This window comes from Marmota flaviventris, chromosome 6 (genome assembly GCF_047511675.1).
Source record: "Marmota flaviventris isolate mMarFla1 chromosome 6, mMarFla1.hap1, whole genome shotgun sequence".
Lineage (NCBI taxonomy): Eukaryota > Metazoa > Chordata > Mammalia > Rodentia > Sciuridae > Marmota > Marmota flaviventris.
This window is the reverse complement of record NC_092503.1, coordinates 73936001-74080179: the sequence shown is the minus strand read 5'-3', so window position 1 is coordinate 74080179 and position 144179 is coordinate 73936001. Positions and strand designations below refer to the sequence as shown.

General features: G+C 35.5%; 3 protein-coding genes across 4 annotated transcripts; 1 reads left to right on the top strand and 2 right to left on the bottom strand.

Annotated features, from left to right (window-relative positions):
* The first annotated feature begins 28085 nt into the window (after positions 1-28085).
* Znf292 (zinc finger protein 292) lies at positions 28086-107672 on the top strand. 2 transcript variants are annotated; one of them, XM_027928293.2, is made up of 9 exons: positions 28086-28133; positions 28333-28529; positions 70480-70634; positions 70847-70925; positions 73153-73288; positions 85519-85721; positions 92085-92221; positions 94367-94508; positions 98622-107672. In XM_027928293.2, exons 2-9 carry the CDS (start codon positions 28362-28364, stop codon positions 105768-105770), a joined length of 8169 nt encoding a protein of 2722 aa, XP_027784094.1. In that variant the 5' UTR covers positions 28086-28133; positions 28333-28361; the 3' UTR covers positions 105771-107672. The 2 variants fall into 2 exon arrangements, with proteins under 2 accessions (XP_027784094.1, XP_071469324.1); XM_071613223.1 differs by lacking the exon at positions 28086-28133 and having other exon boundaries at positions 28451-28529; positions 70480-70539.
* An 11802-nt stretch (positions 107673-119474) lies between these two features.
* Gjb7 (gap junction protein beta 7) lies at positions 119475-120098 on the bottom strand. The gene has a single exon (XM_027928010.2). The coding sequence runs from the start codon at positions 120096-120098 to the stop codon at positions 119475-119477; it is 624 nt and encodes a 207-aa protein (XP_027783811.2).
* Positions 120099-132177: 12079 nt separating this feature from the next.
* On the bottom strand, positions 132178-132963 carry LOC114086838 (AP-4 complex subunit sigma-1). The gene has a single exon (XM_027928296.2). The coding sequence runs from the start codon at positions 132769-132771 to the stop codon at positions 132337-132339; it is 435 nt and encodes a 144-aa protein (XP_027784097.2). The 5' UTR covers positions 132772-132963; the 3' UTR covers positions 132178-132336.
* Positions 132964-144179: the final 11216 nt, after the last annotated feature.

The window sequence follows — 144179 nt, the reverse complement described above, 5'->3', positions numbered from 1 at the left end:
CATGCAAATTTGATTTCTGTGACCTTGGTTTGAAAACACTGGAGTGATTTGCCCCAAGTGTAGCAAGAGCTTAACTGAATTCGGAGAGTATTTTATTAGTTAGGTCTTCTTTAGTTGTCAGTATTAAAAACTCATCTCAAGTGGCTCAGCGGTGGAATGCTCACCTAGCACATGTGAGGCCCTGGTTTCAATCCTCAGCACCACATAAAAATAAATAAAATAAAGGTATTGTGTCCAACTACAACTAAAAAATAAATATTGAAAAAAAAACTTATTAAAAAAATTAATCTCAAATTAGTTTAGGCAAAAAGAAACTTTTGGAAAGATTGTGATGTCTTATAAAATCAAACCATAAGATGCAAATATACACCTGGACTTCAATCTCTATTTTTTTAATCTTAGTTTGTTTCTCCCAGGCAACTCCATTCAGTTCCTTTATAAATAGCCTCTTCCATTTCTCAAGAAATATGACTGCTGATGAATCCTAAACTCCATTAAGATAACTATGGAAGAATTCTTAAGTACTCTGGGAACAGAGGTTAAAAAAAAAAAATCCAGGAGAACTCTGACCGGATTTAGGCCAGATTCTACCCTTAGACCACCATAGTAAACTGATGCCCTCTCAAAGATGCTCATATCCTAATCCCCAGAATCTATGACTAGTTACCTTACATAGTAAAAGGGCCTTTGCAGATGTAATTAAGTAAAGAATTTTGAAATGGAGAGATTATCTTGGACTATCTGGGTGGGACCAATGTAGTCATAAGTTTATTATTATAATAAGAAAGCAGGGGAATGAGAGGAAGAGATAAAGATAGAAGCAGAAGTAAGAAAGGGGAGAAGATAATATACTGGTGACCTCAAAGATGGAAGTAGGTGTTGGAAGTGCAGATCAGTAGTACAGTCAGTAATACAGTGCTCATTTAGCATGAGCACAACCCAGAGAGAGAGAGAGAAAGAGACTGAGACTTTTTTAAAAAGAGAGAAAATGTTCATGAGCAAAAAAAAAAAAAAAAAAAAAAAAAAAAAAAAAAATATATATATATATATATATATATATATATATATATATATATATATATATATGTAGGCAGCCTCTAGAAGCTAGAAAAGTTAAGAAAATAAATGCATTCTCCCCTAGAGCCCTCAGAAGGTAGGACTGCTGACATTCGTTTTAACCCAGAGAAACTGATTTCAGACTTCTGACCTACAAAACTGTAAGGTAATAAATTTGTGTTGTTTATAGTCAATACATTTGTGGCAATGTTAGCAGTAGCAATGGAGAAGTAATATGCCAATCAAATATGACCGGAGAATATGGCTAAGGTTTGTCCAGCTTGAGTTCAAGTTCAATTCTGCCCTACATTAATTTTGTACTGCCAACATTGCCCATAAAATGTCTATGTTCTAATCTACATTAGAAGGTCAACAATTGTTGAATTTTTATTTTTATATAAGCTACTAAACTCCTTGAGTATAATCCTCAATATCTAAAATTATAATAAGATGAGTTGGTAAATTGAAGGAAAGGATTTTCATATGTAAATTTCTAAGTCATTTTAATATATATAAATCACATGTAGTATAACAATTCTGCCAACAAAGTATTGCATACATGATGGTAGTCCCATTAAACTAAAATGGAACTGAAAAACTCCTATTCCCTAGGACATCATAGCTATAATAATACTGTATCACAACTCATTATTCATGTGTTTGTGGTCATGCTGGTATAAACAAACCTACTGCATACCAACCCAGTTTGGGCTTGAACTTTCATCCTCTTGCCACAGCCTCTGGAGTAGCTAGAATTATATGCATGTGCCATTTTTGTTGGGTAACCAGCCCAATTTTAAGTGCCTTCTGAGGGCCATAAACAATACTATGGTAGCATAAGAAATATATTTGGTCTTTGTCTCCAGTTCTGTCTCACCTGAAACCTTTGGAATTTCCTGAGTGATAAAAGAGAAACAAAAGAAAGACATGTCTCTTCTGGACCTGGTGGCACACATCTATAATTCCAGCTATTCAGGAGGCTGAGGCAGGAGGATCATAGGTTCCTAGCCAGATTCAGCTATGTAGCAAGACCCCATCTTAAAATAAAAATATAAAAAGGCTCGAAATATAGTTCAGTGGCAAAGTGCTTACCTAGGATATGCAAGTCTCTGGGTTCAATCCTCAATACTGGGGGGAAAAAAAAGGACACATCTCTCATACATCCCAAAACTCACTATACTGTATTGCCTTAAGAGAAAAAATTGCACAGTGAAAGGAGAGAAAAAAAGAGAATTCAAAATATCTCTGTTGATGAGACTATCTTTAATCAACATACCAAAAACCCAAAGTAGATCTTATCTCCTTTCCATGTTTGTTTGTTTTTTAGTTTTGTTTGTTTGTTTGTTCCTCCTCCTCCTCCTCCTTCTTCTCTTCCTCCTCCTTCTCCTCCTCCCCCTTCTTCTTCGAAATTCTGGAGATAGAACTCAGAACCTTGCACATGTTAGGCAAGTGCTCTACTTGTTGAGTTTTTATTCAATAAAGGCCCCAGCCCTTTAACCCTGTTTCTGTTAAGTATAGGACAAGGTGTTAGAAATCTTTCATTCTTTACGTATTATCATGAAATGCATCATCCCTGACTACAGACTCTTCTAAGAACAAAACAGACTAGCCTTAGTCAAACAAATGGCAATCCCTTGTTTCATTCAGTAATAAACTTCTAGCAAACCTTCATCACTAATCTAAATATCTGTCTTGGCATTGGCATTAGGAAGGAAGATCTTAATTACTGCAATGTCTATTAGCTCTTCTATTTGATTCAAATACGAAATCATATTTTTTTTCTGTTGGAAATTAAATGTGATTTGATTTATTGGTTTCACAAAAGGACTAGTCTATCTAATATAATATCAGACATGTGCCATAGATTGAATTAACTGAACCTGAAGCCTCAAGGATTCTGAGTATATCGAGAGGTCGCTAAATGAAAGAGCAAGGGTACCTAATATTTACTGTACAAGTTTTAGTCTCCTTTTTAGGAAACTTCCAGAAATGAAGTTACTCTAAGAACTAAGTAACACAAATATGTTATAAGTTAGATGTTTTCTAATTCCGTGATTTCAACAAAACTACAGGAGCACCTAAATGGGTTGTCATTGAGATTATTAAAAAAAATAAAATGCAATATTTATAGCACATAACTTGAAAGAAGTTTTAAAAATGGAGTGATGTTGCCACAGTAAAATATTCTATTTCCATTACTTACTTGTGGGAATAAAGATTTCTCAAAGCTTAATCATTAAAATTAAAACATAGAATTGATGCTGAAAATGTCATCTTCTTTTAGTGATAAGAAGTGATAAGTCATAATTAACCACACAGATGGGTTTAAAATGGGTGGGAAAAATCCACATCATAGGGTTTCTGGGAAGAATAAATAAACTAACACAGAAAAGACTTAGACAATACCTGGTACATAAAAAATGATAATACACATCAACTATTGCTGCTATTATTATCACTATTAACTCCTGCATTTGGCATAGAGGTGACAATCATATGAATTACATCTATCTCCACATGCATTTCCAAAATGTTTTATGTTAATAATTTATTAAATCGTAATATATGCATGTTGTTTTGGTAAATAGGTACTTTAAATAATTGTAATGCTTCCTCACTCCAGAAAAACATGTTTAACATTCAGCCCTACAAACATAGAAAATAAAAGTGTTTTAAGTTCAATTTTTATACACATTTTTTGTGGCTGAGAACTATGGCAAGTATTTATCAAAGATTTTCAAGCATCAAAATATATTACTTCAGACTGAAGTTACACTGTAGAGAAATGCAATAGAATAACTGTACTGATGGGGTAGATATATTATGAAAATATTAAGAGTCCTTCCCTGGAGCTCTGTCTCTGATTTTCCACTCAACTAGACAACCATTTTGTTACAAAGCTTTCTCATCCAATTAACCTCTTTATCATCAACGTTACCTACAAGAGGAGAAGCCCCTGAACAATGTCTCTACACATGACGTTGCATTTTTAGTTTATATTTCCAAGTATCTCTGGAACATTTCTACTTACTATTCTCCTAACCACCTCAGACATAAACTTATTCAAACCAAGCTTATTTCTCTTCCAATCTCCTACTCTGTGTTTGTTAGTACTTTTTTCCCTCTAATGCTGGGGATCCAGGTTTGGTTGCAACTTTTGAAGCAATAAAGTGCCTTTACACATATGCTAGGCAAGCTCTCTGCCACTGATCTACCCCATGCCCAGATTTTGTTTTTTGAAGTAACAAAGAGCCTAATATGAATAAGGTTTTTTCAAAGGGAACTTATTGGCCCATATAAATGGAACTTGATGTAAGAGAGAAAGTTGGGTCATAACTGGATTTGGGGCTGTCTTTCTTTGGAGCTCAGCCTCTTCTACCACAGTATTACCACCCACAGACTGACTCCACGTGACAGCAGATGGCTGCAGCAGCACAATATTTAACAACCTCAGAGCTCTAAACTCAACAGGCAAGAACATCTGCCTCCCTCCCAGAAACTTCAGGAAAAGACTTCTAGAGTCTACCTACCAGGGGCTGATAGAGTCAGATGCACTAGTGCTATACAACTGAGATTCCAAGAGGAAGAGGCCCCCCAAAAGACTCATGGGCTGTATCTACTACCAGGCAATTCCAATGCCAGGTCACAACTCAGTTGTCCACTTCCATTTCAAGCTGGTTTTACACTTTGCTAATAGTATCCCTGCTGTTCTTCTGATAACTTTTGAATCTTCCTCTTGTTTGAGGGTCATACTCATTTGGTCATTGGAATATGATGGTGAGAAAGAGTAGAGACAGCCTCGGCTTAAATTCTACCCTCTACTCCTTACAAGGTCTATAAATTTGGGCAGGTTTACTAACTGCTCTTTGCCTCAGTCTCTTGATCTATTAAATGTGGGAAGTGATAATATCCACCTCCTAGGACGGTGCCTGGCACATTCAAACTGTTCCATACATGCTATTACTATTATTATTATTTCCTCTACACATGACACAAAGCTCATAAAGACAATATATGGGAGGATTTTAGCCTGTGCATGGTTCCACACTACTTTTCTAGCTTTACTTTCTGTAATCAGCCAACATCTATTTACTCTGGGGGTGGGGGGGCTGCCATCTACTTTTCCCCATATTCTGTGTTTGCCATTTTCTGCTTCTCTGTTTTGTTTAGTTGGTTCATTGTTCCTGAAAGCTCCCTGCTTGGTGTATCTGAGTTTATGGGGGTTTTGGTGTTGATATTTATGGTTCTTTTGCTTTGGTGTTAGGGCGTGCTAAAACAATTGCAGACTTGTTTGCAACTTTTGAAGCAATAAATTGCCATATAACGGCATGCTTATTCCTAACCTGACCTTTAGTAATAACCAGTGCAGCCTCTTTTCTAGCAACAAATTTGAAGTATTGCTGAGAAAACAGAGAAAGCAAGAGAGAATGCTACTGATAGACAAAAAAAAAAAAAAAAGAATGTATACACTTCAACATAAAATTTGAGCAAACATGTTTTTTACTGTTTGGAGGGCCAACTAGAGTTTGATAAAGTGGGTTAGCACTCTGGAAAATAAGCTATAGAGTCTTTTGACCATCTAGGGGGCATCAGAATGTGTTCTAATAGGATTACTTATCTCTGTGCCTTCACCAAAGATAAGAATATTTGGGTGAAAAAAATGGGGAAAATTTGAACATGTCCTTCTAACCAGCATCACAAGTCAAGATTGCCCCAGTGGTTCTGGGCCTGTGGTCCCTGGGGTATGCCTTCACAATTAACCCCATAAGGGATGCCATTTCAACTCCTGTGCTTTCTATATGTTGTACAACTAAGTTTTTGTAACCTTAGAGATAGTGGAAATTGTGTAACTTGATGCACTCTATAGTTCTTAGCCAGAACTGAGTTTTGGCTTTTAAAAAAAATAAAAGTTCACAATCCCACAATCCTACATCTGAAATCTGAAAATCTCTTAGCACTAAAACTTTATTCATAATTCACTTGGCAGTAAATCCTGACCCAATCTGGATCCATTTAGCGATAAATCATCTTCCAATACGAGGAGATGTTTTATGATCTTTATTCCATCTTGTGCGAATCTTCACATTTTGTTGAGAAATATTGGCATGACTGATGATGGGTTCCTTTTCTGAATTCAATTGGGGAATATAAAACCTAAGGGTTTTAGATATGAGATTATGAGCCTAAGCAGATAGAAAAACATCTACAAACATTTTTTTTTTTTGCTATCATTTGATCTATTATTTGGAGGAAGTGGTTGAGGTCAGATCTAAAAAACACTTCAAATAAGTAATAATGGACAACATGCAATTAATTTATCTCCATTTTCTGCTTACTAGAAACTTTTTAGGATCTTCTACCCATGCATTTCAAGGAAATGTTGACAAACTTGTTTGATTTTCTGTAGATACTGCATGTCCTAAAGGTTATCACAATTGTGTATGTATCTGCTTCTTCATCCAAAATTTAAAGCTTTTCTGCTTTTGTTACTTTACTATCGCCCCCAGAAAGTCAACATATGCCTGAACAAGGTGGTCATTCACCTGCTCCTCTAGAGGCATCCAGTTCTTTTGTTCTAAATATAACAGGGTGGTTCAAAGGTTTGGAGTTTTTTGGTTTTGGTTTTTGGTTTTGTTGTGTTGTGTTTTTCCATCTTGCTTTCTCTAGGTAAAGGTTTCTAAAATTTGTTCTCCTAATCTGCCATCAATACCTTTATTATTTTCTTCTTTTTAACTCTTTTTAAATCTTCCCATAATCATTGACTTATTTTAGGAATAAATCTTTCATGTTTATTGAGATGCATGCAGATATGAAGTCAAGTATATTAGAATTTCATATAAAGGGAACAAGCAACTGGGTTAAGATGACTGTCCTTACAAGTCTTCAACATGATTTCCAGCTACTGTAATAATGCAGGCATCACCTCATTCTGAATATAAAAACATGGTCACCTTGGGCTGGGTTATAGCTCTGTGGTAAAGCACCTGCCTCGTATGTGTGAGGCGTTGGGCTCGATCCTCAGCACCACATAAAAACAAATAAAGATACTGAGTGTTTATCTACAATTTTAAAAAATTTTTTAAAACCACAGTCATCTTTATTTATGGGTTAATGTGACTTTTTTGCCCCAAACGTAGGGCTTACAATATATGGATCTGGTTTAGGAATGGCTTAAATCACTCAAGCAGTTTCTCTGTCCTGTACATGCCCTCCTACACAGTTCAAGTCATTGACCAACCTGGAATTAATTGAGTCATTCAATCTGAAGACACTGAAGATTCTTAACAACACACTTCCCAAGAAGGCATTGCTATAGTCTGCCAATGCATCATGTAGGTCCCACTCTTATAACATCATTTAAATCTAATTACTTCCCAAAGGCCCCATTTCCAAATAGCATCACATAGGGTTTAAGGCTTCAGCATATGAATTTTGGTGGAGGTGGGGCAGGCACATTTCAGTACATAGCAACTTTGTAATACCATTTCTGGTTAAGAAATGAAATAGTTATGCAGAGTCTTATTTTATGGGAAAGGCACCTAGAAGGCATGATAAAGCAACAGAGGCTCAGCCAAGAGGTACAGGTGAAGAGGCTTTATGGGCACCTACACACACACACACACACAAGTTCATGGTATGACATCTGAGAAATTCCCCCCAAATGATCTTTAACAAAAGATGCAATACAGACATGCAAGTGCCTGGGTTTGATCCCCAGCACCACAAAAAATATAAACAACAACAACAAAAACCTTATCTGTCTATTCTTTTAGATAAATTTACATTTCAGAGTAATCCTGGTGTATTTTAAACAATGCCACATAAAGATTAACCAGAGAAACAATAAAGAACAGCAGTAATTCTCCCCTGGCTCTTTGAGCTGCTGAAGCAAAAGTATACATACAACTACAATGGACACTTCACAAGGAACACTCACTCCTCTGCCATTACTGGGTTCAATCAGCTAAGGGGAAAAGGAGTTGTTATTTATCATAGTTTTCAATTCTTTCACATTCTACACTTCCATGCCTCAGAATTGGGTTTGGACTTGAGGGGATTCCAAAAGTAATAGACTGGTTTTGAAGACCTATTCCTTCCTTGACTGATTTTTGTGGATTGTTTGTTTTATTTTTACTAATAACCAAATAGGTCTCCTCCTGCCCAAGACCTATGTCCTCCATGAATCTTAGCTTCATTCTGCTCTGATATTTTTCTTTCTGTGAAATATATATATATATATATATATATATATATATATATATATATATATATTTAATTGAAGTACTAGGCATTCTAGGCAATTGCTTTCCCACTGAGCTACCTCTCTAGCCCTTCTTATCTTATTCTGAGACAGGGTCCTGCTAAATTGCCCAGATATGTATCAAACTTGTAATCCTCCTGCTTCAGCCTCCTGAATAGCTGAAATAACAGGCATGTGCTCCTGTGCCTGGCCCTTTTAGGACTCTAAAAACATTGATTATGTATGTATTATGCAATAATTCCCTCTATCGTTCTCTTAGATGGCCATGTACAGCATTAAAAATTATTTAATTCATGGATATCTTTATAAATAGCTCTAATTCATTACTTATGTATCTCTTTACGGTTTTTTAAGAGATGGATTGAAAGCGAGTACAAATTGTGTACAGTTGGACTTCTTAAAAGTCTCTTTATTGTTTACACTAATCCAAGAACCTTATATTATGTTGGGGTATAGCTCAGTGGTGGAGCGTGTGCTTAGCGTGTGCTTAGAGTGTGCTCAGCCTACACAATGCCCTGGGTTAAATCACTAGCAACACCACACACACACAAAAAAAAAAAAAAAAAAAAAAGGAAAGAAAGAAAGAAAATGAAAAAAGAAGCAGGACACTTGAAACATCCACTCTTGGATGCCCAAATTTATCTGGAGAGTCAGCCTATCAAGATTATCCCTCTTCCAAGACAAGGCTTTGGTTTAGAGAAGTTCATACCTGTCTAGGGACCACTTACTAGCATTTCACTTTTTGGGTTTTTTTTTCTTCAATGTTCTTTTTAAATTTTAGAACAGAAAGAGGTTTTTGTCTTTTAATTTGCTCTCAGGAATTGACAAAAGATATTTTGTTTGACCAAACCCTATTCCAGCTCCTGAACTTCTTAAAGACCTATCTGTGCACTTCCTACTAAAATTCAGTTTTAGCAAAGAATCTGCTAAGTCAGGGATGCCCTCCTTGATATTTGATCACCTTATATATATGATCAGATTCTTCATCTTTCCCAACAGGTAAGTTTGGCTCACTCTAGCCTGTCTTTAGCAAGACTCCTGTTAGGCCTATTTAACCAGAATCTTCCCTTACCCTGATGTTTTTTCTCAGTAATCTTCCATCCACTGACACCCTTCCCTGCTCTTTGGCTACAAATTCCCACTTCCTCATCTGTATTTTGAGCTGAGTTCAGTCATTTTTCTCTGCTGCAAAATCCTATTGAAGTAGTCCTAATGCCTTTTATGATGATCCTGAATAAGTCTTCCTTACCATGCATTAACAGATGTTATTAAATATTTTTTTTTCCTATGATGCTGGTAATGAAATTCAGAGCCTTATTCATACTAGGCAAGGGTTCTACTAGTGAGTTACACTCCCCTGAATACTTTTTCTTTAACAAAATAAAAGAGTGGTGGCAGAATGGAACTCAATAATCAAGTAGCTTTCAAATCTTTCTGCCTTATCATTGGGCCTGAAATTTTGAACTTACAAAGCAAGCAAGCAAATAAAATCAGGAAATTATTGCCTTGGTGCCTGGTCCTATTGTTATGACTTTGTCCTTGGGGCAATGGTGGCCTACTATCCAGTTAGGGGGTGGGTTAGGGAACAAAATAAAATTGGTTCAATGTCAAAGGTAGCCTAATAATTATTGAAGTTCTTATTAAAATAAAGCTTGTGAGAAACAGAATTTACAAATACATTTAAATTGTTATTGTTAAATGAATCATAAAATTAAGTTGGTCACATTCCTTTAGGTTTCCTCAGTTCTTAACTCACCTTTTTTTCCTGTGGAAATCCATTAACAATCTTTTATCTGTATATGAAATTTTATCATTTGATTGCTGTGAAAAGCAGTGGTTTGCTTTCAGCAAAGATGACATTTTGCCCCTAATCAAGTAAGAGAATAGTGCTCTAAGGAGCTACTACTTCATGTTAAAAAAAAATGGAGACTCTGCGTCTCTGAAAAAGAATGCGTTTGCAGCCATTGATCTTAGGGAAGATTTAGAATAGGAAGTTAAATTTGCTTGCTAAATTCATCACCACATAATTCTAGAAATTAATTGTAGATAATGCAAATGTTTGTATGAATGAAAATTATCTATATATACAAAAAACTGGAGGAAAGTGAATTTAGTTGCTGAAGATACATGTTATAAGGCTATTCATTAAAAAATGATTGATATTATGTTCTTCTTCCAATATTTTCTACATTCTTATTATTGCTAGTCAACTATATTACAAGAGAAATTTATTACATTCATTGTATTCCCGTTAATATTTTTAAAGTTAGTATTATATTGCTTTTCCACTTTATCATTGCACAGCTATTGTTTTTCCACTAAGCAATGATTCTCACCATAAGGCTGAAATCAATACACATTTAACAAGTAATATACATGGGTTTATCATCAATCAAAAACCTCAAGGACCTAACACTGAACATAGTAAAATTGAGTATTTATTTATCCTTGTTTTTGTATTTTGTAAAACTTTTTTAAAAGAGTTTGGTTTATTTTATTAGAAAATAATGCAATTCTCAATATTAGTTGACTAAAATGTTTAAAGAAATATAAGTCAGAAGAAAATATTTACTGCACATAACTAGAACAAGAACATTTATAAGCCTTTTCTCCCACATTCCTTCCCTCTGGCATTATAGTACAGCAGGATATTTTGAGACTACTATTTTGCTTTTGTGTGATTTTTACATAGAAAACCTTCACTTAAAAATGGTTTAGAGGCAGGAACTTTGCTTTCCAGGAAAGCAATATCAAACTGATATTTTCAGGAAAAGCTGCATGAAACATAAAGTTGCCTTTCTTTTTTAAACTTGCTTTTGATAACCTGATTATAATAGTTATACTTAAGTCAAAAGACTAAAGTGAGATAAGCTATAAACTTGGAAGTCAAGATATTAAAGCAATTATAACACCTGAATTAGAATATGTTACTAGTCAATATTAGATATAGAAAGAGAAAGCTAAAATTCAGGAAAGTAGAAAACATGCCCATAGATGGGCCTTCATATCAAAAGAATATTACTACCAATTAGAGGTTCATATAACAAAAACCAGACAATTCCAGGCATGAGATATATAGAGAGGATAGAATTGAGTTCCTGCCATGAGAGCATACCAAAATTTTCATACATCTCTTGGCTTGTTTGCAAAGTGCCTGAGAATTCTTGCTCCCTGTAGTATCATCCTCTGTAATATAGGTACTTATTCCTTTATACATTAGCCCATTAGTCCAACCTGCCCTACTGTTACTGCTGTTGACCGGTGACGAGTCCTTGCTTCCCCAATGTTGAAGAATAACACCAGAGAATCATTAACATTTCAAGAGTTGCTCAACTTTTCCGGGAATTCATCCTCATGGCCTTCATTTTAGATTTCACTCGATATTAGACCCGATTTACCTAACTACATTGACTACCTAACTTTAAATCTGGCTTCACTACTTCTTTTTTTTTTTAATTTTTTAATATTTATTTTTTAATTTTCGGCGGACACAACATCTTTGTATGTGGTGCTGAGGATCGAACCCGGGCCGCACGCATGCCAGGCGAGCGTGCTACCGCTTGAGCCACATCCCCAGCCCTTCACTACTTCTTGGAGTTCTGGAAAATACCTGCAGGTTTCTCTAACTTGCTAGGAGGAATTTCATGGTTGAGTTTTTCCAAAGAAATAATGCTCACATGTATTAGGATGACACTGCATTAACAGGAATAGAATGACCCTCCCTTGATTAATACAAGGAAAAAGAAAAAAAGAGAAAAGGAAAATTTGAAGCAATTCTTTTTATACCTTACTTATAGTGAATTCACTCAGTGTTGTTGGAATGTCAATGTTGGATGTACCTAACACTGAACGTAGTAGGTAAATATGTTATCGAAAAGAAAATTTCCCAAGGAATGTTTTGATAAAAGGGTAAAGGAAAGGGCTGGGGTTGTGGCTCAGTGGTAGAGCACTCGCCTATCATGTGTGAGGGCCTGGGTTTGATCCTCAGCACCACATAAAAATAAATGAATAAAATAAAGGTATTGTTCCCAATACTGAAAAAAAAAAAGGGGGTAAAGGAAAAGAAAGAAAGGGATTAAACACTTAAGAATAAAATTTAACAATTCAGAAATAAATATCTGCATAAATTGGGAATTATGTAGGATTAACTATAAACTCCCTGAGTTCACAAAATTCCACAGTCATTTTTGACTTCTCCATAGAACTTCCTCAAAGAGCTATCCTCCCTGCTTCTGCCCTTTGGTGTATAAGAGTACAAAGACCAACAAATGGAAAAGGCATAAGGACCATTTAAAATTCACAGTTTATGTAAAGTCAGGGCCTCTGGTCAAAGCCGCAGACTTCTTGGCTGCCCTATGGCTGATACTTTTCGTAAAATATGACACAAATTAAATGTATGGTAACCCATCAAAAGTTATAGAAGCTGCGTTAGGGTAATGCTATGGTTTAGATACTAGATGTCCCCCCAAAACTCATGTGTAAGACAATGCAAGAAAGCTTAGAGGCAAAATGATGGGTTATGAGAGCTTTAACCTAATCAGTCCATTAGGACTGACATGGATTAACTGGGTGGGAACTGTAGGCAGTCGCAGAGTGACTGGAGGAGGTGGGTCACTGGGGGCATGCCTTTGGGGTTTGTATTTTGTCCTTGGTGAGTGGAGCTTTCTTACTGCTTCCTGATTTCCTTGTCCTAACACATTCCTACTCCGCGACCTCCATCATTATGGTCTGCCTACCCCTTGGGCCCAGAGCGATGGAGTCAGCCATCTATGGACTGAGATCTCTGAAAATGACTTCCAAAATAAACTTTTCCTCCTCTAATTGCTTTTGTCAGGTCTTTTGGTCACAGCAACATTAAAGCTGACTAAAACAGGTAACGATTATCACTCCAAGCCTTAGTTAGTATTCCTTTAGAATAGGGTGATTTTTTCAGAATCTTACATGCTTGCAACTGAAAACAGCTTTTATGAATAAGAATAAGGTAGATTCTTACCAGATCAATACCTTGTTTTCAAGGAGTCAGTTTCTCATTCTATGTAACTATGGAAATCAAATTACACAAGAAGGCAATCTTCCCCAGGGGAAGCTGCTTACACAGGTGAACTTTCTGTTACTGCTAGTGAAATTGAAATTGTAAATCTAACTCTGTTGATTGAATTCAGCATACTCTAATGGGCATACACATAATTTTAGTAAGTTTTAGTTTAATAAAGGGAAACAAAGTACAAATAACATGATTGAAAGGCTTAGTTGGCCTTCAAGTTTAAGTCACTAAATCAATGGGGAAATATTCTCTGTATCAAGAATCTCTTGTCAATTTAATGTAGCATTCTTCACCTCCAGCAGCAGCACATTAGCAGTTGATTTTGATACAATATTTTATTACATGTCAAATTACTCTTATTTTTTCTCTTATCTGCCTGAAGTATGTCTATTTTAAATTCTCATTATTGCTCCTAATTACACTTAAATTAGCCAGTTTAAAGAATATTTTTCTTCCTTTCTTCCTTTTTCTGATATTAGCATTAGTTTCCTACAACTACTTTTAAAAATTTCTCCAAATTTAGTGGCTTAAAACAACACAAATTTATTTTCTTTCAGTTTTGGGGGTCAGATATCCCAGATGGGTCTCACAGTGCTAAAATAAAGGTATCCATAGGGCTACATTCCTTCAAGAAGCCCTAGAAGAGGAGCCATGTTTGTGGCTTTTCCAGTCTTTAAGACTGCTGTAAGTCTTAGTTTGTTACCTGCTTTGATCATCAAAGCCAGCAATGCTGGCCAAGTCTTTTTCACATAGAATCACTGACATCCTCTACTGCCTCTCTTCCACATTTAAAGGACATTTGTGATTACACTGTGTCTACCTTGATATTCCAGACTAATCCCCTTAGATTAGAAACCTTAATTTCATCTGTAACCTTAATGTTTCTTGTCATGTAACCTAACACATTAACAGGTTCTAGGACTAAGATTCCCTAGACATTTATGGGGAGAGGGTGTCATTATTTTATTGTGACTAATATAGCACTATAGTGTTGGGAAAAGTATAAACGGCAGCCATACCCCAGAGAAAAAACCCCAACATGGCGCCTAAGCACCTCTTCTTCCTACCTTCTTCTTTTCTGCAGTGGCGCAAAAAGTTCCCACCCGTGTGAACTCTCCCGCCGGCGCCAATTTCAAATCTCGCTGGCGGGGAACCTTAGCCCCAATGAGAACTAATTCCTGGGCTCCGGAGCGGATATCTGAAAGAACTTGCCAACAAACGGGTTGCCTGCCATTTATCTAAGCCCTACCATCTCCCCCTTAGTTCTATATAAGCACACAGCTTTTTGCAATAAAATTGGAATTCTCCCGGCAAAGTGTCTTTGCGTGGGGAATTCTTTCATATAGTACTTATGGTCGTGTAGCATATCCTCCCAGACTCCTTTTGGGATGAAAATATATTTCAAATTTAATAAAGGTGTCCTTTTAGGTCATAATTTGTTCTGGATTGCATTGTATCCTCCACAAAGATACGTTGTAATTCTAATCACCAATACCTATGAATGTTACATTACTTGTAAATAAGGTCTTTGTAGATATAATCAAGTAAAGATGATGTCATTTGGATGGGTCTTTAATCTAATAGGCTTATAAAAAAAGAAAAGAAAAGAAAAATGCAAGTGACACATAGACACATAGACAAAATATGCCTAATCACACAGGGAGAATGCCATGTAGTAACAGAGGCAGAAACTAAAACAATGTAGGTAGAAACCAAGGAATGCCTAGGATCATTAGCCACTTCCAGAAACTAGGAAGAGATAAGGAAGGATTCTCCCTACTGGTTTCAGAGGGAGCATGGCCCTGCTTTTGAACTTCTAGACTCCAGAACTATGAGACAATACACTTCTGTTGTTTTCATACATACTGATAGTTTTATGCTACTTTGTTACAGCAGCCCTGGGAAACTCATATGCACATTCTCTAATCTTTTTATCACCTTTATTTACCTTGTATGGATACTTTGTAGTCCATTAGTCTCTTTTTCATAATAATCTCCCAAGTTCACAAAGCTTTACACAAACTGAGTTTTATCAAAGATAAGTTAAAAATGAATTCCTGCATTTCCTCATGTTCCCTTGTTTAGATGTGTTCAAGTAATTCCTTCAGTTTTGGACAAATTTTTCCATTGCATTGTAAGGTTTTATAACTTCTAATCAAGTCTATACCATTCTCAGCAAGCTAAATAAATTATACATTTAATTTCATTTTTGATACTCTTATTGCTTTTAGCAACGTGACAAGAGAAACATTCATTTCTTTCTGTAAATGTCTATGTAAGACACAGTTGCAAGAACAATGCAAAAATAGAAAGATGATAAAACACTACTCATGCTTTAATGACCTTATTTTCTGATACATTAAACATCTTTGGAGCATCTCACCCTGAACTGACTTCCTCTGAGGACTGACTAGCACACAAATACAGGCCTTTGGCAGCTGTGCTTGCGTGATATGACCTGTCTCACTACTATAACTGAGTGGATTAGACTTGATACTCATCTCATTCTCTTTCTCAGGAATTTGGAGTTGGGGTGCAAGGTTATTGGATCTGTGTGTGGAGCTAATTCAAAGAAAATAAAGAAGTACAAATTTGAGAGGTACATCACTTCTGGGAATAGGAGAAGCAGACAATACACAAGGGCAGAAAATAAAGCTAATATACAGAAAGAAGAGTCCAGAATGAGAGTAACTGGGGCAGTGTCTTCTGTGTTTCCTGACAGGCTTCCAGTCTTTGGAGAGCCCTCACATGTGAGTTAATGATTTTCCTCCTTTTTATTTAACTTACCATGGAAAGAGTAATAAATCAGTTGCAACCAACAGAATGCTAAGACACAGGAAATTAAATAGCTATAAGAGAAACTAAAAAAAGAAAGAAAGAAACATCTTAGGTAAGTGAAATGTAGATAGAGAACACTTAAGCATGCACAACTGGAAAAAGTTTATGAATGTAAGTGGGATTCAGAGCTAGAAATATATGTTAAAGCTACATCATTTGGTGGCTATGTTAGCACCAGTGACAATTTTTTGTTGTTGTTTTTTCTTTTTTTGTGGTACTAGGAATTGAATCCAGGGGCACACTACCATTGACCTACACCCCAGCTCTTTTTTCAATTTTTTAATTTCAAGACAGGATCTCACTGAATTGCCCAAGCTGACTTCAAACTTGCAATCCTCCTGCCTCAGCTGCAGAAGTCACTGGGATTACAAGTGTACACTGCTGCACCTGATACAGGTGACAGTTTTGAGTAACAATGACATAATAATCATTCATATTTATTGAGTACTAATTGCCAGGGATGAGCATTTTATGTGCAGATTTTTATTCATTCACAACTATAGGTTGTAGGAATTATTATCTACAATACAAATAAGCAATTAGGGAATGAGAGATAAATAGCTTACCTAATCCCCTACACTTAGCTGTAGACAGGGAGGTTCAACTCTTCTAGACTGTGCTGCCTCAAAAATAAGTAATCCTTGGGCTGGGGTTGTAGCTCAGCGGTAGAGCACTCACCTAGCATGTGTGAGGCCCTGGGTTCAATCCTCAGCACCACATAAAAATAAATTAATAAAAAAAAAAGGTATTGCGTCCAATTACAACTAAAAAAATTTATTTAAAAAATAATCCTTTAGAATAAAAGCACTTACTGGAAATGCTTAGTACAAAATAGGAAGAGCCAGAAGGTAAAGAGGCAATTAAGAAAACTTTCCTAGGAGAAACTTAAGATAGCCACTGGGAGATGACAATGGGAGTGAAGGAAAATGATATGAAGGTTTCATTGGCCAGTGTGAACACACATGGCACATAAAGAGTCAATGCTGATATGAAGGTTTAGGACCTAAGCTTTGGAAAGACAGTAATGCCTGAATAGAAATAGGACAATGGAGTGAAAACTAGGCCTGGTTGAGAGCTAGTTAGGGTTGATGACAAAAGATCTAAGTGGAGCGGTCCAACAAACAAGAAGAGACTGGAGATACTGATTTGGGAGTGAGATACATAAAAAGAAAAACCAAACCATGAACATAAATGAGATTACCAACACACACACACACACACACACACACAAAAAAAAAAACAACTTAAGAAAAACATTTAGCAATCAGAAGGAGTCTGTGGTGAGATCAAAGATTCAAAATAACCGAAACACATTATATCACTATAGACAAAAGCAAGGGGAAAATGTCAATCATTTAGTATCTTGAGCAACTAAAATACAAATTCAGATCCTAAGGATCTTAGAATATATGAACCCCCAAATAGAAACTTAGAAGTTCAATAAACAGTAGTAAGTGTGTTCCAGGGAAGTGTGTGCAATGCTAGAAAATGGCTTTATGAGGACAAAGGTAGAAGTAACAAGCATGGGCTTTAGTTCAGGAAGGCCTTGCTGTAGATTTTCTGTGTATTCTACACTGCACATGGCAAAGCATATGTGTAAACCTGCAGTCATCTTTACCAGAGTAAGATGCTTTGCATTACTATATTTTGAAAGAGCATTTGGAGTAACTGTGAATGTTCTTAATACAAAAACTTATACAGGGAAGTAATGGTGGTCAGTTACCCTTTTAAAAAATAATCTTTTGCTTCCCATATAAATAGCTCAAGTATATGAAAGATGCAAAATACTTGAAAAGACAGTTTGCCATAAAACTGGTTTTGTTAGTCATAGCTTTATAACTTCAAATAAATATGTATAGAGCAACTTCTAGTAATTCTGTGAGGAGCAAGACATACTGATCCTTTGGAAGTTAAAAAGTAATGTTTTGACTCTAATCTTGAAAGTGCATTAGAAGCACATTTGGTTCATTTTGAAGTCCTGGTTTTATGTATTTGACAGGAAAAGAAAACATAAATTTCTCATGTTTTCTTCTTTCAGCTTTACGCCCCTGCTGTGTTGTGCCAGTCAGCGCTTGGCAAGTGGCAAGAAATGATTCTTACTTTCTAAATGATGCACCAGTGCCACAGATAGCTGAGTGCTTATGAGAGTTCTGTTACTTTCTGTGCTTGAAAAAGGGCACAGCAACAAGGAAGGAAATTCTATAGTGTAGTAGAAATGACAGAAGGATGTAGGTATCCTGAAGCAGTAGTAAAGGAAGTTGCTTCATTTCTCTCTATATTGGTTTTTCTTTTTTCTTTCTTTCTTTTTTTTTTTTTTTTGTATAAAATAAGTAACTCTGATTAGGAATCAAGCCATTTTTTCCTTGTGTCACTAATTCAAGAGGGAAATAATATACTAGAAAGCTGTTCTATTGGAAGAAATATTAAAGAAGAAAGAAATGCAAACCCTGTATTTATTATCTTCTATTGACTTAGAATATGTTGTCATCTCCAAGATTTGTTTTATTTTATTCTATTTTTTTTTTCTGTTTTAGCTCCTAGGGTTTTTTGCTTGCTTGTTTTAGATTTTTTTTTCTTTTTCATTATACATGACAGTAGAGTCTATTTTGACCTGTTTATACAAACATGGAGGGTATCATATTCTAATTAAGATCCTAGTCTTGTGGATGTATACAATGCTGAGATGCACTGTGGTATGTTCATATAGGTACATAGGAAATTTATGTCAGATTCATTCTACTGTCTTTCCTATTCCTATTCCCCCTCCCTTCCCTTCATTCCCCTTTGTCTTATCCAGTGAATTTCTATTCTTCTCCTCCTTAACTTGTTGTGTGTTAGCATCCACGTATTTGACCTTTGTTTTGGGGGATTGGCTTTTTTCACTTAGCATGATAGTCTCCAGATCCATCCATTTATTGGCAAATGCCATAAAGTCATCCTTTTATGGCAGAGTAATATTCCTTTGTGTAATATGTACCACATTTTCTTTATCTATTCTTCTGCTAATGGGCACCTAGATTGGTTCCATAGTTTAGCTACTGTGAATTGAGCTGCTATAAACATTGATGTGTTTGTGTCACTGTAATAAGCTGATTTTAACTCCTTTGGGTGTATACATTGAGGAGCGGCATAACTGGGTCAAATGGTGGTTCCATTCCTATTTTTTTGAGGAATCTCTGTACTTCTTTCCAGATGATTGCACCAATTTGCAGTCCCACCAGGAATGTATGAGTGTACCTTTTCCCTACATCCTCACCATCATTTTTTTATTACTTGTATTCTTGATAATTGCCATTCTGACTGGAATAAGGTAAATTCTCAATGTAGTTCTAATTTGCGTTTCTCTAATTGCTGGAGTTGTTGAACATTTTTTTCATATATTTGAGAAGTGTCTGTTTGCCCATTTACTAATTGGTGTGTGTGTGTGTGTGTGTGTGTGTGTGTGTGTGTGTGTGTGTGTTAAGCTTTTTGAGTTCTTTCTATATTCTGGAAACTAACGCTTTATCTGAGGTGCAAGTGGCAAAGATTTTCTCCTATTCTGAAGGCTTTTTCTTTACATTTTTGATTGTTACCTTTGCGGTGAAGAAGCTTTTTAGTTTGGTATCATTCCATTTACTGATTTTTTATTTACTCTTGCACTTTAGGAGTCTTGTTGAGAAAGTCGGTTCCTAAGCCAATATGTTGAAATATTGGGCCTACATTTTCTTCTAATAGGCACAGGGTTTCATACCTAAGGCCTAGGTCCTTGATCCACTTTGATTGAGTTTTGTGCAGAGTGAGAGATGGGGTTAAATTTCATTCTACCACATATGGAATTTTATTTTATTTTTGAGATGGGGTTTTCCTTATGTTGTCCAGGCTGGGCTCCAACTTAGGATCCTCCAGCCTCAGCATCTCAAGTAGCTACAATTACAGATATAGTTCACTGTGCCAGGTTCCTAAAGTACATTTTAATATCTAAATTAATAAACAATTAATTTCTGACATAGTATAATTGCAAAATTTCATATTAGTGTTATATACAGCCAATAATTGCTTAAAATAGTATCCAATTTTATTTTATTACACTATTTAAAAATGAGATTATTTTAAAACTATGGTGTGTGTGTGGGGGGGGGGGGGGGAGAATTGGGGATGGGACCCAGGGCCTTGTGCATGCTAGGTAAGTACTCTACCATAGAGCTATATTCACAGACCCAATTATGATATTAGTTTAAATTTTTGATAAATCCCAGTTTTACTAAGAATTTCTGGAGCTGGGTATGTAGCTCAGTGGTGAAGTACACATTTAGCATGTATAGTTCATAGGTTTCATCCTGGCACTGCAAAACCAAACCAAAAAGAAAAAAAAAAAAGCAACGTTGATGGGAATATAAGTTGATTCAACACTTTGGAAGGGCTATTTGGCCATCTGGCAATTTAAAATCACATATTAGTCTTGATCCAGTAATTTCTTGTTGGAAAACTTTCCTGTGGGTATCTACTTGCTCAGATAATCAGATATATGCACAATTGGAAAGTCACTGCAGAGTTTGTGTTTTGTTTGTTTGTTTATTTGTTTGTTTTGTTTTGTTTTAACTAATGACATCCTCCTGCCTCTGCCTGGGGAGCAGTTGGGATTGCAGACATGTACCACACTTTTTAACAGTAAAATAGAAAATGCAGGATTGGGAGGGTAGCTCAGTGGTAGAGCTCTTGCCTAGCATGTTGGAGACCTTGGTTTTGATCCCCGTACTGCAAAAAACAAAACAAACACACACACACACATACACACACACACAAAAAAACAAAACCACATTAAAAAAAAAAAAGGAAAAGTCAAACAACCTAACTGATCATCAAGGAAATGATTAATTAAGTTACTTTTTTTATACCATGGCATATCATATAACCAATAAAAATAATATTCATGAATTTCTATTATTATTAAGGAGAAAAAAAGAGAAAATATAGAAGAATATAGGTCTGCTATGTGACTCAGTAGTGGAGGGCTTGCAGCCAGCATAAGGGCCTGGGGGTGGGGAGGCGAGGTGGAGAACAACCCAAAAGAGTGGTATAAGCTGATTTGTTTAAGAAAGTGGGGTGATGCTATGCATATAAATGCTTATATATGCAGAAAAATTTTAAAAAGACAAGCAAAAAACCTGTTGATAGTTTTTCAGTTTAGCGATGGGGTAGGACTAAAGGTCAGAAATGTGGAAGAAAGATTTTTGTTTTTCCTATTATGTCTTTTTTTTTTTTTTACTTTTGAAAATGTTACCACAAATATGAATTATAACTGGGTACAGTGTCACATGCCTGTAATCCCAGTGACTCAGGAAGCTCAGGCAGGAGGATTGTTAGTTCAAAGCCAGCCTCAACAAAAGCAAGGCACTAAGCAATTCAGTGAGACACTGTTTCTAAATAAAATAGGGCTAGGAATGTGGCTCAATGGTTGAGTGCCCCTGAGTTCAATCCAGTAACCCCCTCCCCCAAATTTTTTTATTTATACCTTTAAAAATTAATGGCACCTAGTTCTCAATTACAAGAGCTATTGGAACTATGGACATTTGGAATTCACAAATCACTTTTTTAGCTATCTTTCTTCTCCATTGACCCATGCATGTCTAAAAAGAAAAATACATTTTATTACAGTGAATAAGTACAAAGAATGTTTTTGAACTTTCTTCCTCCTATTTCTGCACATCCCTCTGATAAGGCTAAGAGGTAATAAAAATCTTGTTCTTAAGTAACCTCCTTAGAGAACATTGGAAGAAGAGATTGAAAATGTATATTCAAAGAGAACCTACTTATTATGTGCCAGGCTAAACCTTAGGACCCAATGATTAATAAAACAAGGACTTTTAATAATTAAGATGATTAGAAAAAAGTGCTATTATTGTGGGATTATTGTTTTTGAGATAGGGAATCTCACTATGTTGCCCGTGCTGGCCCCGAAATCCTGAGTTTAAGTGATCCTTTCCCTTCAGCATCCTTCCGAGGACTGCAGGCAAGGACCACTGCACCTGGTACTAAAATTGTTTTAAAGTGGTACATGCTCATTAGTAAGTAGAGTAAGGACAGTGTTTAGACTTTTTTTTTTTCCCATAAAATTGGTGAAAGGGCATTGTGTTGGAAGGAAGGAAGAAGACAGAATTAAACAGACACAGATCTAAAATAGCATGATTTGAAAGACCTTGGACTTATGATCAGAAATGCAGGTTTCCAGAGCCTGACCTCAATGCACTAAGTCAGACTTTCTACAGGTGTGGCCTGAGAATCTATATGTATGTCAAATTGTTTAAGTACTCCTTACATAGACTGAAGTTCAAGATGCTGTGCTTTTAGATGATTCCCACTCTAAAGAATAAGTCCTACTGGTGTCAGAAATAATCTCCTTATGTCTATTTTCTTCATAGATTTTGAGGAAGGTAGTAAGGGTTCATATTAAACAGTGCACTAGATGTTAGGGATAAACTCATAGTGAAGAGATTGAGGGGCTGGAGGTGTAATATAGTGACCGAGCATTTGCATAGGCCTTAGGTTATATCCCCAGCATTGCACAGAACAAACAAACAAGACAGAAAGTAAAGAAATTAAGAATCAAGCATGTTTAGAAAATTTTTAATTAGAAATTTAGAATCTTTTAGAGGATAATTTTTAAAATTGATACTATGACAAAATATAAGAGCAAAGACAGTTTGTGAAAGAGAGAGATGAACCCATCTGTGGTTCATCCGTTACAGTACCCCAACTGAGCATATATCATGTCTTCTTTTGGTTATACCTGTGTAAAATTTCCCTCTCCCCCCATTGCTGGGTATCTAACTCAGGGCCTCCTACATACTAGGTAAGTGCTCTACCACTTACTTTGATCCTTTGTGCAATAATTTTTGATGATAATTTATTGATGAAGCATACACCTCCTAAAATATTTTAAAGATAGCTACATTGAAGGATATTTATATTAGTACCATGTAAATCAATAAAACTCTTTAAGAAGTCTAAAATAAGGAGACCTGTGCATCTCCAAATTAATTGCACCTCAACAATCTTATTCTTAAAAATCCAAATGGCATCAAAGTAGTGTTCTCTGATTTTTTTTAACTAACACTAAATTTCAGGGTTTGTTTGTTTGCTTGTTTGTTTCTGGTTCTGGGGGATCCAAGCCAGAGTCTTGTGCATCCAAGACAAATATTCTGCTACTGATACCCCCATCCTTCAACAGGAGATTTATGATGAGGTAAATAAAATACCATGATTAAAATAGAAACATAAAGTAAAGACACTTTCCATATTTTTCTCTTTGCTTCTTTGGAGAAATGCTGTGAACCAATTCAAAGGTTCTGTATAGACACCGCTCATATACCTTATTTATGCTTCCAAGGTTTTATTTTGCTTTGTTTTATGATTATTTTAATCTTGGTGAATTCAGAAATTTGGATAATTGAGTTTCTACTAAAAGCATTTTCTTAAAAATGTTATTTCTCTTTTCCATTTAGCTTTTGCTTATAAGGATGGGGAGGGAATCCAAATAGTCAACAAAAATTTATTCCGTATTTAATTATGTGTTCATATAAATTTGTTCTCTCTCTCTCTCTCTCTCTCTCTCTCCCTCCCTCCCTCCCTCCTGTGAAGACTGAAGGGCAAAAATGAATCCTTTTAAATGTGAACCTAATGTTTCCTGTGCTTTTGGATTCATTCCAATATATGCCCAGCACCTGCCTGGTGTGTTCAACACTTTGTTTTCTTTACCATTCTTCTCAAATAAAATGTCTTCCTTGGAAAAGTGGGGAGTTTTTAATGCCCCAAACGCTTCAATCCACGCTCACTCTTTACGTCCGTGGGCATAGCCTTGATTCCCAGACTCTGGAGAGACTTTCTATTGGATCCAACTTCAGATAGACTTTGGCCTTCAAGTCTGAGATCCAAAGACTGCCTATCTGGGTCCCGGCCGCCCGCCCTTTGGAAGACAGCACGTAGAATCTGCCCCAGACACCACAGCAGTGTCAGCATCGTAGCGCCGCATTGCTGTGCTCTCATCGCGGCCTCCGCAGCACAGATTTGAGCCTCCTCTCCCCGCGGGTTTCCGGAGGCCTAGCCCTCCGCCATGGCCTGGAAAGGCTCCCAATTTCCTCGGTCTGGATGCCCCAGGAAGCCTGTGCTCCCAGGTCAGGAGCCACAGCCACACTGTGGGTTTGGTCTGCGGCGCTGGGTGGAAAAGCCGCGGTTGCAACGACACGGCTTGGCCTGGGACGCGAAAGCAAGAGCTCGCCCTGCTGCGGGGCTGTGGTGCGCTCAGCCGCGGCCGGAGGAACCAAGTCTGGCGTCTGGCGGGTGGGGAAGAGCAGACAGGATTAGTGGAGCAGGATGGAGTGACTAGATGGCCCATCCGAACTCAGGCTCGTGGCCTCATGCTTCTCTGTTCCCGGGGTCCAGGGTGAAGGCCGAGGAAGGGAGAAACAGCGCCCGGAGAGTGGCGCGCGTTCTCTGCCAGTCCCCTGCTCCATTTTCTCCTAGCGTGCAGGGGCGAGCGTCGCGCCACCAGTTTCTTTGAGTTGGGGGTAGGAAAGATCTGCCGGGCCTCAGCCCCGAGGGATCCGTAGTCTCCAAATGCGGGATCGCGGCGTCCTTGAAGCAGCCCGCTGAGCTCTGCGGCGCCTGCTCGTAGTAAGGACTAGCCAGCTCCCTTCCTGTCCTTAGGCCCTGCTGTTTCTAGAAAAAGAGTGCACCCTTCTGTGCAGTCTGGGTGCGGCTTGGTGAACCAGAGAAGCCAGTGCGTGCGGCTCGGCAGCAGGCACATTTGTCCCCTTCTCCAAGTGCCTCCCCAGTTTTATTGATCGAAGAGATGAGGGTACTGGTGGGTATCTGTCTCCCAGATATACTCTCAAATCCAGTCTGTTGGGAGTAAAGGCCCACATAATTATACCACGCCCATAGGAGTTGCGCGGTGTTCAAAATGGGCGGTACTCACTGCACAGTTACTGCTTTGGAGACTAGGAATCTTTTGATCTTTTGGCCCAGGCTTATCCTCGTTTTTTTTTTTTTTTTTTTTTTTTTTGAAAGGGCCTTTGATTTCCCCCAGGAATTTAAGAGTTTGGTATTTAAAGAACAAATGGACGTAGGCAAAGTAAGTCTTGTGTACTTGTTGGTACACCTTTTCTATGGATAATGAGACTTCCAAGGTAGGGTCTGCCTGTCAAGAGATAGTATTTCCAATCCTTCTCATTTAATTAAAAATAAAAAAACCCCACTTCTCAAGAGACTCCTTGCTGGACTTCTGGTCCAACCAGATAGCACTTCAGTCAGAGTATTTTGATCTTCTGAATTAAATTTACCAGCATTTTCAGGAAAGAGCGCTTGTTATATTGTATATATTGCTATTCCATGAAACTCAAGGCAGTGATAGTTTTTATCGACCTCCAATTTTCTCAAACTGAATACTGCCTGTGCATATTTAATCAATAAGTATTAATGTTACCATTTTTAAAAAATATTTTATTTATTTTTTAGTTTTTGGTGGTCACAACATCTTTGTTTGTGGTGCTGAGGATTGAACCCGGGCCGCACGCATGCCAGGCGAGCGTGCTACCGCTTGAGCCACATCCCCAGCCCTAATGTTACCATTTACCTGCCATCCTTACATTTCTAAAATTTTTTTACATGTATGTAAATAGAGAAGAAATGGAGAAACAGGGAGGTAAAGGATATGACTGTACATGCCAATGGATAGGTATCTATAATAATGCTTAGAATCAATTTGCTTATCAAGTATCAAGTTTGCTTATCAAGTATCAAGTCTCCTTAATTTTAGGGTTATCATGGGCTGGAGGAAGGAATGGTCCACTTTTTTGATTCTTATCCCCCCTATGCTAGAGTTTGAGTCCAGTGCCTTGCACGTGTATTCTACCATGGAGCTACACCTGCAGCTCTATCTAATTCTTTTAAAAATAAAAAACAATATTTTGGTATATTTCTCTTTGGATATGTTTTTCTCCCCACTCCCTTTTTTCTTCTTCCCACAGATTAGATACAATTGTACATATCAAGTGTAATTAGCCACTACACTTGAAGTGCAAATGCATTTTGTTAACCTTTGATACCTTAGATCTCCTTGGATTAACTGGTATGTTTGGCTAATCGCACATTTCTCATTTTTCACTGGATTTCTAAGATAACAAAAACTGATTTAGACATTCAAATGAAGTTTCAATACTTGGAAAAGTGAGCTGCAAATATTAAAAATCATTAGCTGCGGGCTGGAAAATGTAGCTCAGCAGTGGGGAAAAAAAAAAGTTTACCCTGCCAGCAGTGGAAAAAAAAGTTTAGTTGCTTTTTCAGCTCTCAGTGATACTATTACATATTATACCCTTTCTCCTTTAAATGTACTTCCAGTATCTACCACAGTAAACATTTGAAGATTCTATCTTTAAAAAAATATATATATATATATATATATATCTTTATTTTGTTTATTTATTTTTATGTGGTACTGAGGATTGAACCTGGTGGCTTGCATGTGCTAGGCAAGTGCTCTATCGCTGAGCCCCAGCCCCAGCCCCTGAAGATTCTATCTTAATAAGTAATACTGATAATGTTTTTCATAAGGTTTAGTTGTGCCTGCTCACCTTATATAATGCTACTTTTAAAACATGACCATCACAGACACATTATAAAACACTCATCCTGGACAACATACTATGTAGAATACCAAAAATCTCTTGAAAAGGACACTGCACTCAATAGGTATTCTTTTTATTTCAGATGCTGGTACTAAAAAAAATCAGAACATAAGAGTGAAAAGACTAGGTACTCCATCAATATCATTTCTGAATTTCTGTATTCAGCTGTAAGAATGGCCTCTTATTTAATGCTGATATTAACAAAACAGTAGTTCTGTTATGAACTTTAGGTTAAACACTTGATTGATGGGGATGCTGGGGACTGAAAACAGGAGCTCACACACACTAGGCAAGCATTACCACTGAGCTATAACTCCAGCCCATCTTCTATTCCTTTAATGTCAAGAATTTCATATCTTCAAGTTTGAATATGGTTCAGAATGCCATCACTATTTGTAGCACAAGGGAAGAAATGCTGCTATTTATAATAATTTTTGACAACCTTGTTCTTTTATTTTAGCATCAATTTTCTCTCCTCCATTATGATTTTAATGGAGTCCTTGTTGCTTTTTTTTTTTTTTTTTTCCTTGACCTACTTTCTTTTCAAGAGCTTTCATATATAGCCTGCTTTCAGTGTTGGTGATTTCTGTAGTGAGGAGTCTTAAATCACCGAGAAAGAGATTAGTTGGTTACTTAGTTTTAAAATGTTTCTGTGGTTTAAAAATCATCTGGTTACAACGTTCATAATTTTAGTCTTGTTTGAATTCTTTCAAAACTATGCTCTTCGTGAGTTTGTCCCGTTCTCCAGTATGAGGATTAAACCTCATTCTGCTCTGATCTGTTATTTTTCTTTGTTGCCGCCACAGCCGTAGAGAATAGTTTTCCAGGGGAGAGGTGTTTTTGGGGATGAAGAGGAGAGGCAAGTTGGACCAGAACTGGTACTCAGGCATTGGGTCTCTCCTCCCCTCCTCTCTCCTCCCAGCCTGTTGAGAAGTCAATTTTTGACAGTTCCGAGTCCGGCTTTGACTCACGCTTGTGGTTCATGGGTGGGCTTTACGTTCTCCCGCTCCCCTTGCATCTGGCCGCTTACAGGCCAACAGCAAATGCAGCCATTGCCCCCAGGGTACCCAGAACTCTCTTCCCGCCGTCCTCTTGGAGGACTAGGGTATATGATCATAGCCGACTTCAGGGACTCGGAAAAGCCACGCCGGGACCCGGACACTGGAGAGGAAGCCCCTCCCCAGGCTTTTTCCCTTCGCGGGGCCCACGTGACCAACAACAGGCCTCACCGGCCCGCCCCTTTTCGGCCGCTGCAGCCCACTTCCCGCTTGGGGTAAGTAAAACGCGGTTTTCGCACAGCCTCAACCCCGCCCTTCTCCTGTCCCCTAGCCTTCACCTCCCTCCGGCTTTCTCGCGCCACTCTCCCCGCCCCCCATGCTCCCCACCGGGCCCTTTGTACGTGCTCGGCGGCGTGCGAGCGCGCCCGGCACGTGACCCCGCCGAACGTGGCATTGTGTTATCACGTGACCCAGGTGCGTACGCGACGGAGCGGGGTGTGAAGATGGCGGACGAAGAGGCCGAGCAGGAGAGGTTGAGTTGCGGTGGAGGCGGCTGCGTCGCGGAACTGCAGCGCCTGGGCGAGCGGCTCCAGGAGCTGGAGCGACAGCTGCGGGAGAGCCGGGTACCGGCCGTGGAAGCGGCCACAGAGTACTGTCAGCAGCTGTGCCAGGTGAGGACGCCCGGGGGTCCCCTCCCCCTTTACCCAGCTAGAGGGGGAAGAGGGCGAGCAAGCGCCAGGCGGCCGAGTGGTGGTGGTCGCTGCCTTGGCATCGTCTGCGGCGCTGCCGCCGGGGCGAGAGCGGGGAGTACGAGGAAAGCGCCTTTGTGTGACTGCCGTTGTGGCGGTTGTTGTTGTCTGCACCTCCCGGCTGGGGGAAGGGAGTTGTGGTCTGGGCGGAAAATTCCCCCTCCTCTTCCCCTCCCCGAACTCGGGACTGCGCGGTCCCCACAGCTGAGATGTAGAGCGCGAGGCTTGGGAGAGTGTTAGAGGGGAATGGAGGCCAGCTCCTCTTCCTCTTCTCATTGTGCACTGGGGATTACGGTACTCTGCGCCTCTGCTTCCCACTCCGACGGGCCTCCGCCCCCCCCTGATTTGAGTCCTTTGCTTTCGCTTGCTTTTATGCATCCCGCCCCCGGCCCCGGCCCGGGCCGCGTCCAGGCTGTCGCGGGCCTTTGTTGTTCGAGTTTCGCCCAGCGACTGAAGGGGTCTTTGTTGATGTTCCGTGGGGGCAGTCCCTGCCGACCCCTTGTAGTTGCGCGAAGCGTTTGGAAAGGGGGTGGTGGCGGCAGACGTTGTCCGCTCCAGTCTTTGCTTGCTTGGTGCACTGCTTCCAAGATAAAGGTTGATCTCCTGGGTGGGGAAGAGTTGTCTCTGCACACCTTTCCCGGAGTCGGTTGTCCCTTTGGGGCAGCTGTTCCAGAGCCTCTCTTTTGCTTTCTCCTTTCGAGGAGTACGATACTCTCCCCTCTGCACCCCAACCCATCTCGCATTTCTTTGAATCTTTCCTATTGGCCTCTTGGTGAAGGGGCAGAAGACTGAGGTTCATGTGGATCTTTGCTTTGGTTAGTTTCAAATCTTTCCTTTTTCTTGCCCAAGGACACTGCTTAACAGTGAATTCGTTCTAACCAGGATTTGGAATGTTAACGATACTGTTTGCTCATGACAGAATATGGAGAGTTTGAGTCTACATTTGTGCTTATCACCAGCCCTCGTGTTACATTTGAAATTCCAAGGTGCTGCTTCTGACTATGGTGAAGATTTTGGTTCAATTGTATAGTCGAGGAGGGAAAAGACAGTTTTTACAGGCTACATTTAGTTAACTTGAGAATATGTTCTTACGGAGAGTTTGTCTTGGAAATACTGAGCTTAAGTTCGAACAATGGTAGACCATTTTAGCATTTCAGAGTAGATTACATTTTTGCTTATTTTTAAACCTCCAAATTCTGAATCTTCTTTCAGAAAAAGAAGATCAGGGATATTTGATCCTTACAAAATAATCTCAATTGCAGTATGCATTTTATTGTCATGAATGATTTGATGGCCATTTGTTTTTGAAAAGGAACTTTGTGAGATCATGTGGTGGCTTGTTTAGGAGTATATGCAATCAGAAAGTTCCCCACTGAAGGTAACAGGTCTTGAGTAGATATTCTGTCATTCCTTTGAATCCTCCCTTTTTTTGGCGGGGGTGAATGGGGGGACTGGGAATTGAACCTTGGAGTGCTTTAGCACTGAACAACATCCCCAGTCCTTTTTCTATTTTTTATTTCTCCTAGCTTGCTGAGGCTGGCCTTGAAATATTCTCCTGCCTCAGCCTCCTGAGTTACCGGGATTCCTTTGAATCTTAGTTTTAAAGAATCATTTCAAATTGCCAGTTTCTCTGTCTTGGAAGTAGCCACTTAATCATCATCATCATCATCATCTTCTTCTTCTTCTTCTTCTTCTTTTTTTAAGATTTTTTAGTTGTCAATGGACCTTTATTTATTTATATGCAGTGCAGAGAATCAAACCCAGTCCCTCACACATGCTGGGCAAGCATTCTACCACTGAACCACAACTCCAGCTTCCCTCCACTTAATTTTATTTGGTCTTTAGATATGAAGATTTATTTTAAATATTAAAAAAAAAAAACTCAGTAAGATAGCTACAGTAGAAAGTGTTTTGTAAGTAGGGTCACCTTTTTTTATATTTATTTTTTTTTTTAGTTGGACACAATACCTTTATCCCATTTATTTTTATGGGATGCAGAGGATGGATCCAACCCAGGGCACCAAGCATGCTAGTAGTGAGTGCTCTACCGCTGAGCCACAACCCCAGGCGCCCCCCACCACCACCTTTTTAACTAGTGAAAAGTGTATGTGTTCCTAATACTTGAGTCAAGCTTTGCTTAAAAATGTTTCCTCTTGGTACTGTCCACTGATGATATTAAAGCTAGTTTTACTCTTGACCAAAAGTATTTATAAACAGGATTAATAATTTAGGGAAAAGGGGATCTCATGCAGACTGCACTTTTTGAAGGTTTATGACAAGATAAAATCATTGCCTTAAAATTTTTTTTAATGAATGAGGGTTTTTAAAAACCAGTGTGAACGTGACTTCTGGTATTAATTTTGTTAAGTGATTAGTCTTACCACACATAAATTGTTTTTTATTGACTGGTGCTGACAAAAACAAAATAGTAATGAAATAAACCTCGAGTGTATTTCAGAAATTATAAAATATGCCATGCATGTCAATCCCACAATTATTTGGATACACTTAAATATGATTATTATTTTAATAGGGTCTTTGGCTTTGATTCCTTCTACAGCATTTGCTAGACTTAAAAAAAATAGAACCTATTAATTTTAGTAATCCCGTTGAAGGGGAGGTAGCATGAAGCATTGTCTTTAAAATTGTATCTTGATGTCAAGTTGATCAAAGCAATGGTTAACAATTATATAATTTATTGGAGCAATCTAAATATAGTATTTGAAATACTAGGAACTAAAAATTATGTCTTGGTTTCTAACCTTGATATTATTATTAACATTTTTGTTTTTCCTATGAAACGGATATTCACATGCTTCAAGAAGGCAAAAACTTTAGTCAGAATTAATGGGCTTCCAGAGTTAATATTCTGTCATTGTTGATGCTCAGTGATTGTGTGATCCTCCCTGTTGCATTTATTTTAAAAAAAGAATGAATTAAGAGCCGGAGATGTAGTTTAGCAGCAGAGCACTTGCCTAGTATGTGTGAGACCCACCCTGGGTTTGATCCCCAGCATTGCCAATAAAAATAATATTTTTAAAAATTTACACAAAATAATTGTAGATATGTATGGGATACAGTATGCTTCTTCAGTACCTGTATATATTATTCACTGATGAAATCAAGGTAATTAGGATATCCATCACCTCAAGACATTCATTTCTTTGTGGTAAGACCATTCAAAAACCTCTCTTCTAGCTATTTTGAAATACACATTTTTGATATTTGTGTTACCCTACCATGTGCCAGAGATCTTATTCCTTCTATCTAATTATCTCCTTTCATCCCTCTCCTTCTTCCCTTCCCTACTCTCTGATAACCAGAGCCTTTTTAGATTCCACATATGAGTGAGCGGTATTTGTCTTTCTGACAGGCTTGTGTCACTCAGTGTAATATCCTCCAGGTGTTGCAAATAACAGACTCATCCTTTTTCATGACTGAAGAGTATTCCATTGTGTATATACCACAGGTCCTTTATCCATTATCAAGCAATGGATATTTAGATTCATTCTTTATCTTGGTTTATTGTGAGTAGTGCTACCCTAAACATGGAAGCATCTCTTCAATACACCACTGCTTTCATTTCTTTTGTATATATACTCAGAGTGGGATTGCTAGATCATATGGTAGTTTTTGTTGTTGTTTTGTTTGGGTTTTTATTTAGTTGTCAATGGACCTTTATTTTTTTATTTACTTATTTGTGGTGCTGAGGATCTAACCCAGTACCTTATACATTCCAGGCAAGTGTGCTTCCTGAGCCACAGTCTCAGCCCAGTAGTTCTGTTTTTAACATTAGAATAAGAATACATGATAAGAATACAATGACTTAGAATAAGAATACATGAAATAGAATGACTTAGAATAAGAATACATGATATCCAGAATCAATTTCTTGCATTTCTTGTCTTTTTAATCACAGCCATTAACTGGGGTGAGGTGATATATTATTGTGTTTGGGTTTTTTTGTTTTGGTTTTTTTTTTTTCATGTTGGATATTCAACCCAAGGCCTTACCCATGCTAAGAACATGCTCTACCACTGAGCTATGCCTGGTCTCCTTATTGTTGTTTTGATTTGCATTTCCCTGATGATTTGTGAAGTTGAGCATTTTTTCATATACCTGTTGGTCATTTGTATGTCTTCTGAGAAAGTTCTATTACAGTCTTTTTTTTTTTTTTTTGCTATTCTATTACTTTTGTATTCTGAATATCAATCCCTTCCTTATCAGTTGTATAGTTAATACATATATTCTCCCTTTCAATAGGTTGTATCTTCATTATGTTTTTTCCTTGGCTGTGAATGAATTTTTTCGTTTGGTAATCCCAGATTAAAATCCCATTTGTTTAATTTTGCTTTTGTTTCCTGTGCTTTTGGGGTCATATCCTAAAAGTCCTTTGCCTGGTTCAGTGTAATGTAATATTTCTCTTATGTTTTCTTCTACTAGGTTCATAGTTTCAGGTTTTACACTTAAGTCTTTAATCCATTTTGAGATGTTTTGTATGTAGTGAGAGACAAAGGACCAATTTACTTTTTCTCCATGTGGGCATCTAATTTTCCTAGCATTATTTATTGAAGAAACGGTTCTTTCACCAGTGTGTGTTTTTGGCAACTTTGTGTTTTTTTTACTCCACTGGGATGTAAATTAATAAGAAGATCTATTTGCTATAGATGTGAATTACAAATGAATTTTTATTTTGGCAAAAGGTGAGCTAAAAAATATAGTGCAGTAAAAATAGAATTTGCTTTTGATCCTTAGTTTGTGGATTTTCTCTCTTTTTGAAAGATGTAGGATAGTATCAGAGTTCTTAGATTCTGAAAAATAGAATAGAAATGAAAGGCATAAGCTGTTTTTAAATTGTTAACAAGAGTTTTTTTGCTCTTTATATTTAGAGTTGCTTCCTGGAAACAAGCCCCACTTTTGTTTATTTTAATGAACATTTGCTTAAAGCTAAAGTGGAAGGTAAAACATGGGCCTGTGAGAATACCTGTCACAAATTTTAAATTTCCTTTTATCTTTTAAACGTTTGCTTTTATATGGGTACCACAGGTAACTTTTATTAACTTTCTTAACACTGACTTAGAATAAGAATACATGATATCCAGAATTAATTTCTTGCATTTATTTGTTTACTATATTTACCAGTATTAAAAACTAGTTATAAAAATCTCCTGAACTATTGTATTATGCTGTGCCAGTATTTACTCATTCAGCATTTTTGTTGAGTACCTGCTATATATGGGCCAGGCATGATCATGGTCACTAGCTTCAAGGAGCTTACAGTCTCTGAAAGAAGATAGGACAGATAATTGTAGTAGAATGTGATTTGTGTCTATCTCTGAGATGAGTATAGTATGGTTGAAATTTATTGATTTGAGAGTTTGAATAGAAATATTCCAACGGAAGAGTTGTTCTGAAAGGATTTTAAAATAATCACTCACTGAAAAAATTAAGCCTTGTAGTAGTTGAACCATGATTTGTCAGGGTGTAGTGTTTGCTGACAGCATTATATTCTGGGCAGGATGACTGGTGGATTTAACAGTGCCTGGGATCAAACCTGGACCTTTGGCATGTTAGGCAAGCATTCTGTGACTGAGCTACCCCCGCCCCTACCCTGACACCTGTTTTAAAGCATTGAACTGCAGTTGTGGAAATGTGTATTGTATATAAATATAAATAGTATCTTATATATTTATAATTTTTTAGTTCATATAACTAGTGCTTCTCAATTGGACTTCCAGTTTTCTCTTCCATAGCATTTAGAAATATGCAGGTTCAGTTTTTTGGTTATTGCAGTGATTAGGGGTATGGTAACTGGCACATAGTGCTCTCAAGTGTGGATGCTAAATATTTTGAAGTGACCACAACATTCCTTTCTCTTGGAAATTTATTTATCTGCCTAAATATCCACAGTGCTCTTTTGAAAAATATTGAACAGAAAGAAAAAAATATATATTCAGGAGATTATTTTTTAGTTATGCTTTTTTTGTGTTAATATATCTATGCTCCAGAAATATCGATTTGGAAAGTACAGATAAATGATCTTCAGCCATATTTAAAAATAATTCATCCTGAGCATGAGAGGTCAGGAAACTTTATTTTTAAAGAAGAATCATGAGTAATTACTTAACTATTAAATCATTACTTTTAAGAAAGCATTTATATGCAGTGACCTAGGTTTATATGTTACAGGAGATATAAGATACAGGAGACTCCACTAGGATGTAAATTAATAAGGTAAGATTTAAATATTACTTCATGATGACGGTTGAAGAGATGTCAAACAGCAGTGTATTGTTAACTAACATTCACTTTATTTTAAATTCCCTAGTTTTTAATTTTTTTTTTGTTTGAGAAAAGATCTTATTATATTGTCCATGCTGGTCTCAGACTCCTGAACTCAAGCCATCTTTCTACTTCAGCCTCCCAAGTGGCTGGAACTACAGTTGTGTTCCACCATGACTAGCTAATTCTCTGCTTGCTGAAAATGTAACACAGTCATGCACTGCAGCAATATAGTGCATGTAAAGTGGTATATACCACATTGTGATGTATTTCTCATAAAGTACTCCTGTAAAAATTTAGTTACAAAAAAAGGGCATACAATGAAAACTTGATCTCCCACTCCAGACCTCCCCAGTCTCCTTCCACAAAGGCAGTTTTTTATACATCTTTCCGGAAATATTTTGCTCTTTTTCTTTATTTTTACTATACTGGGAATTACCACTGAGCTACATCCCCAATTTCATCTTGTTTTTTGTTTGTTTTATTTTTTATTTTTATTTTTATTTATTTTTTGCCACATCTTCAAGATCATCCAGTAGCTGCTCATGTAATTGTGTAGTTTTCTGTTCTACAGCTGCATAATAGTTGTGGTCTGTGGTTGTATCTGATTAGTTACTGGTGAATATTTAGGTGAATAAACTAATTTATATATAGTCATTTCAATAAAGATTTCAAAATAGGTAGTAAGCAATTCAGCCTAGGGTAATAGGGAAGATTTTACTGAGGAGGTAAGATATGTTTAATAACCTTTATTAAACATTGTTTTAGTGACTTATTAAATAAAAATTAAAATTATAAGGTGAGATACTATTTAAATTATTTGAAAATTTCTTTGTTTCATCAGTTTGGTGCAAGCTGATTCTTTTATTTAGCTGCATGTTTTGCTTACGTTTAATTATAGAGACAAAGTATTTGAAACTGCTTAAGCATTTTCCTTAAGAAATTATAAACTCTTCTTTTGACTATTAGAGGCTATCTTAGGTTAATTTGTAGGACACATCAAATCAGAAAAAAGAATGACTTGGTTGTTAATTAGTGATAATTACTTTAGGTATTGAGGGAGTAATAAGTCATTTAAACTTTAAAAGTTTAGCTAATACTCATGGGAAATAATTTTTTGAATGTTCATAATTAGTGTGATTGCATGTTGGAGATATTAAACTCCACTTTCCAGAATATGCTTACACCAATTTTAGCAAAAGAGAAAACTTTACCTGGCTTTACTTTCCTGCATTTTGATACTTTTTGGTTTTAAATAAAATTGAGGGAAAAGAAGATACATTCTGTAGTTGCCCTTCTTAATGTTATTTGTTCGTTCATTCATTTAGTGGTGCTGAGAATCAGATTCAAGGCTTTATACATGCTAGGCAAGCACTCTGTCACTGAGATACATCCCCAGCCTCTCATAGCATTTATTTAAAACTTCTAGAACAGGTTTTTTTAAAAAACAGTTTTGTTGTGTTTGTGCTACTGGACATTGAACCCAGAGCCTTGTTTGTGGTAGGCAAGTGTTCTACCATTGAGCTACACCCTCAATCCCAGTTATTGGTTTTCTTGAGATTCTGTCACACACTAGAGATTATTTTTCCCAACTCCCACAGGATAATCCTGCTTATACAAAATGGAAACTTTGCTTTCATTCATGTGTGTGTTACATATGCCACAGATCTTCAAACTACTTATTTTTTTTCTGTAGTGCCTTTTGATTCATTGTTTCCTTTTTGGCATTGAGAATTGTATGGTAAACCTCAGAATAAAAATGTTACTTTTCCTTCTTATCTTTACATTAAATAAAATTAGTGGTTTCAAAGTACATGTACTTACCCAAGAAGACTTGTTATTGTTCAGCCAATTACATATTTTTTTCTTAATTTATTTATAGCCACCTATTTAAATTCTTCTATGTGGAAATATTAAGGGAGCTATAGGAAATTATGGCATGGAAGTCTTCCCTCAAATACTACATTTTATCTTAAAGGAATTTGGATAACCACAGAAGGGGGAAGGATGAAAATAAAAGCTTAGAAATGGAACAACTATTCTGTAATAGTCAACTTTTTCACCTCTGTGACCAAAAGACCTGACAACAGGTTTAGAGGAGAAAGGGTTTATTAGGTGCTCACAGTTTCAGAGGTCTCGGTCCATAATCAAGCCCACTCTGTTACTCTGAGCTTGAGATGATACAGAACATCATATTGGAAAGGTATGGAGAAGGAAAGCAGCTCTAGACATGACACCAGGAACCAGAGATTCCCCTAACAAGGAGCAAAACACCCCAAATGCAGGCCTCCAGTGACTCACCACCTCCAGTCACATCCTATCTGCCTATAGTTAACACACAGTTAATCTCTATCAGTGGATTAATGCACTGATTAGGTTAAGGCTCTTAGAACCAAATCATTTCACACCTCAATTTTCTTGCATTGTCTCATGCATGAGCTTTTGTTGGGGGATGCCTCATATCTGAACCATAACATATTCAAACTAATATTTGGAGGAAAACCTGGATAGAAAGAAAAGCAACCATTTGTATTTTTGGTGTTTTTTTTAGAAAGAAAGTTTTTTTTGTTGTTGTTGTTTTTTGAGAGAGAGAGAATTTTATTTATTTTTTTAGTTTTTCGGTGGACACAACATCTTTTTTTTGCTGAGGATCCAGGATCGAATCCGGGCCGCACGCATGCTTGAGCCACATCCCCAACCCCACCATTTGTATTTTTGATTACAGGGGTTTGGGTCTCCTATGTAGTTCTGAAGTCCAGTGGCATGTTGTCTGGAGCAAAATGGTCCCAGATACCCTCACTCTGGTGTCTGGTTATAAGGAGGGTTGGTCTCGGGACCTCAGTTGAACTGCCTTATGTCTCCATGCTTATCCTTATCTTCTATTAAGGTAACCTGGTTTCTGTTAACATGGTAACAGGAAGAGAATGACCCCTATTTCACTAGTGCTTTATTTTGCAAGCTATTTATATTTGCTAATGTTCTGTTAGCTACTCTAAGTTGCACAGTTAACCTTCTTTGTGGAGAGGGGAATACACAGTGTTATACTAGAAGATGTGATTCTTTGAGGAACATTTCTATAACAATCTACCACATATTTTATTTCCCTTTGTGCCCCACTGCAATTCCAGCCACTTTTATAGGTCAGATTTAAATTTTTCCTCTTGATAATACTGCCTCTGCTTGCTTTCTTGTCATCTTTTGTAATAAAAGCACATTAGACTATCCCTTTTGTCTTAGGTTGGCCTTCTAATTTCAATCTCTTATAAGAAAGTTGTCCTGTCCTATCACTGTGGCTTTGAAAATTTTTTAGAATGACCTCTTTATTTACTGTGGTTCTTTATCTTAATATTAAACCTAGTCTGAATTTGGCAATTTGTATTTTTTCCTTCCCTGTACTTTCTAATAATAGCATCCTAGTTGTTCTGATCTTGAGTCTTCTTTTTTCCCTCAGGAACTTACTTCTTTTAGTTTGTGAAAGTCCGCAAACTCCTCCTTTTGTCTTTCTGCCTCAGTGGCAATTCATTACTTGTAACAATGTTTGTCTTAATTTTAGTTTGTAGGAACTCCCAGAGAATGGTGTAGGTCTCTGAGTTACAAATTTTAATTGTACTCAAAAAAGTAAGTTTTCTCACTTTACTTAATTGCCACATTGAAACAAAATTATTATAAAACAATACTATGTATATAATGCATTGTTTTCATTTAATTAAAAAATGTTCCATTTGGTTTTGTGATCCATTAATAGATCATAACCAGTAGCTTGAAAAATAAAGTTTTAGGGGCTCTTAGGGTTTTAGTTTGGTAGTAGCACAAAGCCAGACCATCCCTAAATTTAAGGTGGCCTTTTGACCAGAACATGCTTATACTTAATTCAGCATCAACATTAAATACAATTTCAGATTTCTTATAGATGAGTGCTGAGTGCAGGAATCCATCATGTCCATAGAACCTAATTGGAGAAATTAGGTTCTATGGACATAAGGTTCTATGAAACATAAGATAAAATCTGAATTTAAGCATCAACCAATGCTCTCACTCTGTTTACTTTTTTCAGCCTCTGTTAATTTTCATTGTTCTTTACAGGAATTTTCTATTTCATCTAAATTGGTCTGTTTATCTGTTTATTACTGTTACAAAGTGGATAGCCAAATGGATTTGAGTTCCCATATGAGCCTCCAGTAGGATCTGGGAAAGATATTTAGAGAAGTCATGCTTTCTTTGTCTGGAAAAAAAATAAGGGTAAATAGATGATACTACTTACCCCATATGGGGTAGTTATGAAGTACCTATCACATTGTCTGCCACAAGACATTATAAGCAAGTAGTTCTTGAGACATTCTTCTTAATATGTGTACCTTAAAGCTCAACATGATCACATGTACATTTTTCTAAATATAGGCAAAAATGTTTGTGTTGAGATATAACTCAGTGATGCACTGGTAGCAGTAGGCTCTGAGCTCACTCCCTAGCACCAAACAAACCTAAAGCTTATATTCTAACTACTGCTTCTTTAGTAATTAAGAACCCTAGAATATGAAGTTGAATATGTTGACTAGATTAGTCAGATTTAGTGTAATTCAGTATTATGATCTATTTGTAAAATATTTATTAGAAGGTGACCTGATATTGTAAATGCTGCTTAAGGAGAAATTATTTTGAACACCAAGACTTTTTTGAAGATTTACATATATCTCTTTCTATACATCTATCTTTGGTGGTACTGGGATCATATGCAGAGCCTATGGAGCATGGTAGTGAGTGCTCTTGCACTGAGTTTTACCCCTATTCTGAGGTTTTGCCTATATTGGATGCAGATATTTGTGGTGTGGCATTATTTTTTTCCCCCTCAAAAGTCATCTTTTATAGATTTTGTTTGATTTGACCAAAACACCCTACATTCTAAGTTCAGACTTTTAATAGACGTGTGTCTTTGGTATCGTTGGGGCATTGGTCCAGGACCCCTTATGGATAACTGAATCCTCGATGTTTGAGTCCTTTACAAAAATTGTGTAGTGTTTGCATATAATTCATGTACATCTTCCATCTGCTTTAAATCATCTCTAGATTACTTATTATAACTAATACAGTGTAAATGCTATGAAAATAGTTTTGTGTTGCTTAGTGAATAATGACTTGGGAAAAAATATACAGGTTCAGTACAGATGCAGTTTTTCTTCAATCCTTGGTTGGTTTCAAGTGCAGAAACATGAGTATGGAGGACCTTCTATATATTTTACTTGACACTACATTAGATAATGTAAATTAAAGTCTTGGGAGTCTAAGAACATTAGTTTTAATTTTCACTTCACTGTTTATTGTGACTTTTTCTTTTGAAATGGTGATGGTAACATTGTTTCTTTATCTTTGCCATGGTGGCCTTTTGTTGTTCTAAGAATTGATCAAAGTAGAGTAACTTAAAATGATTTTTGTAATACAAAGTGACACTTTCATTTACCCTTAGGCTACTGTGGAAACACCTTGGATGTTTTATGGATGATTTTAAAACATTGATAATTCCACTATTATCAAGTCATTTGTTATCACTTTGAAAAATAACGTTAAATTACTGATTTATCAACTTGTTGAAAGCGTATATTTTAGAGAAGGTGGAATAGATTTTATAATAGTTTATAAAACATAATTTTTCCAGCGTGGAGCAGGTTTCCATTGATGTATGTGGATGTGCCAGAAGATTGTTGGCTTTACAAATTGAAATCTTCCCTTTATACAAACAAAATTTGTTGTTGATCTTGTTTATGTGTTTTTGTTTGTTTGTTGTTTGGCACTGCTGGGGACTGAATTCAGGGCCCCATGCATGTTAAGCACTTGCTCTACCACTAAGCTGTCCAAAATTTTTAAACCTAGGATTTGAGAAAAAGTAGGATTACATAGTAATTAAAAGTATAGATTTTGAACACATGGTTTTGCATTCTAACTTTGTGGGGACATCATCTGGCTTACTGCTGCTGCTTTTTTTTTTTTTTTGGTGTGGATCTATCAGAGATAATAATAGCTGCCTTAAAGAAGCTGTTGTGATTAAGGCATAATATTTACATATTATACTAGAAATAGAGTAAATGTTAGCTTTTTTTTTTAGTTGTAGATGGACACAATACCTTTATTTTTATGTGATGCTGAGGATCAAATCCAGTGTCTCACACATGCACGGTGCATGCTCTACTACTGAGCCACAACTCCAGCCCCAATGTTAGCTTTTAATATAGTTAAGAGGAGTTGATTTAAAATTTTCTCATAAAACAACATTAATTTTAGCAAATTACTGTTTAGTTTTTTACTTGGATAGTAGTATTTAAATTAATAAAGGAAAACTTACTTTCCTCCAGTCTTTCTGATACCTTGGTATATAAAACAAAAATTATCTCTGCAGAACAGTTTTGACAGTTGGCAATCTAGAATGTAAACACATCATTGGCTTCAGTTGTGGAGTTCAAGCATTGTTCTCTTCTTACATATTCTTCCTAAACAGGTGTTTCGCCTTTACATTTTCTCATTCTGCTGCTTTCTTCTATGTATGCTCCCAAAGATAATGAATGTTTTTATCTTAGAAACATACAAAAACCGTCATTCAAGACTTTTGTATTTTAAAAAAAAATTGTGCTGGTTATTCTTTTTTTAAAAGGTATTTATTTATTTATATGCAGTGCTGAGAATTGAACCCAGTACCTCACACATGCTAAGCAAGCGCTCTACCACCGAGCCACAGCTCCAGCCCTGTTTATTCTTATCTTACATATTATAGCACATTGAATAAACTCATTTTTTAAGATTTTAAATCAATTATATTTCTCTGGAAGCATGGCACTAATGTGTATATTGTATAAAAACAGAAATTGTGCTTTATCAGAGAAACAATAAATATAGATGATAATAAAATTAAAACAGTTCCATGAAAATGCTCACTGCTGATGTTGAATTCTTCGTGAAAATTCATGGAGAAGACCTAGGACATCTTGTACATTTCCCATCTCTCTTACTCTCAGTTTTTCTCTACATTTTAATCTTCCTTGGCTATCCAGCAAGGAAGTAGTTGTTCCTTTTCCAAAACGCATCTTTTCATCTACACATTTGATCACCACCCACTTTGCCACTTCCGGTATCTTCACTTCTTTTCCATGCTTCTGTGTTTTAAACTACAGATGTGGGCAAGTCTTTCTCATCTTTTTGCTTCATGGTTCATGTATATTCAGATTTTGCCCCTTCCTCTGACTTTTTCTCCATAAATTCTACTTCTCCTATCCTGAAGATGATTTTCTTTAACTCTTCTTGTTTTCTAATCTTTCTTGTCAGACTTTTTGGAAAGTTACTATACTTATTGTCTTCATTTCTTTTGTTTTTTTAATATGCTTTTTAGATGCTGATGAACTTTTATTTTATTCATTTGTTTATATGCAGTGCTGAGAATCGAGCCCAGTGCCTCACACATGCTAGGCAAGCACTCTGCCACTGAGCCACAACCCCAGCCCCCTTGTCTTCATTTCTTCATCTTCCATTGTAGTTTGAATTCTGTCTATCACTCTAAAGAAAATAGATTTTTAAAAAGTTACTTGGATAGATCTATAGTACAAATTAACTGTAGACCAGAATAGCTGTCCAGAAACCCAAAGATTATTTCATGTGTCTTTGTTTTTAAGAAAAATTTTCAGCATTTCAAAATCATGTTTTCTTGTTAAAATGAAGATTTATTTATTTTTACTTCTCTTGGAAAATTAGAAGGTCTTATAGAATTAGGCTTAATATATGGCTACAGGGACCAAAGTGGCTGTTTGTTCTAGCTCCTATTGGTTAGCAGTTTAAAATATATGTGACTCCATCTATGTTTATCTTCTTTCAGTTTACATATACCTTTTTGACCTCCCCATAGTTGTCTATACTTAATATTCCTTTCACAGTAAATGGTAACTATTATTATTGTATTTAAGAATCTATCTAAAATTAAAAAAAAAAAATTGTGAGTTTCCCTTGTAGAGGAGAAACAAATAATCTTTTCCTCACCCATCACTAATTTTATGGTTGAGACACCTATAACAAATTGCAGATTACCAAATGAAAAGTATACACATTTAATTAAGGTAAGATTTATGTGACATAGAATCTTTCAGAAATGAAGGTCTAAAGAAACAGAAACCTGTGTATTTTTATGCTAAGGCTTGATGAAGAGTGTGGTCACAAGGGAATATGATTGGACAAAGAGAGTAGAATCTAGAGGAATTTACCAAAGTCTGTTTTGCTTAATTTCTTCTCTTTGTCCCTGTCTTCAGAGATAAGGACATTCCTTTCCTCTGGAAATACAGAGGGCACTTCTAGAATCAGGGTCTTCTGACCTTCTTTAGAGAAAGTCAGAGAATTATTTTATGTCCTTGTATTAGTCAACATTCTCCAGAGAAACAGAACCAATAACATATATTTTAGTATAGGAGAGGGTTTGTCAGATTGACTCACATGATCACAGAGGCCAGAAAAGCTTGATAATGGCTTTGTGCAAGCAGAAGGGCCAGAGATATCAGTAGCAGCTCAGTGCAAGAATGTGGAAGCCTCAGAACAAGAGAGACTGATGATGATGATGCAGTCCCCAGTTAGAAACTGAAGGTTTCTGATTGCACCCCCACCCTCAGGATCTTCAAGTCTTGAGTCCAAAGATGAAGAACTTGGAGTCTGGTGTCCAAGAGCAGCAGCAGACAATGCACCCACTCTGGATGAGAAAATGAGAGAGAACAGGTTTCTCCCTCCTTCCACTCCATCCTGGTCTGTTGGATGATAATACCCACATTCAAGGTGAATCTTCATTCACTTGCTGACTACAGCCAGTCTTCTCTGGAAACATCCTCACAGACATACCCAGGATTCTCCCTTATCAGAAAGCAATTCATAATTAGGTGTTGTGGGGCATGCCTGTATTCCAAATTACTCAGGACACTGAGGGGGGGATTCAGCAGGAGGATTGCTTGAGCCCAGGTCTTCCAGGCCAGCTTGGGCAACATAACAAAACCTGCCTCTTTAAAAAAAAAAAAAAAATGTAGTTCATATGGCCTGGTTCTTTAACCATGCTTATACTACAGTTTACATAGTCTCCCTTATCTCTATGCATTTACTTTCTCATTTTGTGTTTTCTTTTATCAGCTTCATTTTACCACATCTCTTTCCCTCAATTTGTGATAAGGCTATTAGTTATTTCAAATATTACATTTTCCATCATGAGCTTCTCTGTACTACTGACTCATTCTTTATTTTTTATATTGAATGTATATTTTTCATTTTATTATCATAGTTTTTCTGTTGTGGCTGTGTTGCCCCCCACGTTAGAGCTCCTTAAAAACAGGGAATATACTTTACTGAATTATAATTAAATCTTGTTGAAGGGTTATATCCTTTTCTCAATAGGGGGTTTTATTTGATGAGAGAAAGGGTAAATTGTGTGTCTTTAAGAAGCCATTCTTTACTAAATTGATTTCTTGACCCTTCTTGTTTTATCTCAGTTCTGACATTGGGTATTTATATTCAGTGCAAGGCTTCATTTTGATGATATATGTATAGTTTTTATAAAGTAATGTGTAAGTATGTAATATGTGGTAGGGCCTTAATAGCTTACATTTAATAAATGTTGACTATATGCCAGGAACTATTAAGTTTATGTGTGGGTATGCAAGAGAGAGAATGAATTAACTCATTTCATCTTAATCCTTCAAAATAGGCACAAATAGGAATATTCTACCTATTTATAGATGAGACTACCAAAGACACAGAGAAGTAAAATAACTTGCCCAAGTCAAGTAGTTAGAATTTAATTTTCAAAAAACAAAAAAAGCAAACCTTTTTCCCATCTTTTAGGGGGAATATTTTGGTGTAGATTGTTGAAATTTGTTTTTAGGATACTAAGGGAATTTTGAAACTAAGCCTTAGTGAAACCGAACTGTAAATATAAGCATTTTACTATTGCAGTTGAGTTTGTATAATAATATTTAAAAATGTGTTAGCTTTTTTTGTTTGTTTAGCAGTAGTGGGAATTTTATCAGCTTTGAACTTATTTGTGTAATTTCAGGCCTTTTAAAGATAGGTCTTTAAAGTATATAGGTCTTTAAAGTATATAGGTCTTTTAAAAGTAAGCAGTACATATTTGTTAACTAAAATGAGAGCAATTTGTTGAAGAAATTTGTTTCCCAACTTTAAATATAAGATCAGTCATTTATTTTGTTGGATTAAGGAAAAATAAGCCTTTTGGGCATGTTGGTTCACTTCTGTAATCCTAGCTAATTGGGAGGCTGAGGCAGGAAGATCTCACCAGCTGAGCAACTTGGTGAGACTTTATCTCAAAAAAATAAGTAAAATAAAAAAGGATGGGAATGTAGTTCTGTGGCAAATTGCCTAAATGTGTAGCAGGCTCTGGGTTCAATTTCCAGTGCTGCAAAACAAAAAACAAGCCTGCACTGGTGATATGTTTGACCTTTTTATATGGTACAAAATAATATTAAAATCCATGGAAAAAGTTAAGTCAGTGTCTACAACAGTGGTCTTCAAATTTTTAAATTGGGTGCCCTACCAGCAAACATTTGAATATGAAACCTCAATATAAGGGTATCAAATTAGATCTCAAATATGCATATTCATACTCATAGGTACTAGTTCAGCTTATACATTCAAGTCCGTTTATTAAATAATAAAGTTTTTTATGTTCTACACAGATATAATAGAAGTTTTTTTGTTGTTGTTTGTTTGTTTTTGCCGTACTATCCTTCATTGTACATTCTCTGTTCGGAAGCCATTAGTTTATAGTGCTTTGAATAGCTAAGATTTCTGAGATTATTACCAAATAACTGCCTGATTTATTTGATTGATTTCCTCAGTATACTGGAGAAAGAACATCAGTGGCCCATTTAGGTGTTTTTCTCTTTTAGTCAAATTTAATGTAATGTCTATTTCTACTTTATTGCTTCTAGGATGCTTTGTTCTCTATGAAGGTCCCCTAGTATTATGTGTGCCAATAACCATATTCCTTTATCTACTCTGAATGAACTTTTTATTGCTTGATCTGCATTGATGGAGCTTAACCTTTTACACATCATCCTCCACCCCTCACCCCCTACCCCCAGTGTGTGTGTATATGTTGTACTAGGAATTGAACTGAAGAGGGTTTTACCACTGAACTATATCCCTAGGCCTTTTTATTTTGCAACAGGTTTTCACTAAGTTTCCCAGACTAGCCTCAAACTTAGAATTCTCTTACCTCAGCCTCCCAAGCCTTTCTCTTGTATTATGTTAAGTTTTCCCAGTAGAGGTTGTTAGAGGGACAGTGTGTAAGGAAGAGCTTCTGTTACTGTTTATTCTTGGTCTTACTTAGTGGCTTGGTTATGGAAGTGTCCTGTGGTCCTCCACTGTAGGTGTATGCTCAGAATGGGTGGATCCTTATTGAGTTCACAGTGCCAGCCTCAACGTTTTCTAGAGATAACACTACATATCCAAATATCATGTCTTCCTGCTGGAGATTCAGCTGATAACACCCTAATTCCCCTCTGTGTGTTTTTCTTACACCCAGGAGGGTTGTTTCCTCTGGCTCTCAGTGTCACAACTTGTTTTGTGTGCTCAACCATCAGCCTCTTTGGCCTACATAACTCAACAGGTAGAACTTTGCAATCCAGTGGAATTCTCCTTGACTTTTCCAACCAAATTGTAACCCTAGCTTTGGGGAGAGTTCCCTTCTAAATTTGTTTCTTACATACTCTCAGCCCTTGGGTATTATTTTTATATTTCATTTTTTGTTTGTGTGTTATAATTATATATAATAGTAGTCCCTAAGGTATACTTTAGAGTTCTTTTTACACATTTATATTCATTTTTCTGTTGCAATTAATGGTTCTTTGTGTGAAACTTACCCTGTTCGATTACTGTTCAGTTATTTTTTTTATTGGCCTTTATCAGATAGATGCAGTGAACTAAAGTGAGTTAAATTATGTATTTTTTTGCATGAAAACTACACTGTAACTTCTATCCCCCTCCCCATATACATTGCATATTTGATCTAGCCCATGGAAACTAGTTTTGGTATTAAAAAGAATAAAACACCATGGTTGGATAATAGCTATGCAAGAATGGTCCTTAAAAGTGATTGATCCCCAAAACAGTTGAGATGAGAGAAAATGAAATAATTGATAGTTAAATGTCTATTATTCCTTAATTTAAACAATCAGGAAACATCAAACAAGAACTTGGAAATCTTTTAAGTTATTAGTACATTTGGGAACTTAAGAATTTCTATCTGGTTGTTTCCTTTTGAAAAACTTGTCAAATGATAGTCATGTGAATTACCTTTAAAATTTTTTCCCAGATGAGAGGTTGAGTTAAAACAAAAACATACCCACACTCCTAGAGGATGTGAGACTTCGGAAGCAGGTACAGAGAGCTATTGTGTTAATTTATTAGCACTAACTTGTTAAATGGTTTATTTGTAGATATCTAAATATAATAGTATTCTGTTTGTTTTTGTTTTGCTTTTTTTTTTTTTTTTTTGGTACCAGGGATTGAACTTGGGGGCACTTGACAACTGCTTCACATCCCCAGCCCTATTTTGTATTTTATTAGACAGATTCTCACTGAGTTGCTTAGTGCCTCACTTATGCTGAGGCTGACTTTGAACTCCTGATCCTCCTGCCTCAGCCTCGTGAGCCACTGGAATTACAGGCAAGCTCCACTGCACCTGGCTTCTTGTGGATGTTTTAAATCCCTAACTTTGCTAATTTTAAGACTTTAAGATTCCTTTCATATTTTTAATAACATTTATTATATATTTACAGTTTAATGTTACTTTTATTTCAATTCATTTCTAACTTACAGCTTTTGTGCATTCTGGTTCTGCTTTTTCTTCGAAATTATATGTATTTAAAATGGATAATGAAAATGTTTCTAGAAGTTGAAGGAGAAAAGAATAAAAGTGAATTAATAAATTATCAATTGTGTGGCACGGTTTGTTAAATTTGCAGCATTTAGTTGTCTATACTAATAACTAATAAATCTGCATATTGTATTAATATTATTATAAAAAATTCAGTGAAATAGCTGGGTGCTGTGGTGCACACCTATAATCCCAGCATCCTGAGAAACCTGGGGCAGGAGGATTACAAGTTCAAAGCTAGTCTCAGCAATTTAGTAAGGCCCTGAGCAAATCAGTGAGACCTTGTCTCAAAATTTTAAAGGGGTGGGGGGGCCCAGAGATATGGCTCAGTGGTTAAGCACCCCTTGGTTCATCCCCTGGTTAAAAACACACACACACACCACTCACACACACCAGTAAAGCAGCCGGACAACAGAATCTCTTTGAGAAGTTTCCTACATCTTTTCCTATTACTTTAATTTTACTCTTTGGGACAACCTTGGGTAGACATATTGTTGAAAGTAAAACTGATTGCCTAATGGTCATCTTTCCAATGAAACATTCATTCAGTTAATATGTGAATCAAATTTTAAAAGCAAATGATATGTTCTGCATAGGAACTGATTGTTTCTTAAAATTAGATTATAATTTCTACATATACAGTGAATGTTATTGAAAAGGAAAAAAAAATGCTTTTCAAAAAAAGTTACAAATAGTTATTTTGCCCTTTGCAGTTGAAATAATAGTGCTTTATCCAACTCTCTGACACCCAAGTTTTAGTAAAGGTGTGATGCACTAGAAAAAGTTTATGATTATGAGAAGACAAATCTTATGATCTTAAAGGAAAATAGGATGCTTTCCAACGGTAAAAGTAACAGAGATTTTAAATATATATTGCTATCGAATGCCTGTCTCCTTGTAGACTGGCCCCTACAAGGAAATGTAACTTGAAATTCAAGCATTTTGTACAGTGAGTTCCATACATATGTAGACAGTTTCCCATTAGTCACACCTTGCATTTGTATGGTGCATTTGTTACAACTAATGAACTAATGTTGATATTAACAGAAGTTCATACTCTATTCGGATTTCCTTAGGTTTTTATGTTTTTTGTTTGTTTTGTTTTGCTTTTTGGTTTGGTCGGTTAGTTTGGTTCATTGTTTGGGGTTAAACCCTGGATCTTGAGCATGATAAGTAGGTGCTTAAGGTACATTCTCAGCCCCAGATTTCCTTAGTTCTCCCCCGACCCCCCAGTACTAGGGATTGAACCAAGGGGCTCTCAATCACTGAGCCACATCCCCCAGCCCCCCCCCCCCATTTAACTTTTTTTTTTTAGTTGTTGATGACCTTTATTATTTATTTATTTATATGTGGTGCTGAGGATGGAACCCACTGCCTAACACATGCTAGGAAGCTCTCTGCAACTTAGCCACAACCCCTAGTTTTTGTTTTAATGTTTTTTCTGTTTAGGACACTACACATATTACATTTAGTTGTCTATCTCCCTAGGCTCCTCTGATCTGGGATGATTTCTTAAACTTGTTTTGATGATATTACAATTTTTAGAAGTACTGATGATGTTTTATATAGAATATTCTTCAATTGGAATTTGTCTGATTTTTTTTTTTCTTAACAATTTTTTTTTCTTACTGGTTTGGATTTTCAGCACCGCATATAAATTAAGGTCCATTGATAACTAAAAAAAAATCATTTGGAATTCTTTCACATGGGTGATCTTTCTCTTCTCCATTTATTCAGTGATTTCTTTATATCATAATGTACTCTTGCTATTTATGTTGTACTCTGGGTTATAACCAGTACTTTTAATACTCAAGTTAGTCCTGAGCTTTGGCCATTGGGAGATCTTTTGGTAAACACATGTTCCTTTGACATATTCTACATTCTTGTGTGAATGTGTGTATATGCATGCACATAACATGCTAGCACAAGTCTTCAGCTTTAGAAGAAAATCTGTGAAATAAGTATTAGCTTTCAGATACAGACAATCTCTTCATTTTTACAGGCTCTTTACCTGTAATACTCCATAATAACTAACACAATTTAACTTTTTTTTTTTTTTTTTTTTTTTTTTTTAACTCTCAGCTTTCTTCATTGAAGTGCCTTCATAGGTACTAGTGAACATTGTCAAAATACAACAGAGTCCAGATTTTGGGCTGATGATGTAGCTTAGGGCATCCTAAGCATGCACAAAGTCCTACCCTGTGTTCAAAAAGTTCTTGCACCAATGAAGATTGCTTTTGCTTATGTACAGAGGAGTTTACCAGGAAATGAAATTCTTAGGTCAGTGGACATATGTTTTTAAGAAGACAGCAAAAAAATTCCAGTTAGTCTTTGAATCTTTGTTTTACTTTTGATCAATTTAAATTTTATTTATGACATACAACTTTCTAGAAATTAGACTGTAATATAGAGTTTTTGATACACTAAGAACCAGTGAAGTCACTGGTTGGTGTGGGGTCACTGGGCTAACATATCCATGGAAATGTGATTTAACCATTAACATTTCTTCCAAAGCAATAAATAGCTCTTTAGGTACCAAAGGCATCCTTTAACTCAGACTAAATATAACACTTTTTTGTGATTAGTTTTTGTTAACTCTCCAGCACATATTATTGATTGTCTTTTTCCTTTTTTTAATTTTTTATTTGTTTTAATTAGTCATACATGACAGTAGAATGTATTTTATGCACTTTGATATATCATTCATAACGGGATATAATTTCTTATTTTTCTGGTTGTACATGTTGTAGAATCACATTGGTCATGCAATTGTATATGTACATAAGTTAATGATGTCTGTTTCATTCTACTATCCTTATTCCCCTATCCCCTCCCCTCCCTTCATTCCACTCTACCCAAAGTAGCTCTGTTCTTCCCTAGTGCCCCCGCCCCCCGCCCACCCGATTGTGAATTAGCATCTATATATCAGAAAACGTTTGCCTTTGGGTTTTTGGGATTGGTTTATTTAGCTTAGCATGATATTCTTCAGCTCCATCTATGTACTGACTGGGGATATAGGTCAGTTGGTAGAGTGCTTGCCTAGCATGCACAAGGCCCTGGGTTCAATCCCCCGCACCACCAAAAAAAGTCGTCTTTTTAAAAATTATTATTATTATTATTTCCTTTAAGTCATTGTTCATTTAAATGTTGGAGCAATACAAAGATATTATTTTTCTTATCCTGTTCCACTTTTCACTCCATGGGTAATTAATTACAAAATTTAATATTATAGACCTTTTTTTTTTTTTGACTATTTTTAGTTGTAGATGGACACATTATTTTTATTTTATTTATTTTTATGTGGTGCTGAGGATTAAACCCAGTGCCCCACATATGCCAGACAAGCATTCCATCACTGAGCCACAACCCCAGCCCTCTAGACTTTTTCTTATGTAGTCATATAGATATAATTCATTTAAATGTTCATACTTAAATAGTGAGATCATATATTCTGTGCTATAATTTTTTTTCATCTAATAATATATCCTGGACATCATTCTAGAGGAGTATATTTAAAGCAACCTTATTTTTTCTATATAACATTCCATAGAATGCCCATACCATAATTTATTAAATGATCTTCTACTGGTCATACTTAGGTTTTCTTCCACTAGTCAGATCCAGTGTTTTGGAGTACAGATAGTGTCACTATACCCTTTTAGTAGTTTACTCCTTAGTCATAATTTTGCTTCCCATGATTTTAGCTATCTAACTGCAGTCAGAAAATATTAAATGGAAAATTGCAGAAATAAACCATAATTCTTTTGAGCTGTTCTGAATAGCCTGGTCAAACCTTACATCCTCTCCATTCCACCCAGGATGTGAATCATCTGTCAAGGGTATCCACACTGTATATATTACCTACTTGTTATCACTTAGTAACTAACTGGGTTATCAGATCAACTGTCATGGTAAAACAGTGCTTCTGTTCAATTTTAACCTTTATTTTACTTGATAATACCCCCTCAATGTAAAAGAGTAGCAATGCTGACAATTTTGACAATTTCAGTTTCAGAGAGAAACCATAAACTACTTGCTTTAAGTAGCAAGATGAAAGCTCTCTAGATAATAAGGGAAAAAAGTCCATATGTGGATGTTGCTAAGATCTATGATAAGAACAGATATTCTATTCATGAAGTTATGAAAAGGGAAAAGAAATTTGTGCTGACTTTGCTGTCATATCTCACACAACAGTGGTCACAGTATGTGATAAGTGCTTGGTTAAGGTGAAAAGGGCATTAAATTTGTGTATGTATACATGGGGGAAACATAGTAGGTCTGTTTAACTATGTACTTCATGTTCAGACATTTAGAAAAAAATGCAAACAAATTCATGCTTTGTTCATTGGTTTCATCAGCAACCTCAGGCATCCACTGGAGCCTTGAAATGTTTTCTCTGTAGATAAAAAGGATTACAGTATATCAGTATTTTTGCACAAAGGTGACAATGTTTGGTTAAGATTGTACCCTAGAACCAGAATTTTGGTTTACAGGGTATGCCCATATGAAATGTTTGGATTAATTTCTAGAAGTCCATATTGATAAGTATTCTACAGCACAGGTCATTTTTTAAAAAGATTTATAATTTTTTGCCAATTTGTAGGTCAGAAAAGTACACTAACATATTTGACTATAAGTACATTCATAACCTCTTTATGGTACAATTAAAAGGCAGACAAGAGACTGGGTGAAAATGTTTGCAGCATAGTTGTTTTTATGGTTTGAGAGTATAATTTGTCCCAGGATGAACTGCAGTTTCTCCTTGAAACTTTTGCTATATATGAGGAGGTCCAATAAAATTGATATCTTAGTAGTCTGGATCCAGTGCAACAATTCTTTGATTTTTAAAAAGTAAGTATAAATCCAGATGTGGTTTTTATGGTTATATTCCCTCCCCAATGCAGTGAAAATAGCTTTTTTGTGGTAAATCACTTAGAATTCCACCATTATTTGATAACAGCTAGTGACTGTGCTTTCATGCATTTCTGTATGCATTATTTAATTTTTGCACAAAAAGATCATTTTACATGCTTTTATTATGGATACTACTCCAAACTCCCTAACCCTTCTAGGAAACTCTTATTAACTTAGGTTTGTGCCTTTCTGTAATTTTCTTTTTAAGTTCCTGTGGCCCTGCATACACATATATACACATATGCAGGAGATGTCTTTGCCAGTTATGTTTTTTAAAAATGGAATGATGCACTTTATTGTATTTAATGTTTAATTAAATAGTGGCTCATTTGACTCCAGTTGCCTCTGTAATATTCCATAGAGTAGCTATATTAGAGTTCACTTATTAATTTTTTATGGACAGTTACTTTGTTTCCAGTTTCTTATGTTTTTTGGTACTGGGGATTGAATCCAGGTGTGCTTTACCACTGAGCTACATCCCCAATCTTTTTTATTTTTTTATTTTCAGACAGGGTTTGAGGGTGTCCTTGAATTTGTGATCCTCTTGCTTTAGCCTTACAAATAGCTGAGATTACAGGTATGAAGCACCACTCCTGGCCTGCTGCCAAAGATGGAGAAGGTATGAGGGATTAGTAGGGACACTTAGATCCTGGGAAATCCAGAGTGGAAAACTTACTTGTATCTTTAGAAACACAGTATTTATCATCAGAATAAACATTCAGAACTTCTAACAAGTGTGGAAAACAAAAATGAACTTGGTAGCACAAACAGGGAAAAGTATAATAAATGATAAGTATTGAAGGAATAAAATTAGCTATTTCATAAAATTGGTTTAAATTCATTCTTAAAGATTAAAGTTGTTTACACTCCAAAAAGAATGAAAAAATTATAAAGGAAACTAATAGAAAGTAATGTTAAATAACAAAGCAATGAAATCTTTTTTGAAAACCAAGTATAAACTTGGTTACCTGTTATTCCTACTATTATTTAACATTATGTGAATGCTTTAATGTAATTTTAAAAAGCTATGCAAGAGAATTTTGTGAAAAGGGGGATTTGCCTTACCACATTTTAGAGCCTAATAATATGTCAGCAATTATAGGAATAGAAAAATACATGAGAATACAATACAGATTAGGAAGTTGGTGTATGACAACATAGTGTTCAATTCAGTGGGAGAAGTTTAAGATAAAAGGATTTGGGTGTGATCTGTCCAAAGAATAAATAAAAATAGGGCCCCCTTCCTCCACTTTATAACACGTACAGAACTGTTTTTTGGATTGATTAAAGATGAAAATACTGGCACTCTTGCTAGGTATACTCTGAGGTACTGTAAAAATGACCTTGAGAACTGAAACTACAAAGTGATCTTAATTTTATCAATTGGAAATTTTATGATTTTATTATGACTTAACATTTTATCAAACTATTAAAACTTTCTTACCACTGGTATAAATGTACAGAGAAATGAGGAAAAACAGTAAATTATGCACTGAAAATACACAAAAATTATAAAATAATACATTGCTTAATTTTTAAAATTATTTGGTTATTCTTCTTTGTGTAGTTCTGGGGATGAAACCCAGAACCTTACACACGCTAGGCAAGCACTTTGCACTGAGCTATACCCCCAGCCCTAAAATTATTTAAAATATAGAAAAATTGAAAATTAAAGCATACTATCTCATAAAGAATTTATGAAGAGTAGTTTCAGTGGTGTTGCCTTCTCATGTAATTTAAAATACAGAGCAAGAATTTTTTCCATTGTTTTCAAAATTATATTCTTTTCTAAGTTTATATTAATGCCCAACGTTTTATAATTTGGATTTCCAATTTTATGAAATTGCTTTAATGTGAAGATATTACCTCTGGGACATCTTCATTCTGTCACAACCACTTTCCACTTTCACTTCCAGCATTGTCATTTTTTTTTCTTTGCTTTACTTTCATCCTTGATAGCTAATTCTTTGTTTGATTTTATCCAGTTTTGTAAAATGTCATGCGGATTTATCTCTGGGAGACAGAAAGACAACACAGTTACACAGTTTGCTATGTGTTTGTGCACCAAGTTAAGAAATCAGTGACCAGTCACTGAGAGACTTTGAAAGAAAAGATGTGATTACAAATTTATTTCTAATTTTGAAGAGTAATGTTATTCCATCTTCAGTTTGGTTTTGTGCTAGAGTTAAAGGGGTTTTCAGGTTATTTCTATTTTAAGAATATTTTAAATCTTTATAATAGGTAATTCTTACTTGTTAATTTTTCCTGAAGAAGTAAAATGATTTGAACTATTGCTCTTTTAAGCAATGTCTAATATATATTGATCAGTATTTTTTTCATTGATTTAAAATTCACTATATAAATTGGAGGAGTTAAATCGGAGAGAACATTCAGGCAGCCAGAGATTTATGTCCTAAATGACACTACTCTGCTTAAAATTTCAATCTTTTATTCATTTATTTTTTTTGATACCGGGGATTGAACCTGTCAGGGGCACTTGACTGCTGAGCCACATCCCCAGCCCTATTTTGTATTTCATTTAAAGACGGCGTCTCATTGAGTTGCTTAGTGCCTTGTGGTTGCTGAGGCTGGCTTTGAACTCTTGATTCTCCTGTCTCAGTCTCCTGAACTGCTGAGATTACAGGCATGCACTCTGCACCTGGCTTAAAATTTCAATCTTAACTAAAACATTGCATGTTTAACCATGTGCTTCGTGTTCAGACATTTTGAAAAAATGCTGACAGAAATTCATGTTTTGTTCATTGTGTTGAAACAGATTTGTGTGTGTGTTTAAAGCAATAGCAGGAATGATAGTATAAACTTATAGATGCATAAATTTGCATCTATAAAATTCCCTATCATACTTGCTTTAGCTGCACCCTACACATATTGATATGTTGTGTTTTACTATAGTTTGGGTCTGTGTATTCTCTGATTTATAATTTCTTAAATCTATGACTTAGAAGTACTTTTTAAAATTTTCAAGTTTGTGGTTTTCTTTGTAGGGATATTTATTCTTTTGTTAATAGTGTCTAGCTTTATTGCATTGCATTCAGAGACTGTGAAATAATTGTTATTTCTTGTGACTATGTGGCCTCCTAGTTTGTGGTCAGTTTTTATAAATTTTTGTATTTGTAAAGAATGTATAAATGTAGGTTTCTTTAGACTTTCCTTTTTTTTCTTAGCTTAATTTTTTGATGATCAGTTTCATCTTATAGAAATTTCTCCTAAATCCATCACATATGCTGTAGTAATAATTCTTTGGACCCATTGCACAGCTACTACTAGCGGGAGAGGAATATCTTACTTCCTTACCTCTCTTTCATGTTAATTTTCTGGATATCATTTTCATAACTTTCCTGGATTATTCCCTCGTTTTGATGAAATTTCTCCTTGAGTAGCATCCTGGAGGATGGGGGATATTCTTTGAAAGTTAAATTGTTGCAACTTGAATGTCTGAAAATGACTTTTCTGTCTTGGTACTTATAATTGTTAGATAGAAATAATTTCTTTTCAGTTTTTAATGCAGTGCTTTATTTTCCTTTTGCTTCAGTGTAGCCATTGGGAAGGTGCCATTAACTCCCTGCCAAACTTACTTTGATAATTTTCTTTGTCCTTGAGCTCTGACATTTTCTGAAAAAGTGTTTTGGCACAGTTCTAGTTTGAGTAATTGATGAACACACAGTGGGTATTGTCATTCTTAAAATTGATGTCCTTATGGTCTAACTTGAACATTGTGAATTAATTATTTAATTCTTCCCCTCTGTTTTGACATCTTGAAACTCCTGTCATTAATTATGGAAGTTCTAGTATTCTCCAAATCTTTTTCTTTTTTTCCTATCACTTTTACTTTACTTTCTTGGGAAATTTCCTCAGTTTACCTTCCAGCTCTCTTAATTGAAATTTTCATTATTATGTTTTTAATTTTCTCTAGTTTTTTTTCCTATAAATATTCCTTTATGATGTGTAATATGCTCTCTGGGTGTAATCTGCTCTCTCATCTCTCTGAGGATATTGATAGTTTCTTGCAATTTTGTCAGTCTACACTCACTCCAAGTTGCATTTTTCCCATTTGTTTGGATCTCTTTCACGTGCCAGAAGCTTTCCTCAAATGTCTAGTGGTCTTTAGATGTCCACTACTGAAGGTATACCATTAAAGAACCGATTGAAAGCTCCAAGACCATATGTGGAGTTTGTTGTGCTCTTCACCATAATGGGATCTATCTGGTAGTCAAGGCCTGGTGTCAGAATCTAGGTTTTTTTCTCTCTGAGTTTGAGCTCCTACCTGAGGAGTAATCATATTTTCGCAATGAGTTCGAGAACAGGAGTTGAAAGGGAGATGGCTCTGTGGTTCATATGTAAAGTTGACTTAATGCCTGGAAAATAAAAAGATAGTCCCCTCAACTGTGCCCACAACACCTCTTTAAAAACTCCTATGCTTGGGGTGTAGAGTAGTAGTAGGTGCCTAGTTTAGATCTCTGAGCTATGAAGAGTACAAACCTGGACATAACTGCTTAAACATACTTGAAACCAATATTCTCATTTTTAGCATCACCTTCACCCCCATTTCCAGAGGCACCTACTCCTAAAACCTGAGCTCTTTGGTGATTCTTCAGAGTTAGTTTAGTTTTGTTTTGAAACCTAAAACCTATATAGAAATCACTTTTCTTGGAGTGCCAATCTTACATTTGCTTTCCAGACATTTTTTTTTTTGGTGAGGGGTCAGGGTGTTGATGGGAATTGTGAACCCAGGGCTTTGCACATACTAAGCATGTACTCTACCACCGAACTACTACTGTACTCCTAGCTCTTGCTTTCTAATTTTTGAAATATTGTATCTCTTTACTCCATTCCTGTTTTCTTATGTCTTGTGGGTTTATGCTACTTTAATAATTACCATAGTTTTAGTGAGGTTTGGGGAGAGCGTGGTACAAAATGTATGTCCACTATACCATTTTTATGTAAAACTTTAAATAAAATTTTATAACTTACATATCCATCAAATTCTCAGGGTTCAAAAGGTCAAAACCATAAAACTTTATTTCCTTTCTTTTAGTTGTGTTCACATGAGTTTTACAAAAGTTACATGATGCGTGGTGTTGCAAAAGATTAAGCACAAAAATCCCACTCATTTTTTATTGTTTTTTTTTTTTTTTAAGGGAACACTTTTTTATTTTATTTTTTGGTACCAAGGATTGAACTCATGGTTGCTTAACCACTGAGCCACACATCCCTAGCCCTTTTTATTTTTTATTTTGAGACAGGGTCTTGCTAAGTTGCTGAGGCTGGCTTTGAACTTAAAATGCTTCTGCCTCAGCCTCCTGAGCCACTGGGATTGATTTACGGATGTGCACCATCACGTCAGGCAGGAAACACATTTTTTACTTAAAAATACTTTTTTGTATGTGTTAACATGATGGGTTTATTATTTTATATCCATTTGTATGAAGTATTCATTTTTATTTTGAATATGGTGAGAATCAGTAGTTATAAATGACATAAACAAAAACTCTGTGAGATCCTCAGTAAAGAGTAGTCATGAGATCAAAATATTTGTAAACCTATATATATTCTTGAGAATTCTAGATATAGTTGTAGCATGAGTACAAAACTATAAACATATCCAATGCTTTATTAGTCTTACTTTACATAGGACAATAATGTAATTTAATCCTCATGATCATTAAATTAAATACCTCTGTGGTCTTCTCATAATCCTTAGGGGAACTAAAGGAAGCTACTGAAAGTTAATCCATGCTATCTTCACCCCCAGAGACAATATGTTTTAGTCTTTGCTGATATAAATAATGAGAAGTTAACTTAAGAGCCAAAGTGTTCTAGTACTCCCCCCAAAATAAATTTTTTGAACATGTTTATAGTCCAAATTAAATACAAAACTGGACTTGGGAAGTAACTCAGTGGTACGGTGCATGGTTAATATAGACAACAACACCCTGTGTTTGATCCCCAGAACCTCTAAAACTATAAAACTTTGAGTATGGGGGGGGGACAGAAAATCTTCAGAACTTAGGGTTAGGTAAAGAGTTTTCAGACTTGTCGCCAAAAGTATTATACATAAAAGGAAAATTTAAGTAAATTGAACCTTTTCACAATTAAAATTTCTTGCTCTGCAAAAGACAAGCAACAGATTAGAAGAAAATATTTGATAATCACATAGTCAAAACAAGGTTTTATATCTACAATTTATGAAGAACTCTTCAAACTCAACTGTAAAGAAAAAAATGAGATCAAAACGTTTGTAAACCTATATTCTAGAGAAACCTAGATGTAGGTTGTAGCATGAGTATAGCACTATAAACATGTCCAATGCTTTATTAGAACAGTTCCATGACCACAGGGCTCCCTTATGTAATTCTTTTATAATTCTACTCATCCCCTCAGAAAATGGGCAAAAGACATGAACCCAGACATTTCAATGAAAAAGAGAGATGACAAATAACATCATGAAAAGATGCCCAACATCAATATTAAGGAAATACAAAATAAAACCACTGTATCCATCACATACCCATCAGTAACGGTTAAAATTTAAAAAAAAAAAATAGTGATAATACCAAATACTTTCAAGGATATGGAGAAAACTGAATCACATGTTGCTGGTGGACATGTTCAACCGAACTGCTACTCTAGAAAATAGTTTGTCAGTCTCTTTGGAAACTAGACACATACTTACTATATAACCCAGCAGTCTATTGGGCATTGATTTCAGAGAGGTGAAAATGTATGTCAACTCAAAAATCTGTAAAAGAATGCTCATACTAGCCTTTTCATAATAACATGGAAACAGCCTAAGTGTCTGCCGGGAGGGAAGTGGTTAAATGAAATTTAGTAAAAGAAACAAACTACTGACATGAACAACTTAGATCTCAAGGGAATTGTGCTGAAAAAAATGACACACTATATGATCCCATTTATGCGGCACTGTTAAAATAAAATTTTGAGAGAGATGAGGAACAGACTAGTATTGCCAGAGGTGAGGAACAAGGAGAGGGAATGAGTAGAATTATATAAGGGAGCCCTGTGATCAAAAACTGTTCTATATCTTGATTGTGGTGGTAGTTAAAGGAGTCTGCACATCTGGTGAAACTGCATAGAGCTATACACAGACACACACAAGTAAGTATATGTAAAACTGGTGACACCTGAATAAGTTGTAGGAAGTGTATTAATGTCACTGTCCTGGTATTGATTTTTGTTAGTTATTTAAGATGCTATCACTGGGGAAAACTAAACGAAATAGTTCTAGAAGCTCTCTGTTCTTTTTTTTTTCCCCCCAACTTCTTTTGAATCTATACTTATATCAAAATAAAAAGTTTTTCTTTAAATAAAAAAAAAACCTTATAGTGTGCATTTTTGTTTCCAAATGGGTAAAAATTGGCTCTTAGGGAGCAAGACTTCAGATATACAATGGATGTTGCCCATAAACAGATATACAGATTTGTCTTTGTATCATTGGGAATGGAAACAATTAGGGGGGGAAAGTCAATGTCCTTATGAGAGGAAAATAATGAAAAAGAGGTTGAACAAACCACTATGCTAGGCATAAAACACCATCTTTATACCTCCCTTTTGCTTGTATAATAGGTGTGGTGCTTTGGTTCCTCCTTCACTTAATAGAATTCTGATTTTATTCTCACATTTTCTTTCCTTCACATGGCTGTGCACTTTGGAGAATCAGGCCCTAGGCAACATCCAGCCTTGTAGAGTTAGATTCTGATTTGCTTTAAATTCAGTCATGGGATTTCATTATGACTGAGTAATTTTCTTTCCTTTTGGTTCTGGGAGTCAAACTCATGCCTTTGCTCATTGGTAAGCATACTTTCTGCCACCAAGCTACACTCCCAGACCACGACTGAGTGATTTTTTTTACATACATGTGTGATGCACTACTGGCCAGTGAGATCAGAAGGTAACCTATTGATTGGAATTGGGTTTGGGATTTCTTATTCCTAAAAACCAGAGTCACCTGTAGAGATAGTCTTTTCTCTAGTTATTGCCGAGTTTGGTTAAGAAGCCTGTTACACTTTCTTTGAGACCCAAAGTGTTATAGAGGAAAGGGAGAAGGTACCATGTAATGGTAGCAGATTGAAGAGATTGGTGGGTTCTTGAAGGTATTATTAAGCTACTAAACTAACCATCCTGGAATAATTTCTCTTAATTTCTTATGTGAGAAATCTTTTTTATTATTTTTCTGCTATGAGTTGGATTTTCTTCCTTTCAAGCAAAAGTCTAACCAATAAAGCAGTCAAGTTTTTTGATTCTACTATAGTTAGCAAATTCAAAAATGGTGCTTACCTCACAAAATTGTGAGGAATAATTGAAATATTATGGGTGAAAGGCACTTTGTAATTATAAAGTAACTTCATACATTTATATAGTTCAGTTACATTACCACAAATAGTGGTAAGTGGACAGAATGTTGCACAGCAAATGAGGCTGCCTGTCTTTGCTATTTACCTATTTATATTGTGCATGTCACTGTACCCTTTAATGACTGCACTGTCAAAGTTTTAAATTATTCATTAGTAGTAGTAGTAGCAGCAGCAGCAGCAGTACTCATAGTAGTTAGGGATTGAACCCAGGATGCTTAACTGCTGAGCCATATCCCCAGCACCCCCTCCCACCTTTTTAAAATTTTGAGACAGGATCTCACTAAATTGCTTAGGGCCTTGCTAAATTGGTGAGGCTGGCTCAAACACAACAATCTTCCTGCCTTAGCCTCCTGAGTCACTGGCATTACAGGTGTGTGCCACACCCCCAGCTAATTATATGATTTTTAAATCTCTACTGACTCTGAAATGAATCTAATCATTCTTGGATTCTTGCCTGAAAGTCATGTACAGGTTAAGACAATAGAGTAGATACAAATTAGTAACTTTTTTTTTTTTTTTTAATTGAAGAAAGCACAATTTCTTAACCATTTGTGTGTTTTGGTACTATTTCACAGTGGTTCTATTGATCTTAGTGGCTTGAAAACAAGGGAAGCTCTACTGTCAATCTACTTACTTACACGAATGTCAACTCTCAAAGCTTTAAACTGATTATGGATATTCACTTTTTAACCTAAATTGGTAATTTGTTCTACATCTAGTAAGTATGAGTGCATCATCAGTTCTCTTTTTCACACTGTCTCTCAGCATCCTCTTCTTCTGTCATCCTCGTGTTTCTACATGACCTACAATTACCTACTTAAATGCTCTCTGTCTCACCAGTATCTGCTTCTCTCTCTTCCTTTATCTATAAAATGAGGTGAAAGAAGATAATTTTAAAAGTATTTTCTGGTTTTTGTATTCCATTACTTAACTACTTTTCTAATTTAATTCAGATTCTTAATTATTTATTGCTGCTGGGGCTTGAACCCAAGGTCTTATACATGCTAAGTATATACTCTACCACCGAGCTACACCCCTAGCTGCACAATTCATAGTTTTTTTAAATTAAAAAAAATATATATTCTTTTATTTTTGAGATGAATTTTCATTATGTTGCCCCAGACTGACCTTGAATTCCTGGGTTGTACAATCGTATTGCCTCAGCCTCCTTAGTATCTGGGACTAAAGGAATGCATCACTGTATCTAATTCTGAATTTTTTTTTTTTTTTTTTTTTTTGTAGTTGTAGATGGACAGAATGCCTTTATTTTATTTGTTTGTTTTTCTGTTGTGCTAAGGATCGAACCCAGTGCCTCACACATGCAAGGCAAGTGCTCTGCCATAGCCCTAGCCTAATTCTGATATTTTTAATAAGTCCTATCAAGAAGTTTTTTTTTGGGGGGGGGGGTGGGTTGTTTTGTTTTGTTGTTGTTTTTACTCTTGACATCAACAACAGAGTCTTGCACTATTTCTAACTTTGCAACACCAAAATTATTGTCTTACAATTCAATTCAGTTCCCACATTAACTTCCTGGTGTTAGCATTACCCCCCCCCCCCCAATAGGCTTAGTTCTTTGCTCACTTCTTTCAGGGGCCACCCTTGTATCAGATTCTAATTGAAAGAATCAGGGCCTAAGGTTACTTGCATCTCTATTAGATGTGGCTACAAAGTTTGGAGTTCCTACTACCTCCTCTTAAGTTTTGATAGTTTGCTAGAATGACTCACAGAACTCAGAAAAATGCCATACTTACTATTGTAATTTATTATAAAGAATACAGATGCAGAGAGCCAGAGGTATAAGGGCAAGATCTGAAGGTCCCAAGTACAAAAGCCTTTGTGCCTCTGGAATTAGGGTATGTTACCCTTCTGGCACATGGATGTTATTGCCAGCTAAGAAGCTCCCTGAACCTATTGTTTTGGGGGTTTATGTTGTTTTCATTACATAGGCATTGTTGATTTCAATCATAGTTCATTAGAGATTGAATTCGTTCCAGGCCCCTTCCCTGATAGTCCCAAGCTTCTAATCATGTCATGTTGGTGACCAGTTCCCATCTGAAGCTATCTGGGTGCTCCTGAGCCAAAAGCTATCTCATTAATATGTAAAAGACACTTTCGGGTTGGGTATAGGATATTGAACTCAGGGGCACTCAACCACTGAGGCACATCCCCAACCCTGTTTTGTCTTTTATTTAGAGACAAGGTCTCACTGAGTTGCTTAGCACCTCACCATTGCTGAATCTGGCTTTGAACTCATGATCCTCCTGCTTCAGCCTCCTGAGGCACTGGGATTACAGACGTGTGCCACTGCTCCCCACTAAAACACTCTTTATGACTCAGATTTCAAGGGTTTTAGGAGCTCTGTGCTAGGAACTGAAGATTAAAACCAAGGTTTTTTAATGCCATACCTTTATGTTTATGGCACAATCCTGAAAGACTGATAATGAATTTAACAGCCCCTAACATGGAATGGTTGCATCATTGAATTCTATATTTTCTTATATAGTCTTTTCTGGTTCGTGTTGATTTTAACCAGGAACTAATTGTGCTAGTACAAGTTTCCATCTTCTAGCAGTCCATGACTTGCTGTCACTGTCATTTGAGTGAAATAATTGGTCAGAAAGATTGGGAAGTATAACCATTTCAGATGTGTGAGAAATATATTACTCTTTATTTGAGGGATTCTCAGAAAAAAGATGGAATTCTCTTGCAAATGTGAATGTGGATTGGCATGTGTAAAATACTGTTATGACTAATCAGGTATGAGTCTTTAATTTCTCTTTTCATAATGAAGCCTAAATCATCTTGGGAATAGGGTAGGCAGCCTCAAATAATTTTCCATATTTTCTATAGTGTCATTCATTCAAAATTACATTTTAGGAGCCTCTTACCTCCTTAAAGAATACTTCGAGAGTACCCCCTATACAGAAACACAGATGTTTTTTTTTTTTACTCCTCTAGGATCTAGATTCCTACCCTTCATTAAAAGTTTATAAAGATCACGATGGACACAACTGAAATACAGGTGATAATCAGAAACTATTTTGAAAATTTATACTCTAGTAAAATCTTGAAGACATCAACAAATTTCTAGAGACATATGACCTACCCAAATTGAATTAGGAGGACATAGAAAATTTAAACAGATCAGTTTCCAGCAATGAAATTGAAGATGCCGTCAACAACAAAGAGAAGCCCAGGACCAGACAGATTCTCAGCCAAGTTCTATAAGACCTTCAAAGAAGAATTAACACCAATACTTCTCAAATTATTCCATGAAACAGAAAAGGAGAGAACCCTTCCATACTCCTTCTATGAAGCTACTATCACCCTGATACCAAAACCAGACAAGGACATATTAAGGAAAGAAAACTGCAGACCAATATCCCTAATGAACATAGATGCAAAAATTCTCAATAAAATACTGGCAAATCACGTACAAAAACATATTAAAAAGATAGTGCACTACAATCAAGTGGGATTTATCCCAGGGGTGCAAGGTTGGTTCAACATAGGGAAATCAAGAAACGTAATTCATCACGTCAGCAAACTTAAGAATCACATGATTATCTCAAAGATGAAAAAAAAAAAAAAACCCACACATTTGATAAAATATAGTATCCCTTCATGTTCAAAACACTAGAAAAACTAAGAATGGTAGCTATATCTCAACATTGTAAAAGCTATATATGCTAAGCCCAAGGCCAAAATCATTCTAAATGGAGAAAAATTGAAATCATACGCTCTAAAAACTGAAACAAGACAGGGATGCCCTCTTTCACCACTTCTATTCAACATAGTCCTTGAAACTTTAGCAAGAGCAATTAGAAGAAAAATTGTGCTCTATATGTGTAGTATGAATTGTAATGCATTCTGTTGGCATATGTAACAACTTAGAATTGAAATTGAAATATATAGGTGTGTGTATATATATATGAAATAAACTAAGAAAGAAATTAAAAGAATATGAATAGGAAAAGAAGAACTCAAACTATCACTATTTGTCAATGACATGATTCTATGTTTAGAAGATTCAAAAAACTATTACACATGCCAATCAATATTTGCAAGAGAATTTCAACTTTTTTTCTAAGCATCCCAACACCCATAAATCAATTGCATTTCTATTCATCAGTGATGAATCATCTGAAAGAGAAATTAGGAAAACTATCCCATTCACAATAGCCTCAAAAAAAAAAAAAAATGGGGAATCAATCTAACAAATGAAAGACCTCTCCATTGAAAACTACAGAATACTAAAAGAAATTGAAAACGACTTTAGAAGATGGAAAGAGCTCCCATGTTCTTGGATAGGCAAAATTAATATTGTCAAATGACCATATTACCAAAAGTGCTATACAGTATTAATCCCATTCTTATTAAGATTCTGACAATGTTCTTTATAGAAATAGAAAAGGCAGTCTGAAATTTATTTGGAAAAATAATAAGAGGCCCAGAATAGCTAGAGCAATCCACAGTGAGAAATGTAAATGAAGTAAGAGGCATCACAATATCAGACCTTAAATTATATTATACTACCAACGTAAATACAGTTATCTCAAATAAAGGCACTGTAAACATACATTGGAGAAAAGATAGCCTCTTTAACAAATGGTGCTGGGAAAACTGGAAATCCATATGTAACAAAATGAAATTAGACCCCTCTCACCCTGCACAAAAGTCAAAGTGGATCAGGGACCTAGGCATTAGACCAGAGACCCTGTGCTTACTAGAAGAAAAAGTAGGCCCAATCTCCATCGTGTCAGCTTAGGAACCAAATTCCTCAACAAGACCCCTAAAGTCAAGAAGTAAAATCAGGAATCAAAAAACTGGATGATGGGCTGGGGATGTGGCTCAAGCAGTAGCGCGCTCACCTGGCATGCGTGCACCCCGGGTCCTGCACCTCAGAGCGTTAATCTGCAAGATACATAAAGAACTCAAAAAACTGAACACCAAAAATAAAACACCAAATAACCCAATCAATAAATGGGCAACAGAACTGAACAGACACTTCACAGAAAAAGAAATACAAATGGTCAGCAAACATGAAAAAAATGCTCAATATCTCTACCAATTAGAGAAATACAAATTAAAACTACATTGAGATTTCATCTCTAGTCAGAATGGCAAAAAAAAAAAAAAAAAGAATAAAAATAACAATAAATGTTGGTGAGAATGTGGGGGAAAAGGGTACATTTGTACAATGCTGGTGGAACTGCAAATTGGTGCAACCACTCTGGAAAGTAGTGAGGAGATTCCTCAAAAAAAAAAAAAAAAAAAAGAAACAAAAACTTGGAATGGAACCATCATTTGACCCAGTTATCCCAGTCCTCAGTTTATATACAGAGGACTTAAAATTGGCATACTATAGTGGTGCAGCCACTGCAATGTTTATAGCAGTTTAATTCACAATAGCTAAACTATGGGACCGACCTAGGTACCCTTCAACAGATGAATGGATAAAAAAAATGTGGTACATATACATGGTGGAGTATTATTCAGCCATAAAGAATAAAATTATGGAATTTACCAGTAAATGGATGGAACTGGAGAATATCATGCTAAGTGAAATAAACCAATCCCAATAAACCAAAGGCCTGATGTTCTCTCTGATATGCAAATGCTGACTCACATCTAGAGATGGGGGTGGAGGTTCACTGGATTTTACAGGGGGTAGTGTGGGTAACAGAGGTGAGATGGGAATAGGAAAGACAGTAGAATGAATTGGACATAACTTTCCTATATTCATATGTGAATACATGACCAGTGTAACTCTACATCATGTACAACCACAAACATAGGAAGTTATACTTCATGAATTTTTGATATGTCAAAATGCATTCTACTGTCATGTAAAATTAAAAACAAATAAAAGATTTTTTTTTTTTTAAGTTTATGAAGGGTTTTACCTTCAGATTTCTGGGTATTTCTAATTTGGGTGAAGCTAGGGAACTTACCTCTGGTTCTTTTTGTCCCCATAAAGAATCTCTCTGATTGCTAGAGATGTTAAACACTTTTTCATATATTTGTTGGTCAATTGTATTTCTTCTTCTGTGAAGTGCTTTAGTTCCTTAGCCCATTTACTGATTGGGTTATTTGGGTTTTTTGTTTTGTTTTGTTTTGGTGTTTTTTGAGTTCTTTATATGTCCTAGAGATTAATGCTTTTTCAGGGATGCATGTGGTAAAGATTTTCTCCTAATCTGTAGGCTCTCTCCTCACGTTATTGTTTCCTTTGCTGAGAAGAAGCTTTTTTAATCCATCCCATTTATTGATTCTTGATTTTACTTCTTGCACTTAGGAGTCTTGTTAAGGAAGTCAGATCCTAGGCTGACATGGTGCAGATTTGGGGCCTATTTTTTTTTTTTTTTTTTTCCCCTATTAGGCGCAGGGTCTCTGTTTTAGTGCCTAAGTCTTTGATTCACTTTGAGTTGACTTTTGTGCAGGGTGAGAGAGAGAGGTTTAATTTCATTTGCTACATATGGATTTCCAGTTTTGTCAGCATCATTTGTTGAATAGACTATCTTTTCTCTGGTGAATGTTTTTGATACCCATGTCTAGTATGAGATTACCATATTTATGTGGGTTCGTCTCTGTGTCCTCTATTCTGTACACACATACATTGCTGGTGGGACTGCAGATTGGTGTAAGCACTATGGAAAGCAGTATGGAGATTCCTCAGAAAACTGGGAATGGAACCACCATCTGACCCAGCTATTTCATTCCTTGGTTTATACCCGAAGAACTTAAAATCAGCATACTATAGTGACACAGCCACATTAATGTTTATAGCAGCTCAATTCACAATAGCTAGACTATGGAACCAACCTAGGTGTCCCTCAGTACATGAATGGATAAAGAAAAATGTGGTATATAGACTCAATGAAATATAACTCAGCTTTAAAGAAGAGTGAAATTATGGCCTTTGCCAGTAAATTGGAGTTGGAGAATATTATGCTAAGTGAAATAAGCCAATCCTACAAAACCAAAGGCCGAATGTTTTCTCTAATATGCTGATGCTAATTCACAATAAGGCAGGGGGGGCACTAGGGAAAAATAGCGTTACCTTTGATTAGGTAGAGGGAAGTGATGGGAGGGGGGAGGAAGGGATGGGGATAGGAAAGATAGTAGAATGAAACAGACATTATTACTATATATATATGTATATATATGACTACATGACCAATATGATTCTGCAACATGTACACTCAGAAAAATGAGAAATTATGTCCCATCTAAGTATGATATATTAATGTGCATAAATGCATTCTACTGTCATGTGTAACTAATTAAAACAAATAAAGTTTTTTTAAAAAACGTCTATTCTGTATGATGAAGGATTTGAATTTAGTGGAACTGTGAGGTAAGGTTGAAAATATAGCTCTGAAAGCAGAATGGTTTCCAGGCACAACTGTGAAAGATTTGTTTTTGTTTTTTCCTTATTCACTTCAACTTACCTGAAATTTTTGCTGTTGGAATTGGTTTTGGACCTAATTGAATGTCTCCTGTCCCATCCATCTCTACATCCCATACTGTGGCTATAGTTTTTCTGTCTTTTCTCTAATTATCCCGATTATCCATATTTGCCCTCACTTGTTAGGGTGAAAGAAAATGAGAGAAGATCAAGGTCTCTTCTGAGAAATTGAGCTGTTACTATGTTGCCCTTTTATTGACTAGATGTATCTATTCCTTTCTTCCTTACTCTGTTTGATCATTTGCTACTGCTATTTGGATGTTAGTAGAGAACACAAGGTATTGTCTTTTTTTGAGTGGTTGGGTCATAGAATGTATTTCCCACCTTTTTTGCTTCTTTCATGCTTTTTATTTTAATAGCTACTTCTGTATGCTGGAGGATACAAACCTTCTGGATAAAAGCCCTTCAGGATATCCTGCCCTGCCCGCTGACCACCACATTTTTTAAAGGGAAGGATACCTGAATTTCCTTATGTGTGATTAAATGTGTTTTAAGCCCTGAAATATGAAGAGGACCAATTATAGCAATCTTATATTGTTTTTAAAAAATTTCATCTGAGTCCTATTTCATTTAACATAACTGGAGAACCTATTATATAGTTTTTAGTAACTCATGATTTTAATAGCTATAGTGTCTTAATATGTATATTTCTGTGTACCTACTGCTACTAATTTCTTCTCTTTGTTCGGTAAGACAACATTTTCTAAAAGTGATTATAGTTTGGACACCCATAGTCCCAGCAACAGAGGAGGCTAAGGCAGGAGGATCATAAGTTCGAGGCCAGCCCCAGCAACTTAGTGAGATCCTGTCTCAAAATAAAAATGTGTGGTGATAGAACACCTCTGGATTTTATCCCAGTATTGCAGAATAAATCAATTGATAATCCAAATTGAGTAGAATTTGAGGGCTGGGATTGTGGTTCAGTGGTAGAGCGCTTGCCTCACGTGTGAGACACTGGGTTCGATTTTTAGCACCACATATAAATAAATGAATAAAATAAAGGTCCATCAACAGCTAACAAAAATTTTAAAAAGCACACAAATTAAGTAGAATTTGAAATATTTACTTTATTGGGGTGATGAATGTTTTTAGTTTAAAAATCCAGCACTATTACAAAAATCATTTGTCCTTATAATCATTCTTTAATATCTTTAATATTGGCTTTATATGTGAGGTCTTTAGATTACTTTTTGATAGGCTTTATCATTTAAAAAGTTATGTTAGGCAGCTGCAGTGGCACATGCCTATAATCTCAGCTACTCAGGAGGCTGAGACTGGAGGTTGCAAATTCAAGGCCAGGCTGGGCAACTTTGAGAACCTGTGGGGGCAGGGGAGGACTAAGGATAGTGGTCAGAAGTAGAGGAGAGCTCCTGTTAAATCCCCAGTACTGCCAAAAACAAGTGAAAATTTGTTGTTTACTTTTTTTTTAATGGACCAAAAAAGTAAATGTCTTCTTTGACCATTCGTGGTTGAATTGTTGTTAGGTATTGGATCTTCTACTCCCTGTACAAAAAGTAGAAAACAAATGTTCTTTTAAATTCTTCACTGTATGTCTGGTCAAATGTTGCTTGCCCAGGTGTCTTCTTTTTAAAATAAGTTAAATCTTAGCAATTCTGGGGTGAAAGGTGACATTTTGACTAGGGAAGAAAGTAGATGATAATGCTTGCACTGTTTAAAACTAGTGTTGATGAAATGAAGCTATTGCTGGAATTAACGCTAATCTTCTCTCCTACAGAGAACTGCTAGAAATATGACTAGTCTTTATTTCTTTTAATATTTAGTATAAACTATTTATTTTTATAAACTAGATGTTATTTTTAAAAATTTCTCAGGGAGGAAAGGAAAACAGTTGAGGAGTCAGTGTGTATTTTGATGTACATTTTAAATATTTTTTTATTGTTTTTTCTAAAACAGACACTCCTTGAATATGCAGAGAAATGGAAAACTTCAGAAGACCCCTTACCTTTACTGGAGGTATACACAGTGGCTATCCAAAGTTTTGTTAACGCCCGACCTTATCTTACCTCTGAATGTGAAAATGTAGCATTGGTTCTGGAACGCTTGGCATTGTGAGTAGACCTTTGAGTAAATAAAAAACTGTATTTAGCTTTTTTTTTGTTTGTTTTAAATTAAAAACTATCAGATCTTATAATTCAATTTTAAATAGATTATCTATAGGGAGTCCACCGATAATATTAGAATTAGTGGTATTATTTCACTTTGAATTTTGATAATTATTAATTAATAATTATTTGTATCTTACCAACTTTTTGTTTTTTAGAAGCTGTGTTGAACTTTTATTGTGTCTACCTGTTGAGTTATCAGATAAACAGTGGGAACAATTTCAAACACTGGTACAGGTGAGAATATTTACCTATGAGATTTAATATGAGTATATTGTATGTCAGTTTTCCTTATTCTTAAAAAATTATTTGACTAAACTATAAAACATTTAGGTAATGACTGATATCAGTTGCTGCTTTTATTAACAGTGGTGTCTTGCATACAATACATGCTCAAAAAATGTTTGCCAAGTGAATATATCCATTTAGATAGACTGGTTGAATATTGCACAAATCTTTAAAATCAGATAATTAAGACTTTATCAAAGCAGTAAAGGAAGACAAAATAAAATGCCCTGATTTGGCTTTAGAACAGTTTGACTATTTGCCAGAAATGTGCACTGTGTTTTTAGGAATTTTAATATGTCTAATTTAATTCTTATGGAAACTTTGTGGGAATAGGTATATTTTCCCCATTTTAAAGGTGAAGAAACTGAGGCTCATACTCTAAAATGTTTTATCTGCTCCATATTTATACAGCTAATATCATAGTTGAACCAAGGTTCTTCATTCAAAGTCCATGCTTTTCCTTTTATATGTGAAAACACATGCTTTATTTCTCAGTGCCATTACTGCTTATGTATAGTTCTACACGATTTAACATAGTTTTAGTAGTATTTTTAAGAGCATTAAATTTTATTTCAAGTACTAGATTGTGCTGACTATACTATTTTTTTCAAGTAAATTTTGATTAATTGCTCAATTAAAAAGTATTTTCTTGCTAGCTGGTTTCAAAAGGTACAGTTTCCCTCCCTCCCTCTAGCCAAAGTTTTAAAAATATTTTTTGGCATTATTTTTTTTTTGTAAGAAGTATATTTAAAAGGATTAGCCCTATATTTTGGAAGCATGTGAAATAAGCTATGGAAATAAAATTTTCTATTTTAATATTAAAAGTCAAAATATACATCCAATGCAAGCTTCTTGAAGGTAGAAAGCTTAGTAACTTTGTTGAAATGATATTGTCTTGTCCTTTTGTCATACTGCAGCTAAATTTTTGATTATGCAATTTCTACTTTGGCATATTAGTAACTTGTGTCTTAGTTCCCAGGTGTTTATTTTCGGGTAAATAATTATTTCGTAACTTTTCCTCATTTGACATTCAGATGTATCCTACTACCAAGTTAATTAAAAAAAAAAAATTCATGCTACTAATTTTGTTTGCCAAATTAAGATAAACTTTTAAAACAAAAGTACTAGTTGATACTTTTTCATATAGATTATAAGAAGGAAATCACGCTTGTGTGTGTGTGTGTGAGAGAGAGAGAGAGAGACAGACAGACAGACAGAGAGAGATATGCTGGGGATCAAATATGAGGCCTCACATGTTAGGCAAGTTCTCTACCACCATCTGTACCCCAGCCCCAGGAAATAAATGTTTTTAAAACCCTGTACCTTCAACTATTGCTCAAAGAAAATTCCTTAAAAAGTATTTGAACTTTGTTAAAATGAGAAGATTTTGAGGAATCATGTTTTTGTTTGAATATAACATGTAGTTTTAGGAATTTCCGTGACACTTTAAAGACTTGCTTAATAGCATTTATTTTATTTTCCCTGTGTTTTAATTGTTCAAATACTTCTTTATCCCACCAGAGGGTAAGCCCCATAAAGGCAGGAGCTATTTGCTCTCTTCACCAATACTTTGCTCATAGAATGTCTCAATAAATATTTTCTGAATGAATAAAAACAATTGGTCTTTGGTGGATTGAAGGATATGCTGAGTGCATGAACACTTGGAAACAACTAGTAAGCAAGGTTCAGTATCATCTTTAATGTAAAATTGCCAAGGCTGTGTAATAAACAAATGAAAAATCATGGATTTAGTTATTTCCATAAGTTCCTTTTATGGTGTGTATATGTTATGACTTACACCATGGTGCAGATCTTTCTATTAATAGTATAAAGAGTTTTTAGGGAAAACAGGATATAAAATATGTAATGTCTTTAATGCTGATAGTTTCCTTGAGAATAAACTTTACTTTTGGTTTAGATTTTGAAAAAAAAAATTATGTGGGCTTCTTTCCATAAATATATTTATTTAAGTTATACAATTGATCTATTTCTTATCTTTGTAATTCATCTTTAAATGTCAGAAGTAACGGAATTTAGAACTTTGCAATGTGACATGAAATTTTTAAGATACGAGTCTTATTTTCCAAAAGTTTAGTATTATATTTAAAACCTGATAAGTTTGCTTTAAAAAAAAAAATCTGTTGTAATTCTTTGGATGTTTATTTAATATTTATAGGTAGCTCATGAAAAGCTGATGGAGAATGGCAGCTGTGAATTGCATTTTTTAGCTACTCTAGCTCAAGAGACTGGGGTGTGGAAAAACCCGGTACTGTGCACTATTCTTTCCCAGGAACCATTGGATAAGGATAAAGGTAAATTTTCTAGAGAGAGAGAAAAAAAGAATTATAGATTAGAGAAAATAAGTAAAGTTGGTTGGATATAATTCATCTGAAGATATCCCCAAAAAGGTCCGTTAATTAAATTTCATCTGAGGTACTTTAGGCCTTTCACCTTTATTTTATTTGGGGGATGATGCATTTATAGGATTGTAGAATCTTAAAATAACAGACATATTGCAATTCTTTTCTCAGTGTCATTTCAACAGAGGGGTTTTTCCCTCTGTAACATCCTGACAGGTGGCATATGATAACTTATTTGACAGATGGAGAAAGCAGAAATCAGGTAGTTAAATGATTTTCCTCAAAATATCGTAAAAAAAACAGTGCTGGAATTCTCAAGTCTTATGTCTCTAAGATTAGTATTCATTCACAATTTATTACTCTTATTTTATCATGCGTTGTTGTTGGATTCTAGCTAAGCTCAAACTGTTAGGCGTCCTATTGGAAGTAGATGGCTAAATTAACTTAAAATATACACACACGCTCACATGTACATACGTATATAATCAAATTGTATATATCATGAAGACAAAGCATAGTTGTCTTCTTGATACTTTTCTTGAGATTTAGAAAAATGTGCCCAGATTTCACCCTAACCTTTCTCAGGGTATTTGGAGAAATAAATAAGAAATTAACACATCCAATGAAATAAACATGTATTTAACACTATTTGCTTCTACTGTTTATTTTTGCTGTTTTTCTTGTTGATTGATTGCAAACTCTACATAATTTTATGATGTGACTGAAAGTTATGAAGGCTATGAGAAGGGAGTGTTAAGCTAACTGCTTATGAACTCTTCTGGTACTTGGATATTTACCAAAAAATAACCCAGCCCATGTTCAAACTTTTCTTCAGGCATATTGTTCTTTCCCATCTTCCCTTTCTACCATTTTCTCAGTGCTTTCCCAATAGTTCTAGTAGTGTTACCCGTTTCTTGATTCTCACTAGAACTTTAGCATTGTTCGCATTTCCTTCCTTCATAAATATTCACAGATTTGCTCCAGTGTTTTTAAGACTTTGGAGAAATGGAAAAATCAATACTGATTATTTAAAATAACAATAATGATGATGATATTAAGAATCTTAGTTGGGTTTTTGTTTTGTTGTTGTTGTTAGTTTGGCGGGGGGGGGTGCCATTGACATTTTAGATTTTATCCCTAAGAGATTAACACCAGTATGTTTTATTTCTAGCATTAAATTTTGCTTTCTAATCTTGTCAGCTTTTGGAAATGATGGGGTGTTATGTATTAATAGTATGTCGAATTACATTGTCTATTCCCTAACAGTTTGGAAAGTGCTTTTATGTGCACGGTTTAATTTAACCTTCACGATAATCCTGTGATAAAGTTAGGATCTTTATTGTCCCTTTTCTGTATTTTATGAGATAATAGAGGCTCAAAAAGATTAGTTGTCTTTTTAGCATCACATTGTAGTGATGAGATGTGGAGCCAGGAATTAAAGTCAGATCCTCAGCTTCACTCTTCTTCACTCTTCACCCTGACACACCTAGCCTAATAAAACAAAATTGCACCTAACCTAAATAATTTTTTCCATTATCAGTTTATAAATAACATTTTGCCAAATTCACATGTTATTACTAAAACAGGAAAAAGGAACTTTTACCTTATTAGATTAAAACTTTAAAAAAATTATTTGCTTTATTTCTTTGTTTTGATTGTACCTAACATCATATCTGTTAACAAATGTCTCTTCCTGTCTGTTTGATGCTTTTTTTCTTGATCTTCATATGACATAATTTGGATTGTAGAGCCAGGAGGAGTTTCTGCAAAGCAGGTGGATTATAGATAGCCAGATTCTAACAGAGCTCATAAAACAACCAGAGAGTGTTATTTGAGAGACTTTGCAACCATAATCTTTACTTGGTCCTCTGTTATTTAAAATGTTTCTTTTGTGGATAATCACATAAACCAGAAGTGTATTTTTATTTCTTTCTGGGAAAAATTGAAGGAATTAACTTTTTGTATCTACATACTAATTTATTTATGTTTTTAGATTTGGTGATACATGGTTGGGGTAACTTATAGCTCTTATATTCTATATCTAGCCCCTTGATTTAGCTGAACTCTAGCCTAAAACTAGATTCTAAATTAGAAGTTAAGAGCAAGACAAACACGGTGGCACATCCTATAATCCCAGTGATTAGGGAGACCAGAGCAGGAGAATCATGAGTTCAAAGTGAGTCTCAAAAACAGCAAGGCCCTAAGCAATTTAGTGAGACCCTGTCTCAAAATAAAAATCATAAAAAAGGCTGGGATGTGACTCAGTGGTTATACCCCTGGGTTCAGAGACTAATGAGTCTGCCTATAAAGGCTATGTTTATAATTTGTTACTAGTGAAACCTTTCACCTTTTTATTTTCTTTTTCTTTTTTTTTTTTTGGTACCAGGGATTGAACTCAGGAACACTCAAATACTGAGCCACATCCCCCAGCCCTATTGTATTTATTTGGAGACAAGATCTCACTGAGTTTTTTATCATCTTGCTTTTGCTGAGTCTGGCTTTGACCTCCATCCTCCTGCCTCAGCCTCCTGAGCTGTTGGGATTACAGGCTTGCACCACTGTGCCCAGCTTCCTTTGAGGTTTAGATGTGGTATTTGAACATTGGATAATCTGCTTAATCCTGATTGTTTTAATTCAGTTTTTAAATTGATTAAATTTAGACCTGCTAAATTTCATATAAACCAAGAAAATTCTTTTTTATTTGGAAGAGCGCTAGTAGATAGGACTCTAAATTAAAGATGTTGGTTGCACTTTGATGTTTTAGCATTCTAAAATGAGGTAACTAATAACTAAACCAAAATAAGTTAAGTAGATGGTTTTGAATATCAAAGAAAATTTTTGTTTACTTAACATATTGTGTGTTTGCATAGTTATAGTCTCTGGATTGGAAAGGTATTAATACTAGTTATTTACTACTTAGTTTTAACGCCTTTCCTAAAAAGCATCATTGAAAAATAAAATCATTGATCACTTCTGGAGACTACCATCATATGGAACATACCTAGTCATCTGTTTTAATGTAGACTAAAAACCTTCCTGATGTGGCATGATTTTAAACCTACAGTCACGATTCTTTATTTTCAAGTACATTTTATGTTCATTACTCTCTTTAATGTGTAATTCTCAACACTTACTCATATCTTAAGTGTGATTTGGTGAGCTTTAGGTCAGTGATACTATACTCACTCCCTTCATCCTATTTAAACTTAAGTTAGATTTACCTGAGATAAAGTTATCTTTTTGGGTAGCCATATCATTCTCACAACTCAAGGAGGTTACTAAAATCACACAAAATTCTTTTAAACAAATACTACTCTTAACTCATTATTTCTCATGTTTTTATGCTTTTTTCTTTATCTTTGGTACACAAGTTTTTTCTGTTAAAATTTCACTATATTTCATCCATTTTATCTCCCCAATTTGTCAAAATAATTTTGAATCCTGTATTATGCAAGGTTTTTGTCCTTCCCAATTTCCTTTCATTGGCAGCTTTACTACCTTATACCCTATTGGCATCCAGGTCCATGATTATAACCATAAAAAGATCATACCTAGAAACAGAGTCTTAGATATTTAATATCTTACATTTTACGTTATTCTGTTTAATGTACTATACTGTATTTTTTAACACACAATAACCCAATATTGATATTTGTTAATTTAAGTCCATACTATCCATATTTTCTCAGGTTTTTTTTTTATATATATAATGTCCTTTTTCTGTTCCAGGATTCCACATTACATTTAGTCGTCATATCTCCTTAGGCTCCTCTTGACTGTGACAGTTTTTCAGACTTTCCTTGTTTTTGATGGCCTTGACAGTTTTGAGGAATACTGGTCAGGTATTTGTAGAGTGTCCCTCAGCTGGGATTTGTTTGTTGATAATTCTCATGATTAGACTGGGGTTTGGGGAAGAAAGACCACTGAGGTAAAGCACCATTGTATTCACATTATGTTAAGGGTACATGTTATCGACATGACTTATCCCCATTGGTGTGAACATTGACCACCTAGTGAGGTAGTTATGTCTCAGAATTCAGTAAAGTTACTCTCCCTCACTACCTTCCATGCTGTACCCTTTAAAGGAAGTTAGGATGTGTAGCCCACATTTAAAAGGTGGAAAGTTGTCTTTCATCTTTGTAAGGAGTGGTGTGTATCAAGACCAATAGGATTGCGAACAGATTTCACACACCCGCATAATTCATTCATTCATTCATTCATTTATTTATAAGTAACAGTATGGAGTCATGGAAATTTATTTTATAGTTTGGTCATAATCCAGTACTACTTTATCATTCAAATTATTCCAGCTTTCCCCAAGGGGAACTCCTTTATGGGATCCTTCATCCATACTCTATTGTTATGGTTTGTGTTTTAACTACTTTTCAGCTTCCTGGCATTATAAGACCTTGCAGGCTCATCTTGCATATTTCTTGACCCACTTGTAGAACTGGCTATTTTTCCAGGGAATCATGATTCCTTTTATTGGAGAATGGTATTAGAAACCAAGATAATGGTATCTGAGTATACTTTTTTTTCCACTTTGTTATCATTGCATCTAGGTTTTCTCAGTGGACAGAGCAAAGAAATATGTTTGTGTACTACCATGTGTATATATACATATCTATAAATATTTGTACAGTAACCAGCTATTATCTATGTTAAACCAAATTTGAGTTCATACTGTTTCCTACTCCACTCCATAACCATAAGGATCGTTCTAACCTTCCCACTTATCTGTAACCACCAACTTCAATAGAAGGTCACATGATTGGAAGCCTTTTCAGACTGGTTTCTCCTGCCATTGACCATCCATTCAGTCCTGGAGTACAAGTAGAGTGATTTCAGAATTGATAAACTTGTACACTTGTGGGAAACAGTTTTGTCATTTAGAGTACAGTGCTTTTGTAAAGTTCCTTTTGCCTTTATTCATGCAGAATCCACTCATTTCTAACATCATTTGGGTTAGCATCTTATTTTTCTTATGTGTTCAGTGAGACTTTTTTCATACATTTGTAATACAATTAGATTTTTTTTCATCTGGGGTTGTCCCAACCTCCTTAAGTTGAAACATTTATATACCTTAAGATTCCCCTTTATGCTATAAAATTCTTTGGGTTTTGACAAATGCATAGTATCATACATCTACCTACTATTACAATATCATAAAGAATCATTTCATTGTCATAATACCAACTGTGTTTCAGCTATTCAGCCTTCTCTTAAAAATCTGAGAAAAACTAATTTATTTGCCATCTCTGTGGTTTCACATTTTCATTCTGACTTCTTCTAAATAGCAGTATTCATTAAACATTCATCCATGTCTTTATGTGGCTTAATAATTCATCTGTTTTTAATACTGGGTAGTAATTTATTGTAGGAATGTTTATTCATTCACTTATTAAAGGATATGTTGTTTGCTAGCATTTTTGGTGATTTGAGTAAAACTGCCATAAACATTTACATGCAGGTTTTTGTGTGGATGTGATTTTTCACATCAGTAGGATTACTGTGTATGGTATGACTTTGTTTAGCTTTCTAAGAAAATGCCTATCTTTGAAAGTGTCTATACTGTTTTGTATAGAATCCATTCATTTCTAAAGTTATTTGGGTTAGCATTTTATTTTTCTCTTCCTATCAGTGAGACATTTTTTTTTTCATACATTTTGAATAGTTAAATTCTTTGTCACATTCTATGTTTCATCCAGGGCTATTTCAGCCTCATAAACTGTCCCAGTCTCCTCGGCATTGAATAGTTTGTATCGCTCCAGACCTTCACCAGTAATTGATAGTGTCTGGTTTTTTGGGGTTTGGTTTGGGGTTTTTTTTGTTTGTTTGTTTGGTTTTTTTTTTTTTTTTTGGTTTTTTAGCCATTCTGATAGACACATAGAGTTAGCAAATTATTTTAATTTACATTTCTCTAATGATAAATTACATTAAACATCTTTTCAAATGCATAATTGCCATCTGTATATCTTTAGTGAAGCATCTGTTCAGATCTTTTGCCTATTCTTTAATTGGATTGTTTTCTTATTGAGTTTTAACTGTTGTTTGTATATTTTGGGTGCAAGTTCTACTCAGGTATGGTTTGCAAATCTGTTCTTTCTCTCTGGCTTGACCATTCTCCTAAAAGTGACCTACAAAGCAGAAGTCCCATATTTTAATTAAGTCAAATTTATCAATTTTTATTTTATGAACTCATGATTTTTTGTTTTATTTAAAAACTCATCACCAAATTTAATATCATATAGATTTTTTCTTTCCTTTTTTATTAAATATTTTTTAGTTGTAATTGGACACAATATATTTATTTTTATGTGGTGCTGACAATCCAACCCAGTGCCTCACACGTGCAAGGCGGCCACTCTACCACTGAGTTACAGCCCCAGCCCCTTTTCTTTCATTTTTTCCTAGATGCTTTATAGTTTTCCATTTTATATTTGGGTTTATGTTCTATTGTAACATAATCTCTGTGAAAGTATAACCTAATTTATGCTTAATGAATCTGTATTGACTCTTACTATTCACTTATTTTTCTGAATAGTCACAGCAATTTTTTTTCTTATTTTTCCACATTTTTAAATTGGTGCATAATGTTATACACAATGGTGGCACTTGTTATATATTTGTGTATACACACAGTATAACAATATAATTTGGCCCATATCATTTCCCAGTATTTCCCTTTTCCCTCTCCTCTTACTAGCCATTTTTTAATATAGTTAATTTTTAAACTTTTATCCAGGATTATATCTCATTCTACAGTTTTGCAAACATACCATCAGCCTTATTTTAAAAATTACCTTTCCCATCTCTTTCCTCTTGTTTTTTGTTGTGTTATTTTTTATCTAAAATTGAGAATCAGAAGAATTCTCCTATTCTTTCCCACAATAAATAATATATACGTGTTTCCCAACTTAAGTATCATCTCCTCTAGTTTTAATATTCTCAGCACTTTTGGTGGGCAGATATTTAGCTTTTAGGTTTTAACTTTACTAACACTTTGCATGTATTAGTACCAGGTCTCTTACACTCATAGTGGATCCTTGATCCTGAGTTTGCTTTTCCTTTTTTTTGTATATGTCATTCTAAAATATGAACTTACAACTGGGTGTGATGGCACATGCCTTTAATTCCGGCTCTTGGGGACGCTGAGGTAGGAGGTTCCCAAATGGGAGGCCAGCCTGGGCAACTTAGCAAGACCCTGTCTCAAAATGAAATTTTGAAAAGGTGTTAGAGTGCTTGCTTAGGATGTGCAAGATCCTGGATTCAGTTTAATCCCCAGCATCGCAGAGTAAATAAACTTAGCACTCCCTATGACAGTCACACTGAATTTTTAATATAGTTAATTTTTTATATTTTTAAACTTTCCCTTCTACATTTTTGTTGTTGTTGTTGGCAACGGACCTTTATTTTTTTTATTTATATGTGGTGCTGAGAATCAAACCCAGTGCCTTACACATGCTAGGCAAGCGCTCTACCACTGAGCCACAACCCCCTCTCCCCTCTACTTTTAATTTAGTTGCATAAATTGCATTTTGTCAATACTTTCTTGAACCTTGAGCCCTACAGTTCTCTCTAGCCTCCCACCCTCAGAACCTTTTGCCTTTCAAGGGAAATTTCTAAAGCTTAAAACTTGTTGAAGCATTGTTTCCACCTTTTAGCTTTCAAGAGTAGTGCAGCTATAAACATGGGAGTACAGGGATCTCTTTGAGACCAGTTCTTTTGAGCATACACCCAAAAATGGGATAGACAGATTACATAGTAGTTCTGTTTTTTAGTTTTTTTGAGAAACTGCTCTGCTATGTTCTGTAGTGGTTATATCATTTTATAGTTTCATTAATAGTTCATAAAATTCCAATTTCTCCACATCTTCAAAAATACTTTTTTTCATAGTAGCTATTGCAATGAGTATAAGGTAATATCTTATTATGCTTTTGATTTGTAGTTCTTTGAGGATTTGTTAACCATCTTTTATCATCTTTTTGGAAAATATCTATTTGAGTTCATAGATAATTTTTGATCATATTTTTTTCTTTATGAGATACAAGAATTCTCTATATATTCTGGTTATATTATCAGATAATGTCTTCTCCCATTTCTTAGGCTGCCATTTTACTCTGTTAATTGTGTCCTTCAATACATGAACGTTTGTTTGATATAGTCTCATTTGTCTATCTTTGCTTTTGTTGAGTAAACCTGTGAAGTTGTAGCCAAGAATCTATTGCCTAGTCCAATGTCATGAAGTTTCTCCACTGATTTCTTCTAGGAGTTTTCTAGTTTCAGGTCTTAACTTTTAGGTCTTTAGTCCATTTTGATGGACTTCATTCTTTTGATACCTACTTTTTCCAGCACTGTTTTTTAATAGATTACCCCTTTTTCCATTGATTTGTTTTAGCACTCTTCAAAGATCATTTGAACAAATACAGTAGGGTTTCTTTCTGGTCTCTAGTCTACTGAATGGTCCCTATGTATATTTTTATGCCAGTGTTACATATTTTGATTACTCCAGATTTATGTTTTGCAGTCAGGTCATGTGGTACCTTCAGCTTTGTTGTTCTTTTCAAGTAATTTTAGCTATTGGGGATTCCTTATGAAAAACTGCCATTGTGATTTTGATAGGAATTATATTGAATCTGTAGATTTTTTTGGATAGTATGGATGGATATCTTAACGTTATTAATTGTTCCAGTCTATGAACAGAAACTGTCTTTCCAGTTATTCATGTTGTCTTTAATTTCTTTCAGCAGCATTTTATAGTCTTCTGTGTATAAGTCTTTCATGTTGTGGTTAGGTTTTTTACTTTTTAACTATTTTTACTATTAATAGTATTTTACTGGTTTTGATGCTATTGCAAAATTTTCACTGTTACCATATAGAAGAAGTGCACCTTATTTTTGTGTGTTGATTTCTATATTTTGCAACTTTGCTAAATTTATTATTTTAAAAAAATTTAAATGGAATCCTTAGGGATTTCTACCTATAAGATCATGTCATCTGCTAAGAAACAATTTTATTTCTTCCTTTCCAGTTTGGAGTCTTTTTTTTTTTTTTTTTTTTTTTTTTTGATTGATTTCCAAATTGTATGTAAGAGAAAATACTAATTATATATATCTTTTAAAAGGTTAGGTAATGCAGATTCATATAGGTCATGGTGAGAATTTGGGGATTTATCCTTTGAAAGCCACTCAAAGGTTTTTTTAAAAAAAGGGAAGAAAATCAAACATGTACTTTAAAAACTGAACTAAAGGGGCTGGGGTTGTGGCTCAGTGGTACAGCACTCATCTAGCACATGCGAGGCATTGGGTTCGATCCTCAGCACCATATAAAAAGTAGATAAATAAAAGACATCGTGTCCATCTACAACTAAAAAAATATTTTAAAAATTTCTAAAAAAATTACTGAACTAAGTACTCTGGGTGCTGGTGGAAAAGTGATAGAGGGGGAAAGAGCTGATGCAGAAGACTAGCAGGTGGCTACTGGGTGGTCTAATTAGGGATTTGGGTTGAGGGTAGAGAGAGAGGGCAGTAGAGAAAAAGTGAACAGAATCAAGTAGAAAGGCAGAACTAGATATTGGGTTGGATGTATGGGTGATATTCAGAAGAGAGCACTTTTAAGGTCTATCTTAAGTTTCTGACTTGGGCTCAACAAAGTAGATTGAAATATAGAGATGACATATCCTATGGTGTAGAGATTTTTGTATGGTATGTGATAATGCTCAAAAGCAACAAGTCAGAGATGCTATCTTGGCATGGAACTATACACTCAATAAGTTGAGTTGACACTACTTTAGGGGGGAATTCAAGAGACTAGGATAAGCTGTGTTACATAATACACAGTATTCATACAGTGATTTATTTATCTCAAAAATGTATAAATTGTAGTGTCTTTAAAGTTAATTGTTGGATGTAAAAATTAATATTTGCTTATTTAGCATATAAAAGTGGCATTTATGGGGAAAAAGCTATTTTTAACATGTATTTACATTGTCATTTTGTGTCATCCAGCTGTCTTGATCGGCTTGAATATAATAAAAACTGCTTTTCTCATGAAGCACATAAATGCAGAGAAAGTAGATAGAAAGGCACACGTGAATAAAATTTAAAATCTGTTATGTGAGGTGAGAGTGGGGAAAGCAGATTAGAGAGTGCAATTTGACACATCTAACTGTTCAAATATAAAAATCATAAAACTTTTTCAGAAGTCTGGCAAGCACTAAAAAGGTAGTCTAGTTCTGGTTCTGTCATTAGATGGCTTTAAGACTCTAGGAAGTCTCTTGCCTTCGGTGAGCCTCAGTTTACTCATCTGCCAAATGATGTAGCTGGACAAAATGATCTATAAAGTCCCTTCTGCTCTAATTGCTTTGTATTTCTTGGGAATTCATTTTGCCATGAGTGTGGCAGGGATTTCCCATCAGCAAAAAAAAAAACCCTATGATTTTGAAATGTTTAATATTAATATATAGTCTGAATACATTGATTCAGCAGAAAAAATATTAGACACAATTTGTCAGTCTAACTTAAATGCTGCTGTTTGAAATTTCTACAGACTAATTTTTGTTAGATACTTGTCACCTTTCAAATTTATTTGCCATGATCTTTCAGATTCTTTTGATTATGAGTTTTTAATGAGATTATTTGAAATAATTCCTATACGTTGTCTTTGTAGAGTTTCCTTTTGAAAGAATTGTATTAGGAAATTAAAGCTATGTTAAAAAAAAAGTTAATCACTGTTGATTGCCAAAAAACCTTATTTCAATGTTGTTTCTCTTAAATCTTTCGTCTAAAATCTTCACAGATTTTGCTTTAGTAGTGAAACTTAATTGTAAAAGGTATTTTAATATACTTATCCTGATAGGATAATGTGATTCTAAAAAATAAAAGTAATGCCATTTATTTCAGAAAGATGTATAGCTAGAGGCACCATTAATTTAGGCATTTAATTTATCCATGTTATGTTTTTAAAAATTTTTTGTTTAGTCGAATGTAAAGAATAGAGCATAGTTACAGAGGTCTAGACTTTAAGAAAAGGATGAAATTTGGGATCCTGTGTAAAACTGTTTGTAGGTTCATGGTTTTAATATTAAGAAACCATGATTATAGTACTTTACAGAAGAATCTTTTTCATAGTAGAGTGGAATAGAGTTAGATAGAAAAATAAAAGTAATAAGTAATAAAGAGGAGCACTGGATGTTTAAAGAAGGAAAGAACATCTTTCTCATTTTTCCTCTTATAGTATTCAAATGATTTGTTAGATGTTTCTTCTGGTCTTGTCACAAGTAGAGAAAATAACGTGTTTTATTTACAGGGCATTTTAAATTTTATTGCAAAAAGCTTTTCGAAGATTTCAGGCTAGTCATCACCAAATGAATATTTAAACATAATTCCCATCATGGTAAAGAAAACATAGGGAAATTTTAAAATTTGTACTTGTTAAAACTTAAATTCTTTTTGATATTGAAATTTTTATATATAGGTGACCAAGAAAGCATTAGGAAATTCACAGATTTGAACAGAAGAGAAATCTATTATGTATAAGTGAATCTCAGGCATATCTTAAGGTTTATTAATTGATGTTTTAAAAATAACCACACAAGTTTGTCTCTTGGCAAACTTTTCCTCTTATTTTTTTCTGAAAATGCTTTAATTCATTCTAGAACATCTATTAAGAAAAGATAGACTTCATATTTCTAAAATTAAAAGCACATCATCAAAATTGAACAACATATTAGTTGAATTTCTCCTTTTAGAATATCCAAATATCCTTTGTGGTTGCCCAAATAATTATGTAATGCCCTGGCATTACAAATTTTAGGGATACTAGCTTTTGTTTTTAAAGAATAATTGCTATTGGAAGAATAATTTATTATTTTAATAATAACCAGTTAATTAAAATTTAATGCACAATTATTTTTATCATGAAGAAGTTTATTTAGCTCATTCCAAATGATACACTAAGGGGCAAAAATATGGACTTCAACTTTAAAAAGTTAGCAAAAAAATCTTTTCTTGCTTAGAAGGTCAAGTATTTTGGATAGCCTTACGGCAATAGTGAAAAATTGCAAGAAACAGGTTTAGTTCCTATCTTAAAAAATATATATATATATATATTCCTTATAAGTATTGTATTGCAAATGAATTATTACCAAATGTTAATAATCTATTATGTCTTGTTTTTTAAAGTGAATGAATTTTTAGCTTTTGAGGGTCCCATCTTGTTGGATATGAGAATTAAACATCTAATCAAAACAAATCAGTTAAGTCAAGCAACTGCTCTAGCAAAGCTGTGTTCTGACCATCCAGAGATTGGTACAAAAGGTAGTTTTAAGCAAACTTACCTTGTCTGTCTTTGCACATCATCACCAAATGAAAAGTTAATCGAAGAGGTGAGTATATTTTTTGTTAGTAATTATTTTTCGAAGTGAAGAAATTAATTTTTAGACTAGAATGTCTTTGACTTCCCTTTCTTGTAAACAGTTAAGGGACCATTGTTGTCTATCTTATAAATTATGTGGATCTTTTAAATGTTTTGGCTAAATTAGGAAAAATATGTGGTAACTTAAGTTTAGTAGAATATTTATATTTGGTGGTATTTGGACCATAATTTCAGTTTTATCTGACTGTAGGATACTTGCAGATCTTTTTAATTGACTACTTTAAAAGGGAAAGTGTTCCTAAAAAGAAATCATAAATTCTATCTATGTGTAGAATATGTAAGTATATAATATATGAAGATATGTAATATTTTTAAAGTAAATATTTTATTTGCATATTTAATGTAAAACTATTTTTGAGACATTATGTTTTAATTTGGCATAGAGAATAATATTTATTTATGTTTCATAACTGTAAATAGAGTCATTATCCAAATTGGAATAAACATTCAACTAACTTCAGAATGAAGTTGGAGGTAGAGTAGGAGAATTAAAAGTTGATGAATAACAACTTATATTTAAAGAATTTAGCCAGGCGCAGCGGCACATGCCTGTAATCCCAGCAGCTTAGAAGGCTGAGGCAGGAGAATCACAAGTTTAAAGCCAGCCTCAGCAAAAGGAAAGTGCTAAACAACTCAGTGAGACCCTGTCTCTAAATAAAATACAAAATTGGGCTGGAGATGTGGCTCAGTGGTTGAGTACCCTTGAGTTCAATCCTTGGTACCCAAGAGGAAAAGTAAAAATTTAGATAAAGAAAACAATACTACATTAAAGAGTGTTCTGTGAGCTCTGAATGCGTACAAGTGTCTTGTATCTCTGATAGACATATTGGTTGCCTCCAGAGCAGTAGAGAGAGAACAAAAAAAGAGATTGTTGGGATAAACTTAAAGATACCTTAAGGGAACTGCTGAGGTATGTAGCAGAGAAGACAATTAGAGAATGTATGATCTCCTGAGCATATAGAGATTATAATCAAAGTTCAGAAGCAAGAGAACCTCAGACAGAAAACTGAATGCCCAGATGAGGTTAGATGTTGTAAATGTATGGTGATTGTATGATTTTTCTTGATAAAAAGTGAAATTTTTCTTCCTCACTATAGAAAGTGAAGAAGCAGGTAATAGGCTTGGATCAAAATAAGAAATAGGGATTTTTTTTGGATATAGTGAGGATATTGGGAATACTGGGAAGAGTTCTATGGTAATTTCTAGGCTTTGGATGGAGTAGGACCTTATTCTTTATTTAACCTAGGACATTATTCTATTAGTTTGGGCATTGGCTACTCTATAGATTCATTTTCCTTATGACTTTTTTCTTTTATTGACCAGGAAATTTTCTTTTTAAATTGGTAGGTATCAGGAGGGCATGCAGCTCAGTGATAGAGCACCCTGGGTTTGATTCCCAGCACCATCAAAGAAAGAAAGATAGATAGCTACACATAGGAGCAAAATTGAAGGGGTTTTTGTTGTTGTTGTTTTGTTTGTTCAAGGTAACTAGACAATTAACAGATTTATAAATTTTTGGAAAAGAGTCTTTGAAATGTGCTTATCATCATTTTTATTAATTAAACAGTGTGTGCTTTATAGACACTGGGAAGTAAAGGTGAGTAAGGCATAGACCCTGCCCTAAAGAAGCATACCTTCTAGTAGGAAGGTATCTAAACAGACTGTTATTCGATTTGCTTTGAAATTGAAGTCTGTGATTTTGTAAGTTCAAGTAAAAAATCTGTCTTTCTAGCTCTCTGAATAATCAGATCTTGAAATACTGAGCCTAAATTCCCTCTTGGTATAATTATCCAAAGTTGAGTAGTAGCAACCCAGCCTGCTCTGGGAGATGGTTCTGAAATTTTTCTGTGAGGACCCTGGCTTCCTTTGATGTCATGAGAGGATGTTTTGTTTTTAAACTCCTTCTCTTGTTAACATTAAGATTTTTTTTTTTTTTTCATGTTCTTAAGCAGAATCACTAAGGTCACTGAGTATTTCATCCCAGGAGAAAAAAACTTGGTAGTGCAGAACAGGTTAGCGTATAAGTAAATATATATTCCTTGTTAAAAAGTCCCCTTTTCTTAAAGGTTATTTGGTTGCTCTTTTATGTTTATATTACAAACACATTAGAAGCTTACTCTTCATTGTTCCACGAGAGGTAAGTGAATTAATATTGGCTGTTACTGAGGCCCATTATTTCTGCACTTTAGAACAGTTGCCCAAAGACATTGCCCCCCTTTAGGATGGGTATGCTTATGCATATATTTTCTCTTTTCTTTTCTCCCTTCTTCTCCAAATTGTTCATTTACTTTACTTTGGTTCTTTATAAGCATTTGAGTTTTTTAATCTGTTTCTTATAAGCATTTGAGGTTTTATTTATTTATTTATTTTTTTGAACCTGTTCCTTAGGGAATAGACTTTGTTAGAAGGAGTCAGCCATGGCCTGAATTGTTGATCTTTTTGAGGAATCCTTGTGTAAGTGTCCAATAGGCAAGGTATTGACTGTTTCCAAGGACCCTTTGAGTGTGATAGAAATAGCAGCTAGATGTCACAGGGAGGGGCTGGGAGAGGTGAGTGTTTATTTGGCTTCTCTGGAAGGAATGAGCTTTGGTCTGATGCTCATATAGGTAGTAAAAATAAAGTTGGCAGTGTTTTCTTGAGTTTAGAGACAATGTTTCTATTGGTTTTACCTTTAAACATAAAAGTAAATTTTTCTCTTGTTTGTCTCTAATCATCATTTTCTTTCTTTTTTTTTTTTTTTTGGTTTAATCATCATTTTCTAATGTAACACATCCTATCCCAAAGTAATCATTAAGTTTGAAATTTGATATATAAGGTATTGGGGTTTTGTTGTTGTTGTGTGTTTAGTTTGCTTGTTTGTTTGTTTTTTAACATTTTCCTATGCATGTACATATACTTAAAACCACATACTGGTACCCTGGCTGCTAGTCACTTTCCTCCTTTTTATTGACATCTTCATTTTATTTCATCATTCTTTTTTGTGGCTGCATAATCTTATAGTATGTATTTGTAGTATCTTTAACCAGACAGCTGGACACTTAGTTTGTCTTGTACATACATTCTTATGTCCTTTTTGGAAGTATATTGGTAGGGTAAATTTCTGAAAGTGGAATTGTTGGATCCAAGAATCTATACATTTTAATTCATTAGGGCCAAACTGTCACTCAGAAAAGATGATGGCAATTTAGGCTTAAAAAAAATGTAACAGCTCATGGTTTGATTTTTACATTTTCTTAGTTATGATTCCATTTAAGTTATTTTCTATACTGAAAATGATTGTATTTTAAAAAGCAAATCAAATAGTCTTAAAAATATTCTTGATATGTAATTAGAACCAAAACATTTTAAGAGTACACTTGGTAAAGGTATATAAAATATTAACAAAATGTTTTATATTTTTTTGATACCTTGCCATATTAACACATAAGATACTATTTGTATTTTTAAATGATTTTTCTGCATTACAAAGGGATTGTGCATAGTATATCTTTAACAAATAGATTATTCTAATTGGTTTTGAGTATTTTATTTGGAGTTCTTCATTTTCTGGTATCTACAATTTTGCCCATTTCTCAAAACAATACAGAACATAGGTAATATATTGGTAATCTCTGAATTGTGCTGCCTTGGATTTTTAAAACAAATTATTGTGTATTACTGATCATATTTCACTTTTTATCATTTTCATCCAACCATTCATTAGTTTTAAATATAGTTTCATTATTTCTGCCATGTCTTTATATTTTTTTCAAGAGGGTCTTCTTGTGGTAAATCAAGGAAGTGAATGCCCGCAAATGTGCTATAAAACTTGTTTCATTAGTATGCCTGTTTTTAAAAAATTAAGTTTTCTGTATATTTGAATATGACAAATTTTTCACTTGGCATTTTATACACACACACATAAATATACACACATTTACATGAATGAATACACATAGGTGATTACACATAAATACAAGTATGTACTTTTAAATAGTAAGAATAAGCTAATGGGAGTGATTCCACTGGATACATATAATTTTCTTTCCTTATAAATAATATATACATCTGGTACCATGTGAGCATTTAACAGGAATGACTTAGGTTTTAGAAGAGCAATAAAAATGATGATTCAAAATAAATCAGACTTTCAAGAAACAAGGATTTGTATTAAATCTGAACAAGTAAATCTATATTTAGCAATATAGGACCTCAGTATACTTGCCCATGTAAAAATTTGGGAAAGAGTATAGACCATGAAGCTAAACCTGAAATACTTGACTCTGCCACTAAATATAACTTTAAGCAAGGACTTAACTTTTCTAAGCCTGTTTTCTAAAAGTATTATAGTATATCCCTAATAAGAAAGTCTAAAATCTGAAATGCTCCAAAATCTATTATAACTTCTTGAACACTGACATAAGTGGAAAATTCCACACTTGATCATATACAGGTTGGTCAAACACAGGTACAATAAAAATATTATATAAAATTTCCTTCAGGCTATGTGCATAAGGTTTATATGATAAACCTTTAATTCCATATTCAGATTTGGATCCAACTCCAACGGATCTAATTATGTATAGGCAGATATTTATAAATCCAAAATCTGAAACACTTCAGGTTCTAAACAGAATACCAGGTTTCTAAACTGGATAAGAGACAACTCAACCTGTTCCAAAAAGTTCTTGTGGAATAGCACTGCTATTTCTGAAGTAGCTGGCTCTAATAAATAGTAGTTATGGTTTTTAACATTTTATGAAAAAAGTAAAAAAATAAACTTGGAAGTTGACTTCATAACATTGGTCTTCATAAGTATGTCAGGTTAACTGTTTAAAATTTAACACAACTTTTCGGATTGGGGTACAGCTTTGTGATAGAGTATTTGTCTGTCATGTGTAAATTCTTCCGTTCAATCCCCAGCATTGCAAAAAGTAATAATGACAATAAATAAATGATATGTTAGACCATGAAGGAGCCTCAAATTTTAAAAAAAGGTTTGAATGATTAAGTTAATACGACTTTTTTTTTTATTAGTTACAAATGACAGTAATACGACTTTTAATAAAAGATAATGTGATGAAATGGCAAGAGCTTAGGTCTTTGTTATTTAGGCATGTTTTGTTTAATGGCTGTACCTCTTAACTGTTTAAAGTTGGACAAATTATATATAACTTTGAAACCCCTATATTATATATAAAATATTAAATGAAAATATCTACCTAGTGGAAAATTATAATTATGTAGTAATATATGGAAAATGTCTGACAATATGTTTAACATTTTAGATGTTGTAAAATATTTATTGTATAAACATATCCTTCAGCCCTTTTTCATTAAATGGTATTCCTTCTGGATGAAGACTTGTTAGAAAATGGCAGACAGAGAAGTATTGGAAAGAGCACTGCATCAAAGGTGTACCAAGACTTAGGTTTTATTATTTACGCTGAATCCGATACTAACTTCATTATTCTTTTCTGTGGAACACAATGATTTATGATTTGTATGCTATTTATCATATTCCTTGTCTTATAGCAGATGCCTATAGAGATCATAGGCCCATTCTGTTTGTTTTATATATCATTGTAATGAGAGGTAGTATTGTTGTTTTTTTTTTAAGTTAATAAATGGGAATATATTGTTAAACAGAACAAGTTGCCTTTATCTAAGGTTATATATATATATATATAACCTTATATATATATATATATATATAAGGTTTGCTTGGCTATTGGCAAACTTAGAAATGGAGAAAATTTGTGTGAAAAGCAAAATATTGAAAATTTATAGAAAATATAGCTGAAATGAGGTGACCTTATTTTAAAATACAAAATGATTTGTATTACATCCTCCTCCCTTGCATGAATAGACACTAAGTTTATTAAACTATATCCAGTATAACTCTTGTCTTTCTACTGGTTCTAATGCTAATTTAAATCAGTGAATAAAAGGGGAAAAAAGTGAAAATAATGCAGTATTTCTTTTTCAGTATCATGGATCTGGTTTCATGGGTTAAAAAGTTCTTATAATTATTTATTTACTAAACATAGTAATTCTTAAAATAGCTATTTTCCTGTATTTAATACGCTCTCAAAATTGCTGCATTAGTTTTTACTAGCTATGAGGAAAGATTATTTTTTGTACAGCCCAGTCTTTGTCCTAGTAATGACCAGTTATGACTTGATTTGATAGTGTATGAGTAAATGAAAATTATTTGTAGATACCTAATACAAAATTTAACATGTTTTTATATATAATGTATATGTACATGTCTCTGTGTGTCCCCTAGTAGAAAGCCATTTTATTGCATTATTTCTATTTCCTTTCTCTGTAGATTTCAGAAGTTGATTGCAAAGATGCACTAGAAATGATATGTAACTTAGAATCTGAAGGTGATGAAAAAAGTGCTCTTGTTTTATGTACTGCGTTTTTATCACGTCAGCTCCAACAAGGAGATATGTACTGTGCTTGGTGAGTTGATTTATTTTTTTTAAGAAAAATTTATTAAATAGACTATGAAATAGGTATTGGGCATTCAGATAGCTTAGGATTATTTTTAAAGCCTTTTTGTCATGTCAAGACAAAATACTTGTTTTGTATATTGCATGTGTGCAAGTTGATTATCAAATAGTTGATGTTTTAAAGCTTTTAGTATTAAGGATCACATAATTCCTTAGCCAGCATCTGGTTAGCAAATTTTTAAATGTTGAATGATGAAAGGTTTATTTGTCTAATTCCACCATTTTAGCTTTGTAAAGCAACCTGTGTTTCAATGTGTTTATTTTTTCTTTTGCATATTATATACTTTTAGGTACTTAACCAGCTGCTACCACTTATATAAAAGTTGTTCATTTTCTATATATGAGAAATCATTCAACTTTTCTAACTTTTTCATGTTCCCTTCAGTACACACTGCCTGGTATAGTACATTTCCAAAGTGGGTAAAACTTGCTAATATAATCCTTTGGAAGTTACAAGTCAAAAAGATGTTTACTTCAGTTAACTTACAAAACTTAAGACCAGTGGTGTCAGCCAAGATTGACAGTCTATCTAGCATAATTGTCTTTAATGTTGTGTTGGTATTATACAAATACAAATTAAAAATTGGTTTATAACATTCTGACATTTAAGACTATTTATCAAATGACACATGACAAACAAATATAAAATTGTAATCAAAGAAATTAAAGTCCAAAATTATCACTGAGCAGTTTAGTTTTGTTATAAAGGCTTCCTTATGGATATGGCATGAGATGAAAGAAATACCAAGGAATCAATCTCAAGGATGTTTAAAGAAGAGGCCAATAGGGTCCATCACAATGATGCATTAAATTAAGAAGATGGTGAATTGGGAAGAAAGTCACTCTTTTCACATATAGTCACACATTGCTTAATAAGATACATTCTCAGAAATGCATGGTTGGAGACGATTTCAACATTGTGTGAATATCATAAAGTATACTTACTTTACTCAGAAGGCTACAGTGGTACTACATCATGACTATGTAATCCTAAGGGACCACAGTTCCATATGTGGCCTGTCATTGAAAAATCGTTACAGGATACATAACTATACATAATTTAAGTTTTCCGAAGAGATCCAAGTGGAAAAGTCTTACTTAGTCTTACAAGACCAGAGAAACAAAGTTCACAGTTGTAGTTAAAGTTTACATAGTAAAAGTTATATGTCGTTTAAAGTTACCATTTATATAGTTTTTGAAATCCTTGATATATATAGGTGAAAATCCAGAAAGCAAGCAAATCATTCCAGTGGATAGTAAAATAGAGTTTTTAGGATTGGTAATGGGGAAATTATCATAGGAAAGAAAGAACTGTGTTGGTGAAAAAAAATTGAAGCAAGGAAGATCTTTGTGGAAATTAACTATGGAGGACAGAAGCAACATGAGATAGGTAAAAGGCAAATTTGTCACTTCTGTTGGGTTATTTTCTATGAAAAATATATTGTTGCATTTAAAATAAATTTCAAAATTAATATTTTTCAGAATTTCATTATTTTCCTGCCATTGAACCTATTAGTTTATTCCGGGTTCTTCATCATCATTGGTTCTTTTATTCATTAATAATAGAAGCATTATTGGTTGATTTTAAATTTGTTAGAAGATAAATGTTGTTCTTGTTTTGTGATGGTGAGATTGAACCCAGGGCCTTACAAATGCTAGGCAAACTCTGTCACTGAGCCATTTCACCCCTAATTCTAGACAAATGCTTTTTAAAAAGTCATTATGCTACTGATACCTTTTATATATATATAATAACACACATCCCTTTTGTACTTTTATATTACATAAAATTCATTTGTGACTTAAAGTTATCATTTATAACTTGTTTAAAGGTTAAGTGCTTTCCAAGTAAAAAATTAGTGCTACTCTGGGATTGAAAAATATTGATCAGTGAAAGGGAAAATTATATTTTATTTAGTCTTTAGAAAATGAAGATCTATTAATCTTGCACATACACTTAACTCCACGTGTGTAATTGGATAATTGGAGTCCAAAACCAGTTTTAATTTCAAATGTAATGACTACACTGACATAGTCCATTGATTATTATACTACTACTCTAACTTACCTTTTAATTTTTTTTTTTTTTTTTAAGGGAACTCACTCTCTTTTGGAGTAAATTACAGCAAAGAGTAGAACCATCTATACAAGTGTACCTAGAAAGGTGTCGTCAACTTTCTTTGTTAACAAAGACTGTATATCACATTTTCTTCCTGATTAAAGTTATTAATTCAGAGGTAAGAATAATTTAGATTTCTTCTTAATTTCAAATATATAAATCATCTTTAATAAAAGACTAACTTATTATCTTGTCACTTCAGTGATTTCTCCCCCCTTTTCATTTAGCACTTTGGACATTTTCTTATTAATTCTTTTAAAACATTTGATTCAGAGAAACTTAAAAATGAAGTTGAGAATATAAAGCTTGCTCCTAGCCTTTAGAAAAAGTAATATATATAATAGCTACATTTTTTCATTCTTTAATTTTGTTTCAAGTTCTTTTTTTAAAAAAAAAAAAAAATGAAGTACCTGATTTATTTTTTAAAAATGCAACAAATTTTTAAATGAGACAACATATTATTTTCAAAAAGCATCAAGAAGTGAGTATATTTAACCATACTCAGCTCATAATAGAGCAAATAATTCATGCTGTGTGAATTATTCTATATTCTATGGCATGTTTACTGAACTGGCAACAGAGGAAGTTGGTTGAAGGAAGATAGAGGAACATTGTCTTATAAGAATCAGAACCTAGGGCTCCATAATCATCTGACATATATGCTCAAGTTATACTTATGGTTAGAAATGTACATGATAGGAACTCTAGGGATCTTCCAGATTCTTTGTTTAAGGTCATGGTTAATTGTGGCCATGATGTCACACTTTTGCTGAGTTACTCTTTGTACTAAGCAGTCATCAAACTAAGCAGTCGTTCAAACCATGGATTCTTTGCAATCCTTAAAGCCACTCAATAAAGCCTCTTGTCTCTGAGAGTAAGCATTCACTTCCTGGTTGCCTTGTTCTCTTGCTTTCTTGTGTTATGTTTTGTACCCATTGTTTCTAGTTCTTAATGCTACTTTGTTAATTTGACACTCTGGAAATTCAGAAAGTGTAAAGAGGAGTGAATTGAGTTAACAGGTAACCCTCTTTCTTCAAAATTTCAGAAATTACTGAAGACTGTCAGCCACTCAAATACGAATTTAAAAATAATTGTTTCCTTTTTAATTGTTCTGCAGAAGAATTGGAGCAGGTAGCTTATTGCAAATTTTAGTCTTTCCTAGACCCCTTGAAGTTAAAGACTTGAAAGATCCAGCCTTGCCCCTAAAGATTTCATAGTCTGTTGATAGAGACATAAACAATTGATTTGTAATATGGGCCCTTCTAGTGTAGTGAAATGTTGAGACCCCTGGGAAAGCACATTGTTGAACACAGTCCCTCATAGAGAAGTGGGCCATTTAACCCATTTATGTGTTTTGATACTCAAATAGTAATGTCCAGACAAGAGGGAACTGGAGTTCCAGTCATAGAAAAAGCATATGCTTTGGGTATCAAGACAAGTGACAGAAGGGAATATTTGGGATCTATAGGCTGGAATAGAGGTGGGTTAGGGGAGGGGCAGAGAACAGCTAAAATAGAATAGAAAGGTCAGATTGTGAAGGCCCTTTTTTATTCCATGTTAAATATAAATTTAATTCTGAAATGCCTAGTTAGCCTTTAAAATTTTTTAAAAGACATAATGCTATGGGTGGGCTGAAAGGAATGTCCTATAGGGAGCTAAAAGTAACATAAAAACCCTGGGTAACTTTAGGTCAAGGATACTAGGTAGCCAGAGGAAATGAACAGAAAAGGCTATGGAAGAGAGTACCAAAGACAAACTTTGCTTTTGTCAGAAACTTGCTTGATGATGCTGTTCTCGTGCCAGAAAGGAAGTTGAAGCTATTTTTCTGAATTTATACCACTTAGCTTTCTGCTCCATTGACTCATAAATTTAAGCTGGTAATATGATTTTTATGGATTAATTACTCTAATCACATGATACTGTGGAAAACCGTTAAGAATTCAAACTCAACTTTAAAAACATACTAACTTGGTCTAAGGGTTGTGGCTCAGTGGTAGAGTACTTTCCTAACATGCAGTGAGGCACTGGGTTCTATCCCCAGCACCACATAAAAATAAAAACAAATAAAATAAAGGGATTGTGTCCATCTACAAATTTAAAAAAAAAAAATAATACTATATAGTATGACCAGTTTGTGATTCAAGTATTTTCTACAATCTTATTTTTCCAGTAGGCATATATAAACAAAGATAAAAACTCAGAAGCATAAAAATGTTGATATAGTTTCTTTTGTTGGCATTATTTGTTCAGGTAAGATTTTTTAAAAGCAAATTTATTAAAGCTCTTTACCTTTAATGAATTGAAAGTCGACCTTTGAGTTCAGTAGCAAACCAGAATAGAAGTGTCACAAGGATTCCCCTCTGTGATAATTTTAGTTGGTTTGTATGTTTTTTAAATTGGTTTTTATTATTTCTAGAAAAAGTGTTTAGCATTCATATGGCAAAAAGTAGTTTTTCTTTTCTAAGGCATTCATAAGTTCTCTGATCTCTGAATGCTTTCTTAAATTCAATTTTTTTCTCATCATTTCCTAAATTTTCTAAATGATCATGGCTTTGGAAAACTGAAATTCTCATCCTTTATATATGTACCAATCCTTCTGACCTTTATGCGTTTCTTATCCCTTCAGATCATCTTAATGGTTGGCTTGGCTTTTGATTCCTCCAAGGCTTCTTTGTATCCTCCTCTCTCATATGCAGCTTCACTGAGTACACAGGTTTTCTTCTTTCTTGTATATCATAACAGTAGAGTGGCCTGGTTGTCTACTATTATTACCAGTTCATAAGGCAAGAAACAAAAGATGCAAAATGTTTAACTATAAAAATTATAAACCCCAGATCTATCTCAGAATTTCTGTGTAGAATAATTATATAGGTTTATGTGAAAGCTAGAAATATCCATATGTTCCTGCCTCTTTCTCACTTTACCTTTCTTTTCTGTCACTAATAAAATAGGTCTCTACATATCTATCCTTCTTGTCTGTTTTCTTCTTATCTTTGTCCTTTGTTTTTCTAAATCAAGGCCAGTTCAGTATTCTATTCTTCTTCGAACCTTGTGCCTTTTTTGCTCCATAGATGAGCTTTGATTTATTTCTTAACCTGTGAAAATACAATCTCTATCACTTTTCTTTTACTTTTCCTTCATGCCTTTTGAATCCTATATTTCATATATTGTCTTCCAGTACATGTGGCCATTTCCTGTGACTGGCTTGAGTTTTGTATGTAAGGTTTTTTTGTTGTTGTTAGTTGATTGGTTTGGTGGTTTTTGTTTTGTTTTTCTCCTTTCCTTTTTGTCTTTAAAATCCATTTTTTATCTCTTTAATCCTTGCATCAATCAGATGACTCTTACCTTCTTCATTACTGTATCTATTAATTGTTCAGGATGCTAATTCAAAAGAAAAAACTATTGGGCTCTGTCTCCTCCTACTTCTAATTCTCAAGCTGGGTCAGCCATAAGGTAAGTGATGTGACATTCAGATTTATGCTAGCACCAGAATCCCCTATTAGTGATCAAATGGTTATTTTTGATAGAAATGAAAATTTTCTTTTGTTACTAACAAGTTAGGTGATCTGAGGACATGCTCCATTTTGTAATTAGATTAGAGGGTTTGTTTCAGAAGGATTGCAAGTATAAATTTAGGAAGTAAGATTTATGATAAAGATAACATTTATTAGTTGTTTAGTATGTGCCAGACATTACATTGAATTATACTTGGTATTTCAGACAATTTCCTTTAAAGCTCGCAGCAGCAATTTTATGAAGTTTAAGTGCTGTTTTGACTTGTTTTATAAACGAGCTATGAAAAGTCAGAGATGTTAAATAACTTGCAAGTTTGTCTAGACTAGATGATTTTATACCCAGATCTTGTCTTAGTTTGCACTACTTTTTTTCTTTATACATATATTTTTCAGTTGTAGGTGGACACAATACCTTTATTTATTTATATTGGTACTGAAGATCTCAGGGCCTCACACATGGTAGGCAAACATTCTACCCCTGAGCCACAACCCCAGCCCCTTAAGTTACTTTTTTTTCTCCTATTTTTTTTTTTTTTTAATGCAATTCATTTCACACAGACACTAGACTAAGCTGCAGTAATTTGGAAGGGGCATCTTTTTATATGTTGCTCTTGCCAGATTTGAGAAAAGCACATCTGGTGTTAAAAACTAAATTAAAAAACAAATCTCTGTTTAGTATTGATTAAGTTAACATTTCCTGTTTGTTTTTTTCACAGACTGAAGGGGCTGGACTTGCTACCTGTATAGAATTATGTGTAAAAGCTCTTCGCTTAGAATCTACAGAAAATACTGAAGTGAAAATATCCATTTGCAAGACCATTTCATGTTTATTACCTGATGATCTGGAAGTTAAACGTGCTTGTCAACTGAGTGAATTTCTTATTGAACCTACAGTAGATGCATACTATGCTGTGGAAATGTTGTATAACCAGCCAGACCAGAAATATGATGAAGAAAATCTTCCAATACCAAATTCTCTACGCTGTGAGCTCTTACTTGTTTTGAAAACTCAGTGGCCCTTTGATCCAGAATTCTGGGATTGGAAAACTTTAAAACGACAATGTCTTGCACTAATGGGAGAAGAAGCATCCATTGTGTCTTCAATTGATGAATTAAATGACAGTGAAGTATATGAGAAAGTAGTAGAGTACCAGGAGGAGAGTAAAGAAACTTCTATGAATGGACTTTCTGGAGTAATTGGTGCTAATTCTGGCCTTCTTAAAGATATTGGTGATGAAAAACAGAAGAAGAGGGAGATAAAGCAATTAAGAGAAAGGGGATTTATATCTGCTAGGTTTAGGAATTGGCAGGCCTATATGCAGTATTGTGTGCTATGTGACAAAGAATTCCTTGGTCACAGAATAGTACGACATGCTCAGAAGCATTACAAAGATGGGATTTACAGTTGCCCTATTTGTGCAAAGAACTTTAATTCTAAAGAAACTTTTGTCCCTCATGTCACATTGCATGTTAAACAATCTAGTAAAGAGAGACTAGCAGCTATGAAACCACTAAGAAGATTGGGAAGGCCTCCTAAGATTGCGACCACCCATGAGAATCAGAAGACTAATACTGTGGCTAAACAGGAACAGCGGCCAATAAAAAAGAATAGTCTCTATTCAACAGATTTCATAGTGTTTAATGACAATGATGGCTCAGATGATGAGAATGATGACAAAGATAAATCTTACGAGCCAGAAGTAATCCCAATCCAGAAACCAGTACCTGTTAATGAATTTAATTGCCCTGTAACTTTTTGTAAAAAGGGCTTCAAGTACTTTAAAAATTTAATTGCTCATGTAAAGGGGCATAAGGACAATGAAGATGCCAAGCGCTTTCTTGAAATGCAAAGCAAAAAAGTTATTTGCCAGTACTGTAGAAGACATTTTGTAAGTGTTACTCATCTCAATGATCACTTACAAATGCACTGTGGCAGTAAACCATATATCTGCATTCAGATGAAATGTAAGGCTGGTTTTAATAGTTATGCAGAACTTTTAACCCACCGAAAGGAGCATCAAGTCTTTAGAGCAAAGTGCATGTTTCCTAAATGTGGCAGAATTTTTTCTGAAGCTTATTTACTATATGATCATGAAGCACAACATTATAATACCTACACTTGTAAGTTCACAGGTTGTGGTAAAGTTTATCGTTCTCAGAGTGAGCTGGAAAAGCACCTGGATGATCATAGTACTTCTCCTGAAAAAACACTGCCTCCTGAAGACCAGCTTAATTCATCTGGAGATTCTCTTCAGCCTTCCAAAGTGAATCAGAACACAGAAGAGAATACTGAGAAAGAAAGATCTTTGCTTCCTTCAGAGAATAACATTGAAAACAGCTTACCAGCAGATACAAGTAATACTTGGGATAAAAGCAAAGCAGAGTCAGTTGTGACCAAACAAGACCAGAGTTCTTCCTCTGACCTCAGGCAAGCTAATGGACCGTTGCCAAATGGTTTAGAAAACCCTGCTCCTACTCCTCTTCTTCAAGCCAGTGAAGTAGCAGTGTCCATCAAAGTATCTCTGAATCAGGGGATGGAGGATAACTTTGTGAAGCAAGAAAACTCAACTGTGGAAGGCACCAATGAGCCACTGGTCACAAATGTAAATACACCAGTTGAAGATACGTGTAATGATTTGTGCCATCCAGGTTTCCAAGAGAGAAAAGGACAGAATTGCTTTAATGAAGGCCAGATTGCTCAGAATAATCTAGTAAATTCCGAAACTCTTAAAATAGGTGACCTTAATCCACAAAACTTAGAAAGACAAGTGAACAATTTGATGACCTTTTCTGTACAAAATCAGGCAGGATTTCAAAACAATTTACCAACTTCTAAGTTTGAATGTGAAGGTAATGTTAAAACACCACCCAACCTTTATAACTTACCTCTTAAGACATTAGAAAGTATCACATTTGTTCCATCACCGCCTAACCCAAGTAGTTCAATAGGAACTCCATCAGTGCCTCCAAAACCTCCAGTTCAGAAATTCAGCTGCCAGGTCGAGGGATGTACACGAACCTATAATTCTTCACAGAGTATTGGGAAACACATGAAGACTGCACACCCTGACCAATATGCTGCATTTAAAATGCAGCGAAAAAGTAAAAAAGGTCAGAAATCTAATAACTTAAATACACCCAATAATGGAAAGTTTGTTTATTTTTTACCATCACAGGTGAGCTCTAATAATGCATTTTTTACACCACAGACCAAAGCCAATGGGAATCCTGCTTGTTCAGCCCAGTTGCAACATGTCTCACCTTCAGTTTTTCCAGCTCATTTAGCCAGTGTGTCAGCTCCATTATTGCCCTCGATGGAAAGTGTCATAAACCCAAATATATCTTCTCAGGATAAAAGTGAACAAAGTGGTATGCTGTGTTCTCAAATGGAAAATTTATCAAATTCAACCTTGCCAGCACAAATGGAAGATCTAACCAAAACAGTTTTGCCTTTGAATATTGACAGTGGTTCAGATCCTTTCCTTCCTTTACCTGCAGAAAGTAGTTCAATGTCTCTGTTCCCTTCACCAGCAGATAGTGGGACAAATTCTGTTTTTTCCCAACTGGAAAATAATACAAATCATTATTCCTCACAGATTGAAGGAAACACTAATTCCTCTTTTCTAAAGGGGGGTAATGGTGAAAATACAGTTTTCCCTTCACAAGTAAATGTTGCAGATGACTTCAGTAACACCAGTGCCCAGCAGTCTGCACCTGAAAAAGTGAAAAAAGACCGAGGGCGTGGCCCAAATGGGAAGGAAAGAAAACCCAAGCACAACAAAAGGGCTAAATGGCCTGCAATTATCAGAGATGGGAAATTTATCTGTAGCAGGTGTTATAGAGCTTTTACTAATCCAAGGTCACTGGGTGGACATTTATCTAAGCGATCTTATTGTAAACCACTGGATGGAGCAGAAATTGCTCAAGAACTTCTACAAAATAATGGACAGCCTTCTCTTCTTGCCAGCATGATTCTGTCCACAAATGCAGTAAATTTGCAGCAGCCACAACAGTCTACCTTCAATCCAGAAGTGTGTTTTAAAGATCCATCATTCCTACAGCTTCTTGCTGCTGAAAATCGCTCATCAACATTTTTACCAAATACATTTCCTCGATCTGGTGTGAATAACTTTAATACCAGTGTTAGTCAAGAAGGAAGTGAAATTATTAAACAGGCTTTAGAAACTGCTGGCATTCCCAGTACCTTTGAGGGTGCCGAAATACTTTCTCAGGTTGTTCCAACAAGTTGTATCTCAGATACAGCACAAGTAAATGCAACAGTGATGCCAAATCCAACTGTACCACCCTTATTGCAGACTGTATGCCATTCAAACACCCTCCTGACAAACCAGAATCAGACACCAAATTCCAAAACTTCCACCGTGGAGGAATGTAGCAGTTTGCCTGTTTTTCCAACAAATGACTTACTACTGAAGACTGTTGAAAATGGTTTGTGCTCTAGTTCATATACTAATTCTACTGGTCCATCACAAAATTTTACCAATAACAGTTCACGTGTTTCAGTTATAAGTGGTCCTCAGAACACAAGATCCAGTCATTTAAATAAAAAGGGAAATAGTGCTTCTAAGAGAAGAAAGAAAGTTGCTCCTCCACTAATTGCACCTAATGCTTCCCAAAACTTAGTACCCAGTGACTTAACAACAATGGGACTTATAGCAAAGAGTATTGAGATCCCTGCTACTAATATTCATTCAAATGTAATTCCAAATTGTGAATCTCAGAGTTTGGTGGAAAATCTAACACAGAAATTAAATAATGTTGACAATCAGTTGTTTATGACTGATGTAAAAGAGAACTTTAAAACCAATCTTGAGTCTCATTCAGTGTTAGCCCCTTTAATAAAAACTGAAAATGGTGATTCCCAGATGATGGCTTTGAATTCATGCACAACTTCAGTGAATTCTGATTTGCAGATTTCTGAAGACAATGTTATGCAGAACTTTGAAAAGACTCTTGAAATTATTAAAACTGCTATGAATTCTCAAATACTTGAGGTAAAAAGTGGATCTCAGGGTGCTGGTGAAACATCACAGAATACTCAAATTAATTATAACATTCAGCTTCCTTCAGTGAATCCTGTACAAAATAACAAATTACCTGATTCTTCTCAGTTTTCCTCTTTCGTAAGTGTAATACCAACCAAAAGTAACATTCCTCAGTCTGAAGTATTGCATAAAGAGGATCAAATACAGGAAATTTTAGAAGGCTTACAAAAATTAAAATTAGAAAATGACCTGTCCACTTCATCCCAGTGTATATTAATAAATACATCAGTGACACTGACTCCTGCTCCTGTTAAACCAGTTCCAACTGTCACAGTTGTTCAGCCAGTTTCTGAAATGATACACATTCAGTTTAGTGACAAAGTTAATAAACCCTTTGTGTGTCAAAACCAAGGCTGTAACTACAGTGCTATGACAAAGGATGCACTGTTCAAGCACTATGGTAAAATCCACCAATATACTCCAGAGATGATTCTTGAAATTAAGAAGAATCAGTTGAAATTTGCTCCATTTAAATGTGTAGTACCTACATGTACAAAAACATTTACAAGAAATTCTAATCTCCGGGCACATTGTCAGTTGGTGCATCATTTTACAACAGAAGAAATGGTAAAGTTAAAAATAAAAAGGCCTTATGGAAGAAAATCTCAGAATGAAAATTTGTCAGCCCCACGAATTACACAAGTGAAAAAACAGCCAGGTATAACAGAGGAAAACAAAAGGGAATGTCAGCCTACCCTAGAATTGGGATCAGCAACAGAAAATGCTCTCAGTAATGTAGCAGTGATCCCAGAAAAACAACTCATAGAAAAAAAAAGTCCTGAAAAGACAGAAAATTCTTCACAATTGGTTGCAGTTACTTCTGACCAATATAATATCAATTCTCTCACAAATATACAAACCAAAGGACGGAAAATTAGGAGGCATAAAAAAGAAAAAGAGGAGAAAAAACGGAAGAAGCCAGTTTCCCAGTCCCTTGAATTTCCAACAAGATATAGTCCCTATAGACCTTATCGATGTGTTCACCAGGGATGCTTTGCTGCCTTTACAATACAGCAAAACTTGATTCTTCATTATCAGGCTGTACATAAATCAGATCTTCCTGCGTTTTCTGCAGAGGTTGAAGAGGAAAATGAAGCTGGTAAAGATATTGAAGAAACTGAAACTAAACAAACCATGAAAGAATTTCGATGTCAGGTGAGTGACTGTTCTCGAATTTTCCAAGCAATTACTGGCCTAATACAACACTACATGAAACTTCATGAAATGACCCCTGAGGAGATTGAAAGCATGACTGCTTCTGTGGATGTTGGGAAATTCCCATGTGACCAATTAGAGTGTAAATCTTCATTTACAACATATTTGAATTATGTTGTTCATCTTGAGGCAGACCATGGAATTGGATCAAGGACAAGTAAAACCGAAGAAGATGGCATATATAAGTGTGATTGTGAAGGCTGTGACCGTATATATGCAACTCGGTCTAATCTCCTCCGACACATTTTTAATAAGCATAATGACAAACATAAAGCTCACTTGATTCGCCCAAGAAAATTAACACCTGGCCAGGAAAATATATCAAGCAAGGCAAACCAAGAAAGATTAAAGTCTAAACATCGGGGAACAAAACATAGCAGATGTGGAAAGGAGGGAATCAAAATGGCTAAGACCAAAAGAAAGAAAAAAAATAATTTAGAAAACAAGAATGCAAAGATTGTGCAAATTGAAGAAAATAAGCCTTATTCTCTGAAACGTGGAAAGCACGTATATTCTATAAAGGCTAGAAATGATGCCTTGTCTGAGTGTACAAGCAGGTTTGTAACCCAGTATCCGTGTATGATAAAGGGATGTACTTCAGTTGTTACAAGTGAAAGCAATATAATTAGACATTATAAATGTCATAAATTATCTAAGGCATTTACATCACAACACCGCAATCTTCTCATTGTTTTCAAACAGTGTGGCAACTCAGAAATAAAGGAAAATTCTGAGCAAGAAGGTGCTATGAATGATGTGAAAGATTCTGAGACATGTGTATCAGAGACCAATGAAAACTCAAGAGCAACTACTGCTCCACAGAAGGAAGTTGAAAAAAATGAAAAAGATGAAATGGATGAGCTAACGGAATTGTTTATTACAAAATTAATAAATGAAGACAGCACAACTGTGGAGACCCAAGCTAATACCTCTTCAAATGTAAATAACAGTTTTCAGGAAAATAACCTCTCCCAGTCAGAAAGACAAAAAGCAAGCAATCTAAAGAGAGTTAATAAAGAGAAAAATGTCTCACAAAATAAGAAAAGGAAAGTTGAAAAAGCCGAACCAGAACTAACAGTTAAGTTAAGTAACATGCATAAAGAAGAAGAAACTGCTGTTGCAATTCAAACCACTGAGGAGCATCCTGCTTCTTTTGACTGGAGCTCATTTAAACCAATGGGATTTGAAGTATCATTTTTGAAGTTTCTTGAGGAGTCTGCCGTGAAACAGAAGAAAAGTACCGACAAAGACCATCCAAATAGTGGAACTAAAAGAGGAGCCCATTCAAATTCAAGAAAAAATACTGATAAGACGCTTATGACTAGTGGAAATCATGTGTGCTCTTGTAAAGAAAGTGAAATCTTTGTACAGTTTGCCAATCCATCACAGCTTCAGTGCAGTGATAATGTAAAAATTGTTTTAGACAAGACTCTTAAAGATTGCACTGAGCTTGTCTTAAAGCAACTTCAGGAAATGAAACCTACCGTCAGTCTGAAAAAACTTGAAGTACATTCAAATGATCCCGATATGTCTGTAATGAAAGAAATCATTATAGGTAAAGCCACAGGCAGGGGGCAGTACTGATAACTAATGTACTATAAATACATCATTTATAGTTGTATTTTAAATAGGAAGCCATCAAGCATGCTGTAATTGTGAAACTTATTATTTTTTGTTGATGTGAATTAACCTGGCAAAAAAGAAAAAAAAAAAAAAAACATGACATTTGTCATGTAAAACTTTTTTTTATCCCTATGGGACTTGAGGAATAGAATCAATACTTCAGTTATTGTAAATATTTGAGTTAACCTCAAATTTCTATGTCCCAGTTGCCCTTTTCATAAACCAGACTGAATTATCTGTGTGATTGGTATGTTTCACCAGGTCACTGCTCATGTATAACAGTACTCTTCATTTGTAGATACCTTTTTTTGTATATATTTATTATTGTAAATCATTTGCTGCCACCAGCAGTCTGTAAGTCTAAACTATTAAATGATACATTTATATTTGGAATTTTAATTTTTAACTAAGTGATCAAATTTTTAAAACTTCTTTTATTGTTTTAAATTAAGAACTTTTTGAACTAAAACTAGAAACTTTGTCATAGTTCATTGATTTTTTTTTTTTTTACATGAAACATTATATTTACAATATGATCTCAAGACAATGTTTCACAAAGTAGGCACATTGTATCAACACTTGGCTCTGCTTTGTAAGTTTGCCATCTGGGATTTTTGGGTGGTTTTTGTGTGAAATTAAAGCAGATTCTTTAGTGGTTTCCTATAGCAACAGTTTTTTTTTTTTTTCTTTCCTCCTTTTTTCATGACTTTTGATTGGATATAGTTACTATGAGTCCATGACATATGATGGCAATGTGAATTTAAAAATTTACTACATTGAAGATTTTAAACATTGGTATTTTAAAAAATCCTTTGTGAATGTGATAGAAACTAGTAGTGTGGAGCAGTGTAAATATTTGAGGTGGTGATTTGTGAAGTAGCCCAGTATTGCCTTAAATAAAATCACATTTTGTTTCTTGTTTTATACATGTGATCTTATAAAGGTTTTCTCCCATTTTCTGAGATTTATAGCTTGGTGTATAGCTTTAAACTGTATAAACTTTTGTGGAAATAATTTTTTAAACATTTTTATAAATCTTAAAATTGGTATCATCAAAGTGAGCCCATCTTGTGTTTATAAAATGCAAGAATCTTAACATTTATAGTTACATAGATGAAACACTTTCTATAAGGAAGTTGAATGTTTTGATTTTACTGTTTATAGATGTTAGATTGTACAGATATGTCTGTATTTTCTCACCATATCTAATGATACTTTTTTTCATTAGATCACTCTTCAAGAGCAGTATTAGTTGTTATAATTGATTATTTTGATTATTCAGTATATAGTTAGCTCTTATAGTTTTAGCTTTATTCACCATATTTATACTGTGGATTCACAGCCAGAGGTAGAAGTTATTTCAGGACAGTTGATGACCTTCATTTAAAGTCCAACTAAAATCAGTACTGGAAAAAAAAGAAGACATTCTTTCACTATTACTTTTGTTTGCCATAAATATTATATTGATTTTTTTATGTTGTGTTTGTTATAAAAGAATTGCATTCAAAATATACTGGCCTGGGATATTGATGATATTGTAATGATACAAAAAAAAATGTGTATATTCCCTGTGCAGCATCAGATTTGCAGGAAAAATGAAGCACTTAACTGAAATTGCTGGTACTCTGAATAAATAAGCATGGTCAAGGAGTGAACTATTTTCTTTTGGAAAATATTTTTTTAAGTTTTATTATTAAAGTATTATAGCTTAATTTTTAGGCTTAGTGGATTATATTGAGTAGTTGGTTTCACTACCTTAAGGTTTATTATCAATATGCATAAAACTTGACACATTAAAATCCCTACCCTTTGGTAAGCCCACTGTTATTTATTAAAATAAAAGTTGTTTTCATGGGTGGTTAATACATGTTTTTCTTCTAAAACAATAATTTAACTGAGTAATTTTAATATTAATTTTTTGTTAATTGAATATTTTCATACGGTTTTCTTAGAAGTTGACCTAGCTCTTAAAGGTAGGCACCTAGTAAAAATGCCTGATATAGTATAATAGCAAATAAGTTTATTTCTGATAATCATGATGAGCCACTGTTAAGTGAAAATGCCAATGTGTTGGGGCTTTTCTTTTGCTTACTAGCTTGAGAAAATTGACCATTATACAATTCTGTAATTGTTCCCCTGAAAGGGTTTGCCAACATTGAGTGATTTTTTTTTTTTTTAATTTTAGATATTGTATGTTGAAAGTAATTATGGAAGAGTGGGCTTTTTAGCATGGGACAGAAAATTCAAATTATAATATAAAGGAAATATGAATTTATAGAGTAGCATGTTGGTAAAATTCAATATGGAATGTAATGCCTAAGTATTAAAAAAGAATCAAAGTATATTTTTTTCATGGTATACTTTTCCTCAATCTATTTCTTTTGAGATATTTCTTTCTGCAATCTAAATTTTACCAAGGTTTCATCAGTTTAAAATGTATTTTTTTCTCTTCTCAATCCAAAGGATTTTAATACTACACTTAACAAACATTATTAATATTCAATACATCATTAAGTTAAATGTAACTATTTTGGAACTTTTCAGCAGCTGAATTTACTATAGTTAAATTATTTTAAAGGGCTAGAGAGATAAGAATTGTAAGCTTCCTCCCCACTGGGGAAAAAAAAATGGTTACTGAGTGCATTTAGGTTGAACAACTTAAATCAGTTACAAATTTTGGAAAGGAACCAGAAGTACTGTTAAATGTAAATGGAGTATTTTTTCTTTAAAAAAATCATATATATATATATATATACACACACATACATACACACACACACACACATATATATATGTATATCATAGTTGTAAATAAACACAATATCATTTTATTTATTTTTATGTGGTCCTGAGGATTGAATCCAGTGCTTCACATGTACAAGGCAAGCTCTCCCAGCCCTAGTATTTTTCTTCTTTGATGTTAATGTTTAGGTATATCCCACTGAATAAGTATCCTTAACAGACTTGGGAAAATGAGTCTAAAACGGCTTTCATGCAGCCAGGATTGGTGATTATTATGATTGGTCTCTTTGTCTGCTCCACTTGATTCTTGTACTGTGCTAATTGTTAATGTTTTGAATATCATTCTGTATTCACCTTTTATTAAAATCAAGTCTCTCTACTTGCTTAAAGCCCCTACCAACCTCTTCAGATATTCTTAATCCCACTTACCATTTCCTGCTGTTTATATTTCCCCCTCACAAAGCCGTCACACATAACTATGTCTAGCTAGAATGCTTATTCCTTTATTTTTAATGACTAACTATCCATCAGTACTCAGCCTAAATGTCACCTTTTCAGAGACACCCCCAGATGCTCTATAATAAGATTACACACACCCACAAGTGTTTTTACTTTTTATATTTGTTAAGTTTACCATCTATCCTTCCCATCACTACCAGTTGATGAAGAAGTTTTTTTTCACTGGCCTTACTCATTTCAGTGAAATGGGAGCCCTACCCCTTTTTATCAAAAAACAGTCCATCTTCTAGATTACATCCCTACTCTAACCTCTCAAGCACTCTAACCTCTCAAGCACTTTCATTTAACTGCCTTTTTTTTTTTTTTTTTTTGTACCAGGGTTTAAACCCAAGGGGTGCTTAACCACTGAGACATATCCCAGCCCTTTTTAAAAGTCTCTTTATTTTAAGATGGTCTCACCAAGTTGCTCAGGACCTTGATAATTCTTGGAGGCTAGCTTTGAACTTTGGATTCTCCTGCCCCAGCCTCCCAAGCATGTGGGATTACAGGCATGTGATACCACGCCCAGCTGATGAACCTTTCTTTACTGCCAGATTCTCTTCAACAATTTGAAAGGCCCTAGTAGCTATTGTTCTTGAAAGAGATGACAGAGACGTTTTATTTCAGCCAACCAAAACCCCATTTGTCTTGTTCCAATCACAGCTAATGTATTTTCACATTCTGTTTTCTCACTTGTCATTTACCACTTTTTTTTTTTTTTTTTTTTTTTTTTTTTGTGGTGCTAGGGATTGAACCTAGGACCTTGTGCATGCGAGGCAAGCACTATACCAACTGAGCTATGTCTCCTGGAACTCCTAAAATTACTCTTACCAGGATCACCAGCCTTTTCTATGATGTTTAACTGGTACTTTTAATGCCCTCCTTTACTGCCTTGGGAGAATTCAATAGGGTGATGCTTCTCCTTGACATTTTCTTAGTTTTCTCTTTTTGGCTATTCCAGCTCTTTTTCTATCCCTACTTCATTTCTCAGTACCTGGGCTCTGAGTCATTGGTCTCTCTATCCTCTTTTTGGATGATTACGTCCATTCTTTGGAGTTTAGTATACAAATGAACCAATTGTGCTCAGATTTATATTTCTAAGATCAAACTTCATGGTATTTATAACTGCGTACCGCAGAGTTGAACACATTATATCCAGACAATTATTTTCTCCAACCACCTTCAATCTATTCCTCTACCAATATTCCTTATCTGGAGAAGTAACGTCTCTTGCCTGTTTGATGTTGCTACAATTAATAGCCAATTTATGACATTACCCTGTATTTAGTCACAGTTATGGTCACTTCTACCTCCAAAGTGGAAAGCTGCTTCTTTCCATGTCATAACATGAATCCAAATCACCATCACCTCTGTAACATTCTCCCTATTTTCTTCCAGAATATTCCCACCATTTTTAAATTTTTATTTTGTTTAATGTAAAACAGGTTCTCTCCCCTGACTCACAAGTTAGCCAGTATATGCTACTTCTGGCTTCAAGTAATTGTGAATGGTGATGCTGTTTACCAAGATAATATAGAAAGAATAGGCTTAGAGGAGAAATTAATGTTGAGTTTGAGGTTCCTGTTAGGTTATCAAGGAAGAGGTATACTGGTTGATTCTTTATAGGAGTCTTTTCTTGAAGGATTGAATCCTATCTATCTTTTGACCATATAGCCCAGCATCTAGATTATACTAAGCAATTGATAAATTCTGTTGGAAATGAAGAAGAAGCAAAGTCAGTCTTTAGATCTGTAGTTGAGATCTAAAGTTTGGGGATTGGCAGTTTTTAACTCTATTTGTAAGCAATTTTTATTATTATTATATTTATTATTAATATGAGAGAATGTTGTGCCCAGAAAGCATGTAGGGAAAGATAATCAAGGAATGAGCCCTTAGGAATACCAACACTTAGTGGGCAGAAGAAAATAGACCAGCAAAGAGAACTTGGGGAGGAAGAGTCAGAAGAGTGCCAGAAAAGCCCATGAAGGCACAAAATGTCAAGTAGGTTGGTAAAAGAGGTAGTCATGCCAAATGCCATTGAGAGATCAATTAGGAAGAATAATCTATTAGAATTAAATATTGATGGTCATTTTCGAGAAGTTTTAGTGGCTGCTAAGTAATGTTTATTTTCTAATTAAGTTTAGTTGAACATGGTGAATCAGTATACTTCTACCTATTGAAGATAGGTAGAACTTGAAGTATAGCAGTAATTGGAACCTGGTCCCAAGGACAAAAAGTGGGAATATTGTGTTCCAAAGTTACACAATGCATCCAGGCTATGTGGTGCATGTATGGGGTTTGTGAAGGGTTAGGGTTACACTGTTTTCTTGGTCCAGTCATTGTCTTGGCAGACCAGATTCAGTTAAGAGAAAGTTGTATATAAATTTGTGAGCCAAGAAAAAGGCAAGTGTTCTGTAGAGAGTTCTTTTTAGGGAGCATAATGAACAAGAGGAGAGAAAATATAATAGAAGGAGTCAATATAAATAGTAGAGGGGTTTTTTCCTAAGTATCCAACAGGAAATATAAGCCTTATAATTGAACTTCTCAAGTCCAGTGCTGCATTGAATCTGCTATATATATCTGACCTTCCCAAACATAGGTCCTGTGTATGATAGTAAGAAATTAACTTTTTATCAACTGCTACTATGTGCTAGGCGCTAAGAATTCTTGTATTTCCATTTATTCTTGTATCAAATCAAAGACTTAAGTTCTCTAATCCACATTTTACAATTAAAAAAATCAAGTATGAGGAGATGCTAGATATCTTCACTTCAGTGTTTCACAGATAGTATATGGCAGGACTGAGAGTTGAAACTTGCAAAACTGACTCCAGAGCTTCTACATGCCTTGATTTGAAGAATATAGGCCCTCAAGTGAGAGATAATAGGTTGTTCTGTATTCTTTGTTAGAAGATGTGAAATATTGTTATTTTTTTCGAGAGAGAGAATTTTTTAATATTTATTTTTTAGTGGTCGGTGGACACAACATCTTTGTATGTGGTGCCGAGGATCAAACCAGGGCCGCATGCATGCCAGGCGAGCGCACTACCGCTTGAGCCACATCCCCAGCCCAATTGTGATTTTTAAAAAGAATTCTCTCTAGATGACGAGGAAGATTGCTTATTTGTATTAGGATCTTTTAAAACTACATTTAATTTTATGTGAATTTTATTCATTATTTAATATTGGTTCCAAAGAAAAAAAGAAGGAACTCTTGGAACCCAGTGTGAAACCATGAAGGAGGTGGCTGTGTTGATAAAGGTAGGGAATATGGAAGAAAAAAGAAGCTGTATACTGCAATTGTGAATGCTTAAACCAGAGAATTAGCAGAAAACATGGAAATAAGAAGCAACTGCAGGAGCTGAGTGGATTTTGACACTCAGCTATGGTCAGTTGTAGTTACCAGGTTCTTTTTGTTCTCCAAAATAGCTATGAGTGTGGCAAAAAATATATAAATTTTGCAAGTTGCATGTACCCAACCTTTAGTGCTACTATCCCTAGATCCCCCCCCCCCCCAGGTGGTAGGTTAGATAAGAGGAATGGTGGCAACAATGGCCCTTGGGGGTTTTCAAGAAATCACTGGGCTTTTGTGGTCATGTGGTGGATTTCAAACTATTGAACAGATTTCCCCAGGAAACACTTGCTTGGAAAGAGGAGACTGTGAGTCATCATCAGAGGGAAATGCCCCCTTCTTGCCAAGTCAAATTGGCCCATTTTTTTGTGGAAGTTAGATGTTAATACCTTGACACTTATGGTTTGCTGGGGAGGTGGGTATACAGGGAATCAACCTCTTTGACAGTCATACAGTCCAAATGTCCAAATAAGTCACTCTTGGCAGTCCTCCTTTGCAACCCTAAAAAGCTGTTAATCTCATTACATTTACTTACTGAAATTTCAGAAACAATGTATTTAGAGTGGGGATATAGCTCAGTGGTAGAATGCTTGCCTAGCATGCACAAGACCCTGGGCTTAATCCCGAGCACTATAAAAACAAATTGCATGCGTATAATATGTGTCTGTGTGTATATATTTACTAATTCTACTTAAGACAAATCCATCTCAGCTTCAGAATTATAGAGTTCTGTAGTTACAGAATTATGGTGTTCTGGTGAGCATATATACCCACAAAGATTTTCTAATCCCATGTTGCTAATTGGGTTTTCATTTGTGCACTCTAAAATGTAATTCTTATGAAAGCCCCTGCCCAGTGAGAATAACAGGAAAATTAGAATTGTGACTTTATGAAAATGGTCAAATTGGGGGGGTGGGGGACAGCAAACCTACAAAGCAGGTCTCCTGACCCTTTGTTCAGACTCCTTTATCTACTGTCATGCTTGGTGATAGTGTAGCCATTTCAAAGCTGAAGACTTTCAGGGTCTCACAGGGAAAGGTTTTTGTTTTTTTATGAATATTGCAAAATAAGACAAAGTTATGTCACATGTTGATGTCTTAAAGTTTTGAAAAAAGTTGATGTTTTAAAGTTTAAAAAACTTTGTTGTCTTACGTTGATATCTTAAAAGTTAAAAAAAAAAAAAAAAAAAAAAAAAAGTCTGCAAGTTACCAGTATAAAATGAGGTATTAAAGCAGTTCAGGTTTTTTCCAGTAAGGTTTTAATCCCAAACCAGCTTCCAGCTACAATAGATGAGTCAGCAGTTCGAAAGGCAACAGTTGCTCTGCCAAAGGTGAAAAATCAAAGTATCCAGAATGTTGTGTGATGATAAAGGATGTGGGCTTTTCCAGCACAAAATAGTAGTTGGTCATGTATAATTTTTGAGCTTTAAGTGAACAGTTACAAAGCTTAACTCTTTCCCCATCTCCCAAAGCTTTTATATCCCTGACAAAGAAGAGAAAAACTGAAAATTGACACTTTAAGCTAACACTGACATGGTAGCTCAGGATCAGGGTACATTTAGCACATGTGAAGCCCTGGGTCCAATCAGCGCATTAAAAAACTAGGCTGGAACCAAGCATTTCTACTTAACCTTTGTTTTTTTCTTCCCCTTTCTGTTGAATTTTTTTTTTTTTTCTTGCTACCAGGAATTGAACTGAAAGCCTCACAAAAGCTAGGAAGTGACCACTGAGCTGCATCCCCAGCCCCTCCCCCACCCCTTTTGTGAAAAAGCTGTAACATCTGTGTAGGCAGCTTTTCTGAGAAGAGCTACTTGGAAGTAGACATGCTCCAATAGAGTTCAGGACTTATATACATACACAAAAGTAGGCGCTGAGTACAGCTGCAGTTACAGCCCCATATTTCCTGACTGAGCTCTTTACACACTAACTCATTTAATCAAAACTGTCAGGGATTTGTTCAATAAGGCACAGTAGTGCACACAAGTAATCCCAGCAACTCAGGAGACTAAAGCAGAATGATCATAAATTCAAGGCCAGCATTAGCAACTTAGTGAAACCCTGTCTCAAAATTTAAAAAAAAAAGAATTAGCTGGCACTGTGTCTTTGACAACATTTATTTATTTATTTATTTATTTATTTTAGTGCTGAGAATGGAAACCCAGCACCTTTCACCTGCTAGGCGAGTGCTCTACCTCTGAGACACAACCCCAGCCCTCAGTTTTTATTCACCTGAAAATTATTCCAAGAGACCTACATGTTTTCGTTGATTCAGGTTAACAATCTAAGATTACCGATTAAAGGAAAATGTATATAGTAGTTGATATGTACAGGTATAGGTACACATTTTGTTGATTTTTTTTAACAAAAACATGGTAGTACATTTTGTAACGCTGACAGAAGAAAGTTCATGTCACCATTTGACATATACATTAAAGTTCTGCTATCACCTTCTTATCCCATCTTTATCAGATTTCAAGTTCATATTGGCCTGATTAAAAAAGTTGCCTGGGCTGGGATTGTGGCTTAGTGGTAGGCACTCGCCTAGCATGTATGAGGCCCTGAGTTTGATCCTCAGCACCACATAAAAATAAAACAAAGATATTGTGTCCAACTACAGCTAAAAAATAAATTGCCTACCCTCCTTTTCAGTGAATGTGTATGTATAATCTACACAATAAATATTCATGTTTTTTTGAGTACCTTTCTCAGCACATTTTTTAAAATTACATGATTTGTTTCACTTGTTACCAGCCAGTATCTATCTTTCTGACATAAAGTTTGTCAGCTTTTGCTAGAATGCAGTCAGGCTTCATTGAAGGTGCAGCTAATTTACAAGCTACATGTAAAAATCTGGTGTGTGTGTATGTGTATAAGATGATCAGTTTTGTAGGCCTTGTATAGTAGTTCAGTATTGAGTTGCACGGGAGTAAGAGGCCACAAGATGGCATAGTAACATTGTAGAGTCAAGGTTGTGGCTTAGTGGTGGAGCACTCACCAGTATGTCTGAGGCACTGGGTTCTATTCTTAGCATCACATAAAAATAAATAAAGGTTTGTTTCTAACTATAAACTAAAAAAAAATATTTTTAAAAAAGAATTAATAGAAATTATATATACATATATATATATGTATATATAATTTCTATTTTATATATATATATATATATATATATATATAAAGGATATATATATATATCCTTTTTCTCTGAAAATTCCCCACCCTTTTTTTTTTTTAATACTAGAGATTGAAATCAAGACCTCATGTATGCTAGGCAAGCACTGCCTACCACTGACTTGCATCCCCAGTTATATTTTTATTTTGAGACAAGCTCTCACCAGGTTGCCCAGACTGGCATTGAACTTGCAATCCTCCTGCCTCAGCCTCCTCAGTACCTGGGATAACAGGTGTGTGCTGCCTTACCTAGGTTTTTTTGTTTGTTTGTTTTAAGAGAATTTTTTAATATTTATTTTTTAGTTTTCACAACATCTTTATTTTATTTTTATGTGGTGCTGAGGATCGAACCCAGTGCCCGGCGCATGCCAGGCGAGCATGCTACCACTTGAGCCACATCCCCAGCCCCTTACCTAGGTTTTTTTAATTTAAAAATAATAATTATAGAAAATTTAATCTCTCTAAGCTAGAGAAGGACCTGAAACACCACCTTTAAAATAGGTGGAAATGTTGACCTATGTAGCATCCAGAACTCATTTCACTTTGCTTTCAAGCAATATGTGAGAAAATTATCTCAGTATAGGAAAGTTGGTCAGATTATTTGACAGAGTAGAAAGAAGATGGATCTATGGATAATTCTCTGAACTCCTGCACAACCCCCAGTATCTTTTGTAGATGAAGGAAGTTTCCTTTGTGAAAAAGGATCTGTTTTTAATTTTGTGATACTGGGGATTGAACCCATGAGCTCTCTACTGCTGAGCTACATACCCAGTCCTTTTTATTTTTTTTTTATTTTGAGGCAGGGTCTCAAAAAGTTTCCAAAGCTGTCTTCGAACTTAGGATCCTCCTGCCTCAACCTCCCAAGAGGCTAGGATTACAGGCCTGCACCACAATACCTGGTTCCCAATTTTATTTTAGAGAAAGTATTTCTGGTAGACCTCTCCCACAACACCTCCTCAGGCTTTTGTTATAAAAATTCATGTGTATGCTGACATTTTTCCTTTCACATGATCCGCTACTGTTTCTTTCCTCATCCATTTAAAAAAAATTGAATACCCCTCTTTTGTCCTCTGTGCAGTATTAAAATATACAAACAAAATTAAACTAAATTAGGAATAAGTTGACATCAGTATTTAAGCAAAGTGATAACATGTATGTGACAGGATGTGAGCTAGAATAAGGAGATTCAGGGCACTGTGGGCTTTTAATTATTTATTTAAAGTATAAGAACAAAAGTAATGTGAAATAATAAGAATAAAAAGACAAAGTTAAGCTCTTCCTCTTGTTGAAACCATTGTTGAGAGCTCTATAGTTTCCCCCTATTTATACAAATACATGTACAGTATCAAATTTTGGAAGTTTTGAAAGGGTCAGTACAAGAGAAGTGTTCTACCTCTCTTACTATTATATAGGGAAATAAATGTATGCAGAAAGTCATTTTATCAGGACTCTCAGTTGCAGAACACAGAAATCTAACTTGAAACAGCTTAAGCAAAAACATTATTTATCTTTCATATAAAGTGGAGCAGTGGGGCCAGGCTCAGGGCCAACAGGATCGAAGAATTCAAATGTCTGCCTTTTCCCCTCCTCTCTCATCTTCACTGTCTACTGGCTTCATTTCTGGAGGACCACTGGAACCACGGCTACTTGCAGCTGTGGGCATTCTTTTGTAAAAGCACTTGAAAAAAAATTCTGCCTCAGAAGGTGGGTAGCCCAATGTCATGCTCCCAGGTACTCAATAAATACTAATTTGTTGAGAAACTGAATAACAATAAAAAAAATGACAAAATTCTCTTAATCAAATGTTTGGGGTCTTCACTGACACTACTAAGCTGGTTATAGGAAGCTTATTTTGTAAGTTAAAGAAGTATCAATAAACTTAGAGTACACATCCCACCTTTCTATTTGAACGGCTTCATTTCCATTGTCCTTGCTCACATTACCTTTTGATCTCTAAAGTAGAGAAGCAAGCAATGTACATGCCCAGGCAACCAACCCCGGTAACTTGGGCAGAGCTTGTGGTAACATGGGAGGAGGCTGAGCTCTCCAGACTTTTTTTGCAGTGAACTCCTCCTCAGACCAAAAAAGTCCCCTGTCTTTATTCCATTTCTCCCCTGCAAACATATTTTCTAGATTCCATGTCAGGCTCAGATCTCAAAACCTTAAGCCTCTTTAACCACATACCATTTTTAAAAACCAGGGTTACCTGCATTTATGAAGGCTAGATGTTTTCATGTTAAATGGTAAAGTACATGATTGTAAGTTCTTAAGTCCAGCAGTGATCTGTGGTATGAACTAAAGAAAGAGAAACCACAAAGTTCATCATCTTTCTGTTTTCCAAAACAGACTTTAAGATAAAGATTATGAGCACTATTGGTGACATGGTCTGGAGACTACATAATAACCCGAATAACCTTCGCTGTGCATATTGTAAGGAGACATTTTATTCTGAGGTTGTCAAGACATGGAAGACATGAATAATTGGTTTTAGTTAAAATTGCATTTTATAGTGACTTTCTGTTAAGAAATTCCAAAGGGAATAGAATGATTTCTGAGCTATCTTTACAAAGCAGTGTTGAAAATCTTGTTCTAAAATTGTCAGAACAATTTTTTTTCATAGAATAATCATACTCTGGTGAAGTCAAGTAAAGATATCAATGGCACCCAAATAACATTATAAAACAATTTTTATTCTAGAGCAATGCACATATGTTAAAGTATCAAATTCAAAGAGTATATTATGGATTTAAAAATAGAAAAGTAAAAAGTTCTAGTCTTAAAAACAAATGATAGTGATTTTTCTTTCTTACATTATTTGATCCACTGTAATAGCCTAGTACATAGGTTTTATTATCCTAGAGATGTGCTACTATAAGCAAATTGTGTCATATTTATAGTTACATCATACTGTTCTGGTATAAAAAGGTCTAACAGTATGGAAATTTACAAAGTATTTCAGTGTTTTATGGTTAAAGAAAAGTGTAAAATGATTACCAAGTGAGAGTATTCTTTTTCTGTGACTTCCCATGCTCCCTATCAGTGTTCTGTTGTCTGTGGTACTTGCCTTCCCCCATGACTAAAGACTTAAGTAGGTTATCTTCCAGTAGGATTTGTGCTTAACTTAGAGATCACTTAAATGATGGCTTTTCCTCCTCTCCCCTGGCCCACTTATATCCAAGGACTCCTAAACTGATGAATCCTGAACTCTGGGCCTTCTCAGGTCAGGTTTTCTCTTCTCTTTGGGGGTGCCTCTGTGTGCCCCATATAGCTGCTACAGTACAGTCCCTCTCTATAAAGGTTGAGTATAAAAGTGAGTGGAGCCTTGACGGCCAATTGGAGATCACCAGTGTCTTGTCAGCTTGGAGGCCACTATAGTTGTCAAAAGGGACACATTTTTATTGTTCAGTTCATTCTGCATGAATTGTAGTAAAGTTGTTACAGAAAAATAGAAAACTAATATAGAGATTCTTTTCTGATCTAAACTCTTGAAAGAATGCTGTTGGTTGTATTTCTCTAGACTAATTTGCAATTAACTAACTGAAAAACAACTTGTGTATAGACATAAGAGATCCCTACCACAAAATAATGAGTCCTCTGTGTAGCATTTACATCTGAGAGCATATTGAAACAGTCTTTAATTTCAAATAATATCAAGGCTAACACCCTTGGTTTTCCAAGCTACTTTAGGTCTTGTTTAGTAGGGATACTGGTTTTCTTTATTTAATTCTCTAATGTACAGCAAAGTAGCTTTGCTTCAGGTTGCTGGGGTGTGCCTATGCCCAAGCCTGCATCACGATTCTGGAGTAGAAGAGGGTCCCCTATTTCACCGTATTCAACATATCTGAGGTTGTGGCACTCAACACTGAGGAGCTGAACTTTTTAGAATTTTTTTGGAGATAGCACTTTAAATAAAGCACTTAAGAACCAAAAAGCTCAGTTCAGTGAAATTCAACACAATGCACAAGCAAGAGGTAAAGACCAAGAAGAAGATGAAGATGGTTTTCTCAGTGGGTTTGGAGATGAAGCAGTCTACAGTGTTGGGACAAGGCTTCAAATCGCACTTCATAAGGTAGGGGACACTAAAGCCCCTATACAACTTATAAAACAAAACAAGGAAGCCAATTTCAAAACCAGTTTTGACAATGAGGCTAATCAAATAGGTGTACCATAGGCCCCCATCCATGGTGCTTGGGCTGTCATAGAGTTTCTTTCCATGCTTTTTTTCTCTCCCCTCACAATAGGCCACATGTAGAACTACTAGGAGAGAGGGCGTGGAGACCATGATCAGCTGTAAAGCCCAAAGTCTGACCTGGGAGACGGGGAAGAAGTAGTCAAAGCACACATTTCCACAGCCAGGCTGTCTAGTGTTGCACTCAAACTCTTTCTGCTCATCCTTCCACACGTGCTTTGCAGCCACTATGTAGACCAGCAACCGAAGGATGAACATAACAGCTAGCCAGATGCGCCCAATCCCAGTTGAATATTTATTTACTCCACTTAGGAGGTCTCTGAGGAACATCCAACTCATGACTTAAGCTCACAAAAAGGCAAGACTCTGTGAAAGAAAACAATTTTATTGTGATTCATGAATTTCTATTCTGTTAATTATTTGAGCAACTTTGGAAGATAAACTCCAAAAGGAGATGACACAACTGATCCATGGACACAACTGAGATCCCATTCGCACTTTAATTTGGAATTTTATTTTATTGCTGTACCCTCACTCAACCCCATTTTCAAACAATACTTCTTGGCAAAAGTCTCTACTATTTCTCTAGAAAAATAGAGGGGTTATATTATTAATCAGAAAAGATCTAGATATGAATCCAAGGGTGAACCTGGTAACTACATATCCTTCCCTTGCCAGATTATTGAATCTGTAGTCTCTATTCACTTTCTCTAATTTGTTAGTAACCCTCTCCAATCCTTAAGCACCATTCCCTGTCCTTATATGCTCCTACTTCCTATATTTCACACCCCTGAGCTTGCCTACAATTTGAAAATACAAGGGGAAAATCTCCAATGTGAACTTTTGTGAAACTCCTGCTTCCTTTCTCTCCAGAAAGACTTACACCCACACCCTATGTAATAGTTTAGATGTGAGATGTCCCCCAAAAGCTCAGACAGTGCAAGAAGGCTTAGAGATGAACTGGTTGGGTTATGAGAGAGGGATTAAAACTGAGTGGTAACTGAAGGTGGGTAGAGTGTGGTGGGAGGAGTTGTGCCTTTGGGGTATATATTCTATATCTGGTGAGTGGTATGTGTCTGTCTCCCTTCCCCTCAACCCCCCCCCCCTCCTGCCATGATGTGTTGAGCTGTTTCCCTCCACCACCCTGCTCCACCATGATGTACAATCTCACCTCAAGCCCCAAGAAATGGAGTCAGCCATCTGTGGACTGAGACCTCTGAAATTGTGATTCACCCAAATAGACTTGTTCCTCTAATTGTTCTTGTCAGGTCTTTTGGTCACAGCCATGAAAAAGCTGACTAAAATACCCAACTTACTGTTTCTACCTAGTTTGGAGGGATCAGTCTCCTCCTTGCCTCAAAATAACAATTTCAGCTTTGCATCCCATTCTTATCTGTTCTCTCTGTTGTGTATTATGAGTCTTCAACCTCTCCTGTCCTTCATCTCTCAGCATACAAGTAAGTATGTGCTGTCTTTTTAGTTGAGGGAAGAGGATCTTCATAGCATTATCTGTCAACCTGTCTTTTATCCCTTTTTTCTACCTTTCTCAACAATTACCCTTAAATTCAGTGAGTCTACTTTTTTTGCTCACCATTGTACTTCTCAATTACTACTATCACTTTAAATCTTCTGGATTCTTTGGATGTCATTTAATTTTTTGGTGTTGTGACAATGTCGTTGTTGGTAAAGATGGCGCCCTGAGCGCTTCTCTTCCGGGAGCTCAGGATTGTTGGTAAAGATGGTGCCCAGAGTGTTTCTCTTCTAGGAGCTCAGGTCCATGACGCACTGAATGGTGCGCGAACTCTCACCTCCAATCCCTGTGAATGGCGCGAACTTTGAATGGCACACCTCCAATCCCTGAAGTGGTGCGAACTCTTGGCCAATGAAGAAGTAACAGCCCACTCGCATTGCTCCTCCTCATCCTGCGTTAAGCCCATAAATATCAACACCCTGTTTGTGCTCACTCTTTTACTCTCTTAGTCTCCCCTCTCTTACTCTCTCCCTCTCACTCCCCCCCTCCCCTCTCCTCTCTCTCTTCCCCCTCTCCTCTCTTCCCCTTCTCCTCTCTTCCCCCTCTTCTCTCTTACTTTACCTCTCTTACTCTCCCCCTCTCTTCCTCTCTCTCTCTCTCCAGTCCTGCTAATAAAATCTCGGACAGGTAAACGGTTGTCTTGGCTTGTTGAGTTTATGGAGCTTTTCCACCGTTTCTTACAGTTGTACTTGTGTTCTTGAAACTCTATTATTCTCTTTCTGTTGTTCTGCCTCCTTTGATTGCTTTAAAAATTCTGTCCCCTTCTGACTATCACCTAGATGGCCCACAGACATTCCAAACTTAATATGTCTACACTGAATTTATTATGTTCCCCGTCCTCTGATTTCATTATCTTGTTGCATGGTATCACCAACACCCAAGCACCCACATCAGAAATTTCATATTTATTCTAGACTCTTCTCCCATGGCCTTATATAAAATTTCTTACCAAGTTCTTATAATTCAGCCTAAACATCTCTCAAGTGCATCTCCAAGTCACTCACCTACACAATCCTTTCATTACTTCCTGTCTCCAGTCTTATCTCCTTGCCTCTCCTCAGTGCTGTTTGGTTCTCTTAAACCTTTCATTAACCTCTCTTACTCTTTTCTCTGTAAAGGCCAATAGGAAAGTGAGGAACCTTGTTTTTCATTTCAGTGACATTGTCTTTCTATCACTGCTTCCATCTTGTCTTATGATTGAACTCCATGGGATGGTCCTGAGTTTTTATTTATTGGGCCCATCAGATGCTCTCCACTGTATAGTGCTTTTTGAAGTGATCTGTCACAACCACCTTGAAATATAGGCTTTGTTTTTTTTTGTCTGTTGGTTTTATGGTGGTGGCCATTTTGTTCTTCCAGATGAGAAGGCAGTTTCCGGGAAATGAAGTCACTTCCCAAGGATACAGAGTAAGATACAGAGCAGGGTTCAAGTTCAGTTTCCAATACTCTACAACAGGACTTATCAACAAAGGCACCAGTGACATTTTGGGCTGAATAACTGTTTCAGCAGCTATCCTGTGCATTGTAGGATTGTTTAGCATCATCCTGGCCTCCAGATGACTTGTACCCTCCCTACCATTTATGACAAAACCCTCCATACATTTCCAAATGTACCAGGCAGGGGTGGGAGGCAAAATCTCCCTAGTTGGGAATCACTACTTTTAACTTCCTACAGTATCTAGAAGATGTGGGCTGGAGTTCCAGGCCTGCCACTAAATTACCAGGTAAAAATTTTGTTATTTCTCAGGTGAAAACATTTCCTTTTCAAGTCCCATTTCCTATTGCAAAAATTAATTACTTCTTTGTTTTCTCCATAGACTCAGACAAAGGAGTATCACGGAAATGATGCTGTAATGAGATCCAGGGAATTAAGAAAATTGGGATATTGTTCCAATAGCACACCTGTCAGAACTGATCCCGTTATCTCTTACAGAGAGAACTATACAGAGCAAGCCCACATACTAAAGCTGTGAGAAGATGAAGGTTAAGAGCTATTTTCAGACAAAACAAAGATACATGTACACAGTACTCTATTCAACAGAGATTGTATACTTCAATGTCCTTGGTTTTCAGAACACAAACAAAATTACATTAAATAAAAAGTATCCTTAAATCTACCTGAAAGGTTAGTGTCTTTATGAATCGTTAAAACAAAATCCCATAGATTAAAAAGGGGGGACAAATGGTTCCTATGACATATCTTTGGACATTTGTCCATATTACTCAAGGGGATGTTCATGTAATGTTACAAAACATTTGAAAGTACCCTGTTGGACGTTTTAGAGAAGGAAGGAAGGTAAGAATAGATCCAGACTGCATTGTTGAAAAAGAAGCTGTGAGAACCAAGCATGATGACCCATACCTGTAATCCCAGCAACTTGGGGAGCTGAGGCAGGAGGATTGCAAGTTCAAGGCCAGCCTCAGCAACTTAGCAAGACCCTGTCTCAAAAAAATAAAAAGGACTGGGATGTGCCTCAGTTGTAATCTCTAGTACCCAAAAAATGAGTGAATAGATAAATGAAAAGCAGTAAGAAAGCAATTGATCTTTGACTAGAATCAGACATCTGGCACCATCAAATGTCAGGATTATGACTTTCATTGGACAGATAAATGCCCATCCTATTTTCAGACATTTTGCTGATGGAAGACAATGGCTTTTCTCATGATAGAGTGGTGCCCTAATATTAGTTGACTTTTAACTGAGGTGATTTAGCATAGTTGGTAAGAGCCTGAGCACAGTGTAATTTATATCTCTTCTTAGAGGAAACCAGGCCTAAAAGGCCAAATATTATGTGATTCTACTTCTATGAAATATCTAGAATAGAAAAATTCCATAGAGACAGAAAGTAGAGAAGCAACCAAGAACTGGAAGGAAGGAAAAATAGGGAATTTTCGCTTAACTGGTTACAGTTTCTGTTAGGGGTGATGAAATTTTGGAAATAGTGATGATGGTTGTACAACACTATGAAAATAATGTCACCAAATTATATACTTAAAAGTGATTAAAATGGCAAAATTTTGGCTAAGAGTGTAACTCAGAACACTTGCCTAGCATGCATGAGGCCCTGGTTCAATCTCCAGCACTACAAAGTAGTGGAGGGGGCAAACTTTTATACATTTTAGCTTAATTTAAAAAGCAACAAGAAGAGCTGGATTGTGGCTCAGTGGTACAGCACTTACCTAGCATATGTGAGGCATTGGGTTTGATCCTCAGCAACACATTAAAAATAGTTATTAAAAATTGATGAAAAATAAAAAGCAACAAGTGAATGAGTGAAAGGAAGCATCATTAAAATATAAAGAAATAACAGGAGCCCAAATAACCTAAATATCTAAAGAAAACATTTATTTTGGGAGTAGAAATAGGGATAAAAGAAAGAAAAATTATTAATGCTTACCAATGGATAAGGTTCATTTCATGATTTTCTGCATTACCCATATTTTTTTACAATAAAGGTGTTCAAAATTAAATCTGAAAAAAAAAGACCTAAATGAAGAAAAAAAAAAAAGTCAGCCATCACTTTTTCATGTCTTTTCGTGTGTGTGTGTGACAATTGAAGACAGCTATTTGTAGATTATGTGTTTACACTCCAGCCAATTAATATATATCTGGAAGGTTAACATATAGGAAGATTACATGGTGAATACTTCAGAGTTTTTCTTTCCTATATATGCATGTCAGTGACTAACTTAAGTACCTCTCATCTCTGAGCTCCAGCTGACACCTCCTCATCCAAACTAGGATGTCTGAGAAACTGAAAACATCCAAAAGTGAATTCTTGCCTGTACTTCCTCCACCTTTCATTGCCCCCACCCCCAGTGCTCTTCTTTCTCTTCAATCCGCACCATACAGATATTAAAGCTAGAAACTTGGGAGTTGCTCTTCTCCTTTTCTCTCCCACAAACCTCATGTCCAACTGATGTTCAAAGTCAAAATTTTGACTTTTGAGATATGTACCAAAACTTTTTACTTTATTTTGTTTATTTTTATGTGGTGCTGAGGATCGAACCCAGTGCCCCACATGTGCTAGGCAAGCACTCTACCACTGAGCTACAGCCCCAGCCTCCTCCTCATTTTTTAATCTGCATTGTCACCACGTTAATCCAAGCCACCTTCCTCTCTTGCATGAAATGTCATATAACTTTCTGTCTTCCCTTTTCTTATTTTTGATTCTGTTCAGCCCAAAATTATTATTTTATATTATGAATTATTATTCATCCAAAACTAGGTTAATATTTCAAGTGGAGATTTTATAGCCTCATTTCTGTGTTTAGTGACCTCCATAACTTCCCACTTTTAGAAAAAAGTGAAATACTTACCTAGATAACAAAGGTCTGGGAATGAAGATTTTTCTATTTCTTCTACATTATCTTGAACATCTCCAGAGTATACTGGATTCCAGATGTGCTCTCCTTCTTTCAAATTCTCTATTAGATCCTACTTCCACACTTTTCCACCTGCCTGCTTTTATCCCCTTCACCTAAATCAGAAAGACTTCCCATGAGTCCATCAATCTAAATTAGATCTTCCTTAGTATTCTTCATGATATTGGCTTCTTTTCCTCCATACCATTTATAACATGTAATCACATGCTTCTTTATGTGATTAATTTCTGTACACAACATGTGTTCTTTCAGAAAAGAGACTAGAGGGCTGGGATTGTGGCTCAGTGGCAGAGTGCTTGCCTAGCATATGTGAGGCACTGGGTTCTATTCTCAGCACCACATATCAATAAATAAAATAAAGGTCCATTGACAACTAAAAAAATAGATATATTTAAAAAAAGAAGAAGAGACTGGAGTGTTTGAGTAAATAAAAATGTAAGATTCCCAGTAAAATTTGAATTTTAAAAATATGTGTATCTGGAATAATTTTCCAGCATAAGTGTGCCATTCAATATTGGCGATTACTTACACTAAAAAACAAAAACAAAACAACAACAAAAAAAACCTGTTATCTGAAATTCAAACTTAACTGAGAAATCTGTATTTTACCTGACAGTCCAAGCAAGTGCTTGACTGTTTGTTCACTATTGCATTCTCAGTTCAGCCATTCTTCACCTGTACCCAGCCTTTCTGCTCTCCATTCAAATTAAATGTTCCCCCATTCTCCATTAAGCCCAGGGTCCCTGTTCTGAGGGCTCCTCTTCCCATAACTCCCAGATGGATTTGAAATAAAGATCTTCATGCCTCATTTCTGTAAGAAAAGCAAGTGGGGAGTGTCCTTAACTCCCTCCTAAAATCCATCCATCCTGACTGCTAAAGTGTTATTTTCATTCTGCTGCTGTTCTGCTCAGGAATACATTATAGCTTCTATAATATCTTTGGAATTAATGTCAAATTCTCACTTTGATGTTCGAGGTCCTGTCTAATCTTGATATGTATACCAACATCATTCACCAATTACCCATTTTGGTCTGATGGTTCATCCCCCTGCCCTATCTACCCCTCTGCCCTATCTCAGACACACACATCATTGTGGGCAGCACTTGCTCACGCTGCTTTTTCCTCCTGTCTGCCCTCAAGCCCTCCTTCCAGCCTCAATCTTCCAAATTGTAACTTCTCCCTTTTTGGATTATGTAGCCCCTACCCCTTAGCACATATTTTAATCCTCAATGATATATCATTTTAACCAGTCATGTGCGTGTGTTCTCCCCAAAGTAATTTATTTGTTGCTTGGAGTCAGAGGTCATGTTTTCTCTTTGTTTTATGTTCTCCAAGTGTTTGGCATAACATAGCTGTATAATAAATATTTATTAACTAAATTTAGCTAAAGAAGCAGCAAAGTTGATCCTGAGGTGAAGTATCCAGTCTTTAATTTCTTTGCTCTTTACCATGGAATAAATCACTCACACAATCTTCCCTTGAAGAGGGAATGGATCCTTAGCTCTTCCTGTTAAATACACTAAAAGTTAGAAGATGGCGATATAATGTATTTATAAAGATGGGGATATATCTTGTATTTCTTTGCTATCAGAGCTGATATTTATATTGATGACTAGTAAAGAATTATTTGGTTAATTACTCAAGTAATTTAAATGATGAATTACAGCAATGGATAGTTTTTATTATTATCAATGTTGATTCAAATATTTCATAATTCATTAAAAATATCAAGTGGAATGTTTCTTGGAAATGAAAATAGAGGGTGTGCAGGTGCAATCCTCAGTAGTAATTACTAATGGTTTTATTGCTCCCTTTCACAGCAGATAACCATCTAATCAGAATGGGAACTTTGGAGTAGAAGAATTGCATAAATACAGAGTTCAAAATCATGATCCCCTGTGTGCTATATATTCAGGAGTAAAAACCGAATGAAAATCTAAAGGAAATAATTTTATCCAGGTCAAATTCTAGTGTCCTAGAAGGAGCTCATATAAGCATAGCATCAGCAGATAGACATAAATGAGTAAATTTATCTGACATACAAGCACCTGGAGCATGGCACATATCAACAATGCAAATGCCATCATCATCATCATCACACTTATCAAACCAGCAAAATCGGAAGGACTTTTCAAAATTCAGCCAAAAAACTTCTGCCAATTATTCCAAAGTTCTACTAACTGATAAAGAGAAATTAAGAATACAGTCATGGGCTTTTACAAAATATGTTATTCCAGAGTAAAAGCACAATCAGGCTAAATTAACTCAGAATTTGGTGATGAATACTGTCATGAAATGGATAAGAACTGTAAGGGGGAACAATTAGCCATTCAGAGAAGAAATTTACCCCAAAGAGATCACCTGTCAGTATTTGTGGGGAAACTGGGAAAAAAAAAAACAAGATCCTGTGATAGCAATTAGAGAATAAATGAGTAAAGCAGACAGTGAATGAAAAACAAGTAGCCGAGCATGTGGTCCTGTGATGACACGGCAACCAAGGTTAGAAGAGCAGAGATTTACATGAAGGATCGATGTAGAAACTACATAGATCTTCTCAGTGCATAGTTCTATGCACAGAGGAAAGACTAATGTACAGACAAAATATTCAAGAACCCTTCTGCAACAGGATCCTGGAGTTTCTGGAACAACTGCTATTGCAAACATGCTCAGTGATTGTCACAGCTATTGAGAACTTGTGCAGATCTTTAGGTGAAGAAAATGAATCACAAAAACCATACTGTAAGGGCAAGGAGATCATTCATCTGTTTTTTTCTACATCCTGGATTAAACACCCATAACAATTATTTAACTCTCAAAACTCCAATTTCCTAAGAAACCTTCTGAGTAATTATTTTCTTGCCAAGATTCTTTTTTTTTTTAAGAGAGAGAGAGAGAGAGAATTTTTTAATATTTATTTTTTAGTTTTCGGTAGACACAACATCTTTGTTTGTATGTGGTGCTGAGGATGGAACCTGGGCCGCACGCATACCAGGCAAGTGTGCTACCGCTTGAGCCACATCCCCAGCCCTTGCCAAGATTCTTTATGCTTTGCAGGAAGTTTTCTTGAGGCTACATACCAGAGTTCCAGTTACTGGAGAGGCACTTTGTTTTTTTCTTAAGTGGTACTGGCACTTTTTTTTTTTAAGTGGTACTGGAGATTTAACAGTTGAACCCAGGGATGCTCTAAGCTATACCCCCAGCCACCAGCCCCTTTTTAAATCTTTTAAGAATAAGATTTGAGGGGCTGGGGTTGTGGCTCAGAGGTAGAGCACTCACCTAACATGCATGAGGCACTGGGTTCAATCCTCAGCACCACATAAATATAAAATAAAGATATTGTGTCCACCTATAACTAAAAATAATATATTAAAAAAAGAATAAGATTTGAGACTGGGTCTTGCTAAGTTTCCTAGGCTGTCCTCAAACTTGTCATCCTCCTGCCTCAGTGAGTTGTTGTGTGTGCTATAATGCCCAGCTTGGAGATACACTGTATAAATCAGGTTCACCTGGGCTTGCTTAATGTGAATATGTGTTTCTTAGAGCAGATTCAACTCTAGTTAAACTATTCCCCCAAGTTTTTGAATCTTTGGGAATGAGCACCAGCCCCTGACTGTAGGGACAATCGCTAGCATCCCTATTGAACTCCCCTTTCATTCTTCTCTTATTATAGGGTGAGTCTTGCCACTCCAGCAGCTTCTCTCCTACACAGGAGCTTCACCTCTTTTTTGGTTCAGTCAATGGCAAGTGAGCTAATCTCAGAGAGGGAGGACAGGCAGGATGCCCTACTAAGTGCCCTCTCTGTGCTGTGAATGAGCACAATCACTGTCCAAAAGATCCTTGCCCTGCAAGGAGCCAGGAAACTGATTTGTAATTACCAGAAAGTGCTGTTTTGAAACTTGGGTTTGAGGGGCCCCAGATTTCCATTCACCTTATAGATTGCCAATGACAGTCCCCCCAAAAGCCATCAGCCTTCACACTTGGCTCCTTTCACATAAGTAGCAATAATACCATCCTTGAATAGCACTTGATCATTTCAGAAGCACTTCACTACGTCTCAGCCCAACCCTCACCGCCATCCTTTGTGGTAAGCAGGTATGTGGTAAGGTGATAAAGAAACAAAAACTTAGAATGATAGGAGATTGATTTAAGACTCCTAGAGTCAGCAGCAGAACACAGGTCCTATATGGCTAGTCTCCAGTTCTCTTTGAAGTGCTGGGTTCTCTAGTTGATCCACAACTCTGTTCTAACTTGCACACAAGTCATTTAACTCTTAAAATGAGTTTTCTGTCAAGGGTTTCTTTCCATATCTATGCTGTCCTGCATGCTTGACGCTTACAAGCTCTGTAACTCCCTATCTAAATACAAGGCATTTTCATTTTGGGAGATTGCTTACTTGGAAAATCCTTAAAGTGATATTTTATAAACAGTGATCTGCAGCCTCCTGAGGGTCTGTTGTTATATTCTCAAGGAGGTTTATATGTGTGTTATTATTTGTATACACATACATAGATACACACACATACAAAAGCAAAAATACTAGATGGTGGGCTCATAACTAAGGACTGCCACAGGATTTCAGCATTTCTGCATTCATGTTTATGAAGATTCAGCAAACTACATAGCCCTCAGGCCAGAGTAGCCTACCTCAAAAAATAAGGTTTTTTTGAGACAGCCATGTCAATTCCTTTATTATTGTCTATCACTGCTTTCATGCTACAACTGCAGAGTTGCGTTGCTACGACACAGTATGGCTCTTACAGTCTGAAGTCTTCACTACCTGGCTCTTTGCACAAAACATTTACATTGTGCTTAAAATCATATTGAAACCAAGTACCAGAATTTTAATTATCTGAGCCTATGAAAAATAACACATGATGGAAAGTATTCAAGATAAAGACAAATGAAGCCATAATAGATTGGTCTGCAGCATGAAGGGATCCTGCTAGTGGTCTAAATGGAGACAAGAGAGAAAAACAAGCTATCATCTGGCCCACAGAACAGGCAAGTCCAGATTCAGAGGATCCAGGCTTTTGTAGACAGTTGTGGATTCCCTTAATGAATAGTGATTTAGTTTCAACAAAACAGTATCATTTCACTAAACTTTTAATTGTACTGGCTTTGTGATGTTTGATTTTTCTCTTGTAAATATATATGCATAAAAGCCATAAGTCTAGGGATTTTACATATGGTTTTAGGTTTTATGCATGTAAATATCAATATACTAAAACAATAAATTGTCAATACTGGTAGTCCATGAAAAACACTGAGTAGAAAGAGCAAGACTCACACAGGCCAACACTACACATACACATCACTTGCAAGGTACTTTAATTCCCTGTATAAATATTGCATTGTCATTTTTAGAGGAGACCCTCCCCCCATTAGGAATATGCTAAGCCTCTCAGACCACATGAAATAGAAAGGTCACTGAAAGCCCCTGGACTGTTCCTCTATGCCCTGTTATCCTGCTTATCACATCTGCCCATGTATGGCTGTGTTCAGGCCAGAAGTTCTCATAGCCACAACCTATAAAAGCCCTCAAGTCAATCACACATTCCAAATGGGCAACTTTACTTCATGGTCATTTATTCAAAAAGGACATCTTTCACAACACAAAGCTGAATGTCAATATGTTAAGTTTGGTAACAATTAGGAAGTCGTCTTTTACTGAAATTTTCTGGAAAGAAGTAATGACTACCCAATTATAAGAAATATAATATCCCCATTAAATAGACAAATCTTATCAGAAGGAAAATAAACTTACCTTTTGATACAGATGTGGAGATTTAGAAGCAATCCAGTCAGTTATTCATTTGATATTAAAAAGCATGAATCAATTACACTGTTTTCCTGAGAACAGTGGAGTGCTTTAAGCTCAGGAAAATGGAGTCTAGTGGTTTCCAAGGTAGTGTTAGCCAAACAGGTGTAACCTGATCATTTGTTTTGACTCATAATTTAGATGAGGATTCTTGAGTCCTGCTATTCACAATATATGTTAAAAGAGAATGAAACTGGAAATAAGAATTCAAAGTCGCTCATGTAGTCAGTTCATTGAATATTCTTTATTATAAAACCTTGCCATTATCCAAACAAAGAAGCTAAAACAATGAGAGTATCTCATCTCTCCAAATGATTTTCCAAGGTTTTATCAAAAGTTATCTACAAAAACTCAATAGGTGAAATAACAATTTTAGTTAATCTATCTTTAATGAATTTAGTTTAACTGCATATGTGCTAGTCTTAGAAATTCAGAAAGTAGAAAGACGTAGGTTTTTTTTTTTTTTTTAAGTCAACTTACAAATTTTATTGGCTAATAGACAACTGCCACACATTCTTCTTACCACCATCCTACTATTCCTGAATTTAATTTGCAAAGGGAAGCAGAGACCAAAGAGGATTTCTTAGGTACTCAATAAAATTTGAAGAAGTGGGAAAAAAAATATACTTATAGTTACTGAAAATAAAACTTGCCTCAGTTAAGAGAAGATTTTTCTTTGTACATATTTTAAAATAGCTTTATTTTCCATTTAGGAACTGTGGGAAATACCTATTTATATTGTTTGGAAGGGTACCCCATTTCGTAATAGGTAGTCTTCCATATTCTTTTCAAATGGTCTTCACATTTCCTATGAATTGATGCCATCTGGCAGAGCCTTCTCTTCAGCTTTCTGACATCTTATCAAGAATTTGTAGAGGGGCAAGAATTCTTGCCCGATTAGTTTCCACAATGCAGCCATTTAACACCATCTCGTCCAAAATGATGTGTACTTTATCCAAATTAAACATTATATCTAGTTCACTCACTCGGCTGAAGTACTCGTCTAAAACTTCCACAAAATTGTGGATGAATTCATAAATAGCCATCTCATTCTCAGTGTCATTAACTCCAACCACAATGAAGAGAGCTGCACATTGCCGATATATCAGCTTAAAATCCTTATATTCAATAAAAGAGCACTGTTCATTGGATCGAGAGAGACAACTCTTTATGACTTCTGTTTCCAGAAGTGTTCGCTTATTAATCTCCACATGCTCATAGTACTTAGAAAGTCGGGTCTGGCCTTGTTTATTCACCATAAGGAAAAATTTTATCATTTTTTTCCTGGCCAGTGTTTTTCCAAATACAGTTTAAAAGTTATAGCAAGGGATGGCTGTCATTGGAACCTGTGCGGCTCGGGGGATGATGGTCCTGCGACGGGTCTTCCTAGGGTCCCCCTCCCCCTTTCCCGCTGAAGCTTGTTCTCCAACCCTTACTAGCTACGCGGTATGGGCTTCCTCGGGGCAGCCATTTTGGCTTTTAGTATGGCGTCTGCCAAGACGTAGTTTTTTGTTAACATTTGTATAAGTGTAAAGCAGACTATTACAGAGGGAAAAACTAAGAATAGAAAGAAAAGTGAAAAGCATTTTCCCAAACACAGGAATCATTGATAACAAATATTTTCTGTGTATATAATGAACAGATATGGGGGGCATTTTATAGTACTTTATCTCTCTCCACCCCCAGTCCCACCCTCACCTGCCCTGGTTACTGGGGATTAAACCCAGGGCATTCTACCACTGAACTACATGCTCAGTTCTTTTCATTTTATTTTGAGGTGGACTAACTTGCCAAGGCTGGCCTCAAACTTGTGATAATCCTGCCTTGGTCTCTCAAGTAGCTGAAAATATGGGTGTGTATGTCACTGCACCCTGCTAAAATACTTAATCTTTTCCTGGAAATGTTTGTCAAAATCAATTTATCTAAAATTAAAAATATATAAAAAATAAAAGTGACATGATTTCCCCTTAGAACCAGAAGAGCTTAGAAACAGAATTTTACAGTTGGAAATGATATTTTAGATGTCAAGAAATTTAATGCCTTCATTAAAAAAAAAAAAAAAAAAAAAAAAACCATACACACAACCACAGAGAAAGTGGCTTGCTTTATGTCTCAGGCCAGTATAGAAAAGAGCTGTGGGCTAGGCGGGGTGGTGTATGCCTGTAATCCCAGGGGCTTGGGAGGCTGAAGCAGGAGATTCAGGAGTTGAAATCCAGCCTCAGCAACTTATTTAACCACTTCTTTCTGATTTTAGTTTGTTTGTTTTGAGGTGCTTGGTAGATTTCATTTTGATATTTGCCTCTTCGGTATGAGAATGTGGCCCTACAAGATAATCAGGAAGAGAAGAGCCAGAGGCAGAATGAGGCAGTATAAGACAGCGCCTTAAATAAATATTATTTATTTAATATTTAAAATATTAAGGGGTAGGGATGTGGCTCAGTGGTTAAGCACCCCTGGGTTCAACCCCAGTACCAAAAAAAGAAAAAGAAGAAGAAGAAAGAAAAGAGCAGGGATGCTCTTTACTCTGCTATTCACATCATAGACGTGAGTTTCAGTGCAGGTTCTAGTGGCTCCTTATGTTCACAACCTTTAAAAGTGTCTCCAAATGTCCATATATTCAATCCAAAATTCAAAATGGTACAGTTTATTTTTAAAACTCATCATTTAATAATTAGTTATATTACTGGATAAACTTTCTCCATACCAATAAAGCAATTTTGTTTTGTTTTGTTTTTACAGAGATCTAAGGATTCCAGAATATTGTCCAGTTCCCAAAGGGTTACTATCATGGGGAAACCCCAAAGCCTCATCTCTAGAATTCTTCATCCCTTTCAGTTTCCACGCTTGTTATAGTTAGCACTTGCCAAACTTTATCCATGACCTTACACCATTACCTGTTTGTGCTGAGACACCTGCTAGGAACAGTTGGGCTGAAGTAGTTTGTTGTTAGGACAACCTTGAAGGTGACCTTATTGAATCCCTGAGCACTGATGATTCAGAGGATGCAAGCCTTCCAATAATGTCAGCATCAAACAAACAAAGGAAGAATGCAGCAATTCAATATTGCAGAAGTGTCATTTTCTAGTCAAAGATCCATCCAGGGAAAGGGATCTTTGCGCAGAAGCTGGAGGAAGGAGAAATTGGCAGAGGCAGAATGCAATTGGGAGAGGCTCTATAGACAGATGGAGTTCAAGTTCCATCTTTATAGAATGAAGTGTTCTCTGTAGAGTGTCTCTGATATACTTTTGACACAGATTTGAAACTTCCACCTCCGTTTTTTGTTTGGGAGAAACAAATATAATTAAGACTGCAAAAAGAGTGGAGTACTGTAATATAAATAATATCATTTTGAAGTCAGAAAGCTAAGAGTGGCCAGAATTAAGAAAAACAGAACAGGAAAAAGGATGGGAAGAATAATACAAACTTGTTAAACCACTTCTTTCTGATTTCAGTTTGTCTGTTTTGAGGTGCTTAGTAGATTTTATTTTGATACCTGCCTCTTCGGTGTGAGAATGTGGCCCTACAAGATAATCAGTAAGAGCACTGCCAGAAGCAGAATGAGGCAGTATAAACCAGTGCCTTGGAATGAACAATGTGTCTCCCTGGAGGAAATACACACGACTAGGTGAAAAACCAGCCTCTACCTCAGAGCAAAGCCTATCCAAGGAAGGGGGCGTGACCTTTGTCCTTGGAAAGACCCACAGAGCACTCCTAGGCACATACCCACCCTGTTGAGTTGTTTATCTACAAATAACAGGAGAGTTCTGCAGCACCAGCTGTCCCTGACTCAGTCAGGCTAGCAACCCCCTAGCAACCACCAATCAGTATGAGACGGGGGAAAATACCTGGGATGCCAGATGACCCTCAGTAATTTATGGTGGTTGATAACATGTTGGGAAACCAAGTAGTTTAGCAGTACACCCCTCGTGGCCTAAACCAATCAGTTCAAAAGAATCCCCTTCTTGTACTAACCAATCACCCTTACCCAACTTCTTCCCGCCAGTGATTGTGCTAATCAATGTTAAGAGTTGTTGTTTGATTTTCCCACAGTGTGTGATGATTTGCTAAGAGACGCTTTGATGCATGTGAAGTCCCTGCCTTCCCCAAAGAGTGTATAAAACTGCTGAAAACCCTGGGCTTGGAGCCTCTCAGGGTCACCAGTTGCTGTGTGTGTGAAGAGGACCGAGCTAGCTCGCAATAAACGCCTCTTTGCTGCTTACATCGATCTTGGTCTCTGGTGGTCTTTTGGGGGTCCCAAATTCGAGCATAACATAGGACTGAGGAAGAGCCGTGTTAATGATCACTCTGTAAAGAAGAACTAGAGTTGTGTTGAATGCAAGTGCCACAGGAAAACATCACCAAGGTTCTAAGCATTAGCACCACAACCAATTTCAGTGATGGAAGGATAAGCACTACCATACACTTGGAACCGTACAAGCATCACACTATGCTCTGAACTTGACCTTTGTGCTTTCTCACCATTCTGTCCCCATCAAGAGACATTAGGATTCTGATATGTTTTGTTCTAGTTAGAGGCAGTTGGAGCATTGTGCTTCATTCTGATTTTAAAAGGGCCTTTGACAAACTCAAGTAGCTCTAGAAGATGGTGACCAGGATAATCAGGAAGTCTCTAACCATATCATAAAAAGAAGAATGGGAGTAGTGATACCGCTGGTTATCGGTGAAGAGTCCTGCTTCCCCACATGTTGAAGTTTGAATATCAGAAGAGCACGCCAAGGCAAGCATATGAAGCAGGGTTTATTTAAAAAGGGGTAACATTGACTTCTCTCACGAGGGAGAAGGGGCCATAGCTGGTATCCTGGTATTCCAAGAGGCAAGGTGTTCTGCCCTTTTTAAATGTCCTAGGATTCCTTTGTTCTCCTGTCTTTCCCCACTTATCTCTCTCCTTCCTGCATGCCTTGACTAGGCCCAGGAAATGCTCCGTGGGATGGTCAAAAGGTGGGAAATAGGTGGGCTAAAGAGGGAAGGGCAGAGTGGAGTAGACAAGGACACATTAACAACTTTATAGCTCCCGGGAGGGAGAGGACATTCCTGGGACAGTTACCTTGGCAACAGGTTGGAGCAGGAGCAGGTTCTTGATAAGATCCTTCAGGGGACAAACTCCAACTTCCCAGACTCACACAAAATTGGCTTCCTAGATCCGACCTGACTCAATTTACCTATCTATACTGACTACCTATCTTTAAATCTGGCTTTAGTAGCTGAAGATGGTTAGCCTGGAGAAGCAAGGTACAAGGTAAGTTACTTACTAGAGTTTGATGGCATTTTATTCCAAGATTTTATTTTATTTTTTTGCAATAGAGATTCAATAGGCTCCGAGTTCAGACCAGTGCAAAAATCCTAGATCTCTTTCTTTCTTAACTTTGTGACCTTGCTCAAGATGATTGACTTCTCTGATCCTCCATTTTCTTCTCTGCAAAATGAGAAAGGCCCTCCATACTTCATAGGGTCTTCATAATGGTTAAATGAAACAATAGCCACTCAGTCAATGATACAGCTATCATTATCTTTGAAAGCAGTACTCACCTTGAGTTGTGAAACATACTGCCCCCCCCCTCCAAAAAAAATGACACAAAAGATGAGAGAAGTATGCATAGATTGGAAAACACAAAGCATAACAAACCTGTTGTTCTGGGCAATCAAACACTTATGGGGAGTACTTGCCCCCCCATGTCAGAGCAATAGCTTTTTGGTACAATTTGCAAACACAAGATACCAACACTTAGATAGAAGTTTTATCAGAAGCTTGTGGGAGATTTGTAGTAGCTAAAGCAATTCCAGGAACTCAATGAACATTTTTTAATAATGACTGATATTTGTGACATCAAGTCTGCCAAATGACAAATGCTTTTTAGATTTCCTTTTCTGGTAAGAATGCATTGAGGGTCTCTGTGCCTCTTTCAGTGCCAAGATGATTCATCCATCTTCTGACTGATGTAAGAAAGGATTGAGGGGAAATATTCCGTAGATACAAAATATTGGAAGGGCATAGGAATGTCATATTTAAGTATCATTTCTAAGCCTAAAATAAGTTTTCAAGTGAAAATGTAAGACTTGACCTCTTCATTTTAATTATTGAGTCCTTCCTGGCAGCACAGAGGCATAAAGGGGCTTTCCCCACTCCACAGCTCCAGGCCTGGCCAGACACCAGCTTTCCTCCCAGTAATTAAAAAGATTTGTATTTCAGTATTCACACTTAGAGCATCAGATATTTTCTAGGCAATTTTCACAGCTAAGAAATGTTTTGAGATCTTATTTTTTCTAAGAAAGAATAACTCACCCATTACCTAACATCCATTTACATCAACTTAGCTACCACTGATTCAGACCTTTCAGCGTTTGACAAGGGTCTAAGTTGATGGATGCATGTGCCTCCAGCCCTAATTAGTTTTTTTTGTAGTTGTTGAATCAACAAATGAAAGGCCATATTTCACTTGTCAGCAGTTTGTGAATCTTTACTTATAAAAACAAGTGTGCAGTATCAGAAATATTTACAGCCAACTGAAGTGCTCACTGTATATATGGTTCAGCAATTATTACACTTGTATAAAAGTAAGCCTAGGATATTATCTTACTTTTTCCATATTAGAATTTGTTAAATGCACAGTAATTTGAATGGCTTTGTGTGTACATAGATGTTAATGCAGATATTGGAAAACATTCTCTACCAATTATTGCCATATAAACAGTCCTTAATTGAATCACTCTCTTATAATCCTCAAAGAATACTGTTTTCATAGTTAAATTAAAGATGTAGACATTGATGCAGACAGTAAAGTCCTGTTCCTCATAGAATAAATAAATCTATATGTCTTAAATGTAAACTAAAAATTAATATGAAACAAATAAATACATAAGCAAGGCCCTCCCAGTCCAGTGTGGTTGAAATAGACTCATTGCAACTATAATTTCATTATGTTCTCAGGAATTGCTAGCCCTGATTATAAAGCAGAAATAAAAAAGTGTTGGGTAACAGTGTCTGATGTGTAATAGGTATTTGATGAATGCTAGTTCAATTTAAGTTGAAAAGCCAAAGTAGTAAATAATATTTGATGAAACAATTTGAGATTATTATATGAAAGAGGATCTCAAGGGCTAGGGCTGTGGCTCAGTGGTACCGAGTGCTTACGTAGCATGTGTGAGGCACTGGGTTCAATTCTCAGTACCACATATAAATAAATAAATAAAATAGATGTCCATCAACAACTAAAAAATTTTTAAAAAATATTTTTTAAAAAGTAAGAGGATCTCAAAATGTTAAAGTTAGGAGCATTATTTTTTTCAGTTCATTTTTTATTCCAATGGGACAGACTAGTGAAAATGTTAATGCACAATTTATAGAAAATGAAATAACGAGGTCAAATACTTCCTCCAGTATTTGACTAAGCTTAAAAAAAAAAACCTAGATGAAAAAGAGTAGTTTAAAACATTTTGTTGTTATTTGGTTCTGATGAGAAGCACATACTTCAAACCCTATTCAGGATTTGAGGTCTGTCAGTTTTGCCACTCTGTATATTGCCATAACAGCTCAGCAGATGGTATTCCATAAGGCAAACATGGACATAAAATAGCTATCCTTTCTTCTGAGTGATAGACCCAATCTGATTTTCTCTTAAAATTGGGAGCCATCTCGCCACAAAGCCATGAAAAGCTAATTTCGGCTTTACTATAAATTACTGCAAATTCTGAACCTACTTGGAATGCCTGCCCATGCCTTGAACTCACCCATGCCTGGCTCTCTGACCAGATAGCAGCCCTTTCTGAAACTTCAGTGACGCCTCATCAACCTTGGCTTTCCCTGGCCAGATACTGACCCTCTCTGAGGCTCTAATGACTTTCATAAATTCTGATGCCAGGGCCAGCAAAAATGTTATGCTCGTCAAAGTTTTGTTATCTGTAACCCCCCTTTGTGTAACTTTCTGGGCTATAAAGAAAGCTGCCGTGCTGTCTTGTTTCTGCAGTTTTGGGTGGGAGAGGCAGCCTGGCTGATCAAAATAATAAGCTTGCTTTAATTTGATTTTAATTGGAGTCAGTGGTCTTTTCTTACGTCCTGGTCTAACACTGAGGGTTGATGGCTAAGTATGCTTGCATTTTTCTCCTTGCAGTATGATTAACACAGACAATATACACTCAACCTGTAGAAGATAGTCATAGAATCCAGACCATAGCACCCAGACCATGTCACTGTGCTTCTTAGCCATGCCCTGAATCATAGAGACCACTGACATCCTTGGACTATTGGACAAGCTGAGTAGAAGTAAACACAGGATGTATAAAGGTCTCCTACTAAGCATTTGAGAGAAAGAAGAAGGATTAAAGATATTTCAGTGTGTTTGAGAGGAGGAGTGGGGAGCAGAGGAAGGCAAAGCTTTGTTCATTCCAGTCTTCTGTGAGAATAATGCATTTCACCACTTTTGGTCTCTGAGAACTTTGAGAGAAAAAGGAGTAGCTAGAAGCAGCATCATCACAGGGTGAATTGTGTCTCTTATAAAAGCTTAAAGTGTTGAAGAGCTAACCCTCAGTACCTTAAGAAAGTGACTATATTTGGAGATAAGGCCTTTAAAAAGGTGATTACATTAAGCTCAGCACAGTAGTGCACTCCTATAAGCCCAGCAGCTTACAGAGGATCACAAGTTCAAAGCTAGCCTCAGCAACTTAGTGAGACCCTAGGCAACTTAGACCCTGTATCAACAAACAAACAAATAAACAAACAAACAAAATGGGCTAAGGATGTGGCTCAGTAGTTAAGGGCTCCTGGCTTCAATCCCTGATTTAAAAAAAAAAAAAAAATGATTATGTTTAAATTAGGCCTTTACAGTAGACTAAATTAGCTAGCTGTTGCCCTTAAAAGAAAGAGAGATTCTTTTTTTTTTTTTTTTTTTTTTGGTAGTGGGGATTTAACCCAGGGCCTTGTGTTTGCAAGGCAAGCATTCTGCCAACTGAAATTACAGCATTTGCCAGTAAATGGATAAACTGGAGATTATCATGCTAAGTGAAATAAGCCAATCCCAAAAAACCAAAGGCAAATGTTCTCTCTGATATGTGGATGCTAACAAAAAATAAGTAGGGGAAGGGAATAATAGAAATTCATTGGATTAGATAAAGGGGAATGAAGGAAAGGGAGGGAGAATGGATTTAAAAAGACAGTAGAATGAATCAGACATAACTTTCCTATGTTCACGAATATAACCAGTGTAACTCCACATCGGGTACAACCTCAAGAATGGGAAGTTAGGGCTGGGGTTGTGGCTCAGTGGAAGCTTGCCTTGCATGCGTGGGGCACTGGGATTGGTCCTCAGCACCACATAAATAAATAAAGGTATTGTGTCCATTTACAACTAAAAAAATTTTTTTTTAAAAATGGGAAGTTGTACTCCATGTATGTATAATATGTCAAAATACACTCTACTGTCATGTATATCCAAACAGAAAAAATAAAAAAGGACCTTATTAAGAAAAAAAAAGTTAAGAATACACAAAAAGAAATAAGTGTGTGTGTGTGCACAGAGGATGACTAGCTGCAAGCTGAGAGAGAGACCTCAGAGGAAACCTTCCTGCTGGGAACTTGATCTTGGACTTTCAACTTCCAGAATAAATTTCTATTGTTTTAAGTCACCCAGTCTGTGGTATTTTATATGGCAGATAAAATAAACCAATGTAAGTAAACTGGACTGAAAACTTGCAGAGAAAGAGAGAAGGAATTTGGGGAATAACTATCTCTTCTCCCTCCCGCTGGAAGACCTACTACAGTGAGACTGTTGGGGTGAAAGGGGTTGAAGCAGTACTGAATCTCTCCAGGACTTGTGTGCATTTTATGAAGCCCAAGGTCTGAGCTCTTCTTTCCTGGTCTGTGATTATTTCTTAAAGGGAGGTGGTCTTTAATTGTATTTAAATACAAGGTATATTTACCCTGAAAATAATGAAGCTTAAATTTCATGGCCCCTCCAAGACAATTGGTGTGCCCCCAGCAGTATGTTTTCATAGTAACATGTTTCTCTAAAATCTGATTATATATTTAAACTATAATTAGTTGAGATAGCATTCTCTTTCTTTTTTTTTTAAATAATATTTATTTTTTAGCATTTGGCAGACACAACATCTTTGTTTGTATGTGGTGCTGAGGATCGAACCCGGGCCCCACGCATGCCAGGCGAGCTCGCTACCACTTGAGCCACATCCCCAGCCCCATCATTCTCTTTCAACTCCAATTTCTCCCTCATTGCACTTCACTTCTGCCAGATGGAGTGGTCCAGGATCCAACTAAGGGTATGGGTATGACAATTTGGGTTTAGTTTTGGTTTAGTGAGGTATATTTGTGGCTCACATTCATTCACGGTATGAATTAAGTTCCTGCTACATGTTCTGGTTTGGGGATTGCTCCAAAAATTGTTCTACCTCCCACTGTAGTAACTTACTCAATGTTGTAACCAAAGGTGCAGAGATCAAGGTCTCATTGCAATTTAAAGGTGTCCAATAACACCCAGCATAAAAAGGATGTGCGTTAAGGAGGAGACAAAGATTTGAAATCTATCAAGGCAGATTTTGATTTGTGAAAAATTTTTCCAAATATGAAGAAACTCAAAGGAGATTTCCTCAAACTAATAGTAATCCCCTATTTATATGTGATTAGCAGAAAGTGAGAAAATTTTTGATTACCAGAAAATAATCTAAAATTTTAAATTATTAACAATTAAAAGAAAATTCTACCAGAAAAATTATTGAATTATAATTGCTTATTCTTTTTTAATTTATTTTTTGGTTGTCAATGGACCTTTAATTAATTAATTAATATGTGGCTCTGAAAATCAAGCCCTTACACAGACTAAGCAAGTGCTCTACCACTGAGCCACAACCCCAGTCCTAATAGTTTATTCTTTAGAGAAAGTTTAACAAATTTATCATCATATGAAGAGGCAGACAATAAAAGATCCTTAATGAACTAAGTCTAATAAAAGTTAGAAGTATTCCCAAGCTTACATACAAAAACACAGTATAGCCCGGCAGGAGTTTCTAGTGGGTGAGCACAAGACAATGGTGGACCGCATTCCTCCTGAAAAGAAGGCATTGGGAGCAGATGAGGAGATTGGATTTAAAAATTAAAGGATTTTGTGGAGGCAGTTGACCCTGGAATATGGAGCCATTTCTTCTATTCATCTAGTTTTCTTATGAACATTCTCTGGAGAAGGGGTAGTCCTGAACAAGAGAAGGAGATAAGTGTTTGTACAACTTTATTGCCAGAATTAAAGAGGTTTTGATCAATCCATAGTAAGTGAAAGTTTCTGGTCCTTGAAAGCAGGTATTGGCTGGAGTCAGAGACAATATCAAAGGAAATGGAGGAGAACTCTTCTCATTGGCCATGACAGATTAATAGGTGGCAAATCAATCCTCTAGCTGAGAACAACCAGAAAAGCTGAATATAATGTAATAACAAAACAAAACAAATTTGTTTGAGGCATCAGAGAGCCACCAATGTAATCAAGACTTGTAGAGCCAAGATCACCAAGAGAAAGGAAATTGGTGGATTTTGCCCAGTATTCAACCAATCTGTTTCTCTTAAGTATTCACTAATATAAAAGGACAGGTCAAGAAGAGGAGAACTAAGAAAAAAGTGGACACAGTCAGACTGAGAATCTCAGCAGAGTTAATGGCATCTCATGGTGCTACAGAGTTAAAATTCATCTTTAGAAGTTTCCAAAATTTAGAGACCCTGGTATACACCCTAGACTTTGAGTAAGATAAACAGGAAGTAGACCAGGCCTTAACAAGGCTGAGTTCCCACTCTCAATCTGATTGATTACTTATTAGATGAAGATTACATGCTCCTATTCTGTCTCAGAAACAAAACAAAACAATAATGAAGCTCTAGAACTTCTATAGTGCTAAGTGGATAATTCCATGGATTTAAACAAAAATTACCAGACATACAAGAAGACTGAACTAAGAAAAAACAGAATACAGAAACAGATACACAAGTATCTGGGCACTGATGTTATAGATACAGACTTTAAAATAGCTATTCATGTGTTTAAGAAAATGAATGACAAAATGGAGAATTTTTTAAAGTATGTTTTATTTGTTCTAATCAGTTATACGTGATAGCGGAATGCAGTTTGATTCACTGTACACAAATAGAGCACAAGTTTTCACTTCTCTGGTTGTGCATGAAGTAGGGTCACATCATTCGTGCAATCATACCTGTACCTAGCGTAATGATGTTCAGTTCATTCTACCATCTTTCCTACCCTATACCACCTCTCCCTCTCTCCCTCCCATTTGCCCAGTCCAAAGTTTCTCCACTCATCCCATGCCCCACCCCACCCCAGCCATTATGAATTAGCATCCACTTAACAGAGAAAACATTTGGCCTTTGGTATTTGGGGATTGGCTTACTTCGCTTAGCATGATATTCTCCAGCTCCATCCCCAAATGGAGAATTTTATCAAAGAACTAAAATACATCAAAAGTCAATTAAAATTCTAATTAATGTCCAATAACTAAAATTAAGAGTAGAATAACTGACTTTCAACAGAAGTTAAAGAGAGAATATAATCAGTAGAAAATAATCTGAAAATACGTTGAAAAGATAGTGTTTAAATGAAAGTAAAAGACATTTGGAACAGAATGAAAAGCTTAATGTGGAAATAAAGTCCTGCTAGCAGAGAAG

Bases quoted from the DNA above. Each gene is read 5' to 3' on its own strand.
- Znf292 (XM_027928293.2), top strand. From the start codon at position 28,362: ATGGCGGACGAAGAGGCCGAGCAGGAGAGGTTGAGTTGCGGTGGAGGC. The intron at 70,635-70,846 runs GTGAGTAGACCT...TTTGTTTTTTAG, and splicing joins GTTCTGGAACGCTTGGCATT to AAGCTGTGTTGAACTTTTAT. The intron at 85,722-92,084 runs GTGAGTATATTT...CTTTCTCTGTAG, and splicing joins ATGAAAAGTTAATCGAAGAG to ATTTCAGAAGTTGATTGCAA.
- Gjb7 (XM_027928010.2), bottom strand. From the start codon at position 120,098: ATGAGTTGGATGTTCCTCAGAGACCTCCTAAGTGGAGTAAATAAATAT.
- LOC114086838 (XM_027928296.2), bottom strand. From the start codon at position 132,771: ATGATAAAATTTTTCCTTATGGTGAATAAACAAGGCCAGACCCGACTT.